The following is a 144,179-nucleotide window of genomic DNA, read 5'->3' as shown; positions in this document are numbered from 1 at the left end:
TGAAAGGAATATGGCACGTAAACCTTCCTAGAGCAGGTCATCCTCAAAAACTGAGTGACTGTGCGAGAAAGACATAAGCAAAGGAGGCCACTAAGACACTGGAGGAGTTACAGGCTTCAGAGGCTGAGATGAGAGAGACTGTACATACACCAGCTACTGCCTGCTCTTCATCAGTCAAAGCTTTATGGAAGTGTGGTAAAGAAAAAGTCTCATCTATAGTTCACCAGAAGGCATATGAGACACTCAGAAGTCAACTGAAAGAGGCTGGTTTGGTCTGGTTAGACTTAATTTGAGCATTTTGGCCATCAGGCTACAGGCTATGTTTGGTGGACACAAAATACTGCACATCATCACAAATGCACCATTTCCACCATGAAGCATGGCGGTGGCATCATCATGAAGTTCTCGGCATCAGGCCCTGGAGGGCTTGAAAAACAGATCCTGGAGAACGGCCTTTGCTAAAAGAACCGTAACTTGGTAGAAGATTTGTTTTCCAGCAAGACAATGAAGCATTCAGCCAGAGCTACACAGAAATAGTTTAAAGACATCAAGATGAATGTTCTGGAGAGGCTGAGTCAAAGCCCAGACTTCAATCCACTTGAGTATTTATGGCTGGACTTGAAAAGGGCTGTTTACTCACAATCCCTGTGCAGCTTCACAGTTCTGCAAGATGTGCAAGACTGATTGAGACAGAGACGCATTGAAATCTTTTTTCTTTTGACACAAAACTGTATTTTATGTAAATTCTTCCAATTTTCTTTAATTCTCCAAGTTAAATTATTCATGATTCAGTGTTGAAATACAATTAAAGGAGAAAACTCCTTAGGGGGTTGAATATTTTTTATATGCACTGTAATTTATGTCCGGTTAAGAAGAAGCTGTACATCCATTCAGGAGCTGTTCTTGCAGAGCACACTGCAGCTGATGTTTTCAGTGCGACAGCGAACATAATCGACAACTGAGCTTCTCTCTTGAGCTTTGAGATTGAGGAATTTGATTCATTAAAATCTGGGGCAGACATGTAACATAATGTAATGGTAACAGATGAGCTGAAAAACTTCTCAGTCTGTTTAGATTCCATCTTGTTTCAATTTCAGAGCAAACAAAGCAGATTTCTTCTTCAAACATGCCCATATTTCATTTTCTAAACTGCTTTTAGAAGGTTTTTGTTCATCACAGCAATCTCCCATGAGCGGCTCGATAAGCAACAAAAAAAGGTCACCTTGGTCCAGTTTTTCTCAATGGACAGTTTCCATTGTCCTCTCTGTCAATAATGTGTCAAGGATGAACAGAGGTGATATCAGCTGATACTAATATGACTTTGTGTCAGGTGGAAAATGGGCACATTTCCAAAAACTATAACTTTAATTCTAAACAATGCCACTTTTCCATATATGTGATACTTAAGAGCAACTTGACAGAACTGGCAGTTCACCAAACGCTGCACGTGCACTGACCACAAAATACCTAAAATACTGTGCCAAAGGTAAACAGTTACACCCAATTAAAAAAAACACACACGTACAATGAAAACATGCTACATGCACAACATGTTTAGTAAATCAAACAACAGCAAAACTAGTTCCACTGGAACACGCTCACGCTCTCAGATTTGTCTTTGTCCCAGTTTGTGCTTAACTTATTCCTATTTATCTGTTCATACAATATGTGTGTATTTGTTTTCTTTATATAGTCTTAAAGTTTCACAGGTTGACTTTATTGCCTGTGTTTGATGAGTGTGTGTTGGTACTGGCAAGAGAATACAAACACACACGCGTTCACATCTCAAGGCAGTCCTTGAGTCTGGCATTCAAAGTGGGTCACATAGCTGCAGAGGGTGGGGGAGCATAACAATCTCCCCCCTACTCTCAGGGCATAGTTGAACCAGTTGAGGTAAACTGATCAACTGATGTGTTGCCAGCATTTACTCTGCTCCTCTTGGTTTTCTTTGTTATGGTAGAAAATGAATCAGTATGTGAACTGCTGACACTGTGGGTTTTGGATTTGGAAAATGTAGAAATGAAACTATACGTTCATTAAAAAAACTGGAAGTCTCTGCAAATCTTTCATCAGAATGCAGCTGAATCAGGTGCTGCTTGGCTCAAGGACAGCAATTTTCCAGAGAAAAAGGAGTGGACTGGAGCACGCTGCATTTCAAAACTGCAGCGTCTTCATCAGAGCCAAGGTGGAGAAAGATTTAAGGCAAACACATATAGTCAAGGTTCAATATTCTGACACAGTTTTTGCACAATTCACAGTTGCGAAATCATCCGTGTGCTCAAGTCCATTATAGTTCTCTGGAAAGGAACGAAAAAAACAAGTCATTATGTGTTGTGCATTAACCTACTTTTTCCATTTTACTTCCCCCACTGCTTGTTTTCCTCTCCTTATTTCATTCCAAGGCACCCTTCCTTTACACAAATAGTATACACCATGTCCCAAAAGTTCATTCTCCCCACTGGACAACGTGATTGATTGTTTGTCACCAAAATGGGCTACACCTGGTCAATCAGGTACTGTTCGGTTGTTTGTCTGGTCAAACTGTCAGGTCCCAGCATGTACATTTCTTGCTTGACAAAAATGCATTACACTGACATCAAAATTCTGGAAGTGTTGTTACTATGGCCAAGAGTGAGGGTGGAAAAGCTCCTCTGTCAGAGTCTGAGATTCATGCACAGGCCATTGCTCTTCCAAATGCAGGAAAAACTGGTCAGCAGGTAGATCAAGCCCTGGCAGAAGTATCCGCTGGGAGCAGAAGTGATAGCAAAGGTACAACAAAGGGAGGATTCTTCAAAGATTTGCCTCGTTCAGGACGTCCATCTGTCCTAAATGCAACAGCCAAAGATCTGATGAGAAAGGCCGAGGGTAAAAGGCACCAATCATCAAAAATCTTGGAGAAGATGTTTCTAAGAGCACTGTGCATTGTTATTTAACAGAAACAGGAAAGCTTACAAGAGGCAACATACCCCACGACTCACCAAACTGCAAAAGGACAAGAGACTGACTTTTGCAAAGAAGCACATAACTCTGACTTCTAAAGACTGGGAGAACTGGATTTTCTCTGATGAATGTCCTCTCTACTTATTTCCGACACCCAACAGCCAAAATAATCTGTACAGATCATTGTGAAAAAATACCATCTTCAGAGCAAGTAAAATTCAGTGCCCATAGTATGATTTGGGAGACTATGTCCACTTCAGGTCTCTCTGCTGCACATTGTGCCTCAAGGTTCCACTGTTATTGTGCAGTATTTTACCAACAATATTCTAGAAAAGATACTACTTCCAGTTTTGGCCAGGAGGAGAAAATGGGGGCCTGTGGCTGATTGGATGTTTAACAGACGTTTGTAATTGGTATTGATGCAAGATGGTGCTCCTGCTCACAGTGCCTGTGTGACTCAGCAGTGGTGTTCTGACCATCTACCTGGCTTTCTGCATAAGGAGGAATGGCTACTAAACTCCCCTGACCTCAACCCAACTGAGAACTGTTGGGGAATCCTGAATAGTCACATCTTTACCAGTCCACCACCGACCACCATGAAACAGCTCAACTCCAGGGCTGTGGGAAGATAGAACCATCCACACTCAAGAAATTTGTATAGTCCATGCATGAAAGACTGATTAAAGTGAAAGAGGAAAATACTAGTTACTGGATAAATTGATTACATCAGTCTTCTGAGCTTTGATTTTCTGGAGAGAACTAACTTTTGGCACACTGTGTACACGTTAAAGTTTGTAAGATGTCCCATTTACAAAATGCAGTCAAACATTAACCTGAACCAAGTGACTGAGTTTGCCAAAAGAACACTGAGTCCTTCAGTCAAAATGTCCTCCGTATCACTGCATTAATCACTTTTTCCTGCCTGTCCTCGACTCACTCCAGGTCCAGGAGGAAAGGTATTTTTTATTAGAAATCAGACCGTCAGTGTCATCCTTGTCTTGTAAGATACAACAATAAAATACATTTTGGATTGATTATTATTGAAAGATTGGGTTAATTCACTGAGAAGATGTCTCTTAATGTGTAGATCATGTTTTAAATACTGACACAACACATTTTCATTCATGAATACTGAGATTTGAGAGTCTTGGTGGATGCTTATGCTGACTTTTGACTGGTAATGCTGTTTATAATGATCATGATTCTTTTTTATTGTCTAATGTTGACAGAAAAGTGTTACCTGGGTATTGATATGGTGCAATGATCATTTAGACCTTTAAACACTTTGGGCAATACTTTATTATTGCTGTAGGTTAGATGAGAAGATGAATGTGTTCATGTTTGGACACTAATTATACAGCTGCAATGATCAACTGAGCAAGTTATCCATAAGGTATTTATGAGCTGCAATTAAAGTATTTCATTACCACTTATAAACCTTTAAGAAGTGGCGCCTTACTATAAAGTGGCACAGTGAATTTCTTGCCATTCTTTCAGTGGCCAAATGCCAGTTTTGGAAGTCATAGATATACAGTAAATATTTTTGTAGGCTGGTTCCCTTCTTTGGGAGTGAAACTGCTTGTACAGTCAATGTACATTACTGTGTTTGTGAGAAAAACATACAGCTGGATGCTTTCCTGGCTGCACTCATGTTATTTCCCATTCATCACAGCAGCACTGAGGGATTCAATGAGATTAAATGTCCCTGTTTGCTGACATGAAATAAACTGAATGTAAGTGAGCTGCTGGTGTGTTGCAGTGTGTATTATGTTTGGGGCTGGGTGTGTGCGACTTACTGTATATGAAATTACACATGGGGCTCTGTCTGGCAGCATCAAGGAGAAGCGGGAGTGGGCCAGAGGGGACGTAAATGAGCCAGGCGATCGAAAGGAAAGAAGGGGGCTTGTTCTGGGGTGTAATGAGTTTCAACCCGGCGACCCGCCTATATATTTTCATACAGGCCTTATTTTGTTCATGTCACACCCTCACATGCAGACATCAAATATTTCCTTCCCTCCTCCACCGCTCTACCCCCGGCTCTCTTTACCTGGATTCATCTCTCACGTTTCGGGTTTATTTTGCTTGGGTTAACTACTGTTTACCCTCCTCTCGTGAGGTGGTTGAAGTACATGTTTGTGCTCTACAGGGTGCGTTTTGGACTATAATTAGGGTAGCAGGTTTGAGGTAAACACAAGCCAGAATTTAGGTCACATATTCTCAGTGTTATGGGCTACTGTGGGTGGGGTTTCCTTACACTGGAGACACTTTGAAGTGACAATAGAGCCTGTCTGTTTTAAAATCTTCCTTAAATTGTACCTATTACGCATCTGTCTGCTGTCGTGTGTTTTGCATTTATGCGTAACTGTTGTTTTTAATTGGGTTCACAGATGCAATGCCAGGTATTTCCCTTGTTAAAGTCAGCTGCTGCATCACACACCCTCGCGTCCTCATGTTAACCCGTCTTCCTGCCATTCTACATACTTTTTTGCATAATTATTGCCTAGAGGAGCTGTAAACATACTCTCCACACTCATTTGCATTTTGTTTGGGCTGGCACAGAGCAGGAACATATAGGTCACGCAGTCTTACTGGCACATTCTGTTATCTTCATGTGTAAATTTAAAGTGTGTGAACAGGTGGAGAACGCCTGCACGTCTGGTCAGCGTTTAGCCTAATAGATTTCTGTATGTTAATATGAACACGTCACATATTTGGCATTTGCTTGTTTCTTTGCAGTCAGCTCAGGGATCTTCCATGATGTTCTTGTCATGTGTCTGATTACATCTTATTGTATCTGTTTATTTCCACTGCCATTTTGACAGAAGATGGTGCCAATGAGGGGGGAAACTGCATGTTTTCCATGTTTTTGGCTCTGCTGGGAAGCATCACAAGATTAAGGAAAGTTGGAAAGAAAAATTTATGAGGAGAAAAGCACAGAGAAAAAAACACATCCACTGGCTGCAAACTTACAGCTCATGCAAGTATTTTTTCATTAAAACCTCAGTGGACAAAAAAATACTAAAACTGAGCATCAGAAGAATGACAAAGTCCACCATCTGAAGCTGTAACTATCTACAGTATTAGATATTTTCCTTGAGTGTAGTGTGAACTTTTGATGCCCCTTGTCTAAGAAAACAAGCTGTAGTTTCTCAGTAGTTAAATTATGTCTATTAGTGTGGGATTTAAACATTCACACATCAAAGTTGTTCCAATAAAAAATTCAGACAAAGCTTGTTTTTTTTTACTGTCCTGGCATCCATCTCTACTTTCGCTTTCTTTCACTCTCTACTTTGTTCTCGGTTTTCTGATACTCTTCTTCCCTTCAGCACAGCTCGGGTCCTCACTCTCTCTCTCACAGACAATGGAGACCCCCGGGATGGATAAGAGAGAAGCTTCAAATCCAGGTCATGCATTGATGGTGACTTTGAACACACAAGGACATTTGATCTGCAGCCTCAACCTCTATTTACTTCCTCGCAGCGCTCCCACTGAAGAGAGATGATAAAAATGTTTTCAGGAGAAGTTTCTGCACTGAATATTTTTTTTTTCAGTAAACCTGGACACAGCAGCTGCAGTCCTGTCGTCAGGACGGTGAGGTCGACATTTATGGCACACCTGCACCTGAAGAAAGACTTAAAAGCAAAACATGTGCTCATTAGTTATAGCTGGCATCTCCTCCTATAGACTGTAACTATTGTTTCCTGAAAAACTGCAAATAAAACACTGTGGCAGCTGTGGTTGTTAGCATTTTACTGCATTTTTTTTTTACAGTGTTACTATTGTAAGTTTAGCTACATTCACTCAATTACTGTAAAACTGACTGCAGCACTTTCTAATAATTGCACTGTATTTATATGTATTCATGTAGTCTTTCCAACATTAACTGTAGTTGCCTGTAAATTAAATTTTTTTCATTTAAAATGTATGAGCACCTCTGTGAATTGCAAACATATACGATAATAACAATGTGTCTTTAATCTTCATCAATTCAAAACTGAGATCTATCAACTCTGTTTAACATTTAGAGATGCATATACTGCAAAACACCTAAAACAATACAGGAGAAAGGAGAAGGCAGTCTGGATTTTTATGAACTGGGAAATAAATGGGCAAAAAACAAGAAAAAACTGCAAAACTGACCTCAGTGTAAAGTGCTTTGCAAAATACAAACATTTTTTGTACAGTTCACGCTGTCAGTTTTAACAGTGGTCTGCTAGTCATTCTTTCTATTGGCTCAAAAAGCAAACAAAAAATCAAAAAACACAAGATGGTACAGCTTTAATTGTATTTTGGAGAGAAAGAACAGTACAATACCATTCAAATTGAGTAATTTGTGACAAATGATTTTGTTAAAAATCATTCCTACTCAGGCTACTATCATAAGTTGCTGTTATTCTTTCTTTAAATGTAAAGTAAATAAGATTCACCAAGTTAAATAATGGTCTTCGTAGATGCATATGGGTGATTTCTCCATCGTGGCTCTTTGTAGTTCTGTCTTTTTCCACAGACTTGAGATAGATGTTGATTCTCTCATCTTACCGCTGTCGGAAAGAAAGTGAAACACACTTATTTTGCCAAACGAAGCAACAGCAGCCTGCAGATAATGTTAATAATCATCCAGCTTTGTTGCTGTAATCATGGGAGTGCTGCAGACCTGGGACTGAAAGCAGAGTTTGCACAAACAAAGTGAGTCAAACAAAAATGAAGCTGCTGCCAGAATGATAACTGCTGAAAACATGGGCTCATATTAGAAAGAGAAAACCTGCAATGAGAAAAGATGTGAGTAGGAGAACTAGTCATTTAGGCAGCCGACATTAGGGAGACACCCATCCATCAGTGTAAGCTTTGCCAACAGTATGATGCCTTCTGATGTCCTCATCTGTGTCATCAGTGGAGCAGCTGATCATCTAACAGCACTGAAGGCAACAAACAGAATCCTCCCTTTGTGCTCACAGCCACGTAACACACTTGTCAGTCCCTATACATACAGTCCATGGCTGACACTTATTTATAATTCGGCTGTTTAGGCCGGTCCTCTTCCTCTCTCCGTTGGTGGAGTTTACTCGCGTGTCCCTCCCCAAGCAAACCCTTTGATTCAGTTGCTAGGCAACCTCTGCTCTGCCTCTGCCCTCCTTTCACTCTGAGCAGCAGCTCACTCGTCATGTCAGAGTCGCTGAATGATGTAAGTAAGCTGTAACTGAAACAAAAACACTCTAAGTGAAGCCGGGTTGCTATTTACCGCGTTATTCTGAGTTGGTAATCATCTTTAATTAGTGTAACACGGACGCCGCAGGCTGTTGTTAGCAAGACAAATGTGAAAGAAGTGGCAGCATTTCAACCTGACCTGAAGTGATCCTGTAAAGAGGCAGTTGTCGCTCTCCTGTATTCAGAGAAAAGAAGGCTATAATTTAAGGTGCTCTGGAGGCTGGAGTCTCCTGGTTTGAAAAGTGGCCCTGACTGTGTGTACTGTAATGTGGAACAAGTGCTATCTTACATCAAGTATAGCCTGCAATGCCTCATTCACTCTGATCTCTCTTATTCATTCACAAATCACCTGTGGGACCACTTTCTGCTCTTCATGTGGTGTAAATATTTGCCAGAGAGAACAACAATATAATACAGCCGCTATTGTGGAGGATACAACCCAGCAGCCTGATCGTAAAAACTAACACTGTCTCCCAGAATAATCCTGCAATAAATAATATTTATGAAGTCTGTAATGCTGAGTTTTTATTGAAACTTTGTGAAGCTGAACATTTTCACTTCCACATAGGATTTGCCATTATTCTGTTGCATTAACAGTTAGCAACTGAGTGCATTTGCCATCAGGCACTTGAATCTCATGGTTATAGATAGGTTGTATTTCATCCTCCATATGTCAAGGGATACATGATTAAAACAGATCAGAGCACACACAAAAAAACATTGATTTTAAAATAAGAATGCAAAATAAGCAGTCAATGTAATCACTGAGCAGTTCCACCTTCAAACTGCAGTGTACTGTGACAGTCTCAGATTCAGCCTTCAGGGGATTTATACAGAACAAACCTAATAGGATGCAAATGTTTCTTTAATCAATAGTTGGCCACATTAACATTAGTAATGACTTAAATACATTGAGCACTCTTTGGTATACTTGTAAAACCATTTTAAACGCTAATTTTCTCCACAGAATCAGCTTGGCTACTTTGGAGAGTAGATGCAGTAAACACCAGGTTACTTTGAAAAAAAAAAAAGAAGAAGAAAGAAAATATTGTCTTTATTAAAAAAAATGTTTTTCTATTCAACGGTTGGGTTTAGAGGCTCCACCCAGCATCACAACTCTGTGCTACAAAACATCTACAGTGTGTTCTCTGACATTCAAACAGTATGACCCTTATCATCTACCTCATCAGTTAATACACTTTTAATTAATTAAATTATTAATGGCAATTAATAGATTAACAATCAATCATTAACATCCATAAAACCTAAAAACAAGCCATGTCTGCTGGTACAGTGGGACTTTCTGTATCATTATTCTTATTCAGAATCAGTGCCTGGGTTGAACATGTATGGCTGAATTACTCCAATATTTCAACTTACCAGTGTGAAGTGTAGAATACTTTTACAGTGTTTGAACAGAGTGGTAGGTGAGCTGCTGTGCTGAGCTGCAGCGAACAGCAGAGGGGCAGACGCAGACAGATGAGGACTTCATAGATTCCAATTCAGTTCAGTTTTATTCATACAGTGCCAGTTCACAACATGCGTCACATAGTAAGGAGAGAAACCTAACAAATCCAAATAACTCCCTTTGAGCAAGCTCATGGAAAAAGTTGGAAAGAAAAAAATCCCTATAGGATGAAATCCTCGGCAGAACTAGGCCCAGGAAGAGCAGCCATCTGCCTCGACTGGTTAGGGTGAGGGCAAAGGGGAGATCTGTTCATTGTAGAAGAATCAATGGTGTGGAATTACGTCTAAAACAGTATAAGGCAGGAGGGGATTATTTTCATGGAACACTGGATGCACTTTATTATCAAGCAGAGAATGTAACTGCTGTGTTTCCTCAAAATAACAACAGCTAGGATTGTTTTGGTGGAACATTTGCACACAGTGAGATGAGCATGGTAAGTAAAACTGCTTAACTGCAGGATCCAAATACTCAGTGCGTCCGTAGTGAAGTGGGTTTTGAAGACGATAACATAAAGATAGCAGGAGTGGATGGAAAAGTAGTCTGACATTAGCCAATGGCAGTCTTATACCCCCAGTCTACATCTGGTTAGTCAGACTAGGTTTTAATCAACAACTGGAGAGGGATTTTAAATAAAGATGAGAGGCAATTATGAGAAAAAACACAAATTGTTATGCCATGTCTCATTTAAATATCATAACAATAAATTTACCTCATACATTCTTTTATTGTTTCACTTAAATTTAAACTCATTCGGCTTCCTTCAGCTCCCTTAGTCTGCCACTTTTTTCTCATTTTTTTCTTGTATAATCCTTTTTTAAATATTTCGTCAGGCTGTAGCTTAGATCTGTGACAAACAACTTCTTTATATTAAAAAAAATTAATCAATTAAAACCCATGATGGATGGATGGCCACTCTTCACCAGGTACAAAGTGGAGCTGTTGTGATTGACCAGTAAACACTGCGCAAGATCCTGTAATGCCCTTCAAAATAAGAGTGGTGACAAACACTTTATGTTGTTTCGAGAGTTCATGAAACAAAAATAATAATACAAGTTCAATGGATGCACCTTTTCAATGAAATGCATTGTTTCATGAGTGTTATGAGCATCCTTAGTCGGTTTACGGATGTTTTCATGCTCGTATTTGAAAGCAGTTCCGGATAGCTTCCGGCTTGATCGCGCCGCAGCAGCGGGACCTTGACGCGGGGTTGCTGTCGTCAGCCTGCAGCATCAGAAGATAACGGGCTAAACACAGGCATTTATCCCGGGTTTTACCCTCGCTGTGGAAGATGGTGGCTAAACAGAGGATCCGCATGGCCAACGAGAAACACAGCAAGAACATCACTCAGAGAGGAAACGTGGCCAAGACGCTGGTGAGCCGTTCACTCATAGCGAGATGCCAGCATGACATTAGCCCAGATAGGTGACGCTCAGCCCGGTGAGAGCAGCAGCAGCAGCAGCAGCAGCAGCAGCAGCAGGATGGAGGAGGTGGTGGTGGCAGCTGTCAGATGAAGGTAGAGCGTGACTCAGGACCTCTACAGCTCCATATATTCACTTAACATTATGATCCACCGAGCTGAGCTGTTTGCTTAAATGTCATTATTCAGACTGGACTCGTTACCGCCCTGAGCAGTGTAACTTGACGTTACTTTACTGAGTGAAAGGTGCACACACTGGATCATATAGAGAGGAAAACAACCTAAACCAGTGCAACTTTTTTTATTAAGCAGATATCAAGCTGTACAGTGAATATATAGCAAGGCTGCAACCAACAGTTACTTTAACTGTTGAGTATTTTCTCTATTAATCGATTACCTGTTCGCAGAGGTGGTCGGACCATCTCTCACATTTTATTTTTGCCAATCAGTGCAAGCCAAAAAGCCATTTTTCAGTCAGTCATTCTTTTAATTTGCTTATGCATTCATAGTCTGACTCACTTGATGTAGACTATGGGTATAAGCCTGCCATTGGCCTCCCATTTCAGGCAATTTTCTCCTTCTCTTTCACTGTCTGCATGTTACTGTTTTCAAAATCCTTCAAAAAACTTTGCTACAAGGAAACAACAACAGCAACCTCCAAGCAGCAACCTACACACTGGAAGGATTTGGATCATGCAGTAAGGCAGCTCTGCTCTGATTTTTTTTTACTGAGTTATCCATTTTCAAAACAGCGATCGCATCCCTGCCCACCAAAACAGCTTCCCCGTCACTATTTTGCAGGGCCATCTGTGCTGCATCCTGGGCTTAGCTCCACCCAGAAGAACTGTGATTGGTTTAAAAAATTACAAACAAGTCAGAGTTCTTCTTATGCACAATAAGGTGCAATCAGACCATTCTCTAGCACTGATAGAGCTGTGGGGATAGGCCTGACAATGCAAGGCTAAATGACATAGGATAAGTACATAAAAGAAGAGTAGAAGTGTCCCTTTTCTGCTCAGGACACCCACCTAGTTGAAACATCAGACTGTATCCAGCGTTTTGTTTCTTTCTTTTAGCTGCTGTTTCTGTATCAGTCTCTATCAGCAGTTGGTTTTCAGAGCTCCTCAAAGTCGGTTTTATCCCTACAGTCTTGAAGAGTCTGTGCGAGAGCTTCAACTAAATCCGCAGCTAAACCTAAATCATACACGCTTCTTTTTTTATTATATGAAAAACAGATACATTTTATACTGTCTGCACGTTTGTAAATGACAATGAAATGAAATCTCTGAGCTGCTACAGTATCAGTGTAAACATCTCCCAGTTGGTCAGAATTACTTGTTGTATGTGGTTAAATGGGGGCGGTTACGCTGTTGGAAGTGTAAGGATATTTACTTTACTTGCACAGATGAGGATGTAACCTGAAAATATTCAATTTTAAGAAGTTGAAATCAGAGAAGTTGACTCCAACTGATTAGTCGATTATCAACAGCCACTTGTTATTTTAGCAGCTGATATCTAATTGATTAGTTGTTGGTGCTCTAGTGTGTAGATATCCAGATGAAATGGACATGAGGACATGATTAGTGATGATTTCTTAGTCTTGTTAGCCAGTTACTCCTCTTATTTTGTTTTTAGACAAACTGGATGATTCAGTGGTTACCTGGGAAATAATAGTCACTGTAATAAAACAAACGACTGACTGGTCAAAAAAGCAACTGCAGATTAATTGATCATGAATTAATCAATAATTAAACAAACCTTTCTTGCAGGCGCTTTTATTATTTATTAACCTCTATTCATCAATTAATCAATTAACTGTTAAAGCCACTATTGTTTCTTTACTCTATTAATTATCTATCAAGCACAACTGTCCTACAATAACTTTTCAGCTTCCACAGTATGAACAGTTTTTATCGTAACATGAAGATCTTTTGCCATGGTCCTTCGGTTTAAGTTCTGGGAAACTGGAACATACATTGTTCACTATTGTCTGACCGTTTACATTGTGAAAATTTCTGTCCCATCATCCGTGTTGGCTTAAAAGTTGAAATTTTAACCTCATTCCTGATCTGCAGTTGACAAAAGAAACTCACAAGATTATTTTAGGAGCACCCTGCAGAGCTGTTTTCAGCATCAAGAAAAGGAAGACTAAAAGCTCAAAGCATCTCCATCTCAGACCCATCTTTCTTTCTTTAAACTTTAAAGTCAGCTTCCGCGAATATAATCACAACTGTTCGTGCGTGTCTTAATCTGTGGCTGAACGAGATTTTTCCACCCATCGTCTCCTTTCTCCGGCTTTGTTTACATCATCCCTGAGCCACTGACTGTGAAGCTTCTCCCACATCAGCACACAAACATGCAACACGTCCAAACAGATGATATCAGCGGAGGTTGATGGGTGCTGCAGAAATCCTTCGTCTGACAGCGTGGAAAACCGTTAACCTCTCACTTTATAATTACACGCTGGGGTTTGCACGGCCTCGTTTTGTCTGGTTAGCTTTGGGAACTTGGGGTTTAAAAGCAGAAATACTGACCAAAAGACAAGATCAGGAGCAACAACCACCACCTGAGCAGCAGTGCAGGAAATGGGAAACCTCCCTGTAGTTTTACTTTTGCTCCACAGCTTTGTCTGTTGTAGCAGTGATATTAATGTACAATATGTGTGTATGTGTTCCCATAGCGACCGCAAGAGGAGAAGTATCCTGTGGGTCCCTGGCTGCTCGCCCTCTTTGTATTTGTTGTGTGTGGATCAGGTACAAACCTTTAATATCTACTGAAGAAAGTGTTTGTTTTTGTCATGTTTTTCCCACAATGATGTAGAGATCTTAATTCACAGAGACTCACAACAGTCCCTGTTTTTAGAAAGGCATGCTTTATTCATTTAACAGTGCTGTGGGAAAACGGGAGAAAGAGGAGGGAAATGGACTTTTTTTTTTTTTTTTTTTTTTTTAAATGTGCCTTTGGTATTTTTGGGAGATTTTTGACTGTTTTAATTCAATAATTTGTTTTCTTTTAGATTAGTGAAAAGAAAAGGTGTTAATTTGACTACATTTTGGGGTTTTTTGCATCTGTATATTTCTTTTACATTGGAAATCTTTAGTAGCACTGAGATAAACCAATCTCATCTAGCTATATTCTAAAGATTTTCTCAGAGAGTTTAGTTTCTTTATTATTCATAACTTGATTTATAGAACATTAAACTCCTAAAAACATGGCTAAAATTGATTTTTGATAGTATTTTAGAATATTTTCAAAAAAAAATACAACTTTCAACTCTAACAGGTCAACAAAATGTTTGATGTTTAGATTTCCTTACTTTAAATATATGCAAATTAGTGTACATTTAGTGCAATAATGCCTCATTTGCATATTAAAACACAAAATTTCATAAATATTGTAATACCAGAAATAATTGTCTTAATAGAAGTAATCCGCTGAAAAAAATAAATAAATGAAAGAGACAAACACACTGGAAAACAAGAAAAAAAACTTATTTCAAGGAATTTGTACCTTGAAATAAGTGAAAAAAATCTGCCAATAGAACAAGTGAAAAATGGCTTGGTAAGATTTCTTGAAATAAGATATGATATTTAGAATATTGAGATCTTAAAATTAGCTGGGAAAACTTATTTTAAGCTACATTTTACCAGGATTGTCAAGCTTAGGTGTCTTAAAATAAGCCAGATATGCTAAAAACAAAAGCAGTTTTTCACTCAAAAATAGATTTTTGCTTTTATGTAACCTAATTTGAGATGTATTAACCCTCCTGTTGTCTTCATTTACAGGCACCAAAAAATATTGTTTTCTTGTATGAAAAAAAATCCAAAAAAAATCTGAAAAAAAATCCCCCAAATTTCTGAAAATTTGCAAAACCTTCAGGAAGAAAATTCCAATAATTCTTTAAGTTTCCCTTAAAGGTTTTATTTTTTTTTAAATCCCCCAAATTTGGCAAGACAGTTCTTGTAAATATTTTTTAAAAAATGAGTAAAAATATTCCAAAAAAATCTTAAAAATATCTAAAGTGATTACATATATATCAGTAAAACTTCTAATATTTTCTTTAAGAACATTCAGAAAAAAATCAACCAAAATCCAGTGAAATTTGCTGGATTTTGGTTGATTTTATTCTGAATGTTCTTAAGAAACATTTTTAACATTTCTTTTTTTCCACCAAAAAATCTTCAAAGACTTCCCAAAAATGTTGAAAATGTGGACATCAGAAGTTTCCCCGTGAAAATAAATTTTTTCCCCACAATTTCAAACTTTAAAACGGGTCAATTTGACCCGCAGGGCGACACGAGGGTGAATTTTATTTTGAATTTTCTTGTAAAATTCAACTCAAAACAAGATAATTGCAAGATTGTTTGACTTAACAAGATATTTAAGATGCATTGTCTTAAAACAAGTCCCTCCATCTTGCTGAAATGTCACTTGTTGAGTGAATTTATCTTAAATCGAGTGGGATGAGACATTTTGACTAAAAATGAGACAAAGAGACTTGGTAAGATTTTGGGTTTTTGCAGTGCATGGCGTGACAAGCGGCTCTGTGTGCTCTCAGCCATATTTCAGATCATCCAGAGCATCCGTATGGGGATGTGATTCAGACGGTAGACTCCGGACCCCCCGTCCCCCCCTCAGCCCTCACTGAGGCCGGCTAGCCCGCTCCTGCACACTCGCGACCCTCCTCCAGCCCCGTCCAGAGGCCCAGAGACTGATGCCAGACCTCGGAGAGAGAAGCTTCCCCCATCCGCCGCCTCCACCAGCCCCCCCCACCACCCTCCTCTATGGACATGTCCCTGCCCTCGATCAGTGTTTACAGTGTTGCAGTCTGTGGTACTGACAGCTTTTCTATGAACAGTCTAAAACCACGCCGGCTGGAGAACAATGTGTGTTTCATTATTCACTTGGCACCTGTGTGTGAGTGTGAGTGTGTGTGTGTGTCAGTGTGTGTGTGAGACTGTGCGGCCAGTGATTCCTGCTAACAATGTGCCATATCTGTCTATTTCACTGTTGGTCTGTGCTGTGTGAGAAGAGTGTTTTTTTTTTTTTTCAAATAAATGTTGAGCATTTAGACAGCAGCACCTTTTAATTCTGCTTTTGCAGACCCCAGTTGTTTACAGCGTGTGCGCTCACTCGCTCGCTCACACGCTATGTGCTGATGTGTTTTTGTGTGTGTGTGTGTGTGTGAGAGTGTGTGAGACGCATGAGGGGGGTCTTTCTGACAGGCAGCTCCAGGCTATACTTGCCAACAACACATAGTGGAAATACAGGAGTGAAGATTCACATTCCTTCACCTAACAGTAGAAAGCAGGAAAAATATGAAATTATCAGCGAATTTACAGTTACAGATTGCATGTCTAGAAGTAGAAGAAGAAATAGCAGAAATCTGAAGCTTTTAAATAGTGAATACACTGCATCTAATAACAATAAAAGGGAACAAGGGAATCATATTAGTGCACAATCATGAGAGGCAGATGCCTGTCGTAAGTATGTAATGTTCTCTATAGAAAAAACTGTTTTTTCTTTTCCTCTGCATAAAATGAGATTTATTTTATGTGCAAACACATGCAATATCATCATGCAGCTTAATTCTTCCTGTCACATTTACAACAAACCACTGAGCAACTAATAATTATGCCTTCAGATAACTGCTACTTTCATGCTTTACATGCACACAGCAGAGAAACGTGACAGCGTGATGGTGCCAAATGCTTTAAATGCCATCTGAGGCGTGTTTATCAGCTACCCATGAACAAGACATCCTAATCTCACAAGATTGAAGAGTGTATTAAAAAACAAGTATCGACCAGTGTTATTATGGTTTCCCACCAATCAAAACTATTATATTTTTTCCCCAGATACGGAGGGTATTTCTGGTGTTGAGTGGGATTACTGTGGGATTTAGCAGTCAATAGAGAATAACAAACAGTAAAACACTGTTTCTCCTGTCTATATTAAGGTACAGCTCAGCCACCTACAGGAAGTCTCTCAAGGAATTCCCTATGAAGAAGCACTGCATTTAAACCCATGTGAATATGTGTTCATTCATCATTTATTACGGCTATACTTACACATTTTGCCTGTTACTCTCCCACTCAGCACCTGCTAAGATAATACTTCATGCTAGTTTAGCAATTTGACAAACAAAAACTGAACTTAATCTACAAGAAGTTACATAGAATCTTCAGAGGAGATTTAATTGGGATTTCAAAACCTTAAATCAGAAACAGTCACCCAAGTCGCTACATAGCAGGTAGTTATTAACCTTGATTTGATAACACTCTGAAGCAATCAGGAATTCAGCTGTAGATCTACTTGGCACAAAGCAAGCATGACTCCGCAAGTGACTGGCTTCCTCAGGATATAAATCAACATTTGGAGGCTTGGTTGTGTGGCTGCACCCACTGGGCAGGACGAGACCAAAAACGAGATGGTGACCAGGTTGTTATTCTTCCTTAAGCATGTTTATTGAAAGTTGTGAAGTGCAGCTGTCAAGTGCAATTGTGGTATGTATGTTACAATATCTGATCCGGTCTTTGCGGAAACATGCACAGAACATGAGCATACAACTGATACACAATGAAAAAGAAAGAACATCTCCAGAGTTTGTATTGTTTTTTGTTTTTTTTAAAGGTTGAGTTTTAAGATATTGTTCATCCAAAAGTACTTCACTGTCAAAAAAGAAAAAAGAAAAAAGAAAAAAAAAAAAAAAAAGGTGCAATACTCCAGAAAGAAAAAGAAAGAGTCAAGTGAGAATGGTTTTACAGTCTAAGAGTTAATGTTGCAGTAAGGGATTTGGACAACGTTGGCTGTGTTGTTGTCAGTTAAATAACCTAAACTCCTGTCCATCCACAGTCCTGAAAATACAGCATTAAAAATAGATGACACAGACTGGGCAAGACCAGCGCATTCCTTGCTCATCTGCATCAATCTGTGTGACCTAGATAGCATCTGTTGTTTTTCCTCTTCTCCTCACTATTTTACATGGTACTTACACTGTACAGAAATATACATCGTCATCTTCTGCCCGTCAAACTTTTAAGAAAAAAAAGAAAAATGCAGCTTAGCCCGAAGTCTCAACCCTGTCAAATAAGGTTTAAATTACATGCCACCGCAGGGTTGAGAGAACAGCAATGATGAGCTTTGTTAAGGGCAAAAATGAGGAGCTTGAAATACTGAAAATAGATTATCATCATCTCCATAAGAAACCATGGTTTGTTCATCCCATCAACCCACAGTTGAAGTAACATCGTCAATGCTGCCAAGTGTTGTTCAAAATACCCTCCCGCCCGCTTCCCGACCCACCCACCCCGACTCCCCCATTCCAGATGGGGACTTTGTCATGATAATAATTGCTCACATTCTGCATTTGTCACTCTGAAAAGGCTTTTTCTCTCTTTCAAGTCTCTCGACCTGCAACTTTAGGATCTAGCCTTGAGAGAGAAACGCATATTTACATCATTCAGCAAAATAGTTGACAACCAATACAATCCTCCTCCCTCCTACTGCTCCATCTCCACCATCAGTATAATCGACATCACTTAAAATCCAGACGCAGGCACAGTGATTTTTTTTTTTTAATTATCTAAAGTTAAGTATACCGTCGCCACTGATAAGGTGTTTTGTTTCTTCTTGGTAAGACATTCTAGTTGATGACCAAGGGTTATTTGGCAAATGTTCAATGATTAATCCTCCTCTGAAAACATGAAAACAACCCCCGCCCCCCCATACAGCATCTCAAGATTATCTCCCTCCACTGTACTGTAAAGCACAGCACCGCTTGTCCCGCCTGCTGCATCCTTCTGAGATAAATATGTGCAAATTCTTGTCTTAACAGCAAAACCTCCTGCTGTAGAAGGCAAAGTTTGGCTCTGCAGCTGTAGCAGAACTCAAAAACTTTCAGTCAGTCTGTGTGTGCAGGCCAGGCTATGCCGAGGGGCCAGAGCTGTGTGAGGCGGGCTGGCCAAGGGAGGCAGTGCTTGGGGGTCCCGGCGTGGCAGCTGTCGAAGGGGCAGGCGGAGAACCGGTCTGAACCTGGGCCTGGAACTGGGCCATCTGTTCTGGGCTGGCCAGTGTCTTGAGCAGCGTGTTCTCTTGCTCCAGCTGGGAGTTGCGCTCGATCAGCTCCTTGATCTGCTCCTTTAGGACCTCCACCTCCTCACGCACAGCGTACATCAGGTGACTCTTCACCAGGTCCTGAAACAGACAGATACAGGTTTATGACTGGAATAAATCAATAATATCACATTATTAAACCACTGGGCACTAACCCCAAAGTTTGAAGACCTTATTTAACCAATGACCCAATTTCTCAGATTTTTTTATGATATCAGACATTAGATTGCATACATGACCGATCAGTCTCAAAAACCCTCATAAAATGTTCTGACACCTGTTTATGTAACTATTGCATATGGGGCCCTAGCTCCAAAGCTGGAAAACTGCATGGGTGTAATGTTGCATCTAAAGCAAATATTTGTATCTAAAATGACTAAACATTAAAGGAAAGCAAGTTTGAGCACAATACATTTGAGCTTGTCCAATGATGATAAGCCAACGATTGGAAGAACCTGACCATGTAACCTATTACAACAAAAAGTATTTCATTTCTTTGTCTTAAACTTTATGTGCGTCCAACCAAATGTAACTCAAAAAACACAAATGGAAACATTCACGTATTTTGTCAATGAAGCTAAAGCTAGTTACTATATCATACAATAGGGGAAAAAAACATTTCATAAGAACACGGAACTTTATGTACAATAATGACTAACGGTGCTACAAACGTCTTCAGCACTGGAAGTTATTGAGTGGAAATAAGTATGGGACTAAAATGCAACACCTGCTACAAAGTAATAATAAAATTAATCTAGCCTGGAAATATTAAACTAAATTAGCACGAAGACACGAATGGAAACTTTATAACACAAGGTTTGTCAGTGTCATCCGGTGATAATATAATAAACAGACGATAAAAGGAAACCCTGAGGGACAATATTCCCAGGGTGCTACGTCATTAAATCGGCCCACACTTTAGCGTCAGCCAATCAGAGGCCGAGATATTTATAACCAGGCGTGTCAATCTTCCAGTTTGCCTAGCAACAGAGCTGACAACAGCGACAACACAGACGGTGAAACAGAAAACAAAACCCACTGGCTTTCTGGGAAATAAAGCCCTCAGTTACAGTAATTTCTTTTATTATACCGTGTGACCCAACATATTTAGTGGTGTTTTTACAGAAATCAATATTTTAAAAAAAACAAAAAAACACCATAATGTTGTCTTAAGTGAGACTAGTTTTCAGGTAGCTGTACAGGAAGCTAGATTTAAGCTAAGGTACTCTAATATTAGCATAAACCAAAAGTCTGGTCGTGTCATAGTTTAAATGATGTTTCCCTACATTTAACGCAACAGTTTTGTTAGCAGGGGTGTAAATAAATACTTATTTAACTACACTAGGATTAAACTCTAGGTATAGACATGTAACAGACGACAGATTCATCAAAACAAGTCCTCTATCCGCGAACCCTCACCTGATTCAGTGCTATTTTTAGCCAGCCATCCCTTCAGGAGTTTACATGGATTAAAGGCCACCGTAGTAGCTAGTGAACATGTCAGAAACTACTTGAAAACTCACCATTGCTTGTTCAATCTTGTTGTCGATGGCCACAACGCTGGCTCCCGACGAACTGCAAGAGAAGAGGAGAGACGTGAACACATTTTAAACCGCTCCGTACAAAGATGGAGAAGAGAGAGCAGCAGCCTCCGCAAAGGCAGAACGTCTCCCTTCACAGAAATGTGGCTCGTTACAGGAAACATCTGGATATTTCTAGAAAAAAAAATCAACCGCCTGCTTTTCAACGGGGGAACAATCCCTCTATCCTGAAAAGCGTTAACGGCAGTGTGGAGCGAGTACAATGACAGTGGAGCATCCCGCGGCTGATCGGAGGCGACACGACGGAGGCAGCGGTTACCTATTGTCGAGCTTGATGTGGGAGCTCTCCGCGCTCAGTAACGACGACAGGAACGAGATGGAGAAATTTCTCAGCTGGCAGACGCCTAGATCCATGGCCACTGTATAGCACGGCGTATTCATGCTGTTCATTGCTTTTTTTTTTTTTATACAGTCAAGCGGCTCGACTCGACCTCCACGCGTCCACCACCTCAGCGGGAAACATCCACACCTATTCTGTCCGGTAAACGCTCTTGCACCGACCGCAGCGGCACAGATACAATCCAAGGTCAGCTCATCTCGGCGGTACACAAGGATCTGCAGCTCGGGACGAGCCCGCATAATTTATCCAGCGACACACCGACACTGCGGCTGCTGATTGGCGGAGGAGGAGGCTGAATGAATAATTTATGCAGGAACGCCCCCACCTGCCGCTCAGCTGACCCGCTTTTGCATAAAATATTCCGGCGACGGAGAGGAGGTGGATGAAACCGGGGAAAACCGGATGGGGAAGGAAGAAGAAAGGGGCTGTAGTACTGGAAAACAGGCCGAGGAAGGACAAGATTTAGGACTGTTAAGTTACTGCGACAGCACACATTAATCTGCTGCAGTTTCAATGAGAATGTGTCAGCTGGGGACTTCCCTTATCTTAACTTGAGAGACGTTATCCTGTTGTTATCTGAACAGCTCCTGAGTGTTTTTCATCCCAGGGGGATAACTTAAAGGGAGTTTCTCTCACTATAAATCGGCATTATGGCGCAGATCGTATACAAACTCACATGGGGGAAGTTACATTAGTCCCTACAACATCAGCAAACAAGCAGTTTCTGAGGCTTTGGTCACAAGCTGGGAATAGAACATGCAATTGTATGCTTTAATGGATTAGTTACCTCATTTTAAGGGGTATTAAAATGTGTAAAATCAATCACCACAGAATTATGTAGATTATATGAATATAGTCCTTATAATGTACAGTGAAAGCTCAACATAAAAAGGATAGTTAACAGTAATCTTCAGATCGGACAGAAATAAGCAAGTAATCTTTGTGGGAATCAGAAAGTTTCAGATGACTATCAAAGTGTTATCTTGTATATACTTGTTGCCCCCGTGTGGCTCTGAAAAGTACTGCAGAGCTGCGAGGATGAGTCACACTATCAGCAGGAAATCTTGGCAAAAGAGCTCTCGAAATTTAATTATTATACTGAGATAAAAGCCTGCAAACGAGATGTTAGCACTGAAAGCTGGAACTACTGGAGGGCACATATGCATCAATGTAATGCTGTCACATGAACAATAGATCAATAGTGACCTAATGCTCACAGCCCAACTGATTAAATTTCACTCCACTGGAAAACATGGTGAGATTTGGTCAATCAAATTCCAACCGGTAATTGCAAGATACACATATGACCCATTTAAGTCTAACTTAACATGTTTGCCAAGTATCAGTTTTTAGGGCGATGGAGGACAGTGTGGATCAACGTGACTCAAACATGATCACACACCTAAAAAGAGTCGTCACAGATGGCTTTATCTCGGTCAGATACACCTCAAATAACTCCTCTACACGGAAATTTCCAACTCAGACATCCACGAACCAACGCCCTCTCCCACACATTCACCTTCCTACACTCTCCGAAAGGCCGCTCACTCGTTCCCTGTACTCCCAAAAGCCTCAAAAACTTTTTTACACTCTTCACATTCTTGTCTCTGATCACACCCATACTATGCAGGCCTCAGATCACAAGGTCACGGTAAAGACATTGCCGGTAAAACTCTTAAGGTTCATGGACCTCAATGATATACAGCTACCTATGACAAATAAAGATAGGTGTAAAGATTTGTGGAATTATTAAGGAAAACAGGATTAAAAGTGTTCATCAGTTGATTTTTAATGACATACAAAAACATCAGATCAGTTTCCACCTCAGAATATGCAAGGCTGAGTACATCCTAAGTGATTTAGGAGTTAGAAGTCACCTTTTAAGTGGGGACTTATGCTAATTTGGGTATCAACAACACATCCCTGCTTAATAAAGCACCAGTACCATGAAGAGAGGCTTAAACATAGTGTGTTGTACTAATGTCAGCCTCTGCTCAACTTTGATCCCTGACACTTAAGCATCTATCAAGAAGCCAATACCTTAATGAGAAGCTCTAAGCCACTCTCATCCCTTCCGGTCTTGTCTTTGACTAGAAGAGGGTTTAGCCAATTATATACACCCAAATAGCAAGCACAACTGCACCTCTTGAGGAATAAAACCCATGCATAGACAAGTGAGCACACAGAGGCTTGACAGGAGCTACACCTGCTTCCACTGGCCCCTGTTCTGAGGAAAGGCATTTTAATAAGCCAGTGGTCAAGATTTTCATGCTTTAAACCACAAATTCAGCACTGGATTTAAGTTATCATTCACTGTCTAAAGCTTGTTTAGATAAGCAACATTTGTAAATGAATGTTTACAATGCTTGCAGGGTTTTTTAAAATAAATGTATCGTCATTTGCCCTATTACACTGTTGCCGTGACACCGTGTAGATGCCAACATCACACGTATGGTGCTTTATCAGTACTTGTGCTTGATTTACTACCACACACTACATAGCTTTAACAGTATATACAAAAATCAGACCGAGTTATAGGTAGGTCAGCTGACTGATGGCCTTGCTGCTTTGCTGTAAATCAACACTGGCCTGGTGACCTACTGAAGCATCTTAAGAGAGAAATGACCCAAAACGTATTAAGCCCGTGCTGGCTCATGTTGTACTTTTATCTGACGGTAAATCATAGTGATGGGAATTTAAAACACATGTTGTTGAAACATATCTGCTTTCAACAACAAATATGTGTTAAGTTTCTGCATAGACTATACATTTTTAAAGATGTGTATGTTTTTACAGCAGTGCATGCAGCTGACAATAATGGAAATGCTTTTTAATATAATGGGGTCTAATATGATCCCAAGAAATAATAGGTCTCAAAAATGACCATGCTGTTAACTGACATCTCTGCATTTCACTAAGGCAAAATTTACTGCAGGGCTGCTGAAAAAGGCTGCATTTACCAGTGTTCGCTGCTTTGAACTAGTTTTCAGTGCACAAGAAACCACTTCAAATGGTAAACACGTCATGACACAAGTTGTGATTCCTGTGACGCTGTAGTTGTTAAAAACCAGTCACATTGCAATAAAAAAAACTGGAAAAGCTTATCTTGTAAAGCAAACATGCCGTGGGCTGAATGTGTTGCTATACTACTGCAAAAAAAGAGACAACTTTATGTGAGATGAAGGACCAGATGGGCCAATCTGATAGCAAAAAAAATGCTTAAAAAAAGCCGAATATGGCAAGCGATACAGCGACGAAAAAAAAACATGCGGTGGATTTAATTACTCATAGTCCCTTGGAGATATTAGTAGGTGGCCCACATTTATATCGCAGATGTCCACGCTGTACGTCATCTACTCTGTCTGCACAGCTATACATTTTCACAACACACGGACACTCCTTCCACTTTACTAACCACCACAAGATGCTAAAATGAAAAGAACTTAGAGTGCGACCAATGCTAATGAAGCCCCTGAAGCCATGCGTGACTGAACAGAAAGGACAATATAGCCATGCAGGCCTTTTGTGTGCAGCTCCTGTAGTGATTGGCCCAGTCAGTGCTACAGTGTACAGACTCCTTGGGGATTCCCTCTCTCTATTTTACCTTTTGAGATGCTGCTCCAGTTCCCAGAACAAAAGATTCACCGCCATCTCATCATGGCCTTGCACTCGTATTCCCTGCACTCTCATGGAGCCGTCCGTCAGCAGGAACATAAATACTCCAAAGTAACACAGCAGTGTGTCCCAATCTTCTTTGTTTAGTGTTTTCAAACACCCCTCGTTCCTTCTTCAATTAGGTGAACAGATCTGGGTCACACCTATAGATGCATTAGCGACTGCGGCTGCACACTGAATTAAAAGCAGAGTGCCAGGATACAATGATTGCATGTGTGCTCCTCATTTTTCCTCTGTCATCTATTTGTGTTTGAACGGCTGACTAGTGAGTGAATTACTGAATATAGACAGTTACTGGGCGGGTAGTGACGTGTGATCATGTGATACGAGGAGTTACATAAACCATCAACAGAGATTAGCACGTGGCCCAGTGATTTCCTCGCTCCTACACCACAAGTCTCTGCCCTTTGAAGCCCGAGACATGACCAAACAGTAACATTTTGAGTCTCAACTCTTTAATGTCAGTAATTCTAGCCTAGCCCTTTCCTATTCCAAATGAATCAGTTGTGTTACTGGCCAACAATTACTTTTCTCTTTAGAATAACGTAATTATGTAACATCACACGCCATTATCAGGCTCTGACTAAAGGGGACAAAATGGTACAGGTTATCCCAAAAGTCAGAGGTGACAGATATTACAATTACGTATACATATTTTTTTTGTCGCATAAAGGCTGTCACAATCACTCAGGGGACAAAGTCATCAGGATCTTTGGCTTTCCCGTCAACACTACAAAAGCAAACCTGACACTTGAACTTGTTGGTTTAGTTGGCACGTTCACATTGACTCGTGATTATTCTAGCACCCTGGTGAGTTAGTATGCCAGCCGCCTGCGTGACGGACAAGACACCCTTTGCTTTAGGGTCTTATCTTGTCATTTCTCATTGAAAGTCAGCTTTAAGATGGCTTAGTGCCTCAGCAGACAGAAAACACAACATGCACTCGCAGGGCCTCCATTGGCTTAGGGACGGCCGGCCAAGAAACAACAGGTAAAAGATGAGCACAATCCAGGGGATTTCACTTGTCCCAACAGACTCAACGTCCCTGGGGTGAATCAGTAGTACATAACTTCTGTGTGGATCATACGGTCCTACCACCGCCTGCTTACAGTGTAGCTAACCAACCATTCTCCTAGCGACAGGTTTCAAACACCTTGAATCAAACTCTCACTTCTTATTTAGAAAATTAATTGTATTGCAGACTCAATGTCCTCTATTTGAGATTCAATAGACCTTGTAGAATGAGAATGAACTTTAAATCGACAAACACAACCACTTCTTAGACAAGGGCAAACAAACAAAACAAAACGCTTTTTATGTGCAGCTAGCATCACTGATGTTATATCATATTTTTGATGGAACATTAGATAACTTTGAGGAGAAGCACAAGGCTATTGTACAGTTGCTAACGTCACCAAAAGTGATGAAAGCAAAAACGCCAGCATGATTGCACTATTTCTGAACTGTGCAATGTAGAAACTGATTTTGTCAGTTATCAAGTTCACAAATGAAAATAACTTTGATTTTTAAGTCACTCATTTCTTATAGTAAGCACTGTAAGATGCTACTCCATAAAGTGCACAGATGAATAAACATCAATAAGCCTGATACATTTCTACAATTAGACAATAAACTATTTACATCGCATTCGCTAGTCACTAAGTACACAAATTACCTGTACCTACTGTGTGTATGGATGACACGAGAACTAATATTTCAGTACTAACTCTATGCCAACACGTTTTTCTATGGTGCCAAAATACCATAGAGGCAGATGCAGCAACAGCTTTACTGCAACTTGAGGGAAAACAAAAACAAAGTCTGTATAGAGATCAGGTTTGAGTTGAATGACCAAAAGCCAGAATGCAAATGGTATCAAAGAGCACTTGGAACAAATGGAGGAAACCCCTCAAGTTTAGTCAGTTGCCTTTGCATGAACAATATGTTGTCAAAATGTTCACATCTGGAATTGTTACTGTTATTGTTTGCAACAGCTGCATTTGCTGTAGTTTGCAATGTTCACAGAGGGTAACGTCAGCTTGAACTACAAACAGCAGGCTTCAGTCATTACTGCTCACAGTGTCAAAATATCATGTTTGTGTGGTAGCACACGAGGCATGCAGCACAATTCTTATTAAATAAAAGAGTCTAATTGGAAATGCATTGTTTTGTTACTATGGTATAAATTTAGTTTTGACAATCGGGAAAATTCTGTGATACTGGAGCAAACTACAAAACGTACAGCATTGTGACATACCTACCTGTTTGTACCCTAAATTAAAGTTTCAAAAAGGTAAACTACACTATACCACCAGTTAAACGTACAACATTATTTGCTCAAAGAAATCACAAACACACCTCTTTGTGGGCTAACATCCATCTTTTCTTCTGATTTTGAACATTAGAAAAACATGAATTTCTGTACAGTCACCAACTTTCACCAAAAATCTGTTTCTGAGTCAGTCTTTTAGACACAACAGGTGAAATCGTTGCAGCATTATCATGCTTAACTTGATAGCCATAATGATTAGCTGCAAAGAGAGTTTCAACAAGTAGCACTAAGCCATCTTGAAACACTCAAAGTTCACTTGCTGGATCAGTGTGAATCTGACCAGGCTCAACACTAATACAACATAAACCTTAAAAATTGTATTTTGGCTCTTTTGGAGTGACAAAAGTAATGTATAAAAATACTAATGAGAGTTTGCATCCATGAACTGGACCTTTTATTGGAGCATTGTAACTACTAAAAAATGTACAGTGTACAAAAATACTAAATCTACACATACGCATCAAGAGGTGCTAAACTCGCAACAATCCAATTGTTTAAGAAAATTAGCTCCCAGAGGTCAAAATCATGACGAAGGTTTATTTCCATGTTTTTTATACCAATACTAATTCCCAAAGTTATTGGCCTGCATGACAAAAAAATAAATAAATTAAAAAACAAACAAAAAAAGTGCTCAATTTTAACAGTTTGTGCTAAACACTGCATCACTAGTAGGACTTAATGATCCAGTAATTTTAATTTTGATTACAATGAGAGAGATACTATATACAGGTTGTCTTTGCTTCCAAATACTCTTATTTTTATTCCTTTTATATTCATTTATTTTAATGTTACTATGTCTTACAGGAAGAGAAATCACAGTCAGGTCTACAGCGTTTCTGGGGAATTGCAAACTCTAAATGTTAATAAAAGGGGCCTGGCATGTCCCAGTGATGGAAAAAAGAGGCCTATTGAATTGTTGAATTGTAAAGGCTTTGGCTGAGCTGTAGTTTGATAGTGGAAAGCACACACAGACTTTACCAGTAAGCCCTGGCAGTGGTTTTTCCATAGTCACACCCTGACTATGGAGAATGACAGAGAGCTACTGAGTGAGTCAGTCAGAGAGGCGGGGAGGAATGATGAGTAGCCATTTTGGCCTCCATACGTAAGGGAGAGAGGTGCTATTGGAGCATTTGGGCTGACAGCAGCAAGTCCTTAGTCCTCACTCTATACTAAACTCACACACATGGGGGAGAGGCACAGGGAGAGAAGGAGGGAGAGAGTCAGCCAGAGACACAAGGGCTAGAATGTCCTAGATCCACCGCCTCAGCATTAGTACTGTCTCAATGAGTCATGGAGTGATAGAGAACAGAGAAGAGAAGAACAAATACAGACATGTTTCAAAAATAGTTTGACTGAGAGGGCATTGAATTGATTTTTGATATTCTGCTACCTTTCTACTCAGTATTTAAAATAATCAGGTCAGATCTGTGCTTTTAGGCAATATCACCTTTACTGCTTTAAAAATGCAGAATTGTTCCAAGGTATGTGCGTACCTTTGATACCAAAATCCATAATTCACGAGACCTCAACAAAGACAAGTCACGACCCTTTATGGAATAAACAAAGAGAATTAACTTTGGTAGCATTTACATGCATTTTTCTTGCAATTCAATTCAACTGATCACTGGATATTTGTAAATAAGAACAAATTACATTATTTCCCAGCTCAAGTGCACATTAATACAGACAGAGCTGTCAAAGCTACCTTAGTCGAAGACCTAACACTATGTCAAGAGTTAGACTCAAGAACTGTAAATAAGCACAGCACACAGTACTAATCATGTTCCATTTAAAGCATAAATCTAATACTGTTGTTTCAGAATTATATATAACTATAAAATCACTTAAAGCAATACACTGGTTGTACAGGTTTTAGGATTAGAAATGCATCAGTGGCGTGGTCTTTGTGAAGTACTGCAGTGGTGCAGTGCGCTGAATTTTTCTTAATAATGTTATAACTTTGCTTGCAACAGAATCTTGCAAATCCCAGGAACCCTGCGGGACATACTGATGTCAGCTAAAATGTAAGGGACTTGATTCATTTTCAGTCTCAAGCTAAACATCCATTATCAAAGGAAACTGAAAGACCCGAGTATTTTTCTGCCACCATGTCGCTAGTTCTGCAAAGTCACTGTATGTCTTAATGAGCGTTAAGTAAAGATATTATACCAATGTTAACCTCTCAACAACTTCACAAACATATAGAAACTGAACAACCTGGTCCTAAATTGCCCACATTGCAGATATTCACAAAACAAGACCTGAATTAAGTTAATTCCATGGTATAATACTGAGATGATCATGACAGAAGGCACATTAGCTATATAAGCACCAACACACACTGCTCTCCCTCTATACTATCTGTATACAGTGCTTCCTTAATGCTGTTGCCTTTAGGGAAAATGCATACAGTATGTGGGTCCTTGTGGAGAACTGGTCCAAAAATATATATAGCTATAAAATGAGGACAAAGTTAGACTCTGTAGATGACTAAACAACTGATTTTATGTTTAAATATGCTAAATCCTGTGGCTTTATGATGATTTTTAAAAAAAATGAATTTAGGCATCGTTTTGAAACATAAAGCCCTCACAATAAAAATAAGGCTTTTTAAAACTCAAGGACTGGAGAGAGATTGTAATACAATGTATTGACAATGGTTATCCATTAACAGACTTAAACAAACTGTCTGGTGTTTGTGTGGTCATAGCAGCTTTACAGATGATGAAAGAATGAATTACAGCAGGCAGACACCCTGCTTCTAATTATTAATGCTCTTTATAGCAAGTGATATGAAACGATTACATTGTTTAGCGAGACACTTCAGTACCTAATGACAGGGAAAGCAACCCGTTTTACAATAGGTTCCAAATCTTTGCCCATCTCACAAACACACTCACACACAAAAGATCCATGTTACATAACTTGTGATGGGTGTGTGAACAGCAGGTTTGAATAATGTGGAGTGAAACCTGGCATTAAAAGGATTAGTAGCCTAAGAACACACAGCGCCCTGAGCCCAGACAACACAGGACAGAAATAATGCTAACGGCAGCAATAAAACACGAAGATAAAAGGACTTCAAGGGAGAATGTACTAAGGCATGTCTCAATACAGAACCAACAATTGGATTCTTATACATAACCACACTTGCATAAATTCACTATTCTCGATGGGCTTATTATGGGCTGCAATCGTGCATTGCATTCCACTTCTGATGTAGATATGTCTGTATATCTAGATGACAATAGAAAAAAATGTAAAAGTACACAGGCTTCATTTTAATGACTGATGATATCAACTTTTAACACATCATGTTGGCCGTTTGAATTAAAAATAAGTGAACTAGAACTAGATTTTTCTTACAGCCATGTTTATATATTTAACAGCATCTGTCATGGGAATTGAAAGTCTTCTAAAGCACTGAGGAATACTATGAAACCAAGATTAAATTCAAAACAAAATTTGCTTGTAGACGCCTCAGGGTTTTTAGAGAAAATCATTTCAGATCAGCTATGATTTTTTTTTCAGCATTGGCAAGTTTTAAGTCGTTGGTGCTGATGGAACTACATCTTACACACTGTCCACATTTCCAAGTCTTTACCTTCTGAATCCCAAGCAGTTTTTGGGAATGTTTTTTCCCCTGTCCAATTTTTTTACTCGCTGTGAGTCAATTGTTCATCGCAATGTAAAGTCCTTCACCTCTATGAAAAAAGCGTCAGAGAGTTCAAAATCCAACACTTATCCTCACTGATAAATTGTGTAATTTTGGGATTTAAACAAAGACAACAAACCTGCATGCAGAATTTGGGGTTCAGGGCATTAAAGTCAAAACTAGTCCTCATATAACCAAGACACAAACACTTCGAAAGCAGTTCTCATTTTCCTTTTTCTGTCTTATCTTTTTGAGGTTTTGGCAAAAGTTTTATCCGTTCTGCCACTGAAGCTCTGAACAAACCAACTTGATAATAGTGATCATTTGCATTCATTTGAATGGGCTGGGGAACGGCAATTAATGGTATACATTGTATGTTGGGATTTGACTATCTGTATGGTTTGTGTGAACAGTAAAACAATGCCTCCCTCTGGGACAATGGAGTCTACCTAAAAACTATCTGCTAAAGGAGGAAAAATGACTCATGTTGATGTCTGGGTCACCAAGTTTTATAACACACACATACACCTGCTACACAGCCTCCATCTGACAGGCAGCAGAATGTTATAAATGTGCTTGTGCTGACTGGTGGGAGACCTCTTTTCTCATAATACTCCACAGAAGACTAACTGAGTCATCTGTATCTCTCATGCCCTTCTAAACTATACATCTCAACAAACCTCTGACCAACGTATTCAGCAGTTTTCTCAGCCAAATCAGTCAAAGCAGTGGGAGCAGATGCGCTGGTAATGTAAAGAGGCGTTTTTGGCCCATGCGTAACTGCATCAGCAGAGTCCTATGTTTCTATTTGGTCTCCCTAAAGTCACAAGGGAATTATGAACAAAGTTTTCACAACAGCTTAGCAAATGAAAAGATAATGCAGCTATTACACAAGTGAAGATGTAACATTATGAGACTTCTCTATTGCAGGTATTCCTGTACTTTTCCTGAACTTCAATGGAGAATGGAATGCACCATTACAAATGCAGAAATTCTGCATATAATAAATAAATAAATAAATAAATAAATAAATAAATAAATAAATAAATTTCTTACAATCTGTTATTTTGGTTTACGCTGTTCTATGCTGCTGCTTCTCATCGATCCCCCTAATAAAAAAAGAAATGTGTCTTTATTAAAAATATATAAAAGAAAGTATATATATATATATATATATATATATATATATATATATATATATATATATATATATATATATATATATATATATATATATATATATATATATATAAAATAAATAAATCAAGCTTTATTATTTTTTTTTTACTGTAAGAATTCTGTTCCTGGTTTCTTTTCTTTGCGTTTTCAGCTGACGCAGGAGGCCAGGGAGAGTTCATCAAATCAATAACTGGAAAAATTGGGCTACAGTCCCTGACCCAGTTTCCTGCCTTCACTCATCTAAGACTACAAGTGAAGATAAGAGGACAGAGCAGTGAGTGGATTAACTAATGATGGCGCCACCGTCACAGGGTCTAAACCTCTGACGCCAGCTCAGCTATCATAGGCACGGCTTAGTCACAAACAAACCAACAAACTGTTGTTTCCTGTAAGGCTTTACGGTCAGGCAGGTCGGTACTGGCAGTGTCACCATCATCCTGACACTTTCACTGAGTTGACCCTTCTCTGCATGTCTTTTTTTTAAACATATATATATATATATATACATATATATATATATATATATATATATATATACATATATATATATATATATATACACACATATATATATATATATATATATATATATATATATATATATATATATAGATATATATATATATATAGATATATATACACACACACACACACACACACACACACACACACACACACACACACACACACACACACACACACACACACACACACACAGATCAGGCATAACATTATGACCACTGACAGGTGAAGTGAATAACCCTGATTATCTCTTCATCATGGCACCTGTTGGTGGGTTGGATATATTATGCAGCAAGTGAACATTTTGTCCTCAAAGTTGATGTGTTAGACGCAGGAAAAATGGGCAAGCGTAATGATCTGAGCGAGTCTGACAAAGGACAAATTGTGCTGCGTAGACGATTGAGTCAGAGTATCTCCAAAACTGCAGCTCTTGTGGGGTGTTCCTGGTCTGCAGCGGTCAGTATCTATTAAAAGTGGTCCAAGGAAGGAACCACAATGGGGACGTGAGCATCCGAACTAGACCACGGCGCAATGGAAGAAGGTGGCCTGGTCTGATGAATCACGTTTTCTCACGTGGATGGCCGGGTGCATGCACGTCGCTTTGCTGGGAAACACGTGGCACCAGGATGCACTATGGGAAGAAGGCAAGCCGGCAGAGGCAGTGTGATGCTTTGGTCAATGTTCTGCTGGGAAACCTTGGGTCCTGCTATCCATCTGGATGTTACTTTGACATGTATTACCTACATAAGCATTTTTGCAGACCACGTATATCCTTTCATGGAAACAGTATTCCCTGATGGCTGTGGCCTCTTTCAGCAGGATAATGTGCCATGCCACGAAGCAAAAACGGTTCAGGAATGGTTTGAGGAGCACAACAACAAGTTTGAGGTGTTTACTTGCCCTCCAAATTCCCCAGATCTCGATCCAATCAAGCATCTCTGGGATGTACTAGCAAACAAGTCTGATCCATGGAGGCTCCACCTTGCAACTTCTAGGACTTAAAGGATCTGTTGCCAACATCTTGGCGCCAGATACCACAGCGCACCCTCAGGACTCTAGTGGAGTCCATGCCTCAACAAGTCAGGGCTGTTTTGGCAGTAAAAGGGGGACCAACACAATATTAGGCAGGTGGTCATAACGTTATGCCTGACTGGTTTATTGATACGTAATGCAGTTGACATATGCTGTCTTCCCCCTGTCAACTGCTAGCATGCGCAGAGTACGCCAGCTTTAGCTTAGTATTTCTGAGTTTATATCTGAAAAACTTGGTCTCGGCTTTTCGAATTGTGAGGTGTGGGTGATAAAGTCAATTCTGCCTGAAATGGCAAATGCACAAAGAGCAGATTCTTAAAATGGTGACTACAAATCAAAACAGTAGTTGTCTGGATTTACCAGAAAGGCTTGCAGCAATGTGACAACAATAGCCAAATTCCAATGCAAGTCATCTACTACAACATATCATTGGAAGCAGAAAGAGTAAAACAATGCCACCTTCTGGTGGAAATCAGAACTCAGTTCATTAATCCCATACAAACTCGGAAAAAATTGTCAAGTAAATTTTGTCGATAATGTTTTCCATAACGCGCCTTAAGTGTGGGGTTGCTGTAACAAAAGTTTTTATCTGACTATCAACTAATTGAAAGATTAGTTGATTAATCTAAGCAATTAATTTTACTCCAAAAAAGCATAATGATCATTTAAGCTGATTGTATTTTAATTTTATGTCTTTGAGTAGAATTTGTACTGTGCTGCATTATACAAAGATTTACATATGATAGTGCACAACTGTAGGGTTAAACTGGTAACTGCAATGACAAAAATAAATTTAAGTAATATAATTATCACACAAGTCAGTAGTGCAATGCCATAAAGAAATCCAAGTTGAATTAAAGCATTAAAGTGAAACTGTTAAATCAGCATATTATACAAAATGTTCAATGACACAGTGGAACAGCCCAGCTGAAGCAATTTCTTTTTCCTTCCTGTGTAACTGCTCTCTGACTTTGGTAGTAGCTTTGAATTCTATGTACATATAGCCAAGTTCAAGGCACAGTTGTTGTCTTTAATGCAAGTGTATGGTGAGGTTTTCAGACGATGCTGCGATCATAAAAGGCTTTCTGGAGTGCAGAGCCGCAATTTGGAAGCGTCTGCCAGTTAACCTGTAGCCTTAAAGAGCTGCGTTTCAGTCACCGTTTCATACTTTTTCTGTTGTCTGACAGCAGAAGCAGAAATAATATGTAAATGAGAAGAGCTTTATTGGGAATTCAGCTGTATTAAAATACAGCATCCGACCCGAGTTGGTCTCTGCTGACATTGCTGCCAGCATTATCTGAAACTGCAACTGCAGCTGACTGGAGCCAAAAATGACTGATATCACAACAGCAGTTACACAGCAATATGGAAGAAAACATTTGTAATAATGAAATGGGGTATTTTACAAAAAAAATGCATGTAGTTTAATATACTGATGTCGAGGCATTTTTAGCATCAACGTCACCACGTTTGCTGACTAATCATGGCAGCTGCACTTACGAGGATCAATCGATTTATGTTCTTTGCCATAATGGAGTTGAATTTTCCGTTAAGGTGATGTAACCAATATGGAATGGGACCTCCTTCAATAGGATACAGTCTTATGGAACTCCTGTAGCCGTGTTTATAATAGCAATTAATCGGTCTAGATTTTAAGAGTGTAACATGAGTGAAGCTTTGACTAAAAATCAGTTAAGAATTAGTTCATATTCTTGCAAAAACTGTCCCCTTATAATGTGGTTTACTACACTTACTGAATTACAACATATCAAAATGAATCAACAAAAAAGTCTTACCTGTTACAGCGAGGCGGCATAAGGAAACATGAAAGAAAGGAAAACCAGATTACTGGTAATGTACAGTGGCTAAAAGCCTTTCATTACATTCCCTTCTGACCTTAACACAGAGTTACTTAAATCAATCGAGCAGCTGCAGTGGATCCAGAACGCTGCTGCCAGAGTCCTAACTAACACCAGGAAACTGGACCATATTACACCAGTCCTCAAATCACTACACTGGCTCCCTGTTAGTCAAAGGACATAGTTCAAAAACTTACTCCTGGTCTAAAAAGCACTGACTTGTCTCGGACCAAAAGACATCCTGGACTTATTAGCTCCATCTGAAGCATCCAGAGCCCTCAGGTCATCAGGGACAGGTTTACTGTGTGTTCCCAGAATCAGAACCAAGACTAGTGAAGCAGTATTCAGCTATTATGCTCCTCACCTGTGAAACAAACTTCCTGAACACCTGAGGTCTGCTCTTTTAAATCAGGCCTGAAAACCATATTGTTTACTGTAGCTTTCTCTTAGATGCTCAATCTATTTTCTTAACTTTTAAAGCAATTTTATGTTTTATTTCTATAATTTTAATGTCTTAATGTCTACCTTTAAATCATCTTTTTCATTCACTTTAAAGTTTTTTGATGCATTTCTTTGCCACTGTAAAGCACCTTGAATTGCCTGGTGTATGAATATGAATATGAATATACAAATAAACGTGCCTTGCCTTTCCCTAAATAACAGCATTTGGTTTTTAAATGCCCATTTCCATTTTAGACACCCTGTTTGAGCTTCACTTTGCAGGACATTTTGTTAAATAGTTGAAATGGTACTAAGCAGTTTCTCGCCCCTGTCACACTGAAAATTGCACAAGACAGAACTACAACCCATAAAATAAACTTCTGACTCTGTGAGGCAACACACAAATGCAACATTTCTTCAGGCATCATCTGACATCTATAAATTCATAAAGTGCTCTATTGTCAGGCAACAAACACATAACCCGCTACGTGCTTGAAAATGCGGATACTTTCACAGGTATGAGCTGGTGCACACTGCCATCTAGTGGCTAATACTAAAGGCAACGTGACTTACTCCTAATTCAAATTTCTACCAAATAGACTCCACAGCTGTATGTTTTCATTTGTCGTGAGCTTCCAAACAGAGAAATACTTGCAAAGATTTGACATACAACAACATTTCAAATGTGACAACTGAGCTGAGTCACACATTGTTTTCTTGGTAACAAAAGGTTTCAAAAAATAAGCTTAAATATTTTGTCTCTGTCTGTTGCTCAACAACAACAAAAAAAAACCTTTGATTAAATTTGCCCAAAAGTACAGTAATTTCAAACTGTCTTGAAAGTCCTGTTATATCACTGAAGCAAGGACACTTTAAAAGTTAGTGGAATTAACCAAGTAATCATACACTGTAGCTAAAGAAAAAATTTGTTTCTTTTCTTCAGCTTTTTTGCACATGGCTTGTTCACCTAAAAGGCAATTTAAGACACTGAGATTTCAGCGTGTTAATTGCTTGATTAGTTGGAAAATAAGCTATTAAGTGAAATAAGCTTGTTTTAGGCTTCATTATCAGCCACTACAGGCGCTTCTAGCATGTTTTTGATCTAAGGCTCCTTTTGCTCTGGAGCAGCAACTGATCAAATGTATGGTTTAAAAGAGGAATACATAAATAGAATTAGCAGATTTCAATTGTGACTCTGTCCAGTCTGTGGGATTTCCACAATGCCTGCTGGTAACAATTCTTTGCTCATTAAATGGGTCTAATTAGAGCACAGACACTTGATGAAATGAAATTTCCCTTCGTTAGTCCAGTTGAAGTGGGTGGATGTGTAGTCTATGTACAATGCAAATGCGCCATCATTACTGTCCTGCAAGATCAAATTCATATTAAGCCTCTGAGAGCATAGAATAATATGCTCAAATGTCACTGTGACAAAAGAACAGTGTATTATTCTTATAGCCCATCCCTCTTTTCATCAGCACATAAACAACCTTATTATCCATCTTCCCAAATGTATCAAGCAACAAGGTAGCAAAGGTGTGCATGCTTGTTTCTCCAATACCAGTCTACTTTCTCCACAGTTATTTAGGAGTGAAACCTTTCACCATTTAGTGTTCTTTCCACAGCTTGGAGACAATATTGAGCCATGGTTAGCCCCAATCCGTAGCTGGATGCATTACAGAACTAACTAGAGACCTCAGTGCTGCTCAAACAATCACAGCATTTCTCCCTTCCAGTTCACTTTGGGATTTATTGTGTGAAGCATCGTTTGGTTTTGTAAATTCTTGCTAATTTCCTTCCTGAGAAGAGATTGTAACCCTGCTTATGATTTTCTTTTGTCCTAAACTCTTTGTTGCAGTAGTTCTACAACAACTCACATCTACGTTTATGCTACCTTTAAGACTCTTACAGCTGCTTTGTGACCTTAATAACTCACATGACTGCTTCTCAAGTCTCTGATGTTAAGGCACATGAATGCATTTCAGATTTTAACAGCGGTACTAAACTGACACTGCAATTGTCAGACGACAGATTTTATTTTTAATGAATAACTGGTATTTGCTATCTGTAGCCAGCATTAAAGATGTAAAATTTGACTTTCGTAGTGTTCTCAGAAGAAAAACAATGGCTCTCCTAAAGATGGGGAAAGCAAAACTGACTTCATGACAGAATTAAAAAACGGATAAAGATTCAAAAGCAATAGGCCAAGGTCCAAGCTTGTTAAGAGGAACACTGAGGAATATGAATCTGCTTTTGGAAAAATAAGACAAACAACAGCGACTTTTTGGTGACAAACTGACCGTTATGCGTGCGTTAAGAAAAAAGGTAGATTTTCTTTTACAGTGCATTACTTTATAGGTCTGCTGCATCACCTTTTCCTCTCAGCAGGAAGGCTAGCATGCCTGAAAAGGAGCACTAAAAGTAGTAGTACTTTAACACTCACCATGGTCACGTCTGAGCAATCTTAAAACAGAGCTTGACAAATATATAGTAATAGTACTTTTAGGACTAAAAGCAGCATTCAGACCATAACATGACACACATACTCTGCATGCAGTATGATAAACCTGATGTAAGTAGGCAGTCCACAGCTTGCCAACCAGCAGGGGGTAGTACAGCACTATTTACAAAGCTGAAAATGGTTTGCTTGCACACTATAGTTGACTCAAATGCTTCGGTGACAGTGACCAATAGCAGCTAAAGCAAATTTAATGGCCATGCTAGGCTTAGAGAAATAAAGTTTGAGACATGTAATTTGTAGTATAAAAAAATCTGAAGTAAACAGATTAGTAAAATAAGTTGGAAATAAATTTTTGGTTACTCCAAATAGAAGTGTAGCTCGAGGGTGAGATGTACTAGTAAATGTGACCGCCACAGACTCAAAAGCTAATTAAGATTTGTCAGGCAGTGTGAACATTCAACTGCATTTTAAATACCTAAATAAATTCAATTCACGAGAAACAATGACTATGATATGGGCATTTAGGTACATGACACAGACATGATGAGGAGCCAAGTGTCTCTGTGCTTTTGTGCTGACAAGAGAGGCAGCTGGCTAGACTACTGAGAGAAAAAGATTTTTTTTTAAAAGAGAAAACTTAACCCCCTCCCTTCAGCAGCCTTCCTCATTCAGCCACAGAGCACAGAGAAGGGGATTAGCTCACACAAAGCAGGAGTGAATGAATATCAAACCCTATGGGAAAAGACACTCACTGGCTAGAACTCTCACATCATCACAGCCAAGCAGAAAGGCTGAAACTATCAGACTCCATTAACCTGAGCAAACCAGATAAATCAACAACTGTTTAGTCTGAGTATTTATTGATAAGCCAGACTTCTGCACTTTAAACACAGCCAAACTAGTTTCTTACTCCTGCTTCCAGTCAAAGAGTTTTAAAAAGGATTAATAGACCATGTCTCTGCTGGTAGCTGTCCTTTTGAACTCATTGCAGTTTTTTGCTCTAAGTTAACTTGATGTTTTTACAAGATTTAGCATTTCAGGGTACCAGTTCTTCAGCTGAGTTGTCAGTCAATCAGTAGACTTAACTGGCAAATGTAACAATGACCAGTTAATCATTTCAGTCTTTTTTTTTAAGCAAAAAATGTCAAATATGCAGTTCTTTAAGCCTCTTAAATGCTAATATTGGCTTCTTTTGCCAGTAAACTTTGCTTTGTTTTGTCTGAACAAAAGTCCAAATTCTGAACAATTAATTAATAAACACATTTTCAGACTCACAAATAATGAAAGCCCTAGCTGATTCCTCCCCCTTTCATATGTGGCAAGAACATCAATCGCATGCAGGGTATAACAATTAACCGATTTCCAATAAAAATTGAAACTTCGAAAAAAATGCAATCAGCAAATTGTAAAGGATGCAATTCAGGGTATACGGGGTGAGGCTATTAAATTTTAATTCAAGCAGATCAAAACTTTCAGTAATTGTTTGGATCAGTGCATACTAGATGGCGTGCACGATGTGGTTCGACTGACGTAAGCCCAGTTTCATCATCTAATAGCCACACCTCACACATTCTTCAGAGCATCTGAGCCAAGGTTTGAACTGTTGTGGTAATAGTTTTTCAAATTCATGCTGTCCTTGTATGACACCTATGATGGTGTGGCATATGTTAATCCATCATGTTTAAAATCTATTACACATCAAGCATTAAAATGAAGTTAAAAACTAAAAATATTACAAATCAGATTTCAAATCAAATTGTTTAGGCCTTGGAGTATGTCAACAAGCTTAAAATTAAGCTTAAAATTCAGTGATCATGTGGTTACAAACAAGACTCTACCATTAGTGATTATGTTTATATCCTAAGATGACCTTTGCAGCTTGAATTCCTGTCAGGCTGAGAGAGTAGTCATATAATGAACCACATAGAGAAATGGAACAAATAGTATGAAACACATGGAGGACAAAATACAGAAATCCTAATGCCGATAGCAAAGTCATCTACTGTATTCTCTCTCTACTTGTGTGTGTGTGAGTGTAAAATTCATGGAGCTGACTGGGCAGTATTCTGGCCACAGGAATGCTGGCCATGATTCAGCACATTGCCTGCATGTTTAGGGGGAGGACAGTGGCAGCCCACTAAAAATAAAAATGCATGACTGAAGATGAAACTTCAATCAACACCATTTCACAGTTATATATTACACATGCATTACACGTATCATGTCACTTGTCGATAACAGAAGCCTTCAGTGACTGCAAAATAATTAATCCTCCCTTATCCTTCTTTACCATTTGGTTCAATAAGCTGACTTCTACAACACATGTTGAGAGCTCTGAATGGTTCCTCAAGTAACACTAAGTACCTTTAATACAGTGTGACACAACAATACAGTAACTCCAGCCTTCCCCTTACACATATAGACTACCTAAACCCCATATAACACTTGTTCCTCAAGGATATTGGAACATTCAGTCTTTATACCAAAGACAAAACATAAAAATAGAAGTTTACACTGTCTTTGTTTAAAGAGTGGGTCAGCTACAAACTAATTGACACCATGTCAAAGAAGTCATCGGTGTGGACGTTTGTTTTTTTTTGTCAAAACAGACAGCATAAAGGCAAGCATAAACTTCTCAAAGCCGGTTATATATCGCAGTTAAACATTTCTGGCATGTCATCTAAAACTTTGTGTCAAGTTGTCTGCATTGGGTTGTTCGGTTTTGATGGTGATACATCTAACAGTCCCTCCAGGAATTCACGATGATGCGATTGCGCGAATTCATGAGAATTCAGCCAATCTCCGCGAATTTTGTGCGACCTTGCAATTTTGTCCAATCACCACAACTTTTCCACAATTTTGGCCTGCTTCCTATGAGTTCCACCAATCATAGCAGTCCCCAGAGCAAACGTAATGCATGTACATCACCGAATTCACTTCCTTGTTTTTGGCTTGAAGATGCAGACATGTCCCATTATATCGTCTCTCATTTACCAACAAAAATTACTGCTGAAGACTGTGCAAAACAATTAATTCCCTGATTGTTAGATTCTAACAATGGCTTCAGCTAGGGATGGTATCAGTGCCAGTAAAGGCAATTTTAAACTAAGCTGTATCAGTACTAACCTAAGCCTGATCCTTAGTATACAGCAGCTGTCACACAAGTATCATACATTTCAATAACCTTCCATTACCAATTAATAGCTGAATGACTTGCATTATAAACTGAGCACACTGGGCATGTATCCCATGCTGATGTCACTGTTTTAAGCTGTGGACTCATAATAGAGTCACAAAGATTGGCTCAACATAAGAATGGAGTTAATCTCCTATTGCCTGAGCATATGCACTGGCAGGAGGTCATTAATGGTCACAGAAGACTTTTATATGGTTCCCCACGGTGAGCGATACCCCCCAATGCTTTCTGCTTGCCAGCATGGAACTGCTGGCCTCCTCTGGTTGCTACAGTATTCTCTAGGAAAACGGTATCAGGTATTATTTATAATCCATTTAGTGCTCTAAGGCTAGCAAATACAGGACATTCAGTCCACTGTGGCTGATTAAGTTAATCTAGAGATAATTAAAGATACAAATAACATTGAGATGGGTAGAACAGTAGATACAATTTCAGACAACTAATATTTTCTTCAGCTGACTACAGCCTGACTATATTTCTTCTGGGAGGTCTCTGTTCTCATGAGCCAGGACACAGAGGATTCCTGTGTGTCAGTGTTATCCTGAACTAATTAGGAAGTAGAATCAGCACAATGGTCTGTCACAAAATATGGATTGTCTTTTTCATGTGTTAATAAAGAGAGGCAAACATGGAACCTCTTATGAACCCAGCAGGACAGGCTATTTTCAGTGTGATGAAATGAAAGAGGTAACTGGTCATACACATGATACCAAAACAACCATTACAATACTTGCAAATAAACATCCTCCGTGGAACCACAATAAATTCAGAAGAATGAGGCAGCAATGTAACTGCTTCTGCCTATAATGTACAGGTACAAGAAGAAACACAATAACAGCAGGAGCTGTTATTCATCAAGGTAGACTATCATAGCAATATGTGTGTGTTTGTGTGTATGAGTTTGCTCAGGTTGGGAGGGCAATTTTCTCATAGATGAAAGGCACACTAAAAACACAATCCATTATCATCCATTACAGACCATTAGTTTCCCCACCACACTCTTAAGTGAAACAATCCTGTTTATTGATGGAAAAATAAACCATCAGCAAGAAGGGGGCAGAGACAAACAAAATCAATGACGCATCTGCACACAGCACACAAATAAGCAGCAGACAAAAGCCCGGTGTGATTTATAGAGATGTGATACAGAGTATAGCTGTATTAACCTGTATTGCACCAACACCCCAAAATACACATCTGCTTGTTCATTTTCCTTTCACCATTCATGCTTTCATCACTTGGCTTAAAAAGACAGTAAATATTCAGTAGTGCATAGTGAGACCTCCCTCTCCCTCCCCCTCTCACTCATTCACAGCATGTTGCTGCTCTGCTGTGTTCTGGTGCTCTCTGGCTTGGTCTCTGTGGTAGGAATGGGGGAGGTGTCAGCAGCATAACAATAACAATTCCTGTTTACTTTTAGTCAAACACTTTAGTGATGGGCAAACTAGAGCTCTATTTAAAGGGCCATGGCTGAACATTACAACAGTATTGGAACGTTCGTTATGGAGGCATTTATTGATTAAAAAAAAAAATCAACTTGTGTTTAATACCACTTAAACAATGTGAAGATGTATTACGATAAAAGGAATTCTTAAAGCATGACATTGTGTGTGTTCACGTGGCTTGAAAACGCACACCTGTCCAGTTTTGGACAAGTGTGCCTATGAGGTCCGTGGTTGCTTGGACCACATCAATTTGACAAAAAACATTTGAGCCGTATTTTAAAAGAAACAACTCAAAATCTGTAAGGCTTTTTAAAATAGTTTTTAACAAATTGCTCTAGTCAGGGCAATACTTTAGACTCACCAATCTCGACTGAATTCCATTTTGTTTTGGACTGATCAGTCTCTGTGATTCTGTCCTTAACATAGTCTACACCAATATTCAATCATAACATCTGATATTTAGCATTTTTCTGATTATTGATATGTTTTTTAAGTTCCAATAATATAAATGTTATGTCAAATTGTGCCACTGTGGGTCTGATACAGCCGCCTGTCTCTATCAGTAGTTACCACTGGTCTCAAGTGGTGTTCTACTCACAGTATTATCTGTTACACATCACAAGTAACACTGTCAATACTGAAGGGTAAATGTTAAAATGTTATCTTTTAATTAAACATACAGTATGTAAAATGCAAATAAACTTTCAAATTAAGTGTTAAACTGGAGTTTGTTCCTGTAAATTTGGTATCAAAGGGTTTTTTTGCAAATAATTTCAAAATATCAGTCTTCTTCTTTACTAAAAGTCAGTATAAATATCCGAATTGACAAAAACTAATTGGCTGACCTTTAGTCTATTAAAAAAAAATAAATCAGAAACCTCTAAAAAATGCTCTTTAAAATATTCTACATTGTAAGGTGATGTTATCGGATATCTTTTTTGTCTCTATCTTATCTTAACATCTCACAAAAATGTTAAGATAATAGAAATCAGGGCGACTCGATGGCTGAGTCGTCAGGGCGTATACCACACAGGTACAAATGCTCTGTACAAACAGCCCCAGGTCTGATTCTTGGCTGACTATACCATTTCCTGCATGCCATTCATCTACTTTCTAACCTGCACTACTTTCCCTCTCCACTGTCTCTGAAAATAAAAGTCAACTGGCAAAAAGCAAAAGCTATTTAGTGTACAAGCATTAACAAGTGAAGTCTAGCATCAGCGAAAGATGTGAGGCACCTCTGCAGAAATAAACCTAGTATTTAGAGATAGCAGTGGAGTGGAGAAAAGGGAAGTGGTCAAGTGTGACATTAGCTGTTAAGAAGCACACACTCATCATTTGTGTCTTCAATCATTAGTAGGCAGTACAGCTATGACTTTGTCTAGTACCAGCTCATACAAAAGTTCTAAAAAATATTAGTTTTAAGCAAAGGCATTTAAGCATTTAAAGCTATTTTTTTTAAGCGTAATGCCTCTATTATAATTAGCCAAAAAAATGGTTTGGATAAAGACAATACTGCATTTAGCAACATATAAACAAAAACATCTATGGTGGATCATGATGCCTCTGCAACTATGGAGAAAAAGCCAAGATGGGTTGGAATTTTAGAAAGACAGTATTGCCTATGAATGCATACAGCTGTGCATACAGCCAGTAAAGAAGATTTGGCCCAAAAAAAACCCAAACAAATCAAGATGTCTTGAATATCTCCTTTAGCTAAAACTCACTGGAGAACAGACTGGCACATCAGGACACCATATCTGTCATAGAATATGGTAGAAACTTTCCCAAGTCAATACTCATACAAACTACCAACAGAACAAACAATGATGAAGGAAATAGGAAAGCAACACAATGGGAGGATTTATCAGAAATGGAACAGTGAGGGACTCTGCTCAGTCTGGTTCCATCTGGTTCAGTCTGCTGTGTCCTCTGAGGTCTAAACCAGCTCCAGTAGACCTGACTAAGTTGGGTTGGGTCAGCTTGGGTCACTTCCGCTGTGTGTTGTGAATTTTGGGGATCTCATTGATCTCCACACAATGAGCAACAGGTCCAGCACACACCAGCTCCCTGCACTGCCAGGGGGAAGATTACATTCAAAACAGCCAGCAGCAGAGATAGCCATCGTGCTGCCAGCCAGTCCACATTCCCCTGAGCTTTCACACATTGAAACACACATAGATACACACTTGGGCTATGTTCAGACCAACAATAGCTCAGCATTACAAAAAAACCCCAAACAAAATAAAAACTCTTCATTCATTTCAATGAGACAAATGAATTGGCACATCAGTGACTTCTGCAAAAAGATGGAGGGCTTTTTGTGCCAAAAAAAAAGCTGTAACAGTTTCAACTTTTCCCACAGTGCAATGCAGCATCACTGGTACTGTGATGGCCAGTCAAAAAAGGGCAAATGTACATTCATGAATGGCAAAGGGAGACACCTCTGAACAATATAGCACCATGTGTGTTTTTTTCTAGTTTTTTGTTAAATGGGCTGTTTTCAGGCAGAACAACCACTAACACTTTTAATACTCAAAACACTGCCACTGTTTATGTGAAACTAAAAGAATCTGTCTGTCTGGCAAACACAGTACACACATTTGAAAGAGAGAATGAAAAACAGATCTGTTTGGATCAGAATCAACTGTCAGTATTTAATAGTGAGACACATCACAAATTCCATCACAGATCAATGTTGAGGTGGGATAATATCAAAGTGCATCTCTTCATTAAAAGCTGGAATAACTGTCCATCAGCAGTTACTTTATATTACATAATAAACACAGTTAATTGAATATTGAGCTTGATTATAATTTTGGCTTCCAACAATCAAATTAACATGGCCAACTACAATACTGACATTTAAACTGTGGGTTCTGTTGATAGAAAACATGCTGGGTATCAAACCAAGTGTTTCCTAAACTCACAGCCAGCCAGCAGGGACTGAGATGGTTTGGCTTCACTTTGGGGAGTCGTCATGCTGATGTGCAAGCATCCCTACAGTGGCAGTCTGTGCAAAAAAATTCTGGATGTTGAGGCTACAGTCCAGAGGAGAAGAGTGATATACGACAGAGAGCAGAAAACACAAAAACCATATGTCTAGAGCAAAAGATGAACAGCTAGTCCCTCAAACTGTATCATCACCTGTTGTTTGTAAGTATTTTGGATTGAAGGAAAGGGATGTTAAACGAGTACAAATCATATGCAAAGAGTGCATGAGACATGAGTCTGTGATGCAAAGCAACACAGCTAATTTCTTCAGCCTGCTTAAAAACACCACAAACTGCAATATGATGAATACATGATGGCCAAAACCAATAGCATCATTAATGTTTCTTCACTGAATGCCGTTCTTTTTTAAGCATCAACTCAGACATCCATAACTACATCGCAATAATACATCACATAATGTTTAAGTGAAAGCAGCTTTGATGGTTTATTTTTTTGTAAAACATTTTGGTATATTTTTATTTAAATATTGTTTCTAGGAGATGCACTGTGATTAAAGAGCAAATGTATTTTAATGCAAAGATGTGTACATCAGAAGTGACAGCAGTGCTGTTTATTTCAATGGAAAACTGCAATGACAACATGGGTTCTTAAAATCTGTGAATAAGCAAGATAAATAATTCCAATTTAAGTATCGATCAAAGTAATCATGATTATCATTTTGTCCATAACTGTACACGTCTTATGTTCATCCTCACTCTGAGAGCAAGGTGACAAAACAGAAACTGATGTCGCTATACTCTAGTATTACAAGCACAAGAAGAAGCTAAAAATCATAGCAAAACACAGCCTCTAAAATAACTTCACAGCCTGATCTCACCACAACATATTACCAAACCTACATAATGTAATAATAATGAAACCAAACTAAGCTAGCTAGGTAATTCTGCTAATCAGTCTACATTTCCCTCTAGACTGTCCCCAAGGTTTGAAACAGGAACTAAATGCAAACAAATGTGCACAGTCTTACTGCACAAAACCACATTCTCACATACAGCAGATGCTCACATGCATGCGGTGACCTGCATACGATTTCATTAGACGACCTGCTCCCACAGTTACATTTTGCTCATGCTATTGAACTATTGGCACTTTATTCTAAATCACCATAAAACGGCCAATAAACCACACCAGTCAATCCGCAGTAGCCAGTCGACACACATACAGACTACCCACCCATCTTGAACACATCCCATTAATGACTTGTCAGCATAGATTGAGCAAATGCACAACTGACACAATCCTTCATTCAGACTCTCTCTCTCTCTCTCTCTCTCTCTCACACACACACACACACACACACACACACACACACACACACACACACACACACACACACACACACACACACACACACACACACACACACACACACACACACACACACACACACACACACACACACACACACACACACACACACACACACACACACGCTAAAGGGGTCCTGGTGTTATATGGCTGTGCCTTAGGAGGCCGTTTATCAGGGCAGGGTCGTTCCACACATTAAAACCTGAAAATACTGTATGTTGACAGCAGCCACACAGAAGACGACAGAAACCGTACAACATGCTTGGAAATACATTCCTACTAAATAACGTACAAAGATAAGAGGCTCATCCGCCATCAGTACACAAAGAGGTATGTTCCAGGTCTTAGCAACGCTTCCATTAAAGTGACTTTAAAAGGTGCAGTCATTTGTACTTTATTGTCTTTGCTCAAAGTGAACATCTTGTTCAGCAGGGAATGTAAAGCGATCAATACCAGTCATTCCCATGTTACCACAATTAAAATCAGCACACTAGCTCAATAACAATGAATACAAATTTTAGTGCAATCATATTGTAATGATATGAAGACAGCTGATTATCATGTTAGCAAAAAAGATCCAGAATAGTGCAGACTGTAAATAAAAATGAACAAACTTGTTACACGATATTGGATTTTTATAGATATCTTATCTAAACTGATTGCTGAAACCAACATGTGCACATCCATTCACCTAATTGCAGAGAACATCTGGTCACTCCTGTAGTGGAATTAACATATTTATATGCCTAGTCAAGCTTCAGTTCAATATTCCATGCATAATACATTTAAAGTATGTGAGGGAACCTTATCATATTATCTTACCATTAAAAGCTACATCACATATATCCAAAATGGTAGCCTGTATGATTTGCAAACTGAATTGTTTCAAACCATGATTTTGATTTGAAGTCAACTGACTGTGCAGCCGTAAAACATGCCATTTTATATCCATGTGACTTTTTCCACCAAAGCAAAACTTTTAGCCCAACAGGCAATATCTGTCAGTGTTCATTTTAGGCAGACGCCAATATTTCACAAAAGCCTTCATCAGCTAAAGCCAATGATGATGACAATATCACCCTGAATCCCTAGTTGCATATATAGATTAGACTTCACTAAATCAGCAGTGAGTAGCAGCCACATCAAGTTTTCTAAACTGATAGATATAGCCTGTCTTTGTGCGTTTGGTAAGAATGCTTCAATGTTCCAGGTGTTCTGAACTACACAATGTGTACTACATTGCTTTGTTAAGTTTCTAGTAAATCAAAATGATCATCAGCACAGCTCTGAAAGCTCTAGGAAACCCCACAAAAGTAAAAAACAAACAAACAAACAAAAAAAAAACCTCATCTGACTCAAACCACAACAAAACACACAAAAAATTTAAGTTGGTCTAAAATGGATTCTTCCATTGTGACAGGACTGAATATAAACTTTGCCTCCTGCGACAAACTCTTTTATAGACAATATTCATTCATCGGTATCACTAGGTCTAACAGTATAATCTAGTATTTCCATTTAACGTCAGCTTTATATTCTCACATATACTGTCATGAATCAGAACAGAGTGTGGAATGAATCAGCCAACAGGAAAAGCCTGTCTATATGCTAGCACACTAGACAAGAGAAAAGAGCCCTGCATTTCAATCTGCTGTGACAGTCCTGATTTAAGAGTAACACTTATCAGTGAAACGCTGTCACTGGAAAGTAGCCTGACCTCCGATGGCTAATCAGCTGTCAAAAAGCTCTTTAGATGCTGACTATTTATGTTGAGCACAAATTTGTCTGGAACAGTGACTGACTCAGATTTTATTTCTATTTTAATGTGATTGCATCATTTTCACAAGTCATTTTGCAGAACTTCACATAATATGCACACAGTATGACCCTGTAGATACGTTTGCTGTTTTAATGTGCAGCTGTTTACTCCCACCACATATTACCAACAGTGTGGTTTTGCCTGTACATGGTCAAATTTAGTTTCAACTTGGATGTGGGGGTAATTTAATTGGGACGTGCCTACTCTGTGATCTTCATAAGTGTGCATGGGTGATTGTCTGTGTATCAGCTGATGTGACTATGCTGTAATTTGAGCCTGGATTATATTTGTCAATGGAGGTTCACTGGTGAAAGAAGCCAGAGGCATAAGCAAGGAAACACAGCCTTCAGTGGGCTCTGTCATCTACCACTACTACTTTGACAGCAGGTAAATTAGACAATATTGAACCATGAACCATAATTCACAGAGACAATGTTCTCATTTGCAACAAGGGCTTAGGTTAGGCCTGAATACTGCTGATCATCAAAGACAATAATCCACCTGATCCCAGACAGATTTTACATTCCTCAGAGTTAAACGTCATGTGATAACAGTAGCCATCCCTCAGTATCCACCTAACTGACCCACAAAGATGGACTGAAACAAAACTGGCGAGATTACATTCATATCACCTTCTACATTCCCAGTAATCAGCTTTGCTTATTTTCTTTTAACTTGAGTATGCTAAGCATCCTAAAGGACTAAGGTAATGCTAAAATGTTCAAAAGTCAGGAAAAAAGGCTTAGGATTGTTAAGAGTGAATGAAATTGGAGCAATTTCCTGCTGCTGCAAGGTGATTAAAATTCCTGTCTAACCTCAAAATGAGTTCTTAAAACTTGTTGGGAGGACATTCCAAAGGATTTTCACTTGGCTCAAGCCAGAGAGAGAGCTCTTACTTAAATCAATAAGCTTTTAGTGAGAAAAAAAGGAGTTATGCACTTTTCTTTCATGTCAACAAGTAGCCTGCAACTCTTTCTCATGAGTACATCCAAAGGTAAAAAGAACATTTTTGAGCTTTGCTTTGATAGACTATAACAAAAAAAAATAACACTGGCTGTAATGTTAGGTTTCATCTGTACAATAAGATCATTTAGTTCATTTTTGTCACATTTGCAGCTAATGTCTTATTCGATCACTAATTAAATAATCACGCAACTGCTGCTGTGATCCCTGTTTTTTAGCGACACATTTGCTGAAGGAGTGTTTACTGTGAACCGTGCACCCAGCAGAAATTGTGCCATGTAAGGGAGACAGCAAGCAAGCAGGCAGGAAAAGTAAAAATGTCGAATCACTGCAGCCACTTGATAAAGACAAGAGACGTCACATCCAGCAGAGCCCTGCGCTGTGTTCCACTGACAGAACACCGACAGAATGTAGCAGCTTGGCTGCTGTCGGCTGGTTATCTAGGATAACAATAACACTTTTCTTCCCTCACAGCTGCCGCAGCAACTACAGATATCATTCAGCGTCAAAAAGACTGAGAATGCTGAATGAGACTACAAACATACTTTTAACAGGAAGTACCTCATCACAATCTACTTATGTTTCAAACTACTGCTAAATTTTTGTCGTATGTGCTTATGTCAAAACTCGAACAATGAAATAAAAATGAGAAAAAACAGACAAATGAGGAAATTAAGTGTCTTACCCATCCTCCTCTCCTTCAACATTCTTGAGACCAGCTGGGGCAGTTAAGGCACTGGTGGCGGCAGCGTGGCCCTCAGTTTCCTGACCCTGGCCGGTGTGGGATACAGATCCAGCCTCCCCCCCAGAGAGCTTGGGCAGCCCCAACAAAGCTGACTGATGCTGGAGGAGCAGCCGCTGGGCATCCTGCAGCTGAGTGGTGGTGAAGGTGGGCAGACTAGCATAGAGGGCACTGGCCTGGGCAGCATGAGCCAGGGCCTGAGCACTGCTGTGGTCCTGGGTCAAGCTGACAGAGGATGACTGACTATGGGGAACACCCTGTGGGGGCATCCGACCACTATTACCAGTGTTTTGGGCTTGGGTCTGGGTCTGATGATCACTCTGAGGGTTGGGAGGAGGCACACTTGATGCTGACGCTTGGCTCTGGTGGACTGCAGTGGGAAGCTGGCTGCTCAAGCCTGCGTTTTGGATTTGTGTTGGGAGTGACTGTGGCTTCTGCTGCTGGCAATCCAGATGGCTTGGGTGGCTCTGCAGCTGCTGGCCAAGACCTGCTACACCGACATGAGAGGGCATACTGGAGGGGGTGGCCTGATGAGAGGGGGGCTGTGTGTGAAGGAGAGTCTGTGGCTGCTGAGGACCTGCCATCATCTGGCAAGTTCCATTAGCTGGCCCAGAGGGTGCTGATCCAGTTTGGTTGGACAGAGGTTGAGAAGCAGCAGCCTGGGGGATGCCTTGCTGCTGCTGGGTGTACTCAGATGGCCTAATCGGCAATGTGGGTGCTTGAGCGGTAGCAGCTGATTGCTGTGGCAGGCTGGCGTAGCCTAACTTCTGCTGTTGAACACCCACTAGGTTCTGTGAGGAGCCTGGCGGTTGATTAGCAACTGCCTGAGCATAGGTGAGCTGCTGCTGGGGCACAGCAGGTGTAGGGAGTCCAATCGTGGTCTGGTGGCCTGGCATGGATGCAGGCTGATGAATGTTTGTGGGACCTGAGGGAGCCACAGTAGTCTTCACATGTGGATGGGTGATGTCCTGGGTGTGGATGTGAGGTTGGGTTTGAGATACTCCCATGCTTAAGCCACTGGGGAGGATTCCTTGAAAGCCCTGAGGAGGGGAGGCATAATCCTGGGCATGCTGGGATCCTGCAGGCCCACCAGCCTCTCCACCGCACACACTCTCAATGTAATGGCTCAATGTACTCATAGTACTACTAACAGAACTACCACTTGTGCTTTCCCTCTCCGAGGCCCCAGCAAAGCTCTCAGAGACAAACTGACGTATGCTGAGAGACCCAGTATCAGATGCAGAAGAAGAAGGAGCAGGGGCAGGCATATCCTTGTCATAAAATTCAGTGCATGTCCATCTGCCCTTCTTGAAGGGCTCAGAGCTAGAGTCCAGCTTCACCACCCTAAAGCGAGAGCTGGTGGTAGTCACTGCAGGGGCTGGAGTTGTGGCAGGCATAGCAGGAGCAGATGATACAGGAACTGTGGCCACGGCTGTAACAGGAGCACTCACAGGCTGCAGCACAGCAGATCCAACTCGTCCCTGGATCCCACTGGGCACTCCCATGCCTCCAGAGGCACTGACAGCAGCAGCAGTAGTCGTAGTAGCCATAGTGATGTTGGAGTTGATGTTTTGGTGTTGCTGGATCATGCTGACGTTAGTGGTGGTTGGAACAGCAGCACCTCCACTCCCCCGACTGCTGCTTATCACATTGAGAGGAAAGCCACCACTGCTACTGCTAGCACTTGTGTTGACCCCCCCTCTCACAGGCACATTGGCAGAACTCAACATATTCACATTACTAACACTGCTGGTCTGGGGATTAACTATGCTAACTGTAGTGCCTGTAGCAGAGTTGTGCATTCCAGGGATAGATCCTGGGGCCACAATCCCCACAGGCTGAGCAACAATACTTTGAGGGGCAGCCTGGGAAACATTCTCTTGAGGGCCCCCCACATTAGAAGGCATTTTCTGGGTGACACAAGGTAAAGCTCCTGATGTCAGAGCAGATGGGGTGCTCCCAGGCCCAGAGGAGATGGGGTAGACCTGGGCATGGTTAGGATGATGAGGATGGTGATGGTGTACAGTCCCGTTCACCATGGCCCCACCATGCTGTTGCGCCTGGTTCATGGTATGGGGGTGCGAAGGCTGGTTGGGGGAGACAGCTCCAGGGGTCTCTGCCTCATGGAAATTATTCAGTGTCTCCTCTGAAGAGCTCCTCTCTGCTCCGACTATGTCATTAGCTCGGGAGAGGGACACATCCAGGATTTCAGAAGATGACAGATCCTCCGTGTGGGACTCGTCCAAGTCATCATAGCTTTCTGTGTCCTCTGCAATACTGTTATTGGTACTAACAGATATCTGTGCAGGAGTCACACTTGTGATCTGGAAACCACTCTTCTTTTTCATCTGAGCTCCGGTGGACTGTGTGGGCTGGGGCTGGGAATGCAGATTCAAGCTGTGGGGAGGAGGGTGATGGGGACCCGGGGAGGATGAACCAGCAGGAGGTTGGCACTGAATCAACAGGGAGGGTTGATAATCATCGGCTGTAACGTGGCTATTATTGACCACCGGGTTTGCCGGTGTTGACAGCACGGAGCCGCTCCCGCTGCCTGTGTTGCTGCCCCTTCTGTGAAAGACAGCCGGATGCGCCATCTTTCTAACACTGCCAGAGTCTCCTGCAGGGTCCGGATGATGCATATCGAGAGAATCCGGGCGGTAGTTGGTCTCTGACAGTATGCAATAAGGTTGCAGTTCGTTAACGGCGCCGTTTTGACAAAACTACGGTCCACAGACAACACGATCAAAAAAAAAAAAAAAAAAACTTCACCCAGGCGTCAGGCGGCTGTTTATAAATATCAGGCAAAGTTGTGTCAATATTCACAGCCTCCCATTCACGATTCAGTGTTATCCTGTGACAGTTAGCGAGGCAAAAGAAGCTAGTGGCCGCTTGTTCAGGAGCTAGCGAGCTAACGTCAGCTGATGCCAGTTGTACTTCGCCGGTTAACAACCACTGCTATACGTCTGCGCCTTTGCTAAACATGAGCTAACATTCTGGGTGATTTCTAATAAGATGCTCTGCTGCAATGAACCCACATAAAGGAGAAAAAAATAGCTTCTGAGTAAGTTAGCGTTATATGAAATGCTAGCCTGACAGAGGAGTAACGTCAGCTAGCTAGCTGCCAGTCTCCATCACCGGCTAGCTAAACAGACTACAGTGATACTGCTGAATTTTCTCAAAGGAAAGAAAATCAAAACAAGCGACCTTTCATCCGATGCACAGTGATGTAAAAACGAATACGTTCACTTAATAGCGGCGCACAAAGGTTAAATCCATTCCACTGAATCCTCGTGTTGGTCTTGGTTTTGCTGTATCACTGGTCCTCCCCAGCAGTAGCGTCGTTCAGTATGTAGCCTCCCGCACCGCTGCTGTGGCTCTGTGCTGTGACGGGACTGGAGGGGAGGGGTGCTCAGTAATATGGCGACCGCGCATGGTCTCTGCTGCCAGACATAAAGCAGTCTGGGAGAGGCGGCGACGAGCCCGACACGAACGCCTACGAAATGTGCCGGAAAGTGCCGAGTAGAGGGTGCTCCCTCTAACACTGCTCCAGAGACATCACCATCGACTGCTTCTTTTCTATTCTGTTTAAATCAAGGAGACATATATATTACTATTATTTTTTTAAAAACTTTAATTTTTAAAGGATATTTTACAAAATGTGGGCCATTCTTACAGTCATACAGATGCAATAATGTAATAAAGGAGGTTACCTACACAATAATATAGTAAGATATTTAACGATCTAGAAAAGAGCAGATCTGCATAATTATTGATTTTACATTCATTTAAACGTACACTGTGAAAATCACATTTAATTGTATGTCATTTTTCTTTTTTCTTTTTGTATTTTTAAAAAGGGGCAAATATTAAACATCAAAAAAGAGACTGAATTTGCATGTCTAATGTAAACATCATCAATGGCCTGTAAAAATAAATAACCACAAAATATATTTTTTTTAAAGTGAGGATGTTTAAATATATTCACACATGTAAAATTGTGTGACTGTATTTAATTTATGTTAACAATGAAATACATTGTTATTATGTTTTCATGCATGGAAATATCATTCATTTAATATTAAAAATCCCACCAAAAATACACGTCATGCAAAATAAAACTAGAAAAGGTATTCATGAGATGTCGTTTTTCTGTGTTTTACAGGCATTTTTTGGGTCGTCCAACTGCTAGAATATTGCCTTTTTTCAAAATAGTTTTTTGTTTGTTTGTATTTTTTAAGCCATGCTTTCAGGTAAAAATTTTGCTTAATTTTATATTTGGATTGTGTTAATTCCACTGTTTTTACTTCTACTCTTTGAAATAAGAGATCTCAAGATGCTACATGCCCATGCTTTGGTATGGAATTGTGTTTGCATAGCAGCAAAAATATAAACAAACATCTATAACTGGTAATTTAATCAGCAATCTACAATAAGTTATGGTGCCTATTTACATGTATATGTATGTTATGTAACAATTTAGGGATATTGTTTTATCGCTGCAGAAAATGTAAAATACTACTATTATTCAATGAAAAAATAAATCGGACTAAAATCATGGAGGGTGTAAACATTTGTTGTGTATTGAGCAAAACATCATCACAACAGCGTCTCTGAAACAAAGGTAGACAGAGAGCTGCTAGATCCCTCTGCAGACACAGGTGCTAACCACACTGAAGGATTATTCTACACACAGGTACTGTTTGGGGCCTCTGTCTCTCCTGTTATTTAGAGAGAGACAGAGAGAGACTGAGAGAAATGTACACATTTGTTAGTGGGTAATGTTGCCTCTGCAGGTCAATGAACTCTAGTGACAGGCTAGTCAAGCACATCCATTTTCTGTGTTCTGGTCTTTTCTGTTCATCACTGGATATATAGATCCACATCCCTTTCAATTAAACTCTTCTGTTCTCTTCTCTTCTCTTCTCTTCTCTTCTCTTCTCTTCTCTTCTCTTCTCTTCTCTTCTCTTCTCTTCTCTTAAATCAAATGGTTTAATTTATGATAGGCTGAATGACTTAGAAGATATGTAGAAACAAATTTGAAATACTAAAGCAGCAATTACATTCATAATTCTAGTTTTAATCATAATTTGCTCATCCTAAGTATTGCAGGACACTGCTTATCTGCACTTGATCTCCATTGCTATCTAACTAAATATCTGGATCGCTCTTTTATTATTTAAAGGAAAAATATAAGATGCTCACTTGAGTTTGCGGATTTTAGCTGCTGGGGAAATGTAAATCTTTAAAATGTCTGTGACAGAAGAGAAGCAAGGAGGGAAATGCAAGAACCAGAGAGAGGAGGAGTTGAGGTAACTAATAGAGAGAGCAGTGGTTAGTGAGAGGGGTGGAGGAGTGAGACGAGAAGTAAAGATTGACTGTCGGGCAAGCAGACAGGCTATATCCATCGATACAAATGATAGAGGACAAGAGACAGCAGGAGCCTATTGCAGTGTAAGCGTCTGGTGCTGTCAGCAGCTTTAAATCACCCTGGCACTGCACAACAAAAAACACACAGTACTATTGTGCTCCCGCTCCAACAATAATGAATATTTTATACTCTGAACTCTGCAATCATTTTGTAAACACTACGTTCTGTTCTGAGAGAAAGTCATAATTCACAGTCTATTCACATAAAGAAGGAACAATTTTACGCTCGACGGCTGATTGAGAGACATCCAGCTGTGCAACGTACACTACGGTAGTTGCTCCTAATTTAATTCAAGAATAAGTGGGTAGTTGGAGGAGCTGTAGGCAGGCAGAAGGTGGTTTGACTATTAATTTTGAGTTGGCAGTCTGGTCCTCCTGTCTCTGAGCAAAACTCCGAACCCTAAGTTGCTGTAATGTGATCCAGTTTGCATGAGCAGAAGTAGCAACCAGGAATCCTCATTATAACTGTCCAAACTTTGATTGTGGGTACAACAGCCAACTCTTAAATGAAAGTTCACAGAAAAGTTATCAAAAAATAAGAATAAAAAGTAAAGGTTTCTTGTTTATGTGCTCCACAGTCAATAGTTAGAAAATACACTGTGAAGCATTATTGTGATATATTTTGTCCTTGGTATGGACTGTCAGATTGGATTGAAGGAGTTAAACTTTATTCTGGAAGTATTTTTGGGATGATGTTTTTGTGAGATCCAGTCAAGTTAGTTGGTAAAGTCTGCTCACATGGCTGCCAGTAAAAGCTTTCAGTATGGCCTAAATCAAACTTAAAATACGCACAGACATGCACCTATTATGTGCAGATCAGATTAACAGTGGAATAAAAGGTTCCATGCAACCACAACAGCTGTTTAAAAAGTGACTTCTGACAGCTGCAGTTTGACGCAGCTATGTACAGTTACTCGAATGCTGCACTCTAGCATTTTGTCTGAGTAAACTAAGGTGTGGCAAAATTTTGAGACAACTACTTATTCAAATATTTCCATTTCATATGGTGACAAACCACAGAACCTTGTTTAAGCTCCTTTAGCAGCAGGAATTGGTTATTATACTTTAAATATATTAGGTTATTGTTTGCTAGAACACAAACAGTTGTGGAGTTTAGTAAAGACAGAGATCTTTCAGATTTGAGTGGTAAGGATGGTGGGGAAGCCAACCCCAAATTACTGAACCAGCAGCAGCTCTTGGCTGTGGACAACATTGGGGCATGTCCAGTGATGCGGGGCAGGGTGTCTGTGTCTCTGTCTGGGGCTTGTGTCCACTGAGCCTCCCTGCTATGAATGGAGACCAGAATAGATGGTGGCTTTATTTTTACTGGACGACTCTCCTGGCAAAAAATCAAGAGTGTGTGCTGCTAGATGTTAAAGTGTACCCAGGACTGCCACATTCATTCATGGGCCTTTTTTCCCACACTGTCGTACCTCATTGTACTAAAGAAAGATTCGACTGCTGCCCCCTCACAACAGGTTTACCGCAGCACTTCACCTGAGAATATATATCTTTATTCACTAATTAATCACAACATTAAAATCACTGAAACTGAAGTCAACAGCAATGACCATCTTGTTGCAATGCAATGTAATTAATAACACCAAAGGTTAGCCAAACTAACATTCCTGCTGGACAGTGTCTCCCACCCCATGCATGACACTGAGAGCACTGGACAGCTCCTTCAGTGACAGACTGCATCACCCCGGGTGTGTGAAGGAGTGTTACTGCAGTTCCTTCCTTCCTGTTGGTATCAGACTCTATCAAAACTGCTCCCAACAGACCACACACACACACTCACTTAATGACATTCAGCAACCTGTCATGTCCAAATACACCCAAGTGCAATTCATTGAGAATTTATTCTTAAATTTGTGTTTTTACCATTCTTGTGCTCTTCAGTTTTTCTTATTTATATAGAAGATAAGATATGTCGTTAATTTATAGATGTGTTCTCTTGATTTTTCTTACTGTCACTTTACTGCAAATTTCCCCTTCTGGGACTAAAAAAGGATATTCTGTTCTATTCTAACTATATTATTCCACGAGCCTTATACTGTAGCCTCTCAGTCTTATTATGCATTATAGTCAAGTTATTTTTTTAGGAATGCCTCGAGGAACATGACCAGGAGTTAAAACCTCTCCAAACTCCCCAGATCCCAATCCAGTTGATCATCCATCAGAACAAGCCTGATTCACATAAACAACACCCCACAACCCATGTGATCCGTTGCCAACACCAAAGTGCTAGATGCCACAGGACACCCCCAGATGTCCCATGTCCATGACTTGATGGATTTAGAGTTTTTTAAGCAACACAATATAGGCAGGTGGCTTTATTGTGATGAATAATTTGTACATATCTGAGCCCATTTCTGATGTTTTATCTGTGATACAGAAAACAAGGATTGTTCTTGCACATAAGGAGTAAGTATAAATAGTCATGAATGAAAAGAATCAATAGGTCTAGTATTGATATGATATGGATTGTCCTGAGTAAAGTCACTACCTGTATTATTAATGTTCGACACGCACACAGTCCCGAACATACAGCCTTACACATAACCTTTCAGTGTTTGTTTTGGTTTCCGACTTTAATAAGGGTAAAGGACTAAGGACATGTTCGTTCAGCAGACTCATATTAAGTATCTTCAAAGATTTGCTCAAGCAAAATCCTACAGTCTGATCTTACACTGTCTCGTCAGTGAAATTTAAACACTTTCAGAACAACTGGATACTTTTGTGGTAGACAGTTTCCTTTATATGTAGCATCAGCAAATGACGATAGGCTGTGAATGTGCTTGTTATTAATGTGACTCACTCATCAATATGAGCAATTAAATTACCATTAATATAGTGAGATATGATTAAAAATGGGGATTAAAGGCCTTTATGTCATTATAAAAGTGTTTTTTGCTCATTATTGCATCAACAGACTAGCATACAGTCAGCACAATGAATTAAACAAAGCAGTAACCTTAGATCTGGATGCCTGAGTGATGAGTGAAAGGGAAACTTGAGAACAGCCAGTGGAAATACTGCATTTAATAATGAAGGAGAGAATCTAAGATGGCACAGACTCACATCCAAGTTGAAACAATGTTTGATAAAACTGCTTCAGGACCGTGTTGCCAGGAAGAAGGGAAGTAAGTTTTAATGGTTAGTGGTAATAACAGAAATACCAAGAGAAGGTTTTCAAAAGCTTCACTTTCATAGTTGATTGAAGGTGAAATGAAAATCAGTAAAGAACTGGTAATATATAAACCTTGCATTTAAAAAAATGACATCTTTCACGATTTGTGAACCGTGATTATAGTTGGAGGGGCCAAAATCATACTAAACAAGATGCGTTTCTTCATTTAATGTAATTATTGTTGTTTTGATTTTGTTTTGATCATGATTTTAAACACTCAGAAGGGGGCATTTTGGATTAAATATCTGTCAGTTTAGAACCAGTACAACAATGTTAGACAATCTGGACAATCAAGTGCTTCAACAACATAAATCTTTTTTGTTTTCTGTAAGTAACGACAGTGTTAAAGAAAAAAAAAAGACCTTTGATTTCAGCACCCCCATCAGGCCAAGTTTCAGAAAGGCTGTAATCTCATGCACAATATTCAACTATAACTACATAAACATATTAAATGTAGAATATGAGCCTATGCATGTTGGCCGCTGTAAGTGGTAATACTGCTACCAGATTAGAGATGAGCTGTAATAGAGAATAACATCTGTCAGCATCATGCAGACAGTGGAAACAGGCTGTAAAGTACCTCTGACAGCCTGACATGAAATCTGACAGATGATATGACACCAAACACCGCTGACCACTGGGAACATTGTGGACTCCACCCTCCAAATCTGTTCCAGTTATTCGTTCCACTCCTGGCAGGGTATACTGAGATAAAATGCCCCCCACCGTTTTTTCTCTTCTTGCCCCGAGATGTAGTTGTGTTTCCTGTCAGGTAGTAGCCTCACTAATCTTGAATTAGCATTCTAAGCATTTTTGCTGGTCAGAGGAAATCAAAAGAAATAAATTGAAGGTATTTTTTTATGCAATATTTTGATAGTACAAATAAGTGTTTTTTTCTAAAATATATATACATTTACAAACTTGTTTTTTTTTTTTAAACAAATACTTTGTAATGTGCGAAAGTACAAAAATATGATTTAGTAAGGCTACCTAGCCACTCATGGAATAATTTAATTTTCAGTGTTGTAGCCTAGACTTTGAATATATTATGTTCATTATTATCTAATACAATACAATAATAGCTAGTTAGCAGTTAAAATGTATTATTATTCATTAAAAGGCTAACTCGCTGACTTTAAGCTTAGCTAATTTAGTGACATGCTATATTTGCTTTCTGTTAGCCAGCTAGCTAGCTTGTATTCTTTGCAAAGTGAGCATCCTGTGTGTGTGTGTGTGTGTGTGTGTGTGTGTGTGTGACTCTGCACACACCTCTCATAAGTTATAGCCGCTAGTTAAACACACATGTGTGCTGAGGGGAAAAATTATGCCAGACTTCTTTTTGTTTCTATATATTTCTGTTGTCAAAGTGCATTAGAGAGATGTATCATTTTATTGTCAAGTGAGTTGCAGTGTTTTTTCAGTTTCAAGAGGCAATTAGGCATAGGTTATGTCATTTTACTAAATCTACATACACATAATTTTGGACTATTACAGTATACATACAATAAAAATAATAATTAGAAGAATTTGAATTGTGATTTTCTCAACCTCTCATTTAAACATATCAGTACTTGTTTATAACATTTGTATATATACAGAGAGACACGCACAAACACCCCTCTATTCTCTTTCTCCCATTATCTATGTGTCCCTTTCAGTTTATACACTATGAAGACATGTCTGTTAATAAATACAGGATGAAACACTTCATGTTGAAGTCATGTTTGTGTCAAAACGATTGGTTGCATTTTGTTTTACTGAGGTTAGAAAACAGAAACAAAGCTGTCAAATTAAAATAAATTGTTCCATTTTTGTCCTCCAGTTTTATTTAAACTTAAAAGCAAGGACTCCAGGAAGAATAGCCACAGCTCAACAGTCCAGTGTCTCATAGTGATCTAAATTCAACTTAACACATTATCTTCTTATGTTCTAAATTAATGCACAGCTTGAATTATGGCTTTGTGGATGTAGGCTGTACCTCCACCACTCCTTTACTCTCACCCCTCCATTAATGTTCCCCTTTCAGTTTAAGCAACTTGTTCTGTTTAGTTCAAACAGTCGGCCTTGGGGTCTCCTACAAACAATCAGCAGTATGGCAGGTCACAGTCAGCCATTTACAGTGTTAGTTATCTTTGCATCTTGTCATGATCACATAACAATTGATTAATCAGCTACTATCTCTCCCATGCTCTTTTTAGTGTCTACACTCTCAGATCAATACAGGCCACCTCCAGCGATATCATCATCATCATCATCAGCAGCAGCAGCAGCCTCTTCACCAACCCCCTCAACAGAAGCTGTTCAATGTACCCCCATCAGGTCAAACAAAGACTGCCCCCTAACAAAGATATGAGGTGTGGACAATGATATTGTATGTTGTGATTCCATGTTATATTCTTTATGAATATGGGTTGCTACAATTCAGCCAGTTATGTTTCTGTATGGTGTTTCAAATTTGTGCTTCATGTGCCCCCTTTTAACTTTGAGCACCTGCCCCTCCAAAGAGCTCTGCACGACCCTGCTCAGCATCTCTGATGAATGGAGATTTTACATAATTTTATATCAGGACTTTAGATATCAGGGATAATAATTTTATAGTGAAGTGGTACGTTTTGTTCTAGCGTGGGCACCCTGGCTGATCTACAGCCATGCAGCCCCATATGCAACAAACTGTGATGCACTTTGTATTCTGATACCTTTCTATCAGAACCAGCATTACCTTCAGCAACTTCAGCGTCAGTAGCTTGTCTGTTGGATCAGACCATGCGGCCAGCCTTCGCTCCCCACGTGAATCAATGAGCCTTGGCCACCTGTGACCCTATCTCCGGTTCACCACTGTTCCTTCCTTGGACCACTTTTGATAAATACTGACCACTGCAGACCAGGAACACCCCTCAAGAGCTGAGGTTTTGCCAGCTAGAATTTGTAAGGTCTTCACCTTAATATGTTGGGTGCTATGAGATGACATATGTTGTAAATCGGTGTTATATGAATTGAACTGAATTAGGATTACAACTATCGCAACTGAGCTCTTCTGGTTCTTGTCAACCACCGCTATGTGTGGCTGATTGGCCAACGGCTGCTGTGGGAACTTGAAGTCCCACAAGATCTTAGCTCTGCTGTTTTCTACCACTTTCAGGGCTGCCTCTCAGTGTTTTTATTTTATTTTTGCTTTATATATAGTCAATCATGCAATCCGGTGGAGAATTCAGCCTCAGGGATGAACTAATGTATTCAGTGGCTGACTTTTTAAATACACATACTTATTGACAGCAAACGTCCAGCTCCTCCAGGGAGTGACTCAAGTTGTTGGTATTCAATATAATATCTGGCTGAAGACATGATTTGACAGCAGCTGTCTAACTGAGAAATTATGTAAATAGAAATCTTGAGTTTTCTGAGTTCAGTTATACAGACGGTACTGTAAAACATTATCATTACCAGATCTTGTTTGACATTCTGACTGATCAGAGATTTTAATAAACAGTTTAAATTCAGAGACATTTCCTGTCTTTTGTCAAAGTTGCTGGAGAAATGGTGTCAGGAGTGTTGCTTTGGAGTGCTGGTGTGACAGAGCAGGATAATGTGCCACATCATGCAATGTGTGTTGGTGCAGCACAGTTTATTCCGGGGGCTTGCAGAGTCAGCTGAGTAAAATACCCAAGGGATGAAGTGAAACAGGAGATTTGCAGCATGAAAAATCTATGTAGATGTACCCTATAGAAGTGTCATCATTAGAATTACATTTAACAGAAAATAATTGTGTCAAAGGCTGAAAATATTAAGTCTTAAATCCCTATACAAAATGTCTTGTTTTTTCAGCTTCCAATTTTAAACACTGTCTCTGCCCAACAGGGGCTGCCATGGCAACAACCCTTCAGCCCACTGTGAGCATTTATTGTAGAAACTATAACAATTGTGCTTTGTGTTGCCTTTATGCCAAATCATGTCAGGTTCCGAAACATTGCTATTCATGCCATAATGCTTTTTTGTCTTCTGAAGGTTAGAGTTTGTCAATGGACGCAGTTTGGTATAAAGCAGAGTGCTGGCATTTTAAGTCTGTGTGTTATTTATCATCCTCGCCATGCCCTGAAATATACCCAGGCTGTGGGCAAAAATGCTTACCTCAAACTGAAGATGACCTTGAGAGGAAAGCCAAAACCATCAACCAGTCGCTGCCAAGTTCATTTTATCCCCGATGAAAAGGGATTTGTGGATCTTTCAACCAGCAGAGGACAGATAGAGGATTGCAGGAGTTTCACAGACTTTTGAATGTGTGTTATAAGAGGAAGTAAGACTTAGGATTCGTTGTCTCATGAATACAGACATGCACTTTCAACACATTCCAATGATGCTGATAAACTGTGGGCAGCAGCTGGGACACTTCTGTCTTAGTGTCTTGATGCAGATGAGAGCTTTCACTGAGTTAAACTTTATGTGAATGTGCTGACGGCCGGTCAGCTGACAGAGGTGACCCTGAGTGAAATCTTTGTGTTGCAGAGATGTGGCTGCTTGTTCCAGGTCACGCTGCTGAGAGATGCATTTGGGGCACAGGAAGTTATCTCTCAAACCAGTGCCGACTGCTACAACTCTTTGCTGCCTATTGTTATTACTCCACCAGGGAACGAGGCAGAGTTTTGTGTATGTCGGTGTATGTTTGTCTGTCTGTCTGTGCGCAACATTACTCAAAAACGGAATAACGGATTTGGATATCATTTTCAGGGAAGGTCAGAAATGACACAAGGACCAAGTGATTAGATTTTGGCAGTGATGCGGCTTATAGTGTGGATCCATGGATTTTTTGTAAAGATTTCCTTATTATTGCGAGATAGTGGCACGGAGTCACTGTAACTATACAAGTGAACACTACCTCATCTTCCTGCTGACGATCACATGACTGCGATCCCACTACAAATTGACCGCTGCAGACTTATTGGCACTTATCTGTCAGAAATCCTACAAGGAACAAATGATTCAATTGTGGGGATGTTTCCGAGTCCCATCAATTCCGCTACATATTTAGGTCATGCGATTCGGTATTCGTTCGGTTCCATTTGGAAATGATATGACTGAGCAGCCTGGGCGGAGCACTGCACTCTCTGAGGGCTTTTCTTGTTAAAAATGCATCACAATTAACATAATGACCAAGAACAATTATTGTTCACACAGCACACAGTGATCAGTTGCCCAGTACCGATTGTATCTGATCACCGATTTGAGAACTTTAACACAGCGAAGATAATAAAGCTGAAATCTGATGTCAGCCAGCAGCTCCTGAGGCTGTTAGTCTAGATGTTGTTGATGCTCTTGTTATTGCCTTGCTGTAATGTTCCCAGCACAAAGGAGAGCTTACTGAGTGTCCAAAGGTTAATTGGTTCATTTCTGGGGAGCATTAAAGTTCTTGGTAAATTCCATTCCTCTTTTTATCTCTTTTAACCCTGATAGTGACACAAAAAGTATTGGAATTCAAACTTAGCCAGTGTCCTTCACATTGGCGTGTGAACAAATGTAGGTTAGACATTACTCTACCTCCAGGCCTCGTAGATCCTCAGAACAACTGCTTTTAACTGATGCTACTAGGTAATGGAGATCATGCCTTTGCAGAAGCAGCTCCAAAACTTTAAAACAACCTTCCTCTATCAAAAAAAAAATGTGCCTCATCCATTGACATTCTTAAGAAAAAATATTGAGACATAAATGCTTTTAGCAGCTTTTGGTTGCTCTGAATGGTGTCATATTTTAGTATTATACATTTATTGTATTGTAGTCATTGATGTAACAAGTTGGTCCAATATTGACTTGTTTTTAGCAATATATGTTTTGTTTTATTATGTTTTACTAATTCACTTTAGGTAGTCTGTATTGTGTCTAACTTTTTGCACATATTTAGTTTTTTTCTGCTTGTCTGATAACACGTACAGCACTTTAGCTCAGCCTGTTTGAAAATGTGTTACATGATTAGTGGTTTAATTTGACTTGATATAGTATTTTTCGGTGCATTTTGAAATGGTGGTGACAGCGAGCAAGAAATAAGTACGCAATTTCAGATATTGGTGCCTTCTGCACAAGACCACCTGCTTTAGATATATGTTTAATTTCCACATATAGTTCACTTTGTTAAAGAGGCACATGATAATGAAAAAAATATTGAGACTATGGATCAAAAATAAATGAATGTGACTGTATTTTTTCTTGATGTCATTTCATTCATTCATTCATTTATTCAGTCATTCATTCACTATTTTCATTTCCAGTTTTAGTGGTTGTCCACAAGATGGCAATACATACAAGTGAGCTGCAGATGTAAAGGAGGAATGCTGCCCTATTCACAACTAAATTAAAGCCATAATTTAAGATGCTGTTTTTCTGATAAGCTGTATTTGTGTCTTTAGCTTCAGATGTTCCTGATTTAGACAAAGACAAGTAATCTCCTGGCATTAGCTATTGTTCAATTGCTCTAAATCTATGCCACAAATATAAGTTTTTCATTGTTTGTGATACAGAAGTCATTTGTAACTTCATTAAACAATGCATTTCTCAGTGTCACGGTTATCTAATACATGTCAAGCTGTTTAAATATAACCAGAGAAAGGACTGCAATAAAAAAAGAACACAATGTAAGTATTTTTATATACACAATATTTACATAAATATTTTTTTATATATCTTTGCATTGCAGATGTGCAAGCAGATGCAGTGCAGTTTGTATTAAGTACATGGAAGTCTAACAGTCACACTCCAATGATTCATGTTAATGACCTTGAAACCTAATTTCTCAAGCTCTACATGCATAATTTATTTAGTGAAATAATTAGTTCAGAGCTGAACTGGCTTATGTATTCATACCATCCATAACAGCAGTGACTTCAACTTACTGGGCTGTTATTAGGGAAGCCTAATGTGCTGTAATCCCCAGCCTATCACAGTGTATACGAAGTAAATGAAGCACCAGAAACAATCTCCATGACAGGTTTGGCTGTAAAGCCTCACATAGCTAGATCTGTCTCCACAGTCAGAGGCTGTACGGCTTTCTTTTTTACGGTAGAAATTCAGATAATAACACTACTGCAAATGAATCACATAACTGTTTTCTCAGCCCTAATTTAATCTGAGTCCTATTTACCACCGTCTCAACTCAGATATGACCTAGAACTAGTCAATATTTCTGTAATATGAAGCTCAGATGCCACAGAAGAGAATTTCACATGACTGCTCAGAGGCAGGAGAGACACTTGACAATGGGCGAAAAAGTCAATATTTATTTCACTGAGACACACGAATTTAAAATATGAAAAATGTGAAACATTTGGAACAATATATCAATTACAGTCAGCTTCACAGGTGTTGCTGTTGCACAAGCTGAACTGTTGACAGTTTATAAGAGTGCCAGTTTTCTGTTGATCCACACGGTGATGCCACCTGTTTCTGTTTTAATGTTTTTCATTTAAACAAATAAGTATACACTTTTATAATAATGATAAATGAAAACAGGCAAGGACTTAAGGGTGCAAATCAAATGTGATCATCAAACCTTCCCGTGTGACTTCTGAAAAACTAACATATTACTATAACAAGCCATAACTGTGCATTTAAATGTTCAGCTTTAGTACCATTCGGTACCACGTCTTTAAAAATGTTAGTCTTGTTTTTCCATCAGCACTTCAGTTCTGGCAGTAGTTGTTTATTCTACACTTCACTAAATTGTAAATGCAAATAGACATGTTGATTTGTTGCCTCATTCCAAATGCACTGCCTTGACTCATTTTGACTTGTGAGTAAGCACTCCCATTAATGATGACTGTTTTATATTTCCTCTGCCCCTTCTTGGAAATGCTGTTTCAAAAAATGATTGATGATGTTCAGATGATAGCAGTGACCTCCTTTTTGCTATAAAATAACATTTTGGCAAGAGGGGCAGCACAGCGATGCAGTGGTTGATACTTTCACCTCACAGCAAAAACGTTCTGGATTCAAATCTCTGGGTCGGGAAGCCTTTTATGTGTGGAACTTTATACCCCTTACAGGGTCAAGACATTTATCTGTAATTCTAATTCATCTAAAGATGATTTCAGACAATTTCAAACAATTAGAAAAGGTAATTATTTGCATACAAGTGTGCTACAGTGTGTCTAGAAATCCTTCTTCACACTAGTGTTTAATGACCTGATAATCAAACTTAAAAAGTGATTTCTTAGAAGAGATAAATCTAACAGAGAGGGCGGTGATTCAGAAGCCTGAACTTTAAAGGTTAAAAGTTGCACGGAGCTTCTGTGACAATATATCATCATCCATCCAAATTACAATAACAGAAGCATGTTCTGTTAGTTGCAGGTGGAGTAACAATATCATATAATTAATTTGCCCATCATGGCCGGATTAATTTCACAAAGGGCTTTGAGGCCAAAACGAGCTGGTGAGCACCTTTTGAAATTTTCATTGCTGTCTCTCTCCAGCAGAATGAAATATTCACACAATAAAAGCATTTTATTAGCTGAAATAATGAAGGTCTTACATTTTCATAGCTGGTCGCTGCTTCAGAAATGGCCTCTAGATCAGGATCTCTGTTGTACAATTATGGTATAGTTTTACTCATGGGATGTCATATAATTTTAATTGGTGACCTGCAGTTCTAACAATCAGCTGTGATGTCTATTTCTTTATTCGATACCTTTCTCCAATTCTCAAAGACAAGTTAAGACTGTAAAAGACAAAGAGTAGTTCACTGAAGTCACTCACATCTGTGAGCAAGATTTCTTCCATTAAAATAAGCCCTTCATGCCTTACAATGCATTAAATGTAACTCTAAACCATTGCTTTTTTTAGAATGTATTAAGATCCCACTCCTCTCTTCGCCCATTCACCCCCATTCGCTGCCACTCGAGCACACCAGCTCACCTCTGACTCTGTAAAACTCCTCTATATTACACAATGGCAGGTTGTAATACTGGGGTAATTCATGTTCCAACAAAAAAAATTATATTGAAAAATAATAATAATTAAAGCTGCAAGCAGCGTTGGACGGGTCCTTGCATCCATGCTCGTCGTCGAATCCACGCACGTCCACCAGGTGGCGCTGCGACCGAGAGTGTATATTGGCCTATGGATGTGATCACGTCCGCACTCTGATGACACATAACATTTCAGGCAGATCGGACCATGTCCAGGCTAGTTATAGAGCTTTTCCTTCTATCCACCAGGTGGCGTTATGACTGTGGCTGTATTTCAGCATGTGAATGTCATCAGGGCGGGACTCTGATCATACATGTAAAGTTTGAGGCAGATTAGAGTATGTTTAGGGCAGTTACACAGCAGTTGATGTGTCATGTCGAAGCATCAAAGTTTGGGAGCCTGCCATGGCCACGCCCTCAGACTTTTGTGGAGCATTTTGATAACTTTTGATCACCCATGCCTGGAGTACATCCTGGCTGAATTTCATATCTGTCGGTGTTACCCTGTTTGAGTTGATAGCTTTTCAAAATGTCTAAAAATGACCCAAAATTGAAGGTTGGTGTTAAATTCTAGAAAGAAGAAGAAGATTAAAGAAAGAAAATACATAAAAAAGAAGCAATTAAATAAATGGGAAAAAGTTAAGACAATTAAACTTTTATAAAGTATGGGGGGAAAAAAGATGTAAGAAATTAAAGAATTGTATTTAATAAATAAACAGGAAATTTGTAAATAAGTGTTGTAGTCTTTTGCAGTTAATTGATGGATAGGCGTAGTGAGAGACAGCCAGACAATGGGGTAGAAATAAGAATGAGAACAACTAATATAGCACAGGGTTGCGAGCGGGAATCGAACCAGGGCCTCAGCATCGAGGACCAACTACATGCATCAGTGGCTTAACCCGCAGAGCTATATGATCACACATGTTGGCTGTCAGCAAAGGTGTATCAATCCAATAGAAAGTCTAGGGGTAGGGTTCGGGTTACAGAGGAAGGTCCTGACAGTAGCAATGTACCAATAACATGGATATAAAATTATACATTTTTTCATAATTTAATATTAAGTCACACTAGCCAAAAAATTCTTAGAATAAAGTTGGGGTTTTTCCTTCAGCCGTTGTGGTTGCACTGTACCGTTAGGTTATCTAGATCTACAACGGCTGAAGGAAAAACCACGGATTAATTTCTCAGAATATTCGGCTGCTTAGTATTAACATTAAAAATATTTATGTGTAATATTAATTACCCTATTTTTTTCATTACAACTGTAAGGACCTTCCTCTCCAACCCTAACCCTACCCCTAGACTTTCTATTGGATTAATACACGTTTTCAAGACCAGAACATGTGTGGTCATGTAGCTCTACAGGTTACGCCTGTGATGTTCAGGACTCATTCTTGTATTTTACACTCTCTGATGTTTTCTTTTCTTCATGTCTAGTGTGTGAATCATTTCTGGTTTGTCTCTTCAGTGTCTCATGTGGCCCTGCAGCTTCTCCTCCTCCACCTCCTCCTGAAGCCTTTATCTTCTTCATCATCAGCTGCTCAGTGACTCTGTTGGACGTCTCACCGTGTGGCAGCAGCTCAGGTCAGTGGTGAAGATCCTCTTTATCAGCTCCACACCCACAGACGTAGTGAACGCAGCGTCTGTTGTTGTGCTAATAAGAAGCTGCATCTGAGCAGCAGCAGCTCTGTTCACTCCAGCCTCAGTCACACATGAAGTCAGAGCAACACTCTGTCAGAGCTGATTCCTCAATGTTAGATCTGATTAATCTCTCTCTAGTAACAGGTTATGTACCACAGGCTTTTAAGGTTGCTGTAATCAAACCTTTACTTAAAAAGCCCACTCTAGATCCAGATGTTTTAGCCAACTATAGACCAGTTTCCAACCTCCCATTTCTCTCCAAAATTCTGGAAAGAACAGTTGCAAATCAATTATGTGAACATTTACAAAGGAATAGCTTGTTTGAAGAGTTTCAGTCAGGCTTCAGAGTGCATCATAGCACAGAAACAGCTCTGGTGAAAGTTACTAATGACCTTCTCATAGCGTCTGATAATGGACTGGTCTCTATACTTATTTTATTGGACCTTAGTGCAGCATTCAATACAATCGACCACAAACTTTTATTACAGCGACTAGAACATTCTATTGGCATTAAAGGGACAGCACTGGACTGGTTTAAATCCTACTTATCAGACAGGTTCCAGTTTGTGCATGTCAACAATGACTCTTCTGAGCATACTAGGGTTAATCATGGAGTTCCTCAGGGTTCTGTCTTAGGACCAATACTGTTCACATTATACATGCTTCCCTTAGGCAACATTATTAGGAAGCACTGTATTAATTTCCATTGTTATGCTGACGACACTCAATTGTATTTATCTATGAAGCCAAATGAAACTAATCAGCTAGCTAGACTGCAAGATTGTCTTAAGGACATAAAGACCTGGATGACCTATAATTTCTTATTACTAAATTCAGACAAGACTGAAGTCATTGTATTTGGCCCCAAACATCTTAGAGAATTGCTTTCAAAGCATATAGCTACTCTGGATGGCATTACATTGGCCTCCAGTACTACTGTGAGGAACCTCGGTGTTACCTTTGACCAGGACATGTCCTTTAACTCGCACATAAAACAAATCTGTAGGACTTCCTTTTTCCACCTGAGAAATATTGTGAAAATCAGGAACATCCTGTCTCAGAGTGATGCAGAAAAACTAGTCCATGCATTTGTTACTTCTAGGCTTGACTACTGTAATTCCTTATTATCAGGTTGTCCCAATAGCTCTCTGAAACATCTACAGCTGATCCAAAATGCTGCAGCCAGAGTACTGACGGGAGTTAGCAAGAGAGATCATATTTCTCCTATATTGGATTCTCTTCATTGGCTTCCTGTTAAATCTAGAATAGAATTCAAAATCCTTCTTCTGACATATAAAGCGCTTAACAACCAATCTCCATCATATCTTAAAGACCTGATAGTACCATATTATCCTAGCAGAACTCTTCGCTCTCAGACTGCAGGCTTACTTGTTGTTCCTAGAATCTCTAAAAGTAGAATGGGAGGCAGAGCCTTCAGTTATCAGGCGCCTCTCCTGTGGAACCAGTTCCCAGTTTGGGTTCGGGAGGCGGACACCCTCTCTATTTTTAAGACCAGGCTTAAAACCTTCCTTTTCGACAAAGCTTATAGTTAGGGCTGACTGGGGGACCCTGACGGGGTATGCTTGTGTTTTCATTTGCACAACTGACTTCCCCTCTTGACGTCCCTTAGTTCTGCCCCTAGTTATGCTGCTATAGGCCTAGGCTGCTGGGGAACCTCTCTTGATGCACTGAGCCCTTCTCTAACTACCTATGTATTTACTACATATACCATTATTGCATTACATTCACTCTGTTTCTTTCTGTGTCCTTTCTCCGAGTGTCCCTGGTCCCAGAGCTGGATGCTGGATGCTTCAGATGTGTGGCTGTGTTTTATGGTCCTCGTGTCCCACCCCCCACCCCTCTATCTGTATCCCTCTATCTCTACCTCTACCCCTCTATCTCTACCTTTCTACCTCTTCTGTCCCTCTCAACCCGCCCGGCCAGCAGGCAGATGGTTCCCCCCACATTAAAGCCGGGTTCTGCTCGAGGTTTTTTTCCCTGTTAAAAGGGTGTTTTCCTTGCCACTGTCGCCTTTTGGCTTGCTCTGGGGGTCAGGCATATGGGTTCTGTAAAGCGTCTCGAGACAATTTGACTGTAATTGGCGCTATATAAATAAAATTGAATTGAAAATTGAATTGAACTGAGAGCTCTCAGCAGTTTTCTACCCATTTAAGAACAGGACAAACCGAACAAGCTGTTGTATCGATTTGTCCACGATTTCCTCTCATGTGTCCATTTTAAGGAGTTTGCAGTCAACCAAGGCCGACTCAGAATCACTCCCACCGGGAAGATCTGTGAAGGAAGGTCCACCCCGGCTGGTCCAGAAGCTCCGGTCCAGCAGAGCAGCGTCAGGATGGAGACGTAACCGGGTGAGTTAGCTAGAGAGGCGACACATTCACATAGAAAATCCAACAATTCCTTCTGTTTTTACAGTTTGTGACTCTGGTAAATGGTGTCATTTTTCAAAGCTGGTGGGTTTTGGGCTTCACAGATTGAACCTAAATGCTTTTTCTTAAACAAACTGCTGAGCTGCTGCACAGTGAAATGTTTGAGTGGAGCTCAGGATGAAAGCATCAGAGCTGTTTTACATGTTTTTATGTTCAGCTAATATCATTTCCTCTGGACAATGTTTGTGGTGTTAGAAGTGGACGTTTGTAGGGAGTTTTCAGTTGTAATACTTAAATGCATAAATATTTGCAGTGGTGGTTTCACTGCAAGCATCTACTGATGTCACCAGTGAAGTAAATAAAAACAGCATTTGTTGAACTTTACGCCTCTCAGTGTCTGCAGTTAGTTTAGCTGAATCAATGCAAAGATATTTCTATTTTTCTACATGACAGGAATGTCAGTGAAATCCAAAGGCTAAGAATAAACAAGTGATCTGCCTGGTCACAGATCCCACTTTAATCCAAAATAACAAGACTTTGCAAGGAAATGAACGTGAAATATGAGCCACCAGTAAAAGTTGGTGATGGCGAGCACAGAAGGGCCTGTTATTTTATTCTTTGGAGAAGTTTAACATGTAAGTTTGTGCAGCTGATCAGTGGTGAGGGCCTGTGGGATGACTGGAGATGTGTGTGGACACTTAGACGAAGCAGCAAATGTGTTGAAAATGAGTTTGTCCTTCTCAGAGTCTTGAAGATGTTTTGTCAGAGCTAAGAAAGAAGTAAGAGATCCTGCAGGTGATTGTTGAGTGGTGTTGAGGAATTTGAATGTAGAGGAAATAGCAAAGAGATTTTGAAGATATTTAAGCCATAAGTTGTATGTTTAATTGTTTGCTGTTCTCTCCCATTTGTAGTGAAGAGAAAGTGATTTGAACATGAAGAATGTGATTTGTGTGGCTTTGAAATTGTGTTAAAATGTAAAAATGAGTGAGAGGAGAAAGAAGTGTGATCTTTTTAGTATTGTGTTTTCTTTAGCGTGTTCTTTAAAAGTTGTAGGTAGATTATCTTCTTTTTTTGATTTTTGTGATTGTTTTTTTTCTTTTCAGTGGTGATGTCACCGCCTTGACGAATAGAAGAAAAGCCTGTATTTGGGTATGTAGACTGGTAGTCCAGAGGTATGGTGGTTTTGGAACCTGGAGAGTGCAGGTTCGATCCCCACCCTGCTCAAGCTTTTTTTTTTACATTTGGGCAAAATGTGCCTTCGTGCCTTCGTGCCTTCGTGCCTTCGTGCCTTCGTGCCTTCGTGCCTTCGTGCCTTCGTGCCTTCGTGCCTTCGTGCCTTCGTGCCTTCGTGCCTTCGTGCCTTCGTGCCTTCCTGCCTTCGTGCCTTCGTGCCTTCGTGCCTTCGTGCCTTCGTGCCTTCGTGCCTTCGTGCCTTCGTGCCTTCGTGCCTTCGTGCCTTCGTGCCTTCGTGCCTTCGTGCCTTCGTGCCTTCGTGCCTTCGTGCCTTCGTGCCTTCGTGCCTTCGTGCCTTCGTGCCTTCGTGCCTTCGTGCCTTCGTGCCTTCGTGCCTTCGTGCCTTCGTGCCTTCGTGCCTTCGTGCCTTCGTGCCTTCGTGCCTTCGTGCCTTCGTGCCTTCGTGCCTTCGTGCCTTGCTTATGGGTAAATCTCCTTGTTTTCCTTTTTTTCCAAGTCCAATCCAGTCCAGTCACACTCCACACCACACCACAGACCACAACCTTTCCACTCCACTATCACCCTCCACAAGGTTCCCAGCGGGGATTCGAACCGTGACCATCCACATGACAGACACACACCCTCTGTGTGAGCTATCTGTCACACAAGGTCCTTGGTGGAGTTTGTTGTAATGATGGTTGCAAGAGGTTGTCATGCAGCCAAAGTGTAAAAAGAGCCTTGAGCTGGATTCCAACCAAGGACCTCCTGGATGAGAGGCAGATAACTTACCACTGCACTATCCTTCCTACTGGGTGTAGCTGTTAGTTTTCGTAAATGATGGTACACAAAAGTATTAAGGAAGTGAAGATAATAAAGGTACTAAGGTACCGGGGAGGCAAAAAACTTACCTCTACACCACCTGTCCTACAAGATGTTGCTCTAACTTTGCTTAAATGATGCTATCAATTAGTACTGGCGCAACCAAACGACAAATAAAAGGTGTGAGTGGAGATCTGAATCATGTGAGGTTTGTTTCTGAGACTGAATACACCCATCTCATCTGATCTGCAAAGCTAAGCAGGGTTGGGCCTGGTTAGTATTTGGATGGGAGACTACCTGGGAATACCAGGTGCTGTAAGCTTTTTACTTCTCCTCACAACCTGAACAACACACTGCTAGCGACAGCTATCAACTAAAACCTCTTGGTTTCTTTATTATACACTCTATGAGGTGGATAAGCTGCAGCTCATGCTGATTTATTGCTGCTTCTGGTTGGAGCCAAAGAACAAAGGCTTCACCTGTTGGAGCAGCTGATGTCCTGCAGCCTCTTCACCACAGAAAGCCTCTGACAGCTTCAATTCTTTACACTCTGACTGCAAGACACCAATCACATAGGAACATTTACATGTATGGAACAAAGAGCTGAGCTGACACTCAACATATGTTTGAGCATTTATTGATAAAGACATTCAAACATGTCTAGAGATAGAACACCAACGCACGGTGTAAGAAAGGTCAGAACAGACTTCACCTGCTCAGGAAACTGAGGTCCTTCGGGTGCAGGGAGCAATTCTGAGGACCTTTTATGGTTGTGTGGTGGTATCAGCCATCCTGTATGGACTGGTCTGCTGGAGCAGCAGCATCACGGCTGCAGACAGGAAGAGACTAAAGAAACTGGTTAAGAAAGCAAGCTCTGTCCTGGGCTGGTGGTAGACAGGAGGATGATGACAAAGCTGTTGTCTATCATGGAGGACATCTCCCACCCCCTGCAGGAAACAGGACCATCACCGGCAGCTCCTTCAGGGACAGACTGCTTCACCCACGATGTTTGAAGGAGGTCCTTCCTTCCTGCAGCAGTCAGACTGTGTTCAATCAAGCCTGCTCCCAGTAGTTCAGATCACCCATGAAGTAACTGCAATAAAATGTAAATAAGTCAATATGTGCAATTTCACAGGGTTTTTTTTTTTTACAAGCATTTCTATTTCTTCTCTAAGGAGAAAGCATCTATTTATATCTGTGCACTGAGTGCTGCTTTTTTTTTTTTTTTAACTTTTTTTCCTATCTGCTACTGCCACACTGAAAATTTCCCCACTGCAGGATCTACCTATCCATCCATCTATCTATGGTCCATCTACCTCCCTACTATCCATCCATCCATCCATCCATCCATCCATCCATCCATCCATCCATCCATCCTCTCACAGGTGTGGGGGTTGATTCACCTGTTCTCAATCACCTTAATCCACGAAGGCCCGGTTCTTCATTCTTCCGCTCTCTGCCAGACCACAGACTTTGAAACCAGAACCTTTCTCCTACAATTAGTCTGGTTTCCCCTTTTTTTTTCACCTTGGTTTAGTTATCCTTTCTGTGTTGGTTTTAGTTTCATTCGTTAAATAAACTCCTTGTAATCTTTGACCTGTGTCTGCAGATGTCCTGTGACACCAATGATCCCATCTGATATTTAGCATGTTTTCAATTATTGGTCCCATTTCTTAAAAAAAAAAAAAAAAAAAAAAACCCCCTGAAATCTGATCAGATAAATGAATGTGAAACTACTTTGGGTCTGCTGCAGCTGCCTCCCTCTGATCTTGTTCCTGCCCACAGCACAATCTGATCAGTGAAACACTGAAGGACAACTTCAGCATGTAAAACATAAATAAGCAAAGGCTGCAACTCGTGATTATTTTAATTTTAACTTAACTTTATGTGCTGTTCAAAAACTTTATTTTTTCTGCAAATGTGTAGTGATTCCAAATCTTGGTTATTGATCTCCTTGATTACAAAAAAAATCTGTATCGACCCGGAAAAAAAACAAACATGTCAGGCACCCTATGATGTTAACTGTTTGCCTGAATGTTTTTGTTTAAAATCCTCAGTAATAACCTTTGACTGGTTGCTCTTAACCCTGTAAAACTCACTGCTGCAAAAATACAACATCAGCTTATTTTTTAATTACTATTTTCTATTATATATATCTGAAATAAACCCTAATCTGTGGGTCTGACAGCAGCGTGAGGTCAAAGAAGCTGCCATCAGCTGCTGCACTTCTGTCCGTCCAGCAGATGGAGCCATGGAGCTGCAGTGAAGTGAAGAGCAGCACAAGGCAACCACCACTTCCATCCACTGACGCATTCAATTTGACTGACGCTAATGTTTTATTGACTTCCAACCACTAAACCAATATGATCACTGATGCACTGAGCTGAAGAAGTAATGTTACATTTCAAACATAACTGGGGAAATAACCGAAACTTCTTCCTTAGGAAAGGAGAAAGTATAAGAGTATAAAGGCAGTGCAAGAATAAATAAGAAAAAAACGGTGCAAAAATTGCCCATAGCATTATATACAGATGACTTTATTCTTAAAAAAAAAAAAACAACAAACATGTAGAAGACTATATACAGAGGATCAGGTTTCAGGTATAGATAGATCGACAGATGAATCCTTACTGTGAAAATATTTAAAGACATTGAACATTGTGCAATATAAGGTCAGTCAGCAGCCTCAGTTCATGCACCAAGAAAACTTTTATGCATTTTTTAAAAATAAATTTTCTCCATTTACAAGGCAGGGAGATAACCGAAACTTCTTCCTTAATAGTTCCTGTTTAGTTTGTATGCTGTGGTGTCAGGATTACTACACGTGGAAATGAATATCAAATTAAAATCATTTCCATATCTTGACAAGTTGTTGCGATCAAAAAGTAAACTAAAGCTGCAAGCAGCGTTGGACGGGTCCTCGCATCCTTGCTGGTCGGCGAATCCACGCACATCCACCAGGTGGCGCTGCGACCGAGAGTGCATGTCGGCCTATGGATGCGATGAGGGCTGGACTCTGATCACACGTGCAAAATTTCAGGCAGATTGGAGCATATTCAGGCTACTTCTAGAGCTTTTCCTGTCCATCCACCAGGTGGCGCTGCGACCGAGAGTGTATATTGGCCTATGGATGTGATCAGGGTCAGACTCTGATCACACGTAAAATTTCAGGCAGATCGGACCATGTCCAGGCTAGTTATAGAGCATTTCCTTCCAACCACCAGGTGGCGCTGCGACCGAGAGTTTATGTCGGCCTATGGATGTGATCAGGACTGGACTCTGATCACACCTGTAAAGTTTGAGGCAGATTGGAGCATGTTTAGGGCAGTTACACAGCAGTTGATGTTTCATGGCGAAGCATCAAAATTCACGAGGCCGCCATGGCCACGCCCTCAGACTTAAGGTGAGCATTTTGATAACTTTTGATCACCCATGCCTGGACTACATCCTGGCCGAATTTCAGCTCTCTCGGTGTTACCCTATGTGAGTTTATAGCTTTTGAAAATGTACAAAAATGACCCAAAATCGTCAAAACGTATGACATATAATTCAAAATGGCCGACTTCCTGTTGGGTTTTGGGCATGGCTGTCAATTACATTTTGGTGTGTCTTGACGAGTTACATATGCCTACCAAGTTTCATAATTCTAGGTGACACGTACTGGCCGTAGTAAATGTTTGAAATTTTCCAGGTGGCGCTATGGAGCCATTTTGCCAAACACATGTGCAGTTTCCCTAAAATCTGAAATGGGTTGCCGGTCCAGATATGTGTGGTAATTTTGGCGAGCATTTGAGCATTTTTAACCTGTCAAAAAGTACTTTGTTTATTCCGGCAACGATACGTTGCCACGGCAACAGCGTTTTATGAATCGTCAAAATCTTCACACTGTGCCATCGTCAATGTGTGGTCACTCACCTGACCAATTTTCAGAATCATATGACAAAGTATCAGGCAATGGCACGTGCAAATGTAATGACAATTTCTTCCTGTTGCCAATAGGTGGCGCTATGAGTATTTCTAAATTTATGAATGTGGATGTGTTCAGAACCGGACTGGTGTCCATCACATCAAGTTTGGTCCGGATTGGATCATTTCCAGCTGAGATATTAATAATTCAATTTTTATGGCGAGAAATCTTGCCAAAAACTTCGTGCCTTCGTGCCTTCGTGCCTTCGTGCCTTCGTGCCTTCGTGCCTTCGTGCCTTCGTGCCTTCGTGCCTTCGTGCCTTCGTGCCTTCGTGCCTTCGTGCCTTCGTGCCTTCGTGCCTTCGTGCCTTCGTGCCTTCGTGCCTTCGTGCCTTCGTGCCTTCGTGCCTTCGTGCCTTCGTGCCTTCGTGCCTTCGTGCCTTCGTGCCTTCGTGCCTTCGTGCCTTCGTGCCTTCGTGCCTTCGTGCCTTCGTGCCTTCGTGCCTTCGTGCCTTCGTGCCTTCGTGCCTTCGTGCCTTCGTGCCTTCGTGCCTTCGTGCCTTCGTGCCTTCGTGCCTTCGTGCCTTCGTGCCTTCGTGCCTTCGTGCCTTCGTGCCTTCGTGCCTTCGTGCCTTCGTGCCTTCGTGCCTTCGTGCCTTCGTGCCTTCGTGCCTTCGTGCCTTCGTGCCTTCGTGCCTTCGTGCCTTCGTGCCTTCGTGCCTTCGTGCCTTCGTGCCTTCGTGCCTTCGTGCCTTCGTGCCTTCGTGCCTTCGTGCCTTCGTGCCTTCGTGCCTTCGTGCCTTCGTGCCTTCGTGCCTTCGTGCCTTCGTGCCTTGCTTATGGGTAAATCTCCTTGTTTTCCTTTTTCCAGTCCAATCCAGTCCAGTCACACTCCACACCACACCACAGACCACAACCTCCACTCCACTATCACCCTCACAAGGTTCCCAGCGGGGATTCGAACCATGACCATCCACATGACAGACACACACCCTCTGTGTGAGCTATCTGTCACACAAGGTCCCTGGTGGAGTTTGTTGTAATGATGGTTGCAAGAGGTTGTCATGCAGCCAAAGTGTAAAAAGAGCCTTGAGCTGGATTCCAACCAAGGACCTCCTGGATGAGAGGCAGATAACTTACCACTGCACTATCCTTCCTACTGGGTGTAGCTGTTAGTTTTCGTAAATGATGGTACACAAAAGTATTAAGGAAGTGAAGATAATAAAGGTACTAAGGTACCGGGGAGGCAAAAAACTTACCTCTACACCACCTGTCCTACAAGATGTTGCTCTAACTTTGCTTAAATGATGCTATCAATTAGTACTGGCGCAACCAAACGACAAATAAAAGGTGTGAGTGGAGATCTGAATCATGTGAGGTTTGTTTCTGACACTGAATACACCCAATCTCATCTGATCTACAAAGCTAAGCAGGGTTGGGCCTGGTTAGTATTTGGATGGGAGACTACCTGGGAATACCAGGTGCTGTAAGCTTTTTACTTCTCCTCACAACCTGAACAACACACTGCTAGCGACAGCTATCAACTAAAACCTCTTGGTTTCTTTATTATACACTCTATGAGGTGGATAAGCTGCAGCTCATGCTGATTTATTGCTGCTTCTGGTTGGAGCCAAAGAACAAAGGCTTCACCTGTTGGAGCAGCTGATGTCCTGCAGCCTCTTCACCACAGAAAGCCTCTGACAGCTTCAATTCTTTACACTCTGACTGCAAGACACCAATCACATAGGAACATTTACATGTATGGAACAAAGAGCTGAGCTGACACTCAACATATGTTTGAGCATTTATTGATAAAGACATTCAAACATGTCTAGAGATAGAACACCAACGCACGGTGTAAGAAAGGTCAGAACAGACTTCACCTGCTCAGGAAACTGAGGTCCTTCGGGGTGCAGGGAGCAATTCTGAGGACCTTTTATGGTTGTGTGGTGGTATCAGCCATCCTGTATGGACTGGTCTGCTGGAGCAGCAGCATCACGGCTGCAGACAGGAAGAGACTAAAGAAACTGGTTAAGAAAGCAAGCTCTGTCCTGGGCTGGTGGTAGACAGGAGGATGATGACAAAGCTGTTGTCTATCATGGAGGACATCTCCCACCCCCTGCAGGAAACAGGACCATCACTGGCAGCTCCTTCAGGGACAGACTGCTTCACCCACGATGTTTGAAGGAGGTCCTTCCTTCCTGCAGCAGTCAGACTGTGTTCAATCAAGCCTGCTCCCAGTAGTTCAGATCACCCATGAAGTAACTGCAATAAAATGTAAATAAGTCAATATGTGCAATTTCACAGGGTTTTTTTTTTTACAAGCATTTCTATTTCTTCTCTAAGGAGAAAGCATCTATTTATATCTGTGCACTGAGTGCTGCTTTTTTTTTTTTTAACATTTTTCCTATCTGCTACTGCCACACTGAAAATTTCCCCACTGCAGGATCTACCTATCCATCCATCTATCTATGGTCCATCTACCTCCCTACCTATCCATCCATCCATCCATCCATCCATCCATCTATCCATCCATCCATCCATCTCTCTCACAGGTGTGGGGGTTGATTCACCTGTTCTCAATCACCTTAATCCACGAAGGCCCGGTTCTTCATTCTTCCGCTCTCTGCCAGACCACAGACTTTGAAACCAGAACCTTTCTCCTACAATTAGTCTGGTTTCCCCTTTTTGTTTTCACCTTGGTTTAGTTATCCTTTCTGTGTTGGTTTTAGTTTCATTCGTTAAATAAACTCCTTGTAATCTTTGACCTGTGTCTGCAGATGTCCTGTGACACCAATGATCCCATCTGATATTTAGCATGTTTTCAATTATTGGTCCCATTTATTAAAAAAAAAAAAAAAAAAAAAAAAAAGCCCCCTGAAATCTGATCAGATAAATGAATGTGAAACTACTTTGGGTCTGCTGCAGCTGCCTCCCTCTGATCTTTGTCCTGCCCACAGTACAATCTGATCAGTGAAACACTGAAGGACAACTTCAGCATGTAAAACATAAATAAGCAAAGGCTGCAACTCGTGATTATTTTAATTTTAACTTAACTTTATGTGCTGTTCAAAAACTTTATTTTTTCTGCAAATGTGTAGTGATTCCAAATCTTGGTTATTGATCTCCTTGATTACAAAAAAAATCTGTATCGACCCGGAAAAAAAACAAACATGTCAGGCACCCTATGATGTTAACTGTTTGCCTGAATGTTTTTGTTTAAAATCCTCAGTAATAACCTTTGACTGGTTGCTCTTAACCCTGTAAAACTCACTGCTGCAAAAATACAACATCAGCTTATTTTTTAATTACTATTTTCTATTATATATATCTGAAATAAACCCTAATCTGTGGGTCTGACAGCAGCGTGAGGTCAAAGAAGCTGCCATCAGCTGCTGCACTTCTGTCCGTCCAGCAGATGGAGCCATGGAGCTGCAGTGAAGTGAAGAGCAGCACAAGGCAACCACCACTTCCATCCACTGACGCATTCAATTTGACTGATGCTAATGTTTTATTGACTTCCAACCACTAAACCAATATGATCACTGATGCACTGAGCTGAAGAAGTAATGTTACATTTCAAACATAACTGGGGAAATAACCGAAACTTCTTCCTTAGGAAAGGAGAAAGTATAAGAGTATAAAGGCAGTGCAAGAATAAATAAGAAAAAAAACGGTGCAAAAATTGCCCATAGCATTATATACAGATGACTTTATTCTTAAAAAAAAAAAAACAACAAACATGTAGAAGACTATATACAGAGGATCAGGTTTCAGGTATAGATAGATCGACAGATGAATCCTTACTGTGAAAATATTTAAAGACATTGAACATTGTGCAATATAAGGTCAGTCAGCAGCCTCAGTTCATGCACCAAGAAAACTTTTATGCATTTTTTAAAAATAAATTTTCTCCATTTACAAGGCAGGGAGATAACCGAAACTTCTTCCTTAATAGTTCCTGTTTAGTTTGTATGCTGTGGTGTCAGGATTACTACACGTGGAAATGAATATCAAATTAAAATCATTTCCATATCTTGACAAGTTGTTGCGATCAAAAAGTAAACTAAAGCTGCAAGCAGCGTTGGACGGGTCCTCGCATCCTTGCTGGTCGGCGAATCCACGCACATCCACCAGGTGGCGCTGCGACCGAGAGTGCATGTCGGCCTATGGATGCGATGAGGGCTGGACTCTGATCACACGTGCAAAATTTCAGGCAGATTGGAGCATATTCAGGCTACTTCTAGAGCTTTTCCTGTCCATCCACCAGGTGGCGCTGCGACCGAGAGTGTATATTGGCCTATGGATGTGATCAGGGTCAGACTCTGATCACACGTAAAATTTCAGGCAGATTGGACCATGTCCAGGCTAGTTATAGAGCATTTCCTTCCAACCACCAGGTGGCGCTGCGACCGAGAGTTTATGTCGGCCTATGGATGTGATCAGGACTGGACTCTGATCACACCTGTAAAGTTTGAGGCAGATTGGAGCATGTTTAGGGCAGTTACACAGCAGTTGATGTTTCATGGCGAAGCATCAAAATTCACGAGGCCGCCATGGCCACGCCCTCAGACTTAAGGTGAGCATTTTGATAACTTTTGATCACCCATGCCTGGACTACATCTTGGCCGAATTTCAGCTCTCTCGGTGTTACCCTATGTGAGTTTATAGCTTTTAAAAATGTACAAAAATGACCCAAAATCGTCAAAACGTATGACATATAATTCAAAATGGCCGACTTCCTGTTGGGTTTTGGGCATGGCTGTCAATTACATTTTGGTGTGTCTTGACGAGTTACATATGCCTACCAAGTTTCATAATTGTAGGTGACACGTACTGGCCATAGTAAATGTTTGAAATTTTCCAGGTGGCGCTATGGAGCCATTTTGCCAAACACATGTGCAGTTTCCCTAAAATCTGAAATGGGTTGCCAGATATGTGTGGTAATTTTAGCGAGCATTTGAGCATTTTTAACCTGTCAAAAAGTACTTTGTTTATTCCGGCAACGATACGTTGCCACGGCAACAGCGTTTTATGAATCGTCAAAATCTTCACACTGTGCCATCGTCAATGTGTGGTCACTCACCTGACCAATTTTCAGAATCATATGACAAAGTATCAGGCAATGGCACATGCAAATGTAATGACAATTTCTTCCTGTTGCCAATAGGTGGCGCTATGAGTATTTCTAAATTTATGAATGTGGATGTGTTCAGAACCGGACTGGTGTCCATCACATCAAGTTTGGTCCGGATTGGATCATTTCCAGCTGAGATATTAATAATTCAATTTTTATGGCGAGAAATCGAAATTCGCCGCAATGCCACAGACACGCCCCTTGACGACGAGTCACCATTTTCTTTGGGAATCATCATCAATGTGTTCAGGCTTATGTTACCACATTTGAGGTGAATCTGATCAACGTGCTAAGAATAGTACATCAAAGTGTGAAAAATGTCAATTTCCTGCTACCACAAGGTGGCGCTATGACTGTGAATGTATATAACCACATGGATATTGTCAGGGCTGGACATTGATCACACATGTCAAATTTCAGGCAGATTGGACCATGTACAGCTGAGTTAGACACCACTTCCTGTTTCATGGCGAAGGATCCATTTTTTTGGGAGTCGCCATGGCCACGCCCTTTGAAATGAAATGAACATTTTGATAATTTTTCATCAGGTCGCGTGTTTGAATATATTGGCCAAATTTGACGTCTGTCGGACTTATCCCCGATGAGTTATTAATTTTGAAAAATTTACAGCTAATTCAAGATGGCCGACTTCCTGTTGGTGTTAGAGCGTGGTCATGATTGACTTTTTTGGGTTTCCTGATGTGCTGAATATGCATACAAAATTTTGTAGCTGTACATGAAACATCGTGCAAGTTGGCCTAATGACCAAATTTTCAATTTTCCAGGGGGCGCTATGGAGCCATTTTGCCACACACATGCGCAACTCCCATAAAATATCAAATTTTTCGCGAGGCCTGATGAGCATGCCACGTTTGATGCGTTTTGGGGTATGATAAGGCCGCCAAAAAGGCAATTCAAAAGTCCGGAAAAGAATAATAATAATAATAATAATAAATAATTCCTTGCATTCCAATAGGGTCTTCGCACCGTCGGTGCTCGGACCCTAATAATAAACCCTAGCATTCCAATAGGGTCTTCGCACCGTCGGTGCTCGGACCCTAATAAGGAACTCCCCATCCTGCGAGCTGGCAGCTTCAGTACCTGAAGTCTGTTAGATGTGAAACTCTAAAAATCTGAATCTGTAATTTTGAGACTGTCATCGGTACACTGCAGTTTCAAGGTGGAACTCCTCAGCATATAACAAACATCAAGTAAAAAACTTTATTTACTGCAAAAAGTGTCTTTTATCAAGCTGTTGTGAGATGCAAAGTTGCTATTATGTAGTTTAGTATTTGCATAACAAACCCCCTAAACCTTTGTAATTTTATTTTTTTTGGACTGTGTCACATACAATACAGTCTTCAAGAGATATGCTATATTTCTGGATTTTAAATTTGCTAAGATGCTGAGATGCATTCCAGCTGAAAACTACTGAGACTTGCTTTAAGAGCAACTTTTTTGGAAAGACTTTGCCCTCGTAATTATTACATGTTGGGTAAAATATGTCAAAACACAAAAGAAGTAAATTGGATGATTTAAGTTTATGGAAAATGACATTTATTCAACATTTTTTGAATATTTACTCAGCTAAAATGTAGCTTCAAGTGACTTTTTAGATGATGATTGAATTGATATTGATTCGGTGATGACAGAAAATCTGACATTTGTCCAACATGAATCCTAAGGGGCACTTTTAGTTTGGTTTCAAAGTGAGGCATAATTGTAGGTGTCATTTCAGTGTTAGTATTCTGTTGTCAGTTGAATAATATCTACTAGATTAATGTTAACACAATTAAAAACATGGACCTTAGTGGTTTCACTTGTTTGGACCACGTCTCATACAATATGGCAGCCCTATTCAATTAGCGGCCCGCGGGCCACATGCGGCCCGAAAGCAACCGTCGAGTGGCCCTAAAGCAACTGCCGAGTGACTGGGACTTGGGTCCGAGAAAAACAGAAAAACATTTTTAAGTAACACTGACAAGTTCTTACAAAAATTCCAACATTATTGCAAACATTGAATGCAACACTTACCGTAACCTAGCAACTAACCCACAATGCAATGTGTTGAGGAGTCGCGTTTGAAAAGTTAACATTAGCAGTTCCATACAGGCGAAAATGGCAGCATGTCTTTTTCTATCCTGAAACGACAAATCGGCGAGGAAAACCGTCGGTTTAATCCTGCGTGGACTGACAAGTATTTATTTATTTACCACCAGGTCCGAACGCCAAACCAATGCGTTTACTCTGCAACGAGTGCTTTGCAGCGCTGAAAGATTATAATGTCCGAAGACACCACATTGGAAAAACATGCCGCGTTTCGGACAAACTTTCCCGAGGGATGTCATGAGAGAGCGGCTATAATTCAAAGTTTGACTGCATCTTACAACCGGAGCTGTACTACAATGAAGCGGACCTGCACAGCTCAGGAAAGGGCCACGAAAAAGAGGCCGTTCACAGACTCAGAAACTGTGAAGGACTGCATGTTGGCTGCCGTGGATGAAGTTTTAACGGACGATAAAGTTAAGACGAGTGTGACATCTGCTATCAAACAGGTCTGACACGTCAAACATTCTCACCACAGATGTCTTAGAGACATTTTAAGTGTAACAAAGCAGCGTGCTGTAGCAGACACTAAAGGTAGTTTTGTGTATTTATGTGACTATTTTCTGGTCACTTATAAGTTTAATATTTAAGAAAGACATTTTGTTTTGACAGTTATTTCACTTAGTTGCACTTTATTATGCACTTTGATGTCAGCTTTATTTCGTTTCAAAGGGATAGTAACTATCACTGTGCCCACTGTTTATTTTTTTGATTATATGCACTGAAGATGCGACTGTCTCAGATGAGACCAAATATAGACAGGGACAAACTCTGTTTTTTGTTATTTCAAAAGAAGAAAAATGTCTCAAGTTCTGAAAAGTTACTGTTAAGCAAGTTACTTTTTAATGCACTTTGAGATGTGACCAAAACAAAAGATGGTGTTTCTAATCGGCACTTAGTTTTTATGTTCATATGCACCTTAACCTGTGCTTATATTTACCTATCAAAATGTGTTGAAGTTGTGTGTTTGAAATGTAAAATTTAAAGAAGCAGTATTTCAGCACAGGTTTAGTTTAAGTACTGCTCTTCTATTGTGTTTATGTCCTTTTGGATGTGGCAATACGTTAGTAAACATCCAGTGTGGATGTTGGATGTGGCAATACGTTAGTAAACATCCAGTGTGTTTGTTATCTTATCTGTTTGTGTTTATTTTAAATGTTTAACTTTGCTCACTGTCTGCTAAAAACGTCCGGCCCAGCTCATGTTCTTAGTCTGAAAATCCGGCCCGAGTCAATTTTTAATTGAATAGCCCTGCAATATGGCCTTGGAAGGAGGTTGCATTTCTTAATTTTCAAGGTTTTGCCTGTTAGATTGCATGTAGGTTGATTATATGTTGAGCACAACATGCCAAGCACAAAGCAATGAATTGGATGTTTTAACGTTTTAGTTTAAAATTTAGATGCCAACTGCTTTGAGTTGATGAGGATCAAATAAGAATAATTTTACGGTGGTTACTTAACATTATTTAAATATTTATTCAGCTAAATTGCAGCTTGTAATTTCACTGGTGAGATGTAGACTTTCAATGCATAGGCCTTTACATGAAATAAAATTAAAATGTAGGCCTGCATTATGTTTATATAATGAAGTTAGGTCAGTAGGTCAGTAATGGAGGGAAATTATTAGATTTCTGCATTACAAAGGCAGGAAAAAAAACACTACAGCCTGTTCTAGATAGATATAAAAGGTTCCTGCTATGTAAGATTCCTTGTAATTAGTGTGTGCAAATATTGAGATCACTGTGTTTATTTTGAAGGATGGGTTAACACTTTTATTTTGAAGTTCTGCTCCCTAATTGGCTACTGCTGAGTTAATTGAAGCGTCGAAGAGGAACAACTCGCTAATTTAGCTCCTGCTCACCTTATCCGCACTAAACTCTCACAGTTTTTTTTTTTTACAAACATGTCAGAGAAGACGGAGGTAAATCTAAGTGGAGTGAAACAAAGTAAAGGCGTGTGGCTCGTAAAGGTTTGTTCAGCCGAAAATTATACAAAGTCACGTCAAACTTCACACATCACGGTACTCTGTTCGACGCTAACTTCTGGTCCAACACGACTTTAGCAGCACTTTAGCAGCTCTTAGTTAATTTTTACAAGCAGACTGATAGAAAACAAGTCGTTGCAGTTTAATTAAAGTAGATAAATGGTTGTTTTCATACCTTAAATTACGGTTTTTGGCGGAACAGGTGTGTCAGTATCGACGACTAATGTAGTTAATCCTTCATGTGACGTTTCATTTTTGTGTCCGCTTCACTGACCATCATTTTAACACACTTTTACCTGCTTCATCCTGCGCCAGGTTCCCAAGTATTTATCTCAGCAATGGGACAAAGCCACAGACAAAGGAGAAGTTGGGAAGATTATCATTGGAAAGTATGTACAAATTTCATGCTGGATATATTTGCAAAAAGCATTTTAATGTCTGCTCCTTGTGTTTATCTGTATTGCAATGATTTGTCCATTGATCTACAGCAAGTGAATGACCCAGTGTTTTTAAAAATGAAATCCTTGTCTTCTATTGATAACAATATTAATCTTCATTTGTGGAGCACAAAATCTAAGTTACAAAAGTGCTTCACAAGGCATCATAAAATTTTCAAAGAGATATAAAAATCCAAATTTAGTGCATAAAAAACAGCATAATGTTAAAAAAAATAGGCTAAAATATTCCTGAACGAAATAAAATACATCTCAAAGGAAATTAAAGCTCAAAATAATTCATGAAAGGCTTTCCAGTACAATAAAGATCACTGACTCAGCCCGTCTGATTTCCTCAGGCAGATCATTTCAGAGCGCTCTGCCGCTTTTACTTTTCAGCCGGGCCCCTGCAACAGACAACAGATCTCTGCCCGGAGTTCTCAAAGTGCACGCCAGGAATATGAAAAGCTTTCAAAGAAACACTATGTATTTTCTAAAACCCACTGAAGTCACGTGCTTGTGTTTCTTGGTTTTAGTTATTTTTTTAAAGCAAAAATGTGAAATATTTGAGTATTTGAATATTGTAGGGTTTAGAACGGTTGTTAAAGCACGAAATAGACCTATTTCCTGTGTTTGGGATGGCTGATCAGTGATGACAGTAATCATTAGCTGCAGCTTTGTTCAGTGTCAGTGATGCACGCTTTCTCAGTCTTCTAATTTTTCTGCAGGAAACAAGCCAAAACAGAGGTAAGACAGCTCCATATAATCCTATGCAGTTGGGCTGAACAATTTAAAAAATCTATTTTCAAAACCGCAATATGGCAAAATAAGCATGTCCCACTCACTGGAGGTTAAAATTATGTGGTAAAGGTAAAATGTTTCTGTTTTAAAAAGGTAAAAAATAATAAATACCAGTATGAATTCTATGGATTTTGGGATGTATTTACTGCATGATCACACTTTGCTTTCACTAATTTGCACCATTTTCTTCAATTTACCTTTATGTATACATTGATTTTACCCGGCAATTGCTGAATAGATGTTCACTAAAGAAAAGAAGGGTTTAAATTTAGAGTTGAGATGATTGGCAAGAGTTACAACTTAAGCACAAAAGTTTAAAAAAAAAAAAATCACAGTTTGCCTAATTCACTTTAGCTCTTTGGCTTTTGAGAATTTGCATACAAAAATCCCAATATATCTTAACTGTGTCCATATCTCTATAACTACCACAGAAAAGGCTCAAAAGAAACAGCGGAATAAAGAAACAAGAGTACAAATACAAATACCTGATAATTACAGTAAAAATGTATACTTTCACATATTGTTTAATTTGAACTAGAAACCTTTCCTCTTGCATTTTTGGCTGTAAACATTACTGTCTTCCATTCAGCAGCTCTTAACTACTTGTGACTAAAGTTTGCTCTACACTTTTATGCTTTTTATATTATGTATTTAGTCACACAGTTATTTCACAGCTACTTAGCCTTATTTTTTTTTTTTTTGCTTTTATGTTGTTTTCTCTCTCCTCCTTTGTTGCATCCCATCACTATCTGCTGCCACGTTGATCTAATTTCCTCACGGTGCTCAATACAGTTCCATAATATCATATTTGACCTTAGCAGCGTTTTGAGTAAGCTGTGTTTCTCAGGTGCTTTTCAGCCTGAATGAGGAGCTGACTGCTCTGGCCGCTACAGGGGAGAAGGATGCATCGCTGCAGGTCCCGAGGGATCATCCCTTCACTATGCACACAGTGGGTGGACAGACCATGGCTGTCTTCAGCCAGAGCGACACAGGTCAGTCTCCAAATGAGATGTTCCAGCCCTCGTCTCTTTGTATCCTTTGTGCTGAAAAATGTCATCTGGATCACATATTTGATAGGCAGCCAGAGGGTTCAACCTGAAAAAGATTTGACTGGGTGTGTGATTTCTGCAATGGTGCACATGGCAGTGTAGCTTAACCAAAGTCCATGTCCTTGACAGATATGCCTATGACAGATAACAGAGAAACAAATAGTGCAGATTGAGAATGGGGATACTGTCTTATCCCACAAAAAAGAGGAAGATGTAATTTAGATTCAATGCAGAGTTTAAGGTTTGGGTAAATTTTATGCCTGTTTGTTCCACCTTTTGTTATTTTCCACATTGAGTTTTTGTTGTTGAAGCGAAGTAGAAACACCAAAAATGTTGTGTGAATTTTCTGGTGCCTGTTAACATATTAAGTTGTTTGAGAGAGCTCAAGACAAATCATAGAGCTTCTTACAAACACTCACGATCTGACATTACTGATATGAGTAGCCTGAGTTCTTCCACGTTTCTTAGGTTTCCTTGCTCTGACAGAAAGCTCCTTTTGATATATTATACAGTGATTGCACTGTAAAATTCATGAGAATGCTCAGAGTGGCTTCTGATTTGTGGAGGACGCTTGCTGCCAGGCACGATGTGTCATCCTGCTTACTGAGCCACAGGGACTTGCAGGGATTTGCATCAGACCAAGAGCTTAAAAATAGTTGCAACTATAGGGTTGGGTGTCTGTGAGCGTGTGACCTGAGAATTACAACAGCGCTATTTGATCACTTTCATACATCAGACTTAGAAAAGTAATTAATAAGGAACTGGATTTAATTATTATTTCAAGACAGTACAATGAGGAATTACTAAAGATTAAAAAATTTTAAGAAAATAGAATGAAAAGTGACTGGTACGGAATAAAATTAAAACTGAAAATGCCCCCCTAATTTAGTGAACACTTTCATTTTGTGAAAAGGTAAATAAATAGCAGGGAATGGGTTGTTGAAATCAGCAAAATATCAAGAGCAATTCTGTACCTGCAGGGGGTCCAGCACTCAATAAAAATGAAATTACTGCTTCTCATAGTACTTTTTTAGATGGTGCAAAGGGTGCACATAATTGGGTGGTGTTGGCTTCAAAATAAAAAGCCTATTTTGAGCACTCCCCAGATGTTACCAAATTAGTTTAAAGCACATTTTGACTGGAGACCAAAACTGTATCCACAGTGGAAAGAGTGAATCCAAATGGAGCAGTGCATAGTTTTCTAGTGGAGTATGGTGAGAGAAAAAGCTGAAGTTGTGATTACACTAAGACACAACTTGGAAAACCACAGAAATATTCTATATGAGGACAGAACTGAGCAGTATTGAATATTTTATTGTAAATTGGACATCAGAATGTCAGATTGTTCTGATGAAGTGTGACTGTATTGCAGAGAAACCGGAGTAGATACTGATGTTGTGTAATATGCTATGTTTTGTGTGGTAGACTTGTAAGAAGTGACACAATCTTATTGCTTGTCCGCTTTGATATAAGTGACGTTAGATTTGTCCTGCTGTTTTCTCGCCCCTTCCCGTGGTTGACAGGAAGGGGGCGCTGCAGCCAAACAAGAGTGCCTATACATGCCTATAGATTTAGATGCCAAACCCAAGTTTAGTCATGTTTAAATTCAGTTCCATGTATATTAGTTTAAGTCGCATTTTTGACTTTGGTCATTCAGACCTTCAGTGCGTATAGAGTCCATTTCACACAGAAGTCAGACGGTGAATGGTTTTTGCTCTACTGGACCCAATCCAGATAATGTCCAGGGTGCAGGTTTCCAAGTGCTGAATGTCAACACAAAAAGAGCTCCCACTGTGAATAGGTTTCCGTTTAGTTGTGAATTCCTAATAACGAACAAAAAAAAAAAAAAAAATACCCTTGGTATGTGAACTTCATCCTGCTTTCATGGATTTACTCACTAACAAACCTGTGTGTGCCCCTGCATCTCCCCTATTCTTAATTGCCTGTGCATTTTGGATTTAAGCACAAATTAATTGTAAAAATAAATAAATGCACCACATTAGCACAAAATGAAGAAATAATAAATTAGTTTTCAAAACGTACTGGAAATCAGGACCCCTGAATTGCATGGTTAGGTCAAAGTACAGATTTTGCGTCAAGGTCTCCTTCGTTGTAGTTTTTTGAAAAGGATTTACCAAGTTTGTAATAAATTCAGATACCAAATCCTGGAGAGCTGCCCACGTTCATCAGCTGCAGATCCAACCTTCCTACTCCTACATTAAGAATGGATAGAAACATGGAATGCAAATGCCTTTCCGGCTCTGAGCTGTACACATACACAAAGAACAAGAGGAATCGATAACAATCAATGAGCATGTTGGTTTAAATTATGAGAAACAACCGGGAAAAACAGGAAAACAGTTGAATAATGTTCTCATTAAGCAGCTGAACACATTGTACGACGAGGCATCGACAAACCTAAGAGCAGCTCTATAAGATTATTTCGATTAACAACAGAGCAGAAACAGAAGCACTGCGATACAAGAGAAAATTATGAAAATTATATTAGAGCATCTGAGTTCAGTGTTGCACAAGTATGCATTGAACTCAGCTGAGCCACAACATTAAAACCACATGCCTAATATTGTGCGGGTCCTCCTCGTGCCATCAAAACACCTCTTACCTGTTGAGATATGGGCTCCACAGACCTCTGATATGTGTCTTGTGGTACGAGACACCAAGACTTTAGCAGCAGATCCTTTAAGTCCTGCAGGCTGGTAGTTTTGACCTTTTGTTGATCAAACGTGTTTTTTCAGCACATCCCACAGATGCTGGATTGGACTGAGATCTAGGCCAGGTCAACACTATTAACTCTTTGTGCTGTTGGTCAAACTGTTTCTGAACAATGTTTGCAGTGTGGCAGGGAGCATTATCTTGCTGAAAAAGGCCACTGCCATCAGGAAATACTGTTACTAGGAATGGTTGTATGTGGCCTACAGGAGTGTCTAGGTAGATCACGTTGAACTAACATCCACATGAATGCCTGGACCCAAGGTCTACTAATAATACATTGCCCAGAGAACCGTACTGCCTCCGCTAGCTTCTTTCCTTAGTGCATCCTGCTGCCATCTTGCTGGGAAAATGATGCATACGCACCTGGCTGTCCACATGGTGCAAAAGAAAGCATGATTCATCAGATCATGTCATCTTCCTCCATTGCTCGTGGTACAGTTCTGATACTCATGTGCCCATTGTGGGCGTTTTTGACAGTGGGCAGTTGGTCAGCATGGGCACTGTCTGATCTGTGGCTATGCAACAAGCTGCGATGAACTGTGTGTGCTGAGACTTTCCTATCATTATCAATATTTAGGTTTTCATTGATTTGTGCTGCAGTAACTCTTGCATGTTTTGGAGTGCATGGGCCAGCATTTCACTCCACAAACATAAATGACTCTCTTGTCTTATCACCAGTTCTTCACTGTACTGTTTTGGTGGTTCTAACAGCTGCATGCTGGGAACACCCTGCAACATCTGATGTTTTGGAGATGCTCTCACTCAGGTGTCAGACTGTCACAATTTTGCTCGTCAGTCACTCAGATCCTTACACTTGACCATTTTTCCTACTTTCAGTATATCAGTTTCAAAACTCACTGTTCATCTGATGTCTAATATGTCCCTGACAAGTGCTATTGTCAGTTACTTGCATCCCTTGTCTGTGGTTTTATTATTGAGGCTGATGTAGCTGTATACATTCATATGCACTGCAGTTAAGCTGTTAGCTAAATCTGAGCTAATGACACTGCAGATGTAGTGTACTTTTCATCAAAGAAATATAAAAACAATTATGTAAATGTACTTTATTTACTTCTTTAATTTTAGTCCGTCAGTTCCCATTTCCTAACACAGCATTGCGTATCCAGATAAGAAATATATCCTCCAGCATTTTGAACCAGAGCGTATTATGCAATCCTTTTAAATGGCTTAATGGAACCTTTTTTAAAAAAAAACATTTATTACTGTGTAGGAAAACAAAATGGACTAAAGAGACATTGGTGTACTATACTAATGACACTTCACATAGGTAAAAATAGAGGTATTTTGGACCAATTTTGTAGGGCATTGAAATTGATATTTATATTTCTCTGCTATAAACACACAGTGTAAAATTAGACTTGTAGCTCATGTGGGCTACTGTTTCTAGCCCTTACTTGTATAATGTGTCCAGGAATAGTTTATTTTCCAAAATATTCTTGGTTTTGTTTAATTTTGGAGTAATGGAAAATAATAATAATCTTTGGCAAATTTCGTAACATGTCCTCCTTGTAAAACATCATAGCCTGATGTTCATATCAGGGCAGAAGTCAGAAAGCAGCACAGAACAACACAAAGTGATGCAGTGAGTGAAGATGATGCTTTTATGGCATAATATGAACTAGATTAGACTTTATTATCATGTAGACCTTTAAATCACACCAACAAAGTGAGTTTTTGTCTTAAAAGTTTTGTCTAACTTGGTTCACTGCTTTGAAAGTAATATTATTTTTAGATGTTTCCTGTTGATCAGTTCTTGAAAAATATTAATTTCATAATTGTGATGTTGCGTCACCTGTATCAGCCATGTCTGTGTCCCAATCAGACAACTGACTAAACTGCAATGAAAGTTGAAACAAAGCTTCCTCTTCATCAAGGTTTATTCTATCACCGCCCTCATGCACTTTAGATGCACCCACACTTGCATGTGTGTTAATACCTCCTACATGTGATAATGGATTTTTCAGTTTCTCTTTTTCAAGGCTTTTGCTTCAGTCTTCTATTCCCATCATAAAATGCAACACCTCAACATGCTGTGCCCTGCAAATTTTCAGATTTATAAATTCTTTAAAAAAAAGCACCTGGACTTAAGTAAAACTACAGAAGCGGTGGGTGGGTACAGGTGTCAGCGAGGATCATCAGCATTATAATCTTGTGTTTGTGAATGTGAAAACAGCATTCAGGAGGCGTAAAAACCTCTTAGTTCCTTCTCAAAGGTGTCAGTGATCCAGATGGCTGGCTTGACTGTGAAAGTGCACTGGAAACAAGAAATAGGATAATGTCCTCAGAGATGCGGTGGTGTGTAGTCTCTATTTACCTGACCGACGCTCAGCTCCACCTCCACTCGCCTACTGGAAGGTGTACTGTATGACACTGGGCTCCCACTCACTTTCCCACAGTCTTGCTCTCTTCAATGCACACAAACACACATCAGCTTTCCAGCCTAACTGTACCCGTGCTTACTTGCTTAATCTGCACTTGCACTCTCACCCTCATACTTTTTTCCTCACACCTACTCAAGTTTTACCAATTCTTGACACCTTGGACGAAGCAGGTTTACATTTTTAAATATTAGATTTATATGTGAGAAATTAAGGCAATTATATGATGAACTGTCATCCTCCAAATTTTTCATCATTTTACTGTATGATCTTCACTCAGCTTGTTCTTAAAAATGTTTCAATATTAAATGTATGTGAGATGTAATGTTTTGAAGTCAGACGTTTAATACATGAACACAATTGGGTGTCCACGTAGATTTTTCACATACTGAGAGTCTGAACTTTATGAAGTGGAATGTATTACAGATGCTACTTTAACACAGTACCACTGCAGTATAACGTGCAAACATGACTTTGAAGATTAAGGTACCATATAAGACCCCAGCATGTTAAAACATGGAGTTTTCAGTTTAGTCCAGCAGTGTGTAAGTCTTAAGATTACTGATTATGAAGTGAAATTTTCACTAAGTGACTTTATTTGTTGTGTGACCGAACAAGCACAAGCATTTATTCCTCCTTAACATCTTAAAACGGTCAAGGCCAACTCTGTGCATTTTTTTTTTGAGTAAATATATAATTCAGCCAGCCACACCATGTAATCCTGTTTAATGCATTCCTCTACCTCTGCTATATGAGTATTCAATGTTTCACAATAGCACGAGGTTGCTAATGGTGACCGTCAATGATTGATACATACACGAATGATGTCTGATGTGGCTTTTGTACTCCTTAGGCTGCTAGCTAAATGTTCCTCCATTATTTCCTCTCTCGTTGTTCTGCTTTGTTCCGGCAAAGGACCAGGTATTGATTAAGAGGTTGCTAAGCAACAGGCTTAGCTGCCACAGAAGCGTGCAGAGGAGAACAGAAAGCCAGATGTAATGTACTGCTCTGTTACAGTATGACTTTACCTCTGCCGCCTGTATGAAGCTTTTCACAAAAACTTTGCAAACCTTGAGTCTTTGGAAATGACTAAAACACACAGAACATGATGTCTGTATTCATATTGTCAACTTGACAAACTTAACAGATTCCAAGAATTACTTTAAGAAATGTTATGCATACTCTTTGAACACTATTTTTTTTTCTCCCAATAGATTTCTTTTTGCTGGTCTATTAAGCACACAATGGTTGCATTTTTTTTTTCTCTCTAGGAAGACGTTTTCGTGAAGGACTGACACTAAACAGGAGTTTAGTTTGCAGTCCAGCGCTTCATAAAAGATTATTTAGACCAGGTGATTCTGGAGGCCAAATTGTCAATGCAGCTCTCCATCTTTAACGCAGCTTTTAGAGAGCCTGGAGGTATGTTTTGGCCTGAAGTCCTGTTGAAAAAAGAAATGATGGTCCCACCAAGCTCAAACCAGATGGGATGATGTGTTGTGGTAGTCATGCTGGTTAGGTGTTGCCTTGAGTTCTAAATTAATCTGCAAAAGTGTGACCAGCAAAGTCGCCCCTACTCCATCACACATCCTCCTCCAAGCTTCTCCCAGGGAGCCAGCCATGCAGACACCATCCGTTCACCTTCTCTGAGTCTCAAAGGAACAAAAAAAAATGTGACTCATCATACCAGTAATTACTGATTCACACAGTCTCCACAGAACATACAGTATAATTTAACCTTATTAAATCCTTAACCTGCAGTTTCAAAGAAGCTTAAAAGTAATGGCTCATCCTTTGATTTAAGGCATAGAGGTTTAGCAGACCTAATCAACAAGGTTTGTTACCATCAAGATGAGCATATTTACTTTGTCTTGCTTTAGTGAGGAGCATTGTGTGGTGACTGTACTCCCACACTGTGCTGAATATTCCTTCAGGTGCTTTACTTGAAGCACACATGCTGATGGATTTGTGCGCCACCCTGCGCAATATCAGATGGATGTTATTATAAAGGCTTGGTTTTTTTGTTTTTCCTCTCTTTTCTAAAGTTGGTTGTGTCATGACTGACCTCTGATAGCGCAAATTGTGCCCCACAAAACATCACATTAATAGGGCAGATTCAAAAAGGAAAATAGGTTTTTGACAGTATTAAAGATTGTGCCGTTAGGTTTTTGTGATAAAGTGGTATGGTTTAAAAATGCTATGATACTTTTATTACTATTGAAAAGCTCTTCAAGAGATCCATCCATCCATTATCTATACACCACTTAGTCATCATTGGGGTCGCGGTGGTGCTGGAGTCGATCCCAGCTGACTTGGGGCGAAGGCAGGGGACACCCTGGACAGGTCACCAGTCTGTCACAGGTCTACATATACAAACAATCACACTCGCATTCACACCTACGGGCAATTTAGAATAATCAGTTAACCTCAGCAGATTTTTAGACTGTGGAAGGAAGCTGGAGAACCCATGCATGCACAGGGAGAACATGCAAACTCCATGACGAAAGATCCGGGGAAGGCCAGGATCTTCTAGCTGCAAGACAAAAGTGCTAATCACCATTGTGCAGCCCGCTCTTCAAAAGATGATAAATATAATTCAAGAATCAGCATCACCTCCCACTTTGCAGTTCTATATTTATCTGTTTTAACAAGTTTACTTTTGCAGACAAATACTGATTGGCTTGGTTGTTATTTCCATCAAGAGACAGTTATTTATGAGAATCAGACTTTAGAGAGATAACCTCTGACAAAAGCAGAACAGTTCAGATATCGAAACAAAGTAAAAATTAACATTTACATATATTCTATAAAAAGAATACTCTGCTTTTGTCCTACTAAGTTATTTGAAATCCACGGTGTGCAGTAGCTTCATGCACTGAACCTTTGGAACTGTGCAAGCTGCTGGCTGGATCCTGGGCAGACTGTCGTAGGTGTTTTATTGAAGGAGTGTGGCTGGCTTAGCTTTGTAGGTTCATTCCAAAAAATGTGCTTCATGAGTTGCTGAGGGTTTAAAGAGGAATATCTCTTGACTGGATACCTCTTGAAAAAGCATGACTTTCTAGTGAGACGACAATAACAACCCATGCTTAAATATATCTGACTTCATTCAGAAGGATTCAGCAGACCTACAGTATGAAATGTTGGCATTCATCTTAAGCTCTCAACCTTCCTCTTGCTGTATGGAAAGTTGCGCTCTAATAGTTGTATGGTTGAGCTGTTTTCATGACTGACGTCAAGGAGCAGTCGTTCTGTGTTTTGTTCGGGTAGTTAAAGGCTGGTCTGTGCCAACATTAATCCAGTGAGAGGCTTCAGAGCTACTGCTTTTGGAAAGCTCAAGCCTCTTGGGCATACTCTCTGTCAGGGCTGGTTGAAGCTGTCAGCTCTCCCCAATTACCCTCTCTCTCCGAGCACAACCAGAAATGATATGGAAAAATACCAATCTCAAAATATAGTGTCATAGGTAGGACTGCACAAGTAATCAAATGTTACAGGTCCCATATTCTGCCCCTTTTCAGCAAATTGGTGAAAGTTTCATGTCTCTCTGCTCTCTGTATGCATCTGTGATTGACGCACAAAGCAAAACAACTGACCACAGCAGCTGGCACAGATGTGAATTTGTGTGTGAGGACAGGACTTTCTGTCGCTACTAACATTCTGTCTGAGTGATCATTTTATATAATCTCATGCGTGTGATGAGTTTGTCTGACGACATTGCGGTTATAAAATAATGTGATGCCTGCTTACCTTGTAGTCTCAATGGGCTGCATTTCAGCCATTGTCTCATACTTGTTCTATTGTCGAACAATAGAAACTGAAAATTATGTAAACGAGAGAACAGCTTTATAGCATTCAAGCTGCAGTAACTGAGTGAAGACGAGGTTTTTTGCCAAATATCTACCATAGCCTGAATATGAGGTGTTTGAGTGCCCTTTTGCCTTTAGGAGATACACTAAATCAGTGGTCCCCAACCACTGGGCTGCGGACCGGTACTGGGCCGTGGGTCATTTGGTACCGGACCGCACAGAGAGAATAAAAACGGGTAATTTTATATTTTATTTCTGGCAGAGTCTGCAGGGTGTTTTGTTTTGAAAAATGACTAGATCGTCTTCCCGTCGCTTCTGTCTGTGCTTGTTTCCCGCACTTGATGTTAAATGAAGCCGTCAATCTGCCAAAACTAATAAAAAACAAACGTCTCTGGAGAGCTTCTTTTAAATGAGGGAGAGATTGATGCGGACACAGAAGAAAAAATAAGTGAATATTCAGCAAAAACTAGTAATTTTTAAAAATCAAAGAACAACAATCACTATTTATCTGCTAAGGAATGTGGCAGAGTAATAATGATGTTCAGAGTACATCTGTCCGTCTGTCTGTCCGTCTGTCTGTCTATCAACATTACTCAAAAACAGACAAGCGGATTTATAAGAAATTTTCAGGGAAGGTCAGAAATGACACAAGAACCAAGTGATTAGATTTTGGCAGTGGTGTGGCTTATCTGGATCCACGGATTTGTTAAAGATTTCTGTATTGCGAGACAGTGGCATGGTGTCACTTTAACTATGACAACATAGGTCAGCTGTTTGCTGATGATCACATGATTGCGATCCTGCTACAAATCCATTGCTGTGGACTTATTACTCCCGCTCCATATATAGGTCACACAATTCGGTATCTGTGATAATGTACACATGCATAACATGCCTGTGCTCAGTGCAGGGAAATTTTTTATTAAAGATTTCATCCGTAGGAGCAGCCTCAGAGCGGAGTACTGTGCTCTCTGAGTGTCCGTAGAAAATTATCTTGCTTGAATAATGTGTCGTGGTGCAAAAAAGGTTGAAAACTGCTGCACTAAATTCAAGTGAAGAAGAACTTTATTGATGCAAAGATTTGCTCATTGGCAGGGATGTAGCCCTGTGAAAGGGTAAAAGAATTTATTTGATTATCTATGAACAATCATGATAAGTAATTGTGATCTCAATACTGATCAAACTAATCGGGATTAGAATTTTGGCCATAGTCCTGCAGGCCTGATTTATATTGATGAAATAAAGATATAGCCACTCTGACATTTTTATTTTTTAAAAGATGTTTTTTAATCTATAGACACTGGCCTGAGCTTCAAGCTTTTTCCAACAGCTCCCCTCCTCTCATTTATTCAGGTCACATTCACACCATAAGAATGCATTGTTTCTAATTAGCACAGCAATTTTGAGTGCTCTCATGTTCCAAACTGTGCTGCTCTGTAGGAATGAAAAGCACATTTAGTGCCTGTTCAGTTTTTCACAAATTAAGAAGAATCGTGACAGTACAGCCTCATCTCCATATGCTCAGTTAATTGGTTACAAATAGCTAAAACTAATGTAGTCTCATGCAGCATTCCTGCTGTAAATCCTAGCTTCATGAAGGTTATACTGGTCAGTCGTTTTGAAACTGTTATAGAGAGGTTTTATTTCTGCTTAGTGCAGGTTTGATTTCATTTTGCAGGCTTCACTTTATGGTGCTGTTGACCTGTATTGCATTATACAGAGAAGTGTCCGACCTCATTGATACAAAAGAGGTGGACAGTTTAAACTAAGTGCACCTGCTGGTGAAGTACATTATGCAATGATACAGAAGAAATTAGTGCATTTGTAACAATTATTTGATAAAAAATATTGCTCATATTAATCGTATATAACCAAGAGAAAATGTGTTGCATAGTTGAAATGTTGGCAAATATGAGTATTTCAGTGTACAGCACCCCTGATAAATGAGAAAAGGAAGGTCATCACTTGTTGCTTAAAACCACTGAAATATAGAAAAAATGGTTAGTTCCCAGAAAGCATTGTTTTCTTTGGTGTGGTTTGTTGCTGTTATTAACCCATCACTAAGCACATAATACCTGCCATACTTTACCAGATGAAAAAAAGTCTAAATTTGTAGATAGAAAATCACTCTTTGCACCCTGCAGGCTCTTCAAAAATGCACATATCACATTTATTTTTCCCTGTAGTCACAGAAAAGTGCATGGCTGACTCACTAGCCCGCTATTCTTCACGGAGATGCATGTTTGTTGTTGCCCAAGGTGAAAACACGAGAGTAAGCCAGCAATTGTTTAGCTGGAGAAATGTCATCTGTGTTCTCATTTCTGGTTGGCCTCTTGAAATAAAGGTTCATCCAACCCCAGCTGGGCTCCCACACAACAGACACGTGACACCCAGAACAATGATAGAGGGCTACTAATGTGATGTTCTGTCACCAGTAGATACAATGTGTGCCTCTCTCATTAGGTTGATGAAAGACTGAAAAGGTTTTGAGTAATGCACGTTGCAGAGATTTCCAAAGGATTTCAGAGGGGTTGGGGAACTATCTGGATGACGAGGGCTGCTGGTGTTGGGGGGGTATTCAATGGAAATATTACGCTCTTTTCATGTTGTTTTTAAGCAGTGTCCTTTTCCATATTTCTGAAGTAAGGCTGCCAACACTTCTTAAAGTGGAATCGATAATGTCACTAAAAAGCTTGTTTTAGGATTATCTTAACTTGTACACAGAGGAAGAACTAGCCATGTTGTATGACTAATATTCGCTTGTGGCAGATGCCTGTACTAAGAAGCAGGATTTGGGGTTAGAGAAATAATATCAGGTTCGACTGGTGGTTCACTTCTTCCCAGGATACCATGGTAACTTATGCTGCACGTCTGCTCCAGAGCAGGTTACGTTTGAGACGACAGATCAGTGCGTATAAAAACACCGCTTAGTGACAGTCCAATCTTTTGGTCACGGATCCGGTGGAGCTCAGTGCACATACAGTGAGAGGATAAGGTTCTAGTGCCATCATTGTTCCATATGCCTTTGTATGGCGATATAATCCTAAAACAGAAACTGATTAAAACACTAAAGCCTTATACTTGTTGACATAAGATTTGCAGTGAACCTACTTACAGGTCTGAATGACATTTTTCTATTTGTTCTTAACTTGTTCCCAAAGCAGCCTGACACTGCCAGGGATGAAGCTGAAAGAATATGGCCAAAACTGCCTTGAAAGCTGTAAGACTGAGCTTGAATGTGAGATTACTGAGGACGTCCTCCACACTTTACCATGAAAAGTGTTATTTTTATTACCTTTATGCTGTTTTAGTAGCATGAAATCAATACAAACTTGTGCTGCATTATACTAAACTAAATCTTGAATAAGAAACCAACACAAAGCAGCTTATTCACAATTGCAATTACAGTCACATTTCTCTGACCTCAATGATGGGAAAGTGATATAGATAAACCTTTTAACTTACACATTCACACAGTTCGCAATTTTTTGCCAGCTTTCCCTATTATTTTGGCTACAGCTGCCATGTTGTGTTTAGCCTGTATTAATATTCTAAAATATTATTTTTAAACTCCTCATAATGGTTTAGAATTACAGTTTCTTCTTTCTGTAAGAAAAATGCAGCTTTAGACCAGTACATGTTTGTGTTTAGTGATCCGGATGCACTCATAGTTGGGTTCAGAAAACCTGGATTGATAACCAGCCTGGTGTGAAACTAGGGAACAAATCGGTATCCTGAGTCCGTTAAGCTTGCTTCATACTAGAGGTTTTTGTTTTTGTTTTGCTTTGATGAACAGTTTCCATTTAAAAAGACTTAATGTGTCAACACAGTCTAGCATTGTTTAGCTACCAAGCCACATTTGATACCAGCATTAATTCAGTCGATGTTGTTTTTATGTACAATTAACGTAGTTCACTACACAAATATCTACATAGCAAAGTTAGCAACTATTTAGTTGTAAAATAGGCTGTAAAACTTAAGTGGATCTTGTCCCTAACTGCTGTTGATAGTGTTGTGAATACTTACTCCCTGACAAGACAAAACTGGTGATTGCTTTTAAAAAATTTTTGCCGGTGCATACACTATTCCTTTTTATTTTAATTTGGCTCCACACAGACCGTTAGATGGTGGGGTAGACCCTGACGTTGTAAGTCAATATACGATAAATAACCTTTTTAACTCATGTTTTAAGAAGTCACAGATGGAAAATATTGAGGTTTAGTTGTTTTCATGACCCTTGCTGCTGTGTCTACAAAGCCCATTATGTTAATAGATTTTCTTCCATTGACTTTATTGTTAATATATTTTTTGTTATCTTGATTAACTGGATCCTTTAAGAGTAAATGTACTCAAAGCCATTACACAGTGACAGCTATATACTGTAGTGATGTGACAGTTTTCTCAAAATTTCATTTGCTTTATTTGTCTGAAATTACTGCTCCCATTTCAGCAATCCGTCTTTTCGAATCAGAAAGTTAGAGGTCTTGTACTGTGCTTTATTTCTCCCTCTTCACTGCTGCATTTCAAATGAAGAGTCCAATTTCCTCTAACAGTCCATTTCTGTATTTAACATCCACAAGCTCAGCTGACCTGCACCAGTGGGTTTTTAGATGTAGATTGGAGACTGCTATTCCCTTTGTAGGGAGTCATGTACACTGACACATGAATGAAAAATATAACATTATTGTTAGACTTGTGCATGAGCTGGTTGGAAACTCTGGCTGGTTTTGGCTCTTTTTCAAAAAATGTTATTAGGGAAAGTCAGTGTTGTTCACGTCTGATGGAACAGAGGTTTCTCTTCACGGGCCACACAGTCCATAGGTTCGCATTGTCTTTGTGTGAGATGTCTGAGAAAGAAAATTATTTTGTATTGTGTGGGAGGGTTGTACTCAACAGTACTAAAACTTGCCTGATTCTGCTGTAGAAAGCTTTTACCCACCATTAGTGTGAATGTCAGTGGGGAGTTTCTGCTCTGCATTGTCCAAATCAACCCTGAGCTGACTGTGCTGTCAGATTCAGGCACTGAAGACAAGCCAGATTTAGCAGGGAAGTCTTAAAGCACTACCTGATTAATGGTGCATATTTTAGGTCAGGCTGTGTGTAATAATATCCTTCTAGGGGTCCTTGGTAAATATTTACTATATCCTCCTTTTTTCAGTCTGGTTGTTTGCTCAGCATCAGGGTTTGTTTGAGCTTGAGCTTTGGCAGCCGCCCAGATATGTTTAAATTAATGCTCAGATACAGTCTTTCCATGTCTGAATGAAATTCTGCGAATCTTTTTTTTTTTTTTTTTTTTAAATCGGCTTCTCTCATTTCTATTCCGAGTGTTGTTTCATAGTTCTATACACTCTGCAGGGCATACATAGAGGACTGCAAACAGCATATCATTAATGTCTCTCTGAAGACACTGACTTTATTTTATTATTTCTCAAAGATACGAACACACCGTGTTGCGTGCACGCACAAACTTGTCTGTTGCAGCCTCTAATGTCACGCTGTGTCAAAGTGCATTGATTACTACTTTCACACTCACAGTGGAAAGGTGGAGGGCAGGTTGGCTCTGATTTCCTCCTCCACATTGCTCTGTCTCTCTGCCTCTGCTCTTCCGGAGAGATCCGTTTCCTATCTTTCTATTTCAGATCTGCACTCTTAACTGCTTCCGTCACCTTTGTTTCTTGCCTGCCCCCATTTCATCCTCTCAGTTTTTCTTTGCTCTCTTCACATGTTTCTGTACTCTTTCATAACCCATATATGGCTTTTTCCATCACTTACACACTAACATTTTCAAACTTTATACTAGTAGTATAATATAAACTTGTAGTAAGTGGCCTTTTTTGTTTCTAGGTTTCAAGATATTTGCTTGTTTTTGAAAATTATTGAATCCAGGGATTGATTTCACACCACTGGAGTGTTTTTTATTGTAGAAAATTGAAGGTAAATGATACATTTCTTTAAGTGTAAATGCTGTTTCAAGCTGTAATACCCTGAGGAAGAAAAACTGTTCTCTGGGGAAAACACTGCTGAATGTCTAGTATGGAAAAGCTCATTTAAAATTTCAGCTATTTACAGCTTCAATGTCCCCAACAAGCATCTTGTGCATGGAAGAAATTCTCTAAAGCAAGTGTTTCGTTGTGCCCTCGGCCTCTTTGCATGTGTTCCTTATGTCCTTATTGTTAGTGTATAATGGTTGCTGCTGCCTCTTTGAGCTGAGAGTCGAAGTGGAAGTGTCCTAACCGTCCCTCCCCCTCGTCTTCATCATTTTGTCCCTGCTCCTCCTTTCTGGACTTTAATGATAAAAATCTGAGCCATGTTAGTCATTTTCTGGCTGAGTGGCACCGCACAACTGACACGTCGTGATAAGGAGGGGTGTGTTAGAGAGGCAGAGGGGAGAGCAGCTTATAAGTGAATCATGTAGGAGTCGAGTTTGCCTGGCAACAGGTGAAAAGACGAAGATAAGAGGGTTGATCGTAGTATGGTTTGAATTATTCCCACTGCTTGCTGCTCTTTCTCTGCCTGCACCTCCTGCCACCCTTGTTGCTTTTGATTAAGCGTGCATCACATTGACCCTGCCACTAATAAGTAAACCAGTCAGCGTCATAAAAAATGTATGGAGTTGATCTGCAATTAAAAACAAGCTTCGGTTTGATGTTGTTGACAGTAAAGTGGCATAGCAAGGGTTGACATCTGGGCATCTCCTCTTGAAGGGGTTCACATTTTACTTTATTGCCAGTGTTTGTATTTGTTGTTCGTGTTTTTGAGGAGTGGGTTGTGAATTAGGCTCGCCTGATGCCAGAGGTTGGTGTGGGTGTATGAGTCGTGATGGGTGTGACGGTGGCTGGGCTGCAGGTTGACGACATAGCCTCCCAGAGCAGATGGTTTCAGCCACCGTGCAGGGGGAGCACAGTTAGAGGTAAAGTGAGAGATGCTTCATTCAAACGTGGCTGATTGTTGCTCGTCAAATATACATGCTTTGTAACTATAGACTTCCAACAAGCAGGAAGAAGCAGTTTAACTTGGTTCACAAAGATCTTTGCATGCAAGCTTTGAGAGGAGATGAAGGCTTTTCAATGGTTGGAACAATTAAATTTAAACATTTCCACTCCCACAAGCTTCCATAAATGGATCTTGACGCATCCCTGTTTCACATTGTTTGAACGTAATCCAGGCTAGGCTTGCTTTGCATGTGCTCTGGCACTGGCAACATCAGCCAGTGCCAGAGCAGCTTTTTCATGCCTAAATACAGCCACTGCAAACTAGTATTAGGTTTTTTGTTTTTTTTTTGTTGGCCTATCATCAACATATTGATTCATAATGTGGTAGGTCAGATTTAATATTTAGTTAGTATTACTCACACACACATATCTTAACTCATACTTTTCTAAAATACATTCATCTAATATTCTTTTTATCTGCATTGTAATGTATTTAGTTTGATATAGATTTAGTTATTTAGGGTATGTATTTAAGTGCTTATTTGAAGGGCACTGATTTTACAAATGAAGCTGAGTTTACACGTAAGTAGGAGATTTTATTAGAGACTCCCTCTATTGAATATGTAGTTGTTTTTTTACTTTGCTAAAGTGTCATTATTGTGTTTCTTATAGTTGGAAAACACATCTTGAGTGCACTAAGCTGTCACCACAGCTGAGCGTTTCCACCCTGAAACTGCAGAGCACTGATGACAGTCTCAGAAACATGTTCAGACTTCCAGGGTTTCTAGGTGGGGCTTCCTGTGTCATTATTCCTCTTCACAATTAGTTCCTGGAAGGAACATGCAGCTTGTCACTGTGTGGTGCAGAGTAGTTTTACAGTGTTTGAACAGGCGTGCTCAAGCTGCAGCGAGTGGCAGAGGGGGGTGTAGAGGGGCAGAAACTCAATAAATCTGCACATTCTCAAGGAAGCAACAGTGTGGAGTTACATCTAGGTCATTTTAAGGCAAGAAGAGATTATTATGATGGAAAAAAACTTCCAGGTGTCTAACTGTGATGAACACAAATGATTTTTTAGGCTTTCAAGCAGCTTTCTGTCTTCTGAAAACTTCAAATTGGGCTGTGGTGTTTTTTGTTTTTTCTTTACTTTTTTGTGAAGATAATTTCTTTTTCAATGTGTTTCCCCCTTGTCCATGTTTGTGGGAGTTTATTAATAAATTATTGAAGAATTCTTTTAATTGTGTTACCATCAACTTATTTGTTTAATTTAAACAATAACTATTTAAAGTTTTAGTGAAAATTGTACCCTGCCTTTCATCACTTGTTTCTGTAACTGTTATTACTGTAAATACTACATTTGTTTTGTATCATTTGTTCACATCTACTCTATAATATTTAAATTATTTATACTTGATAAAATCAAAGCACCAGCAGGCTTTAGATCATCTTGTCAGTTTACATCATACTGGTGGAAAGGTTTTTAAATGGATTTATTTTTTGCTATTTTTTTCTTCCTAACTAGTTTATTAAGGTTGTCACAAGCTTAGGGTTTTCCCACATCATCTCACAGGAGACTAATTATGACCTAAACAAATCAGGATAGCGGAGTAAACATATTGTTCAACTAACTCGACCCCTGTTAAGAAGAAGATCACATTTGACAGCCATGATATCTTAAAGTTAGATTTGAAAATTGTCACAGAGAAAAAAATAGTTTATTATTTCTAGCATTGATGATGACACACATCAGAGCGCGATGCAGAGAGATAAAAAGAGATCCTCCTTGAGGGAAAAGGGCAGGATTTATCTCACAGACTGGCCTAGTTTTAAAATGCCAAGCATCTTTACCAGAACCGGGAGGGTTTGAAGGGGCTCCCAAAGGCTCCTGCAGGTAAAGTTGCTGCAGTGGTGGCAGCGAGCCAGTACAACTTACTGTGTCAATTACTGTAGCAGGTGAGATCCGAGCTAAACGTGTTTTAATTTGACTGTTAATTGACAAACATTATTGCATGTGATTACAGGACTTTATAAAAACAAATTAGTACTGACTGTTGTGGCAAATAAGTTTAGGCCTGCTGTCTTAGAAATCTGTTCATAGGTTACATTGCAAAAGTGAACATGCAGGAACACTAACAGCAGATATCTGTAAGACTTTTTTTTGTGCTTAAAAAATGTCTTTATTTCACAGACAGGAGCCCGACAAAAAAACCAAAAGATTAAGTTAACGCCAGACTAAAAACGGTTATTTAATTCACCTCTTCTGGTTAATTTTCCAGCTGCACTTCTCTAGAACACTCAGTATCACTGTTATGTGTAGACAGATTTGTTCTGTAGCACTTGGAACATCCTGACAGTGATGTTAGTAATATATTAACCACATAGAGGAACAGCAAAAATATATTGTACTGGTATTAAGTTGATGTTTAATATTTAGGACTTGGCTATTCAGTCAGGATTAGGGTTAGATGTTGGTCAAGTACTTCTAGACAGGATCATCAGCAATAAGAGATATTCAGCCAGTAAGAAAATTCAAGAACATTTCACTTGTCACTATCAAATTTAGCTCTCCTTAAACTTTAAATAGTCTATGGTTAAACCTTTCATTCTGGCGCAAACTCAAACTGTACCCAATTAGGCAAGTTTGTTTAGTAAGTGCAACATACAGTTCACATTGTTTTGGTTTTATGGTAGACTTTTTTCCTTTTTAACTGATTTTAAGTATAAGATGCAGAACACATTTAAAGTATCTACAAGAATGTTATATTAGACAACATTATGTGGCCGTGCTTCGTGATTTCCTGTCTAGCTTTACAATTGGAATTGTATAATAGATAAAACCTATATGTAAACCAATTTTCTGAGTAGTTAGTACAATTTAAGCCGTTTTACAGATTGTTGTGCAGAGCAGGATTTAAACTGGCACATGAAACCCAGGAAAATTACACCCTCTACTGTTCTGATGGTTTATATGTGTAATGACAAAGAATATGCCACACACACTTATTTTTGTCTCCTTGATTCTTGCTTTTGTACATTTTGTCTTGAAGGTTCCAGATAGGAAAAATAGTGGTTAACGTGTGAAAATGTGCAAAATTTGAAATTTGGACAACGAGCGTTTCACCTTGATAAAGATTTCAGTGAGAGCCTAGTCTGTGTATATCTCTCATTGGTAACACTATCAATGCTCCTGTGTGGCTCAGTTTGTAACAGTTACACATTGTACAGACTGCAAGATCAGGTGCGTCAAGATTATACAGTTAAAGGTATATGTTTTATGCTGCTGGATACAAGGAAAATAGTTATGATTCCAATACATTTACAAGACTTGCTCTCTTATTCTTTATGAAATATGTAGCTTAGCAACACCAGATATTATCACAGGCAGTATTTAATTATAGACTTGTTACACCAAGCAGTGGCACTGAGCCAAGAGTTTTGGTCTCACTTTTATTTGTAAAATATTCACATTGAAAAGTAAAAGGCATTGTTGTGGCACCGGTTTCACAGAGGCTCACAGCACTAACAAACACAGTTTATTTAGTGCACATGCATCATGCTAGATTCAAAGCCCTTACAATAATCACAGTTCTTTGCACTTCAGCTTAGCTTGATGTTTGGATGTGAAGTATGTTTGTCCATCCAAGACAACCTTAATGAGCTGTGGTTTGTCCATCAAGCTCCAGAGAAGCTAATAAACTAAGCACAAGCTATTAAACCAACTAAACACGGCACACACAGTGTATAGCAACGCACACACACGCACACACAGACTGTAGTAAAAGCTGAATGGCACAACAGTGCACATCACGCCTGGTTTTGAGGGCTTTTGCAGCCGTTGACAAAGCAGCAGAAGCATTTCTTGTGTTGAGACAAATCCACTGATAAAGCTGTCAGTCTCAGTTTCCTTTCAGTTTCTCTAAAGAAAGATTCACATTTGGCTCTTCTTCCATATTACTGATGCTTTGTGTAATACCTAATCAGATACAATTCAGATATCATTAATATTAAGATAATCTGGATCACTCTGAATGCTATTAATACCAGCTTACAAAGCAGTGCAAAGGTTGGTACCAAAATGCCGTTCTACTAATAAAGATCACCCAAAACTTGTCATATCCTGTGTTTGTAAACCGCAGTTCTGTGAATCAGTCCAACCCACCTGTTCTCCTCCTTCTACCAAATGCCACATTACAGCTTAGCACATCTTACGACATTTTCAGATCAGTGTCTTACATTAGCAGTGTGGATGTGGAATCAGGCACTACTCTTTCCTCTCTCTGTCTCCCTCTCTCCTCCCTCTGTTTCTCTCCATTCTACTTGACAAAGTGGAGGGCCTCAGCTGCCACCACGGAGCCTTTGCTGCTGTCAAGGCTGGTGACCAGCTTGAAGCCTGATCTCAGCGCTAGCATCACTGTTTCTAGTTTTAGACAGTCAAGTGTGCACAGGAATGTGCTGTCTTCCTTCAGAACGAGGCGGGAGCCGGGTTCCGACTTGATGAAGTGTCGGAACTGGATCACGTTGGACGACACCACGAATTCTTCCGGAAAGCCATCCAGTCGGCTCTTGGAGATCTGCACCAGCCGCCCTTTGACCTTGTCGATGAAGCCGGCGTCACTGCAGTACACCTTAAGGCCCTGTGACCTCTCGTGGCTATCCGTCACCTCCAAAAACGCAGGTTCTCGCAGGGCTGCCCTCTGAGTTTCCCACTCGACCACGGCCTCCACCAGTTCAGTCAGACGGTAAAAATCAGCCTCCCGTCGCAGGAGCCCCGCCTCCCGGAAGTCGTCAGGTAGCTGCAGCTCTCCGGTGCGGAGGTAGTTGAGCACATGGCGAAAAACCGGACCATCTCTATCGATGAATGGGTTGCCCATGGAATCGGTGTGCTGAACTGGCTTTTTACCGTTGGCAAGCTCTTCTAGAAAAGACCCCTGCTGCTTGCCAAGGGTGGTCCGGTGAGCGGTGTACAGGAACCCCCCTACATTAAGGGTGATGGTGCCTGAGGAGGGCTTCTTGAAGCTCTTGCTGGGCTGCAGCAGGTCTGGGTTGATGTGCCTCAGTTCACTTTCCATCCTTCTGAGGTTCCATTCCATTCTCCAGTCACCCTTTCCAGCCTCGACCCAGCCTCCTCAGAGCTGGTGTGTCTGCGTGTCGGTGTGTGCAGGACAAATCGAGTCGGGTTTTTTTTTTTTCTCTTCTTCCTCTCTTTTAGGTCTGACTGTGTGGGTCTATGGTGCAGCTGAGAAAATGGAAAGGTGTTGTCAGCTGTCGTGCAGTGAGAGTGAATGTGTGTGAGTGTGTGCGATGGTGGATGGGTGAGTGCTGCCTGGCAGAGAGCTAGGAGCTGAAAACAGACTGGCTCTGTGTGCTGCTCTATGTCCCTCCTCTCTCTCTCTCTCTCTCTCTCTGTCTCTGTATAAGTAGGTGGGTAGACAGCGTCACATACAGGGAGGAGAGAGAGGAATATGTGAGCAAGCACTAGCAGCGTCCGGACTCCAAGAGTTCTTTCTTTCATTCTGTTTAGCCTTAATTATCCCAAAAAGGTGCAAAGCTGAGCTCGAGCAATTAGATCTCACACACACCATCCTCTGACCAGATGGAGGAGGAGGGGAGGGTTGCCTCCATAATTTTTATGGTGTGAAATTTTCTCAGCTTGTGTGTCTGAATATGAAATTCCTTTTGCAGCCAAATCCATCTGTTTGCCACACAGCGCTTCATGTGAACTGGAATCTGTTTGAAAAGGAATCCAGCTTCATTTGAGGGGAGGGGGGGGGAAGAACAACAGGAAGGCATTTATGTAAATCTTGTTTTTTTTCTTGCAAGGTAACAAGCGGCTCACTGTCTTAGCAAATGTTGCCTGTGCAAAGATTGTGTGTGCATCTTGTATGTGTTCTGGCTTTGAGGTCCTGCAAGGAAATGGACCAATTACAGCCAATGGTGGGCTGGTCATTAAAGACAGGGTTTCAACTGGCTAATGCTTTGGCCTGAAGCCCCCCGTCAGGGGAAATGCGGCCGACTTGTACAGGATATTTCTGAGCAAAGCAACTTGAAGGCTTCCCCATAAAGGATAGACTCTCCCATCCTTCCCCATCTAACGCCAAGATCTCTTTTCCTTTCCCACAGCTGTAAATTAGTTGTGAGACCATCTGGCCACAAACGACTCACACAGCATCTGTCTGCATGAGAGTGTGTGTACGTTTGTGTGTTTTACATGCCTGTGGCTCTTTCAGTGCAAATGTGTAAAAATCACAGTTCATATCAAACATGAGGAAATACACAAAGGTTCGACAGTGTTGTGTATGTGAGGGTGATGTTTTTGGTTTCTGGCTGGTTGCAGAGTGTGATAAAAACATGAAAGTCTGTGTGTACTCCGCAGATCATTTGGTCTGGTTCTTCATGCCAGCGTTTTAACACTAAGTGACTGTAGTTTATCTCACAACTGAATGCCAGGATGCCAGTAAAAAATTGGCTTAGTACTGAATGGTGTGTAGCATTGTTTGCCAGTTTTGTGTTCGATGTGTATTAGCTGGCAGGGGATGCTCTATGCATTTCCACTGATAGTGTGAGTGCTTGGTCATTGGAGACTGTATAGCTAAAAATCAATAAGTAGTGACTACACATTGATACTTAAACTATGACATGATAAGTTAAGGATTTTTTTACAACCTGTTAATTGTTAAAAAGAAAACAAGCTCTATTTGTCATCAGTGTCGCCTACTTTAGATCAGTGCAATCGAATGTACATTTGTCATGTTCTAGGTTATGACCTGTATTTGGCCAAAATTCGTGTTTCTATTAGTACCATCTGGGATATTACAAAGCCATGGGTGAAGATGTAGAAAATGTCAGAAAACAAATGCTCCTGTGCATCATGCTTGTTAGCTTCTGTACACAAACACAGATATGCAAACACTAGGGCAGATAGCCTGCACATTAAATTTATGTTTATGCTAGATTCTGACCCCAACAACTCTTCTGCTGCAGAAATATTTCAGTGCAGACGGTTTGTAAGCTACTTTAGATGTGTTTTTACACCAGGGCGGCAAGGCCAGTCAATTTGCATAATTTATCAGCAGTTGCACAGGAGTCTGGCAATGACAAAATACCTGGATTGTAACAGTATTTGCCACTGCATGGCAACAGAGACTGTGTGCTTGCTTTTGAAGGATGTTTATAGCTCAGAATAATTAGTAGCAAAGTATTGTTTGTGAAAGTAGCCCGGCCTTTGGCAGAACGTTGAAAATGCTTTTTATTCTTAATTTATATGTTAGAGGAAAGTGGTTTTTTTTTTCTACTTTTATTTTTCACTTAAGCCCACAAATTTAACACGTGTTGGTCAAGATCATTAAATGTGCCTGTGTCTGTTTGTGTGTATAGAACAGCATGAAAAAGGTCTCTGCATTTTTGTTAGAAAGATAAAACAGTCATGAAAATCATCCCTGCTCTTTTGTCCTACAGCAAGTGAATAATGAGGCCTGATGGTTTGCCTTTTCACCTTAAAGTAAACAGAGAGCAACAGCTGTGTTACCCTGATGCAACAGGTGATCAACTATGTACTCCTTTGAGCTGTAGCTGTTAATGCTTTGGGTAGACAATGACTAAGGCTTCACTTTAGCTGAAACCCTTAATTCAAACATGTGACTGCTGTGATAATTGATGTGGGTTACTGAAATTCAGCTTTTCTTTGCTTCGCTGTGTGCGTTTATCTGGGAAAAGGTCCCAGAGTAACAATTCTGTCTCTGCAGCGATTTTCTAATCATAAGTGATTAGTAGGATCATCATTAACACCACTCAATTGGAATTGCAAACGAGGACAAGATGCAGCAGAGAGGATTGTGGGAGGTTTGACCTGCTTTCTGTTCGTCAAGACTGCCTCTTTGAGGACAATCATTGTCTTTAAAGTCAGTGAGAATCTGTTTGTTGCAGCTGTTGAATCTCTTTCTTGAAATGACAGCTTTGGATGTTGGAATTAAATTTCCCAAAATGCTGCAAGCAAGGACTCTCCTTCTCTCTTAAAGGTAGTGAATTATTCATAGAGCTGCTCTAAGAGCTTGTGGTGTAACATGGAGTCACTGACTGCTGTGAAGCTGGCATGGCAACCACTTAAATTAGGGTCTTGCATGAGCTCAGAGCTGTCAATCTTTTGCTTTATTCATTACGGACATCTATCTGCTGTACAGAGTGTACGTATTTGTCAGGGCTAAAATATTACCCAGGCACGTAATAGCACATGGTCTGCACACAGATTTCTGAACTCTATTTTGACATTAATTACAAATACTGTGTTTTCAGAGCTAATTAGCAAGTGCAGTAAGCTGAAGCAGGGTGACAAACACGGTAAATAGTACATATCGGTATGTTCGCATGCTGATAGTATTGTTTAGTTTTAGCCTCACAGGGTTGCTAGTATGACTGTAAACTAAAGTTTCCTTTCAGTTCAGACAAATAAAACTAAAAAAAAAAAATGTTCTCCAATTTTAAAATTTACCCTGTTCTTCTGTACCTTTTTGAAACTTAGAATGCACTATTTTGAGGAACATCCCATGAGTACTTAAAGATGAGATACAGACTTACAATAGTGCAGTCCACTAGTAATTGAATTGCCCACCAGTTCTCTCTTTGTTAGCAGCACTTCAAAGCCTACCTGTTGCATATTGATGTTGCTCATCCATGTTGAAATCAAAAACAAGTGGGTTGAATACAGTGACAAACGTCTGAAAATCACTTCAAAGATAATGAATGGAATCATTACATTTCCTTAATGAAGCAGCCTCTGGGCTTGGCGGAGGGGAGCTCTAATGGAAAATTATATTTGGAGATCCAATCAGTGACTTATCCCCCGCATCTCATCCCCCACACCCCACCCACATTGCTTCCTTGTTGTCCTGTGTAGACAAACCTCCATCTTAACTGTGCATGTAGCTGTGAAGATGAAAGAATAAGAGCTGATGCTCTATTTTACATTTTTGTAGTATTTTATTGCTGATCGAGTAAAGTTCAGGCACAAGCATAATATTTGACAATATCCAGAGACCAGAAGCTTAAAATTCTTGCAAATTGAATGCAAAAATAAGAAAATTGCATAAATACTAATCAGAATTGTTCTCTGTGTACATAGATTTTTGTTGTAAATATTTCAAAGCCAGATTTTCATTCCCACAGCTAGCAGCACATGGACATATGAACTCCCTGTTTACATGCCAGTAGTCCAGTCATTATTACTGCAGTTCCACCACTTGTGTCGCATTGTCACAGTTCTTCAAGGCCAGATCAGCAGTCACTCGGTGCGTATCAATGGTTTTTTTATAGCGTCTGTATCACTAACTCTTTAAACCATTGTCATTTGTGAAGTCAGTGTACACTGCTTACAACTTACAATAAAGATCACCTGGTAATAAAATGAATACTCCAGAATGATACAATTGTTCACACAAAATAATACTATAGTAATATAAAGACTTTACAATATTGCATTATAGAGAAAGTCCAACTATTTCCTTTGAGCAGCACTTGGCAACAGAAAAACCTCCCTTTTAGTTTATAAGAAACCTCCAGCAGAACCAGGCTTCAGGGAGGGACGCCATCTACCTAGACCTGTTTGGGAGAGGATGAAAAGGAAAGAGAAAAGGAGAGCAGACTGAAAGAGACACAGAACAAATGAGGGTACAGCAGACATTAGACAGTTTGATGATGAGTAACTGAGCAGCTCTGGATGTACAATGAGAGAGAGAGAGGTCTAAGCACAAGCTATAGGAGGGAGAAAGCTGATGACATGCAGCGAGGACATATAAAAACCCTGTAGGCCTACATTACTAAGGGATGGTGTAGGGTCACCTGAGTCAGCCGTAACTATAAGCTTCATCAAAGAGGAATATCTAAGCCTAATCTTAAAAGTAGAGAGAGTGCCTGCCTCCTGAGTCTCAACTGGGAGCTGGTTTAACAAAAGAGGAGCCTGTTAACTGAAAACTCTGCCTCCCATTCTGCTTTTGAAAACTCCAGGACCACAAGGTAACCTGCACTTTGAGAGTGAGGTGCTCTGGTGGGATATTATGGTAGTACGGGTTCTTACAATGTAGTGGTGTTTAGTCAGTAAGAGCTTTGTATGTGTTTGCATGAGAGGAGAAGGTTTTTTTTGTTTTTTTTAAGTCTCTTCTGGATTTTACAAGGAATGAATGATGAGAAGTCAGTTCCTCACTGTAGAAATGGAGAGTCAGGCAATGCCACCCAGAGGAGGATCTGGTTAGACTGTGTTTCTGAAGAGCTTAGGGCAAAATACCATAACTTCTCTTTTGTTCAAATATAGAAGAAGAAAATTGCAAGTCACCCAGGCTGTTATGTCCTTAACATATGCTTTGGGGTGAACTAACTGATTTGTTTTATCATCAGGAAATGCAGCTTCATGCCATCTGCATAGCAATGATAATATATGCAGCGCTTCCTATATAATATTCCCTAAAGACAGCATGTATAAGTTCCATAGTATCAGCCCTAGTACAGAACCCAGTGGAAGTCTATAACTCTTGTGTGGGTGGAAGAACCATTGCTGACATGAACAAAGGGTCTGATAAATTGATTTAAACCTGCGTTGTGTGGTTTCTTTACTCTCCATTGACATGTTCCAGTCTCTTTAATGAAACATCGTGATCAATGGTATGAAATGCAGCACTGAGGAGGTCATTGGTGACTTTTACTAGTGCTGTTTCTGTGCTGTAAATCCTGACTCAAACTCTTCAAACCATTTCTGTGCAAACTTGCAGCAACTTTTTCAAGGACCTAATAAATAAAGGGGGGGTCGGATACATTTCTATAGTTGGCATTTTAAGTTGAGGTTTTATTACAAGAGCCTATTAAAGGCTGTAGTTAATACATACTGTTAATTTTAAAAAATAAAAATAAAAAAAGCCAGATCAAGTTTAACATTGAAGCAGTAATCAAGGGAAAAACTACCTTCAGCAGTCTAGGTGGGAGGGGGTTGAAAATACATGCTAATAGTTTGGATGAAGGTTTAAATCGGGTCCCAAACACGCCTCCAAAGCCACTGCACTTGACTTGGATGCAAACATAATGAAATCAGCCAGAAAGATAATCAAGCAAAAGAAGTGATGAAGTGGCTCTTTCAGCAGGATAATGATCCAAAGCACACCAGCCGCCTGTTGAAAGAACATTTCACTCAGGAGAAAACAAAGTCTTGCAGTGACCCTCGCAGAACTAAATTCCGAATACCACAGAGGAAAAAAAAGTAATCAACTGAAAGCTTGCATGTCTGAAATGTGGAGTCCATGGACGCATGTTGTCAAGCAGTTCTACAAAGCTGTCTTTAAATTAAATGACATTTGCTTTTATATTTACTTAGTCTAATGCAATGGCATTTACACATCTTTAAGTTCGGTTTAAGGTACTTTTGGGGGCCACCGTGTAATTTGGTTTGCCCGGTATTTCACATATTGTTCATATCATAGTCTTAACATAAGGTAAACTCAATTTCTCTGTGCTGTTTGTTTAATTGACAGCAGTTTCAAATGATGGCTTTTCTGTTAACAGCCAAGAGTACTGCTCTTAGTCAGGGATCCAGACTGCATATTGCCATCCAAGTGGCAATATCCCAACCAAATGTCTCAGAGGATGATAGCATGAGTGTCAGATTTGGTTGCACTGCTTCTGTTTTGTTTCTGTGTTTTATCTTAGACACGTGTGTTGTTACAATAGTTTGTGACTCATGAGGTGACTTATTAAAACGTACATGTTAGCTTATCGTCCAATTCCGCTCCATGAGTAACAAACTACTGCGCAACAAATAGCGTGCCTCCCTCCCAGATACTTTTACGCTGTTGTTTGTGGTAATTTCAGTGCTTTTCAGCATTTGGTTGTGTTTCTGTATTTGCAGAAAGTGTAGTGTAGTCAGAATTGTACGGACAATCAATCAAATGCCATGCCATTCAGCGTAAGCAATCATTTCTTTCCATCTAATCCGTTCTTTTGCTTTCTGAATTGTGACTGTCACCTGTTCCATGTGTCGCCATGATGTCAGTCCATCTATCATTTTTTTTTTTTTCCTTCTTTTTTTTTTCCATCTATCATTTTCATTCTCTGTCTGCCTCGTCCTGTCTTCCCATTACCTTTTCCAGTTGTGACAATATATTCGAGGCTCTCTTTTCTTATGACGTGTCAAAAAAATGTTGCTTGCTGTTTCCTAATTTTGTTCAATAGCTTATAATTTGTGTTTAGTAATTTTAAAAAGTCTTCATTGCTTATTTTGGCCATATAAGATATACGTAGCATGCATCTGTTAAACCACATCTCTGCTGCAGTGATTTTGTATGGTAAAGGCATTTTCTTAATTTTCTTGTTTCATCTTTTTGCACATTTTCTCTAGTTGCAATGCACTGAGCTCTTACAGTCACTGTGGATATGAGTATATTTATGATGAAACTCCATTCCCTTCCTTATTCTTCAGTTTACTGTGTTAGATGGAAGTGAACATGTCATTATTTTAAATGTTTGCTAGAATTTTTCATATCACATTGTGGCCTGGTGAACCGGATAAAGAGACTTTTTATGTTTCAGAATTCTCCCAAGTGTTTCTTATCCACAGAGCTCAGGATCAGTCGTTTTGGCCTCACAGCTGTGGAGCTGTTACTGATGGAATTTGGGGATGATTTCAGGTAGAATTTTTTCAAAATAGCCTAAAGCTTTGAGAGAAAGACATGAAGTGCCAAACTCAGATCATACACAAAGGGTCAGGAACAGAGAGGAAACAATCTCCTTGACGGAGTAAAAATTTTGCCCAGAGGAATGTTTGAATTTTTGATTTTAATCCCTGCATAGCTTGTGCTGCATTCTACCATTGTGCAATTTGTGCTTAAGTTTAGCAACAAACACCACATTTTTTGTGCCTGCACAATTTACACACTGCATCGAATTACTTTATTTATTGTATGTCAAGGAGGGAAACTTGACTCGCCAATACTCATGTTGTAAAACATATTTCTTTGCAGTAGCTGTATTTTCTGTTCCACCTGTCTACAATGTAATCCCTGCTTTCTCTGCACATCTTGTGGCTTATCAGCTGTGGGTACAGTCATTTTGAATGTTGTTTTTATTACTATTCATACAGTCACACTGTTAACAATTACAATTTAGTGCAATACAATAGGAATGACCGAATCGTTTTTTTTCAGGCTGATACCGATTATTAGTAATAAAGGCGGCCGATAACCAACCTTCTGTAGTAAAAATGAAAATCTTAAAGTCAAAATTTAGAATAACAGAAACAGAATCAGCTGTAATGGCCAAGTACGTACACAACATACATGGAATTTCGTTTCGGCTGTTGATATCACCCTAGGAATATAGAAAGAGAATAATAATTTTTTAAAAATACTATAGAAAGAAGAAGAGAGAAAAAATAGTAGTAATAAAAATAAATATAACACAATATATACAGACATTTACAAGCTAGAAAGGAATATATAAACACGGTAGCGCAAAGTGATAATTGCTAGATGATGACAGTGCAAAAAGCAGAGAATGCTGTTCTTAGGGTAAAAAGTAATGTACATATCCATTGGTATATTGTACAGGCGTGGAGGAATGGCTCAGCTGTTGATAGGGGTGATAGCAGTGGGGAAGATGCCGTTCTTGTTCAGAGCCATGTTTTGGTGAACCTGGCTCTGTAGTGCCTGCTGGAGAGGAGGGGGGAAAACAGTTTATATCCAAGGTGAGTGGGATCTCTGATGATGTTCCCTGCCCTGTTCCTACTGAAGTACAGTTCCTGGATGGAGGGCAAAGGGGCTCCAGTGATATTCTCAAACACAGATTTAAACCCAATAAATTGTTTAAATGCCTCTGTTTGTTTATGCTTCATACATTTAGTTAAGATAACTTTTCAACATTTATCAGATAGTGCAGTTAGACTATTTTTCGTACCTCGTGTTCACCAATGTTGTGGACAAAACATTATAAACTTCTCCTATTGTAAAATCCAGTGCATAAAGGTGAACGTAAAAACAAAAAGTTGAACAAAAAAAGCCAAAATCTACAGGAATTAATCTCATTTTCATTTTTGCTGCCCTAAGGGTAAGAATGATAGACAGAATGTACATTTTCTTGTCTTATATTCTGATCATCACCTCAAAATATCAGTTGCAGCTGGCCCTAGAAAAACCACTGTACTCACTGCTCCGATATGTGTAAATGATTTATTCATGTTTTTTGTGCATACACATTAATACATGTGCTCCTACAAACTGCTCCTGAGGAGCTAAATGTACAGCAAGCTTCACAGTGGGCTCTATAACCAGGAGGTCACCATCCTTCAGTCACATCTCTGCTGAGGTCAGAGGCAAGAATGGTGTTTTCAGGGAAGCAATGAAATCATACAAAAAGAGAACCGGGGTCACATGAACAGCCTGAGGCACAGGAACAAAGGCCACTTATGCAACGGGTTACATCTTGTGTTTGTAATAAAAAAGATTCTCTTTTGTAGATGCTGAATGAAGCAGACTAGTAGCAGTGGTAATTTTCTGCTTCTGTAGAGCTGTGTCCATGCTGGATGCTGATGAAGGCCTTCATGTGCTTATTGCTCTGCTTCTATGTGCAGGCTCAGTGTGTTAGTGACTGAAACACAGATTAAGACAGATAGTTAGAGACAGTAGATAGAGGCCTAGTGGGCGGCAGGCTGTTTGTTGTGTTCAACATTAGGAAGGTCAGAGCTTTGAGGGAAGGGCCTTGGAGCAGATGGAGGTAAGAGATGAACGTGAGGGGGTGGATGACTGACCTCCTCACCCTCGCATTTGTCTCTCTCTTACTCTGCTGTCTTCACTCAGCCAGTTTTCACATCTCTACTCTTAAAGAATTAGCTAAGTGTAATGGCTTTAAATGTATTTAAATGTCTTGGATGTTGTTAATGCAGGCCTTACCTTTTCCTTTGACCTTGTTGTTTATGTTTTCCTGATTTCCCTTTAATACAGCCTTTTATTACTGTACTTTATTCAAACGGAAATAAGCTGGTATTAGCATTTTTTGGATATACTTAGTAGTCTTGTCCTGATCTCACTGTATTAATTTGGCACCCTTTAATAAGCTCCTTGACTTACTCTGCTGGATTGTTTTATATTAAGAGGTGTTAGTATTTGGAAGGGACTGAACTGTGTTATACAGAGAGAATGCCAGCAATCCAGGCTTTTTGCATATTTTGCTGTTTCGTGAAAACACTGTGGGTACTACCACTGTGTATTCTTACCATTGCTTGACATGAACAAATTCATAATCTTTAGTGAGCCTGTGGTTTGATCTGACCACAGCTTTTTGTTTTTGGTCACTTCTTTAGTCGTAATTGTAGTTTTGAACATAGGAAGTTTGATGAATTGCATTTGTATTCCCTAATGTCCTCTTAAAACAATCTGATCATATAAATGCTGGAAATGATCTGCTGTAATACCAATAAATGTACACCGAGGGCCTTTTCTCCTCTCTGCTGTCTTGGTGTTGGATTTGCTGGAGCTGCATCGTGAAATGTAAGAAAAATATATTTCAGTGGCACAAAAGCATAGTTCCTCATTCCAAAATGAAACAAGTGCGGGTGAAGGAATAGGTTTAACACAGGCTTTATTTTTTGTAAGAAACATATTGTTTGATTTATTTAAAATTTACAGTTGAAGTGAGAGAGGGAGTGTTGGAAAAGGAGAGACTGAAAGGACAGAAAAAAAGTAAGCCTATAGAAAATCCCCTTGAATTCACTTATTTTATTATGATAGAAAATGTAAGGAACAAATGTGATGATTCTTAAAGCCACACTGCTTGAAGACTTGATTTTATATTAACCCGAGCTGAGCAGTGAAGCAGCTGCATTCAGTGGATCTAAACTCAGACATGGAGACACCTGAAGCTTGTTCTATTTTTATGATAATAATTATGCAACTTACAGTGCATTTGCCCTTTAAGCTGCAGGGCATGAGCGCAGTGAAACCTCTTGATGGGTAGGATCACACAACATACACTGTCTTCTCGTACCCTTTGGATGAAGCTTATATTCTGAGTGAAAGGTGTTACACACCTTGTGCATTTAGAGCAGAAATCACAGTCTCATTGTGGCTCATCACTCAGTGGCATCTATATTCAAGATGCTAGTATGTGTGTACAGTAGCTTACTGTTGTGTTGACATTGTGTTAAATTCAGGCCTCTGCAGTTTAGAGGATGACATGATGGGCAGGCAGAAAGCAAGTATGTGTGTTACACAACAATGTGAGAGAACAATAATTACAGCTAAAACCAAAACTGAAATGCATATAGGCTGTTATCTGTGCCACTATTTGTTTCACATGGAAGGAACATTGAATTATGCACAGTGCTACAGAGTCTACATTTCCACAGTTTCATTTAGCGAGTGCTTTTATGCAAAGCGACTAACATCTGAGAGTAGATACAACACAAACAAGGATCTAGTCAGGAGAAAACAACCTGAATAAGAGTCACAAGAGCCACAAGTTCAAGTGTGATTGGATCTTGGTGCCTGCAGACAGTGCGGGAAGTAATGGCAATTTCTATATTTGCCAATTCTTATCTACTTTAAAAGGCTTGATCAGCCTTAAATGTATTTTGCTGAATGACACCCCTGAACTTATAGTGTATAACAGAGCTGTGTACACCCCTGTGCAAAATCACTCAAATGTCAAGTGATTCAAAACTGTATCATCTCTTAGTACATGCATTATGTCTGAGCTGATGAGACAAGCATTTCCGCTTACGAACAATCAAAAACAAACACTTTAAAATGACTATGTACTCCAAAGTTGAAGCTCAGTACAGCTAATGTAAATGCACCTGTGGTCAGTTACACAAGTTAGAAAACCAGTGATCAAAGAAACTTAATTGAGTGTCCCCGTGATTTCCAATTAGCCTAACTGCATAGACGGTTATAAAACAATCTGTTAACACCAGTAGTTGTCCCTATGCGGTGTCAAATGGAAAAGAGCCGCTAGAGGAACTGAAAAATCTGATGGGCAGACTTCATAACTATGCAAAAGGATGCAGAAAGATCACATTTTTGTCAATTCTCGGGAAATACAGAACAAGACATAGTACCGCTAATCAGAGACGCAGTAGACGTGCTCTTAAAATGATGTGATTGACAGGATGCAGCCTTTCCAGTCTGGCTCTGAAAAACAGACAGGCAAGTGCTTCAGACTTGGCACAGGGGTTATCAATGGACAGCGTCCAAGAATAAACCCTTACGTGTTCTTTGGCACAAAACTACAGGATTAAAGTTTGCTGAAAAACTTGAAAAGTAGCCTAATGAGTACTGGGAGCACATTCTTTGGTCAGATGAGACCAAGACAAATTTGCTTGGCTGAGATGGAGCCAGTATGTTTGGCACTAACCCGGCCAGGACTACCACATTACCGTCAGGAATAAATGCATAGTTCTGGGACCAAAGCACAGAAGTGGGAGTGTGATGATATGAGACTGCATGGGTGCAAAAGGTGTTGAAGAGGTGACGTTCACAAATGGCAGCACGAATGTCTGTGGATACACCAAAACCCTGGCTGACAAGACAAGACAAGAAACATTTTCCAGCATGGTAAAGATCCAAAGCACGCTGCCAAAAACCACCCAAGAGATTCTAAAGAAGGAAAATGTGAAAACTATCACCTTGTTAAGTATGTCACTTGACTTCAATCCAACAGAGCACTTTTGGGATGTTTTAAAGAGAAAGGTAGAGCAACGCAACCCCTCAGGCATAGAGGAGCTGGATAAAAAAAAATCTCTGAAGAGCAACAGAACATCTCTCCAATAATTTGTGCATCCCCGGTATCCTGAGGAGGAGTGGGTCTGTCATCAGAAATAAAGGTGGATGATTGTGAAGCTTTGGAAAAAAAACTAAGATTTTAATCTCACCATTGAATTTCTATTGTAGGGCCTGTGTTTTTGATATAGTAAATCTAAGCTGTCGGTTTTAAATTTTGCATTACAGCAAATACCTTTCTACTCAACTTTGTAATAATGTAATTATTGACAGGTGATACAATTTATTTTTATTTCTTTATTTGGTAGGGACAGTGCACATTAATGAACGCCTATTTATACAGCAGTGGGCGTACATATGCTGGATTATAGCACAATGCTTATTTAAATCTGCAGTCCCTAGGTAAAAAGAAAAAAAAGACATAACAGTGATACATAAAACAATAAGTCACAATAAAAACATGTTGCAAAAAAGTAATAAAGAAAACATAACAGTGAAACATCTAATAAAACATAGGATAATAGGTCACGATAAAAGGTCAATAGGTCACAATAACAGGACAATACAAAGTGTACACAAAGAAGTTATAGGTCAATGGTCACAAGTCACTTATTATTTAAGTGATTTCACATAGATCGTCCTCCTGTTGTATACTATTTAACCAGAGTCACCAAGTGACAAGAAGTCCTGCAACATATAGTCTGGCTCCAAAAGAACCCTGATCCAAATAAACGCTCCACTAAAAATCCACTAAGTAGCTTTTCCCATAGTTCTTGAACTGAAATAATTAACTAATCATTGACAGTTTTTATTGCTTTGTACTTAAAGGACATATGCGATAATGGTATGAATGTTTTTGTCTCGGGAAAATCCAAAATCACATTTCCTAGTTGTATGCTATGGACATTATTTCTGCATCTCTAGTGAAACGGCTTCGGATCGCTTGTAAATTTTTGGTTTGTAGTGAAGAAAAAAGTCTACATAAGGGAACATTTGATCAAAATACATGTGTTTGTACAATTTTTAATGGGTCTCAAAAACATGATTTCACTGATACGACTGCATAAAAATGCACTTCTCTATATCTGCTAGAGAGTAAGAAGGCCTGAATGAGAAGTGCGTAGGAGAATTAGGATACTGAATGTCTGTGTAAGGTGCAGACCACAACACTGATCTAGCACTTAAGTGTTTTGTAGTGAAACCAATGTGCAGGAGTCTACTATTCATCTCAAGTGTTCCTCCTACTCACAAAGCCTTGAGCTACATTTGGTGTGGTCAGTCCTCATCCCATGCTGGTCCTCTCTCTCTGTCTCTCTTATCTACATGGTCCATGTTCAGAAAGGCACTTTTCCAGCTTCCTTCTGGATTTTGGGAATAGGAAATAGTAAGACTTGAGTGGCAGAAAGAAGACGGCTCGTCCTTGATCCTGTTTGACCGCTTCGCAACAGGGATGTAGGGGGAAGATTTCCAGCGGTGCCGTGCATGTGTGCACACATGTTTCTCATGTGTGGGTGTGTTTTTTTGAGACGTGTTGCTCTGGCACTCACCAGCCAATAATTGCACATAATTGCATCCATTTGTGGGAAAGGCAAAGATGAACATTAGTGAGATCTGTGACACGTTCTGCAAAGTGTTTGTTCCCTCAAGATTAAACAGACTCTTGCGGGTAGTAGATGGAACGTTGTGTGACACATAATGTCAGGTGGTGATGTGTTGGTTACTATGGTGACCGTGGCAGTTGCACCTGCTTTTGTTCAGCTTTGGTTAACACTGAGTACATATACAGTACATACGTACATTTGTCCAACCAACAAGTGTTGTTTGTGGAGCCTAAGTCTTGTAATCCTCTGAGCCACAGAGCTTGATTGTTGTCCGAAAGCATAAATAGATGAGCCGTGAGATGTTATACGTGAGAGACTCTCCACTTTAAGAACCCTGAATAGAACTCTACGCAAAAGTTCTTCAGCACCAAAGATGGCAGTTTTATAACAAATGTCCTAACAGTAATGTTGTTGCAGCGCTGCAAGCACAATGCAACGAAACTGTGCACATGCGTGGTAGAAATCTATCTGGTATATCTGCCTAGAAATGCTTCCGGCTGTTTTCTTTGCTCAACATTTTTACTTACTGTGGGATCATTTTTCTCTGCAGTATAAAGTCCTACACCTGCAGGACAAGTCCTGCACAAGTCTTGCACAACCATGTCTAGAAATAGTCTTTTTTGCATCTTAATAAGTTATATTACTGTAAATCCTAAAAAAGAATAAGAAATGAAAGTTGAATTTCATGGATTATATTAACAACTTGAAGTGCCTACAGGTGTTACCAGGGCTGGAAAAAAGTGGTGGCTCTACATAATATAGATAATTTACTATTTATGTTTCTACTTTGTTGCTTTGTTTATTGCTTGATCTATGGATGAATTGTGATTTACTATTTTAAGCTTAGATTTGGTTAAGTTTTCCGACAAAATCGCACATCATTTATGAATAGTTAGAGTTTTGGGGTTCATATATTTTGCAGCAAAGTCACAAAAGTTGGTATCAGATTTGACTGGTGATTCTATACATGAAGTTCTTGTTTTCTGGTTGCCTTCTATTTTGCAGTTATGGCTGTCTTGCAGTTTGTCTAGATAGGAACCTTGTGTTTGCCCAAAATAGCTCCCCAGGCACATCCCCAACGTGAATGCTCACTAGTGTACCAAAAATGTATTAATCAACTGCTGAAAATTGACCTTAACATTTATTAAAATGTATTTATTTTTAAGAACTGTAAGACATCAGTAGAACAAATAAGCTTGAGCTGGGTATTTCGAGTTGGGTGTTCTCATTTCAGCTTATAAATTTATTCACACACACACAAACATGTCTCAGATTGTGAGATTTTAGCATCTTATTTAAAAATAAAGGTGTGTGCCATTTCCCCTATTGCATTGCTCCCAACTGTTTGATCACCCAGGAAATAATAACCCCCAGCTACCCACAGCAGCCTGTAGCAAGATAATACTGTAAAGAGGTCACCTTTACTGGAAATTTGTTTGTAACTTGGTAACACAATTGATTGAACTGCTGTGAAATCACCACAGTGCTGCAGTTTCATACCAGCAGTGCAATGACAAAGAACAAACCCGACTCAGGGATTGCAGTATTGCTAGTTTTCCTTATTTGCCATCATTTCAGAAATAGCAAATGTGTCATATATTCATGTATGTGCACCTGATTAACAGAGGAACCATAAAATAGCAATAAACCATCAGTGTCCTTTATGTCTGAAACCTATTTCTGTTCTCTTCCCAAACACATAAGATTATTTATCCATGTTTCTGGCTTTGGACTCATAAATCTTTAAGTAATGTCTTCACAAATACAACTTCAATACATAAGAGACCTGAATAACTAATGAATACAACAATACTTTGCTGCCCTGTAGAAAAAGAGTTCATGTGCTCAGAATCTCAGCAGTGAAGCACATAAATTTAACAGTGCCTTGATTAGTACACATTCTGAAAAGAGGTTAGCAGTGCATGTTTGGATGCTTTTAAGGGCCAACAACTATTTCTTGCGCTGTTTAGACGTGTGGGAGGACATCAGTAAAACAGTAACTGCCTCAGCAGCGGTAATATGCTCCCTTTTAAGTGTCTGGACGATACACCTCATTATCTGTGGGGAACAAAAGATGCCACAGACAGGTGATCGTGCTGTGCCTCCGTCATGAGAAACTGACGTTGCTTCAGATGACGCCTGAGAGGGGTAAAAATGTCCTTTCCTTGGATCTCGGCTTTGCATTCCTCCCACGCGTATTTAAGTGGGTGGGACTAAGACAAAAGAGAAAGATGAGAGTGAGGGGAGTGTGGAGATGAGAGAGAACTGGAATGATTTACTAACTCAGATTTTCAAAGATTTCACACCTAAAGATGCACGATTCAAATGGGAAGATAACGAATTTAGTTTTACAGCCTGTCTGTCTCCTCCGCTGGTCATTCAGGCCTGTCAGTCTCTTCATTATTAATTATTTGTTGACCTCTACAGCTCTGTGTAGACTTATTCTCGCTGTTTTTGCCCCTTGAGCATCTCTCTCTCTCTATTTACTGGTTGTGCGAAGTCATATGTGTGAAATCTAGTGGCTTTTCAGACCTTTTATGAGTCCACATTCAAGCGAGGCCAAACCACACAACAATACACAATAGACCGAGCTGTTGCCAATATAACGCCAACGCTCACCAACTGGACTTCCTGGACAGTGGATTCCAAAAGCTAACAAAAAAAAAATTTAAATAAAAAATTAGAAGACACTCTAATGATTGGAGAGGAGTGGAAAAGGCATCAAATGGTTTAAGAAAGAGGTTGTGGGTTGGACAGTTGCAAAACTGGCTAAAACACCTTATGAAAGAACAGCTTGGAAAATAAATCTGACAAAACAAACAGCCATGCTCAAGGTGAATTGGAAGTGGCACAAAATGTCTGGCTTCCAGTTGTGGATGGTTTATAGAAGCCTGACTAGACCATAACTGGTTCAAGGCTGCAAATGTACTGACTTAATACTAATATTATGTATTAATGGCTAGTGCCAAAGGGTTTCTGAAACTGGAAAGTCTCTGAAAAGGATGAAAAAGCTTTCTGTCTTGCTTTTCGGATTAAAATGACACTGAGACTTAATGCATGAAAACACTCATTTCTGTTTTCAGAGGAAACATACGGTCTACACATCCAGTTATATTAATGTCACTTGACAAGGAAACCGTATGAATGAATGTGGTACACGGTTCATTTATTCTGTTCAGCTTGTTGCAGAGCACCACTGCTGGCAAATTACAGCAAAGTATTTTTGAGGCTAATTCTCCCAGCTGTGCACACCTGGATTTAAGCAATTTTCTCCTTACGTATGCTCTCCTGCTGTGTCACATTGCCGGGGAAAGTGTGTTTGAATTGCAGTCCTTGTGTCTAAACTGATTGCCGGTGTGGGTTCAAGTCAGGTTCAGGCTTTTGGCTGATTGAAGACATTCACTGGCTTGTCACAAAGCCAGCATCATTGTGGCTGCGTGATTTTGGGGTGTTTCAGCAATGAAAGTGCATCTCCACTTAAATCTAATGTTGTTGTTTACTGTATTTAGGGCTTTTTCAAAAAACAGGTAGGCAAAGCAGACTTTAGAACCATGTGAATCTAAACAAGTCTTGACTTATAAAACGTAACTAACCTTAAATTAAATATGCAGCATCATACACACATGGACAAAATTGTTGGTATCCCTCGGTTAATGAAAGAAAAACCTACAATGGTCACAGAAATAATTTGAATCTGACAAAAGTAATAAAAAATAAAAATTCTATGAAAATTAACCAATGAAAGGCAGACATTGCTTTTGAACCGTGGTTCAACAGAATTATTTTAAAAAATAAACTCATGAAACAGGCCTGGACAAAAACGATGGTACCCCTAGAAAAGACTGAAAATAATGTGACCATAGGGACATGTTCATGTTGGTGAGATTGGTGGATTTAGGATTTTAATTGTCAAGTGCCGACAATGAATTGTTCCAGCCATTAAATTAGGGTTATTAACTTACAACTTGATCTGAGAAATCCGTTTGTGTTTTCAAGCTTTTCAGGCACTTATTAGATATATCATAGCTTCCAGGAAAAAAAGGAACGGAAGATGTGTCAGATTAGGCTTCAGTGTGTAAATCCTACACTCTCTAAACATACTGTGAAGGGCAGCAAATTATATCACGTCATTATATTAATACAAAACAATAAACATTAGAACCACCTGACAGGTGCAGTCAGTAACATTGATCATCTTGCTATAATGAATGTTTTCCAGCAGCAACAGAATCGGTGCACCTCTGTGTGCATGTCTGAGTCATGATTCAGCTGCTGTTGTTGTTGCAGACGAGATCAGTCTGGAGGGGATGGTGGTGCACAGAGCTGAATGCAGACCAGTCGTCACCGACAACTACATGAAGCTGAAGAAGTGAGTAAACTTGGAAATTGTTCAGCTGAGACGCTGTAGTATGAAAGGTGACTTACCTCAACTCACGTACGATGAATTGAAATCATGATGTCCCTCAGAGTTGCATTAGCTCAGCGTAATCCAAAAATGTGCTGAGGTTAATTGATTATTCTAAATTTGCCCGTAGATGTGAGTGATTGTTTGTCCTGTTTTAAGTTACTGTATTGTTTTCAAGTTATTCTCTTGTTTTTCACTGTGAAGCACTTTGATCACCCTTTGGGCTGTTTTAAAGGGGCTATAGAAATAAACTTTGATTGACTTTGATAATATGCAACAAAGAGAATAGTAGACTGTGAAGTAAAATTTAGCAAAAGTATGTTATAAATTCAAACAACGGTATCAACTCATATTGGGTATAGAATTAAGATACGGTATCAATATTGTACACAAGTACATCGAGTTTTTATTTTGCCAATTCAGCCAAAATGAGTAAAATAATATTATCACAACCTCTCATTGAAGTCACATACATTGTGGGGGTGTAAGTTTAAATCAGTCAAAAGCTGATATTTTAGAGATGTTCCTGCTAAATCTTTAGATAAAATCTGGAGAATAATAAACACACAGATGAAATGCAAAAAGCCACTGGGGCAGCATTTGTTTTCAAGAACTGTGCTGTTCAATTTGCTTCTTTTACCCCTGTAAAACACAAAATCTGTTCAAGTGTTGTGAATTAATTCCAACAAGAGCAGCAAAGTTGTTGACACGGGCATAGTTGCGACCGTTGATTTGTGTACACCACACACTCGAGTCCACTCTGCCTTTTTTTTTTGTTTGTTTTTTTACTGGTTTCCGTCTCCTCTTCATCAGAATATGTTATTCCAGCCAGAGTTAGTGGATGGCATTGCTATAGCAACAGCACTACTGTGGCAGATGCACTGCTACAATACATCCCAAGGCAAACACACAGCACAGTTTACATTAGCGTGAGACCATGTCTGTGTCAGCCATCGAATCTGTACAGCACACTGAATACTAAAGGAAAGTGTTTAGGGCTTAAAGTATAAAAAAAGTGTTCCTCCTCATCCTCCAGCACTTTCCTGTGACCGTCTCATGTCAGCCGCCCTCAAAAACAAATGTCTGTGTGCTGATCCACTGGCTGGACTTCCTCTGATGTTACAGGATGGTAATATTTGTCTGCAGTATTTCATTGCAGACTCAGGAAAAAAAAAACTTGGCTTTTGGATCACGCTTCATAATCTCCCATTTGGACGGCAGCTGACAAATGTCCCTCCATCATTGCAGGCTACAGAATATGAAGGACATTATGTTATCATTGTGGCGTCTGTCTGTGAATGTGTGTGTGGAAACAATTCAAGAACAGTCTTTGCCACGTTATTTTCCATATCAATTATTTAGTCAAATCAAACAAAAGTATGTGTTATTTTCACAGAGTTGTATTTGTGTTTATGCTTTGTCTTTTTTTAAACACCACGTTTGAAATCAGATTTTTCCACAAATTAGTGTTCCAAAAGCAACAAAAAAAAGAGGTATGCATAGTATCAGCCATAGACTGTAATGCATCGGTAAGCTTCACAAATGGACTGTTCGTTGTTAATGTATCATTAAGATTGTGTTATAGTCATTATGGCAGCTGCCCTGCCTTGTGTTTGACATTTCAGTCATTGCTGCTTCACTCGGTCATCAGTCTAAATAAAACGTCTTCAATGATTGGCTGAGTCGAGACGAATGAAAGTCAAGAAAAAATAAATAGAAAGCGGAATATCTTTGAACAGAGCAGCTGCCATGGCTTGTTTCTGTTCATTGAAACTCAAGGTGCTGACAGCTGTCTTTGTGCCAATAGGCAAATCTGTCAGCAGAGATCAAGTTAGATGATAGAAACACAAAGCAAACATTCTCTCTATCTGTGTGTCAGGTTGCAGATTAAAGAGTCCGTCAAGCCTCAGCGTTTGTCGCAGCAGCTGGAGAGAGCCATCACCACTGTCTTTAAGCCTGTGGCCAACCACGATTTCAATGTGAGAAGTAATATCAGCTGTATGTGTGTGTGGGTGTGTGACCAGTTTGATTCAAAAACACAATATCACTCGACCTATAAGGCGGTGTTGTATTTAGAATGATTTAAAGCAGAGTAGAAACTAACGGAGCATGAAGGTTGCTGCAGGGTAAATAAGAAGTAATGTAGAGGGCAGACAGTCTGAAGCACCTATTTTATGTCAGTTGTTGAAGAAGTATTCAAAAGTACTAGAATCAGAATCCGCTTTAATGACCAAGTACTTACACAGCGTACAAGGATTTTGGTTTCGGCTGGTGGTGTCACTCTAGGAATAAGGAGAGAGAATAATTAAAAACTAGAAAGAAGAAGAGAAAAAAATAGTAGTAATAAAAATAGATATAACACAATATGTACCCATATTTACAGAGCTAGAAAGGAATATATAAACACAGTAGTGCAAATAATAATGTCAATTTAAAAATGCTCCATTGCAGGTAAAATTCATGTCTGAAAAATCCTACTTGACTGAAAATGCATTTACAGTAAAATGTACTTAAAAGTACTAAAGTAAAAGTACAGGTTGGGTTGCTCTGACTGATACATTACTATATATGACATTGTTAGATTGTTAATGGTAAATGTCAGTGTTTCAGCAACATGTTCCTGTTCTAGTTGCAGTCGGTGCAACAAGTTTGAATTACTTTCTACACAGTCTTCAATAGAGGAACAGTAGATAAATCTATGGGGCACTAATAAGATTAATGACAAGGAAAGACAAAAAAACAATGTTCTGATCCACAAATGTGAATTTTTTTCTTAGATTTTTAAGGAAATGACACCATATTTGAGATTTGAGGTTGTGAAAATTACCATTTAGCGACCTGTTAGCAATGTGAGTCCGACTACATGCTGCTTTTTGAAGCCAAATTTTTTGGAAACCACTGGTTTAAGCTCTGACCATGTGTCATATTTTAAAAGCTTGTTTTATTATCCATTGTGTAAAATCCTCAACTTTAAATTAACTAAAGCTGTCAGATAAATGTAGCGGAGTGGAAATTACAACATTTCCCTCTGAAATGTACTGAATAGAAGCATAAAGTAACATAAAATGGAAATGCTCAAGCAGCGCACATGTACCTCAAAACTACTCTATACAAAAACCCAAAGTTATCATCATGCACGACTTTTTGATATGTGATCCTGAAGAAAACACTAGTCGCATGGAAGGTGTTCTAGCTTCTGACGGGGGCTCGTAGTGATTCACTTCAGTTTACTCCTGTGTGAAATTCAACCAAAAAAACCCGCAAAAAACAGCTAATTTCCCAACTCATCCTCTGATTTGGTCCTCAGCAAATTACTATAGGCTTGAAAAACCTCCCTGGGTCGATTAATCAGTAAGTAGACAACTTCTGCCATTTGAATCAAACAAGAATGGTCTTTTAACATCTACTCTAGAAATATTTCAGCTGTCACTATCGTTAGTCACAATATTGAGTTTGATTCTAAGGTGGAATATGTGAAGAAGAAGAAGTCCGAGGGGAAGATGGTGAGGGCTGAGCGGCAGGTGGTGTTGGACATGCTCTTCTCCGCCTTCGAGAAGCACCAGTATTATAACATTAAGGACCTGGTGGACATCACAAAACAACCTGTGGTGAGCAGCATGCATGCGCACACAAACGTATAACACACAACAATATAACTGGGAAAAAAAACAACAAAAAAAACAATACACCTGCCCACTATTCACCTTGCTTTGTTAAATTTGAACAAATCGCCCACGGGATGACGTTCGCGCCTGCTCACACTATCTGTTGTGGCTGAAATTTGGGCCAATACGTGCATGCACGCACGCACACACACATTCACACAGACACACACAAACATGGGATGAATCGATACCGTGCAGGGGATTCGTTCCAGCTCGCAGTGAACAGCAATGTGTAGGTGCTGATGAGACCTTGAGGTCCTCCTCTCCCTCTGATTGCATCTGATTGCATAACCATCGGCTGAGTAGGAGTCAAACGCCCCAATACACTCCACACCACCGTTTCTCTCCTAAAGCACTTGGCTAACACTCAAATTAACTGAACTAAAGTAACCGAAATGCCCATTATGAAAAAAAGCCTCGCTGTTATTCATCAGGTAGAGTGGCTGCATCTTTACTAGCTCAACAGAGACACCCAGTGTTTGATGCGAAGAAGCAAACCGCACTGCTGGATCGTCTGCTGCTCTCATCATGACAGACTATCTTTCACAGCGACTGCTCTGTTAGAAAAGAGGTCTGTGTTTTGTAGGTATAAAAATAGTGATACAAGCAGTCACATCAGCACTAGCATGAAACTGGCATGATGTCGATCTCAAAAAGGGGCTAAAAATATCCTACCAGGGTCTTCAAGTCACAGGGATTTCGCACCAAACACAGACCGGGATGGACCACTGCTGGCAAGGTGTGAATGGAAATAATAATAATAATAATAATAATAATAATAATAATAATAATAATAATAATAATAATAATAATAATAATAATAATAATAATAATAATAATAATAGCTTTATTTGTATAGTACCTTTCAGAAGAACATTCACAAAGTGCTTTGACAGGTAGCACATAGTGATAAAAGAGAAATAAAAGAGAACTGTACTGGGAGGCGAGTCTATAAAACTGGGTTTTACGAAGTGATTTAAAAGAATTTACCGATTCGACGAGCCTCATCTCCTCAGCCAGGTCGTTCCAAAGCCGAGGGGCCTGATGGAGAAGGCCCGGTCACCCTTGGATTTAAGCCTCTACTTTGGAACAGCTAGGAGGGATCCACCCAAGGATCTAAGGCTGCATGAGGGGACGTATGGGGTTAGCATGTTTAAAATATAGCCAAGGGCAAGACCCTGGCAAGCTTTACAAGTGATCAGCAAAATCTTAAAATCAATTCTAAAACGGACAGGGAGCCAGTGGAGGGAAGCTAGAACAGGGGAGATGTGATATCGTCTGTTAAAACCAGTAAGAATCCTAGCTGCTGTGTTCTGGACCAATAATGACTATGGAGAATAAGCAAGGCGTTGCTTGTGCCAGCCTGTACTTGTTTCCTTTAATATTAGTTGCTCCTCTGATTAATTTTTGATTAAATTAATATTAAGTGGGCTGAGGAGGAAGAAAATTCTTTTTTGTTCCATGACAGAAAAGGTTTGAGAACCTCTAACTCAAAGGAACAGTGTGATTTATTCTGGGAAATCCATTATTTTCTCTCTTGCAGATTGTTAAATGAGGCTACCGCCAGCAGCTACTTGGCTTCACTACAATACAGGGCAAACAGCTAGTATTTGCCAAAAAAACTGATATATTTTCTGGACAGACTTTGATAAAAAGTTTATATCACAGTCATGTCTGTCTATGTAATGCTACAGCTTGCATTTGGCTAATTTAATTTCCAATTAACAGCTAAAGTGTTACCAGTTTAATCAATTAATCTGCTAATTTAATGTTTTTCTTTAAGAAAAAACACAAAATATCTTTGGGTTCTGGACAAAACTTTTCATGTGAGGACATCGTGTTGGTGTTTAAAGAATATTTTTCTAAATTTTCCCAAAACATGCGGCACATGTGCATAAATACAGTCACATGTAATGATTTGTAGTTTCTCCTCTCTGGTGCAGACCTACCTTAAGGAAATAATGCGAGAAATTGGGACATACAACAGCAAGGGAGTTCACAAAAGCACCTGGGAACTGAAGCCGGAGTACCGACACTACCATTCTGCCGAGGAAGAGGAGGAGATGCAGACTTTGTGAAGTGAGAAACGGATGAACTTTTGAGAAATAAACATAGCAAGGAATTCAGGTTTTGCAGCTTGTAATCTTTAAGTTGACTTAATTGTGTGTAAAAGTCTGCTGTGCACAAGCTAACATAGAACCTTTACATAAATAAACATGTATATTGATTTTTTTTTGAGCTAGCTTTAAGTTTTTGGAAGTTTGGAGTTGATTTCATTGAATATCTGATGATTTGACCTAAAATTTGGTGCTCTGTTACACAGGGCTTAGTGTTAGCCCTGCTAGCAACAGTCACATTTCAGTCAGGTGTTTTTTCAGTTTATGTATCTAGGAAACCAAGCACTTCAACATTTCACCATATGGATATAGATGCTGGAGTTGGTGGTTATCAGATTATTCAGTTTTGCTTGTTTAACCAGTAAATGTCAAGTATAAATATGTATGTTGTGATAGTGTTTATTTTTCCTTTCTTGGTGTTTTCAACAGAATCAAACATTAACCCTCATGTTGTCCTGCGGGTCAAATTGACCCGTTTTAAAGTTTGAAAGTGTGGTAAAAAATACATTTTCACAGTGAAAATTTTTTTGGTGGGAAAAAAAATGTTAAAAAAATCTTTAAGAACATTCACAAAAAAAAAAAATCAACCAACATCCAGCGAATTTTTTTGTGAATGTTCTTAAAGAAAATTAAACAGTTTTACCGATATATATGTAATCAGTTTAGATATTTTGAGATTTTTTTGGGGGGAGATTTTTACTTTTTTTTAAAAAAATATTTACAAGAGTTGTCTTGCCAAATTTGGGGGATTTTTTAAAATAAAACTTTTAAGGGAAACTCTTAAGGAATTATTGGTATTTCCTTCCTGAAGGTTTTGCAAATTTTCTTCAGACAAGGAAACAGAGTTTTTGGTGCCCGTAAATGAAGACAACTCTCTTCTAGTCATGGCACATTTCTCTATAAGTGTTACTATGGCAACTGTGAACAGCCTTAAACTACGTATGTTCACAAGGCAGAAACCTGCTGCTGCTGAGTTTCTGACCGCACCCCAACTAATGGGAAATGTGTCGACGGGTGTTCTGTAAAGCACAGGCCTGTTCAGGGTGAAAGCAGTGGTTTTTGATTTGACTTTTTAAATGAAGATGTGTCAAGTATGCAACAGCCACAGGGGAATACAGTAACAACTATGGATTGATCACAGCTTTGATAGGTCAGAAAATGTGAACCAATCTTTATCTGTCTCACAGACATCTGCGTCTATATGGAACAGCCTCACTTAACTTGCCACAGAACCCTTGAATCTAATAGCTGATAAAAAGCTCTTTTGGCACAAGTAATCTTAAACATGAATTATCTCTAGTTGTGTGGGTCAGCTAGTTAAGGTCTAAACCCACACCAGTCACTGGTTGGACTGATCTGGTGTTTGAAGTCATCAGGCTGCTTCCAATTTACATCACGAATGTTCGGTCCAGAGAAGCATGAGATTAGATGTCCAGAGTTGGTTTAACTTGTCAGAAAGGCAATAAATCTGCGACTGAATTTAACATGTGAACGTCTTCCTTGAAATTAATGAAACCGAAAGTAGTGGCATTTCATTTTATTGTCAAATTAAAACAGAAGTCATTTAACTGTAGATGGAATCTTATTTAATGGAACCCACACACCAAGAGGTCTGGAGATGTTAACCTGCATGGATCGTTGCTAAAAGAGTACACTGAGACGAAAAAAAAAATACATTTTTTTTTTCCAGTCAAAGTCAGAGCTTCACTCACTGTCCTACCTGGTAGTTCAATCCTGGGACAAAAATCAAACACAGCAAAGGTTGAAAAGAATAAGTTAAAACTATTCGGTGATCAATCATGTTTGATTCCTCCAGCTTTGGGAGTAGTACTGTGGTTCATAATGTGAATATGTAAGAAATCGAACAAGGATGTATCCGTTCAGACATGATGCAAAGTCGTGCTCCATCAGTTTCCTTGTGGGCCGCTTGGGAAGTAGCAGATGTAGTTACTGTGAGAAAGAGGAACACGGGTTATAATTTGTCCAGTTATGATTTCATTTCCGTCAAGCAACCTTGTACAGCTAAACAATATGCAGGCTGGAAAATGGAACAGTGATAGCTATGACTAGCATATGAAATGTTAGCCAACAAAAACACATACTTTAGATGAGTAATGTAAGAATTACCCAAGTCTTTCTACTGCCAAATCACAAAAGTAAATGTGTCCATGTTGCTTGACAGCATTTGTATTTCTACAGACTCAACACTTACGCATTTCTCAATTTCCAGACCATCCTTGAAGAAAATCATGTATGGTGTGACCTCATCTGGACGGTAATCCAGCAGACCCACAGTGCCGACTGGGTTCATACTCTCTCCTGTGAAAAACTGCAGGGAAACACACATCAGAAGTCATCTATTAACATAGTGTACAAAAAGATATAATCTGAGTCAACAGATACCAATTATTAGTCATCAAGGAGACATAACGCACTATCAGACGATACTCATTTGCAGTAAAAATAGAAATAATGTTGGGAAAATTCAGAACATAAGACTATGAAGAAGTGGCTTTGTTTGTTTTACATCTGTGTGATTTAAAGAACAACATTTATCCTCAAGTTATTCCTTGTCACATGCAACCAGTCAGTGCGGTGGGGAGGACTTTGCTTAAACAAAGACAGCTGCATCAGCACTAAAGTAGTGCATATAAATATTATTTTACCAAGAATCTCTTTAAGTAAAAGTAGGACACATTACAACATTTAGACGGATTGTCATTTTAGATCATCAGGGCTCTAGTGTAGAACCACAGACCACCGAGACTAACATAAATTGTGCAATGTATTATTGGCTCGTGGCCTGACACTAAAAAGATTTTTGGTCACAGTTGTGACCAAAGCGGGGACAATCAGATTCTATGCCCAGCTGCTGAGAGAATCCTACTTGAACAATGCTAATATAGTCAAAAAAGAGGTACCTTTGACTAAGTCAGAGATCACCTTTATGAAACAGAATGGGTTAAATGTTCTAAACTTTTATCCGCACCTTTATTTCAGTTTACATTCACAAAATGTGTTAAGGAATGTGTGTGGGAGCTGAAAAACATGACACAACTTTAAGTATAACGCACATAGAAAATACTTTGGGCACCTAAATTATGTTTGATAAAGTAAGGTACACCAGTGCAATCACTGTAAAGAGTCTGCAGCCCTGATCGGTGACCCCTACTGTCCACTGTAAATTAATTTTAATCAACTTTCCTTGACACAACACATGTATAGTTACCTGGAAATTCTTGAAGTTTCCCATTATGGCCTTGACTCCTGCTGGGGCATTGGCCTTGAAGGCATCCACTTTCTCTGGGTTGGTTTCTTCCAGTTTGGCCTTAACGCTGGACATGAAGAGTGATATTTGTCACTGTGTGATATTATGTTTGATCCAAAATACCACATAGTTGCAAATGCAGGGGCACCAATCCAACTTTCCTTCCTAATACCTAAAGTCTAGGTACCGGTTGACAAACTGCAGAGCTTACACACGTGATTACTTCAAATTTGAACATCTCTTTCCTCAGTGCATTGAGTCTTTAGCACTAATACTCACGCCTTCATATACTCTTTGATGTATGCCGTGTATGACTTCTTCTCAAAGCCAGTCTCCTGCAGCTTATGGTTGAGGACGATGTCGACACCAGAGACAGAACTTGACTCGTTGGACTCTTGTACTTCTTCAGCAGAGGCGTTGCCTCCAAGTAAAGAGTCATCGATGTCGTCGCTGGTCCTAGTGATGGTCTAGACACATCAGGCAGAGGAGCAAGGACAACCAAGACAGGAAGGGAGAACATCAATTTTTGGTAAAAAAAAAAAAAAAAACAGAGAATATGATAAATGATAAAGCATCTGACAGGCAGGAGAGGATAGATGTATGGCCGATGGTCAGCGTTATGTGACCATGATGCTATACAGCTGGCTCAACGGTGTGGGAATTAGCTTCACTCTTCTATTGATGACAAACTTGTTGCTAATTAACACTGGCATGTGAATCTGTAATTCAATTATGAACATTTGGAGGCTGCTAACTGTGTTTGTACACTACTCTTGCTTACAGGAGGGAAAGAAAAAAGATTCAACAAGAACTCTGTACGCACCAGAATTCACACAACCCCAGCCATTTAGTAAAGCGTGCATCTCTAAACACAACCTCAGTCTTAAATGGCAATACTTCATAATTCACAGCGCGAGACTGGTTTTATTCTGCTTAGGGCTTCAAGCAGTCAAGTTTGTTCCTCTCCTGTGATTCATCCTAACAGCAGTGATGTCACCTACAGAAAATGCCATTCACAACACACACAATGAGTCCCAAGTGTTAACTCCAGGTTCTTCTATTTTTAAAATGAACTTTTTTCTTTTTCCAACTTCTTTCATTGTAACTGTGACTTACTACACAAGTTGTTTTTGAGTTATTTCTGCTTCAGGTCAGTTACGCTGTTTGACAGAGATGCAGGCTTCTATAATGCCGTGGAAAATGACCCCACAGTACAAATGTGACTGAGCAAATGAAGCATCAGAAACTAAAGTTCAGGTGGTTGAGCTGTTCAGTCATCTTAGTAGTTTAATGTTTTGGGTGTGTGCCCGTGACACTACATCACAAACGTCATAATAGAAATTTTACTGGAGGCAGTGCCAGGAACAGTCAGTTGAATGGGGTATATCAGTATACATACGTTTAATATGGCCTAGCTTTAGGCCAAACGTGTACAGAAAACCTCTCGATTCTGACCATACATTAATCCCATCTACTAACTCACCTTTCCTTCAACTTCGATGAAGAGTCCGTCGTGGGTTTCTGTAATTTTGTAGATATCTGAGAACATCTCATCACCTGTAGAAAAAAGTACAGATAAAAGAATTTATTTTCCAAAAAGTCGTTATCCAGGCTAACATCTGGTTGTGCCAAGAACTAACAGAAACACATTCAATAGACAGCAAGCCTAGCTGCTTGGTGAGAATCACATAAAATGGGAGAGATTCGTGTTCAATTAGGAGATAAAGTAAATGGAAACACGAAATGTGTAGCACATTTCCGAGGAAGCACTGCTAATGCTAACTCTAGAAAAATCCGCCAGACAAAAATAACACAGCAGCTAACAGCTACATGATGCCTAAAGTCCACATACAAGGCGCTACTTCAGCATGACTAACCCCTACATGAATATCCTGAACCACCGGCCCGTACTGCACCACGCTAACATTCGGGGCACTTTTCCAGATTTACACAACTTTCGCCCCAGGCTACGAGCTAACCGACCGCCGCATCACCAGCTAGCAAACAGGGTGGCTAACGCTCGGCAGACTCCGATTGTCTGTACAGTTTTTGATTAGCATCCGGCTAGCGCTAACTTCCCAACGGCAACACGAGTTTGCTAGCTAGCCAGGCTAACTGTCTCATAAAACATCTAAACACAGGCAAAATAACCGCCGCGACTGTACCGCTACCTATTACACATGAGAGACAACACAAATGACGACTACTTACCGGTTATTATGCACTTGTAGATGATCATTTTGCTGGTTCGGTGTTGAGTCTTCCGAAGACAGAGCGTAGGCCAACCGCTCTAACAGCACGGGAGAGGAAAAAGAGCGACGAGGCCGCGAGGCGCCGTATTTACATCCTGCTGACGTCAGTGTGATTCGTCCACGGCAGGAAGCTCTGCTGCCCCCTCGCCTGGTGGACAGACGTGGTACTGCACAAGCATACTTGTGCTCGAACTGTTCATTAGGAAAAGGTATTTGCTAGTTCCTACTAAAGGATCTAACTGGGTCCGTGTACCCCAATCCGTGTATGGTTCGCTCATTCGTTTTTCCATTTCAAAATAAAATGAGGAAAAAAATAATCGATCTGTTTTTTTTTGTTTTCTCGTTTAAAAATTAAATTCGAAAAACAAAAGTAGAGAAAGAAAAAAACGCTGCGTTTTTACAAATTTTAAAGTTTAAACAAAAGAAAAAGCGTTTTCCTATTTGGAAGCTGCCGGCAGAACCGGAAATCAAAGTCATAACTCGTGGCGACTTGACGTCAGTTCTCTGTCCCAAACTCAGCAACACGTACTTTGAAAACACGAAGACATGTTTGTCTTATTTAGAGGAAGTAGACGCATCACACTGAAAGCTCATGATCTCAGTGTGAATAAATTTGCTTTAATATTTCAAGTAAGTATTTTTAAGTATTAAAATGTGAAGAGCTCTGGCGATTCCAGTTTAATCAGTTGAACTGTTGATAGTTTCTGTCATATATGCAGATATATGTTTGGTTTTGCATTCATTAATGTTCATACTTGGCGCAGTTTTAAAAAGTGTATGCGCATCTCCTATATCTATTACGGTAGCACGAGTAAGCCCAGAGCTACGGGAGCCGCAAGGTTAATGTTATTGACTGTCAGTGCTAATGCACGTACCTGATGCCTGCTCGTGAGAATAAACATCCTCACGCCACCAAACGCCTCTCAACTTCTTACAAAACATATTACAGTTTCCATCTCCAGATGTTTCGTCGCAGGTTCGTCCTGACCACACCTGACTGTGTGTGAAATGAAGATACTTGATAAAGAAGACGCCGAAAAACGTCGGCATCACTACTTAATAAAGTCTACATCCATGTAAATATCACCTGCAGACAGTAAAAAGAAATGTGCTGGTAGCAATAAAAAACACGTTTTTTTTTTTTTATGAACGGTGAGAGGAAACGATGGAATCCAGAGATAAAATCAGAGACCACAGTCTGACTCATCATGCCACCGATCAGTCTGATAAACATCCCGCTTCATCCACATAGATCTTTGTCATCCTGTCAGGTGTTGAACACCTGGTGATTGTTCAGGAAACACGTTCAGGTTAACTGGGGATAATCACAACTTAACACAGGCTGCCTGGTTAATAACGAGCCACTAAACTAATTAATGTCTCACCAAGAAAACCCACAGCATAGAAGCTCGTCCACTGCTGTGTGTTAGTCTGAGTTAAGTGGAACAGATCCAGAGCAGAACTTCAGGTTTAACTCGGGTTTGTTCTCAGAAACGCTCAGACCCTCAGCAGCCTCCCATCAGAACAACATGCAGCAGAACATCAGCTGGATCTGATAAAATACATCAGAACAACACGCAGCAGAACATCAGCTGGATCTGATAAAATACATCAGAACACGCAGCCGAACATTAGCTGGATCTGATAAAATACATCAGAACATGCAGCAGAACATCAGCTGGATCTGATAAAATACATCAGAACAAACTGAGACCGTGTTGTTAAAACTAGTCACTCAGAAAACAATAAAACACGTTCAGTCCTCCATCCTAACCGTCATTTCAGAGCATGTTAACCGCTGACAATGGAAGGGATCCGATCTGGTCAAAACAAACAATATATTTGTGACTTTCCAAAAACTCTGGCTGGTTTAGAAATGACAAAAAGATACTTTTAAAGACATCGCAGAGGAAGACCAGAATACTTCCAGTACTGCAGTCTGAGTGATTAAACTACGCAGGTAGTTTGTGTTATATTTTTGTAATCCTTTTTACATCCTTGTGAAGATGTTTATCAGACTGATCGGTGATGATGAGTCAGACTGTGGTCTGCAATTTTATCTCTGGATTCCATCGTTTCCTCTCACCATTTGTAAAAAATATGTTTGTTTTTTTTAAATTCGCCAGCACATTTCTTTTTTATTGTCTGTAGATGATATTAACATGGATACAGACTTTATTAAGTAGTGATACCGACGTTTTTCAGCGAGGTCTTCTTTATCTGGTATCTTTATTTCACACACAGCCAGGTCTAAGTCTGGACAAATCTGAGGACGAAACATCTGGAGACGTAAACTATCACCAGTTAACCTGATCACCAGTTAAACTGGAACAGCGGCACCAGTATGACCAGTATCCCGTTATAAGCTGTCGTCCACATGTCGGACCTGACTGTAAAACACATAGAAGTGAAACATAACATTCTACAGTTAATCAAGTATAGCACTGAAAATAGCATCTGTGGTTAACAGAACAAATTCCAGCTCTCTCCAAATCAGCATCAACACATGATTGATCTTCATAAACTGTTCTCCAGCAGAACGTCCTGACTCTCATTATAGAGCAACGTGGAGCTCCATGTGTTCTGCGTGGGTTTTCCACTCTTAAAGAGAATTAAATAGAAAAAGGGCTCGATGACAGCCGTTCTTGATGTGTTCATGGTCCAGACCAGCTCTTAACTGTGTTTCCTCGGCGACTTTCGGTGTTGCTACAAAATAAAACAACAGCCGTATTTTGTATTTCGGGTTTAAAAATCTTGAGCAAAAAACCAACGCTGTGTTTTTTTCATTAGTTAAATAATACATTTCTACGTTTAGGTCTTATAAACGGAAAAACAAAAAAACATCGTGGTTTATTGTTTTTTTTTTTTTAGATTTTATTTTGAAACGGATAAACGAATGAGCGAACCATACACGGATTGAATACGGATCTGGTAATTGGATTTTCCGTTCTGAAACGGGTATTGAAAAACAAAAAACGAGTGGTTATTTGATTTTCGTTTTAAAATACAAAAATTAGAATTGAAATACAAGGTGTTTTTCCTTTTCATGAACAAAAAGGGATGTACGATTTTTTTAAAATGCTTTGATTTTCGTTTTATATTTAGAATAACAAGAAAGTAAAATCAGTAAGAGAGAAACGAGAAAAGGTCCGTTTTTTCATTTTCTGAGACCGGAAGTGGTCATCAGCAAGTGTGGAGCCAAACGACAACAAGATTCTCAGAGGGCGGAGCCGGAGAGCAGTGATTGGTCACAACGTAGATAATTAGTCATGGCTGATCGAGGCTTTGTTGAAGCTTCGACACTTCATTCAAAACATGGTTCATTACTCGAGGCCTCAATGACACACAGTGCTCGAGTAGGACATCTAGTGGTCAATAATATGAAGTGCAATCAAGACGTGGTCGTTGGTTCATGGATTGTTTTGGATTTGATTCGCCATGCACACATTCCTGTTTGACTACACTAGATGATTGTATGGGTTGTAGTGGACACAAAAATAATATTACTAGTAATAATAATGACAATAACTATTGA

At 39.8% G+C, this 144,179-nt stretch overlaps 5 protein-coding genes across 7 annotated transcripts; 2 read left to right on the top strand and 3 right to left on the bottom strand.

Moving 5' to 3' along the window:
• The first annotated feature begins 10,797 nt into the window (after positions 1–10,797).
• Positions 10,798–16,101, top strand: serp2 (stress-associated endoplasmic reticulum protein family member 2). Its single transcript, XM_023294058.3, has 3 exons — positions 10,798–10,985; positions 13,711–13,783; positions 15,589–16,101. Exons 1-3 carry the CDS (start codon positions 10,902–10,904, stop codon positions 15,627–15,629), a joined length of 198 nt encoding a protein of 65 aa, XP_023149826.1. The 5' UTR covers positions 10,798–10,901; the 3' UTR covers positions 15,630–16,101.
• Positions 16,102–17,472: 1,371 nt separating this feature from the next.
• On the bottom strand, positions 17,473–54,117 carry LOC111584793 (TSC22 domain family protein 1-like). Of its 3 annotated transcripts, none has more exons than XM_023294056.3 (3): positions 50,674–54,117; positions 20,669–20,720; positions 17,473–19,226 (listed from the first exon to the last, which is right to left on the bottom strand). In XM_023294056.3, exons 1-3 carry the CDS (start codon positions 53,367–53,369, stop codon positions 18,957–18,959), a joined length of 3,018 nt encoding a protein of 1,005 aa, XP_023149824.2. In that variant the 5' UTR covers positions 53,370–54,117; the 3' UTR covers positions 17,473–18,956. The 3 variants fall into 3 exon arrangements, with proteins under 3 accessions (XP_023149824.2, XP_035796783.1, XP_023149825.2); XM_035940890.2 differs by lacking the exon at positions 50,674–54,117 and adding an exon at positions 24,691–25,019; XM_023294057.3 differs by lacking the exon at positions 50,674–54,117 and adding an exon at positions 21,006–21,787.
• Positions 54,118–87,286: 33,169 nt separating this feature from the next.
• On the top strand, positions 87,287–135,507 carry LOC111564554 (general transcription factor IIF subunit 2-like). The gene is made up of 8 exons (XM_023264200.3): positions 87,287–87,435; positions 87,766–87,839; positions 88,613–88,631; positions 89,533–89,677; positions 129,225–129,306; positions 131,222–131,321; positions 132,807–132,950; positions 134,951–135,507. Exons 1-8 carry the CDS (start codon positions 87,370–87,372, stop codon positions 135,083–135,085), a joined length of 765 nt encoding a protein of 254 aa, XP_023119968.1. The 5' UTR covers positions 87,287–87,369; the 3' UTR covers positions 135,086–135,507.
• On the bottom strand, positions 108,966–110,981 carry kctd4 (potassium channel tetramerization domain containing 4). The gene has a single exon (XM_023264199.3). The coding sequence runs from the start codon at positions 110,683–110,685 to the stop codon at positions 109,909–109,911; it is 777 nt and encodes a 258-aa protein (XP_023119967.1). The 5' UTR covers positions 110,686–110,981; the 3' UTR covers positions 108,966–109,908.
• A 1,139-nt stretch (positions 135,508–136,646) lies between the features above and the next one.
• Positions 136,647–140,757, bottom strand: tpt1 (tumor protein, translationally-controlled 1). The gene is made up of 6 exons (XM_023264198.3): positions 140,604–140,757; positions 139,876–139,949; positions 138,672–138,859; positions 138,354–138,459; positions 137,337–137,453; positions 136,647–137,074 (listed from the first exon to the last, which is right to left on the bottom strand). Exons 1-6 carry the CDS (start codon positions 140,629–140,631, stop codon positions 137,072–137,074), a joined length of 516 nt encoding a protein of 171 aa, XP_023119966.1. The 5' UTR covers positions 140,632–140,757; the 3' UTR covers positions 136,647–137,071.
• Positions 140,758–144,179: the final 3,422 nt, after the last annotated feature.

This window comes from Amphiprion ocellaris, chromosome 11 (assembly GCF_022539595.1).
Source record: "Amphiprion ocellaris isolate individual 3 ecotype Okinawa chromosome 11, ASM2253959v1, whole genome shotgun sequence".
NCBI classification, from domain to species: domain Eukaryota; kingdom Metazoa; phylum Chordata; class Actinopteri; family Pomacentridae; genus Amphiprion; species Amphiprion ocellaris.
The sequence above is the reverse complement of the archived record's forward strand: the minus strand, read 5'-3'. Positions and strand labels throughout refer to the sequence as shown.

Bases quoted from the DNA above. Each gene is read 5' to 3' on its own strand.
- tpt1 (XM_023264198.3), bottom strand. From the start codon at position 140,631: ATGATCATCTACAAGTGCATAATAACCG. The intron at 138,860-139,875 runs GTGAGTTAGTAG...TGATGTGTCTAG, and splicing joins TCATCGAAGTTGAAGGAAAG to ACCATCACTAGGACCAGCGA. The intron at 137,454-138,353 runs GTAACTATACAT...GTTTCCCTGCAG, and splicing joins GAAACTTCAAGAATTTCCAG to TTTTTCACAGGAGAGAGTAT.
- serp2 (XM_023294058.3), top strand. From the start codon at position 10,902: ATGGTGGCTAAACAGAGGATCCGCATGGCCAACGAGAAACACAGCAAG. The intron at 10,986-13,710 runs GTGAGCCGTTCA...GTGTTCCCATAG, and splicing joins GAAACGTGGCCAAGACGCTG to CGACCGCAAGAGGAGAAGTA. The intron at 13,784-15,588 runs GTACAAACCTTT...GTGTGCTCTCAG, and splicing joins ATTTGTTGTGTGTGGATCAG to CCATATTTCAGATCATCCAG.
- LOC111564554 (XM_023264200.3), top strand. From the start codon at position 87,370: ATGTCAGAGAAGACGGAGGTAAATCTAAGTGGAGTGAAACAAAGTAAA. The intron at 89,678-129,224 runs GTCAGTCTCCAA...TTGTTGTTGCAG, and splicing joins CTTCAGCCAGAGCGACACAG to ACGAGATCAGTCTGGAGGGG. The intron at 132,951-134,950 runs GTGAGCAGCATG...TCTCTGGTGCAG, and splicing joins ACATCACAAAACAACCTGTG to ACCTACCTTAAGGAAATAAT.
- kctd4 (XM_023264199.3), bottom strand. From the start codon at position 110,685: ATGGAATGGAACCTCAGAAGGATGGAAAGTGAACTGAGGCACATCAAC.
- LOC111584793 (XM_023294056.3), bottom strand. From the start codon at position 53,369: ATGCATCATCCGGACCCTGCAGGAGACTCTGGCAGTGTTAGAAAGATG. The intron at 20,721-50,673 runs GTAAGACACTTA...CTTCTCTTGCAG, and splicing joins GTTGAAGGAGAGGAGGATGG to TTCGTCGGGAGCCAGCGTTG. The intron at 19,227-20,668 runs GTGAGTTTTCAA...TGTCTGTTTCAG, and splicing joins ACAAGATTGAACAAGCAATG to GACCTGGTGAAGAGTCACCT.